The 144179-nt window shown below is 38.8% G+C and overlaps 1 protein-coding gene across 1 annotated transcript; it reads right to left on the reverse strand.

Annotated features, from left to right (window-relative positions):
* Positions 1-315: 315 nt before the first annotated feature.
* On the reverse strand, positions 316-105254 carry LOC138083518 (glycerophosphodiester phosphodiesterase domain-containing protein 4-like). The gene is made up of 16 exons (XM_068977378.1): positions 105069-105254; positions 100282-100385; positions 93130-93223; positions 87387-87446; positions 82655-82753; positions 82490-82583; positions 81148-81225; positions 77329-77474; positions 76866-76948; positions 62640-62796; positions 43779-44000; positions 42608-42762; positions 21151-21298; positions 10511-10593; positions 9689-9741; positions 316-626 (listed from the first exon to the last, which is right to left on the reverse strand). The coding sequence occupies exons 1-16, from the start codon at positions 105252-105254 to the stop codon at positions 316-318; spliced, it is 2073 nt and encodes a 690-aa protein (XP_068833479.1).
* Between the last annotated feature and the right edge of the window lie 38925 nt (positions 105255-144179).

Genomic DNA, 144179 nt, shown 5'->3' on the forward strand with positions numbered 1-144179 from the left:
ATCCTCTGACTCCCGGAGAACAACCAGCTCCAACTCCAGGACCACACTCTTTCCCCTCTGCTCATCCCCTGGAGAGGAAAGGTGAGACCAGAGTGGTTTTCCTGAGAGCCTCCCTGGCTCCTCCGCACCCCTTTCCTGATCTCTCTCTACCATCAGGTCACCCTGGGCACAGAGAGGGAGAAAAAAGAGAAGGAGGCAAATTGTGGCTAATTATTCTTTGAAGACAGCCCAAAAGGGGGAGAAGGACATGCTGGGTGTGGTGGAAAACATGAAAGAGGATTACTGGGAGGAGTCAATGTTGGGAGGCTTTTCAGGTTATGTTTCAGGAGGAGGCTTCTCTACAGAGGGAACCGCTGGTTCATTTGCCTCCAAGATAGGCAATACAGTTTGGAGGGTGGCCTCTCTGTTGGCTTCCGAAATGGGTGCTTGGATGGGTTCAAAGGCTGGCTCAGTGGGCACTGGTTGTCCAACGTCATTTGTGGGATGCACGGTTGGTGCAGTGGTTTCATTGACAACCTCTGGTATAACAGCTTTAGAACTTGCAGGTTCCCTTTCCCTCTCTGGAAAAGGTGCAGGGGTACCCATAATTTCTAATACTTCATTTTGGAGGCTTGCACTTGAAGCTTCTGTGGGATAGAAAAGAAAACAACATAGATTCCTCCAAAGTCGATTCTCCAGTCTTTGCCAGTAACTTGGTAAAATCCTAGTCATCTTTAAAATGTCAGCTCCTCACTTACCATTTTAGAATCTTTCCCCTTAGTTTTCTCCCTACCCAGCCTTTGGGCAGACTTCGCTACATCTGTACAACAAGGTGCTTAAGTTTAAGAGTATATTGGGTGAGGTTCTAACTCACCACAGGAGCACTCAGAAGGGTGAAATCAACATTTGTTTAAGGTTCATGTATTTCCCAACCACTGACTCTGAAGCAGTGTAAATAAAAAACTGAATACATCCTCTATTGGAATGGGAGCTTTTTAAGAATAGAGACTTTGCCTTGCTTGCCACCCCATGTATAGTGCTCAGGAGTGTCTATCACACAGTAATTGCTTAGAAAATAGTTTCAGTTAATTTTCTAACTGAATAATAGAAAAAATAGATGATGGAGACTTTTTCTTATAATGCAGCTAGGAAATAGACTCTCATCAAAGACAAATTAAAAATTGCATCATGTATAAATGAAGAAAATATCTTAAAATTATTTAAGAATTTACAATATAAGGAGGAACCGTGGACACAGAAGAGAGTAAGAATCCAAAGAAGAGAATCCAGTTATTTTTCCCCTGTGTATAATTTCACTCTTGAAGAAACAGTTGCACATACGAGCTTAATTTTAGCTTCACAGGCTGAAGGGGATTTTTAATACACCTGAATTGAATTTGTACTTTAATTCCATGACATCCAATATCTATGATATTAGGTTTTCAAATTTGGAATGTGTTATGTTGCTCCATTTATCTAGGTCTTCTTTTTCTCACTAAACTTTTGTAGTTTTCAGTGGCCAATCATCTATCTTCTTTGCAAGGGCTTACAGTATTTTCCTAAAATTCCTATTAATGTTTTTATACTGTTGTAGATGATGCTATTTCAATTTTTAAAGTATTCACTGATAATATATCAACATACAGTTGATTTTTCTATATTGACCTTGTATCAACATTCAAAAAACTAATGGCATCTGGTCCCATCACTTCAAGGCAAACACATGGGGAAAAAGTGGATACAGTGACAGATTTTATTTTCTTATTTTTCTTATTTTCTCAAAAATCACTGTGGACAGTGACTGCAGCCATGAAATTAAAAGATGCTTGCTACCTTGGGAAAAAAATCTAGACAGCATATTAAAAAGCAGGACATCGCTTTGTCGACAAAGATCCATATAGTCAAAGCTTGGTTTTTCCAGTAGTCATATATGGATATGAGAGTGGGACCATAAAGGGCTGAGTGCCAAAGATTTGATGCTTTCAAGTTGTGGTGCTGGAGAAGGTTCTATAGAGAGTCCTTTGGGCAGCAAGATCAAACCAAATTCAATCCTGATGAAAATTAATTCTGAATATTCATGGTTTTTCCAGTACTTATGTATGGATGTGAGAGTTGGACTATAAAGAAAGCTGTGTGCTGAAGAATTGATGCTTTTGAACTGTGATATTGGAGAAGACTATTGAGAGTCCCTTGGACTCCAAGGAGATCAAACTAGTCAATGCTAAAAGAAATCAGTCCTGAATACTCATTGGAAGGACTGATGCTGAAACTGAAGCTCCAATAATTTGGCTACCTGATGCAGAGAACTGATGCACTGGAAAAGACCCTGATGCTGGGAAAGATTCAAGGCAGGAGGAGAAGGAGACGACAGAGGATGAGATGGTTGGCTGGCATCACTGACTCGATGGACATGAGTTTGAACAAGCTCCAGGTGTTGGTGAAGCCTGGTGTGCTGCAGTCTATGGGGTTGCAAAGAGTCAGGTATGACTGAATGACTGAACTGAACTGAACTGAGCTGATTCATTGGAAGGACTGATGCTGAAGCTGAAGCTCCAAAATTGTGGCTACCTGATGCGAAGAGCCAACACATTGGAAAAGACTCTGATGCTGGGAAAGACTGAGGGCAAGAGGAAAAGGGGATGACAGAGGATGAGATGGCTGAATGGCATCACTGACTCAATGGACATGAGTTTGAGCAAACTTTGGGAGATAGTGAAGGACAGGGAAGCCTGGCATGCTGCAATCCACAGGGCTGCAAAGAGTCAGACATGACTTAGAGCCTGAACAACAACATTCCTGAGCTATTGCTTAAGTCACCAGTTGTAGTAGGTTTGTTTTTTGATTCCTTCAAATTTTTTACTGTATATAATCATATCTGCAAATTAGGAGTTTTATTTCTCAATTTATGCCTGTTATTTATCTTTATATATATATTTAGTATATAATTTATATATACTAAACTGGTTATCTTACTAAATGGACATGAGTTTGAGCAAGCTCCAGGAGTTGGTGATGGACAGGGAAGCCTGGCATGCTGTAGTCAATGGGGTCACAAATAGTCAGACACGACTGAGTGACTGAACTAACTGAAACTAGCTAGGATCTTCAGTACAATGCCAAGTAAAAGTAGTGAGAGCAGACAGCCTCGCCTTATTACTGATCGCAGACAGAAAATCCTGTTTCACCATTAACAATCATACTGGCTGAGGTTTTATTCTTAAGTATCTTTCATCAGATTGAGGAAGTTTCATTCAATAACTAGGCTACTCAGATCTTGATCATAAATAGATGTGGATTTTTGTCAAATATACTTTATTTCTAGTCTATTTTGAATAGATGATAGATTGATTAACCTGCAAATAATATATTCAACTTGTACCACTGCAATAAATCTCACTTGCTCCAGATGTTTTATCCTTTTTTTATACTGATGGATTCAATCTGCTAATATATTGTTTTATGGCTAAGTTGGTGAATGATATTGATACATTCAGATGTTGCACTGTCTTTGTCAGATATTGTTTATTTGAGATTATTGCTGACCACAAAAAATCAGCTAAGAAATTCACTTGTTTTTTTTAGTGAGTATAAAATTGGTATTATTTCTTAAATATTCACTTAACCAGTGAAGCTTATCGGGCCTGAACTTTCCTTTGTTGTGAGGTTTTTGACACATGAATTTGATTCTGAAAGATTTTGATAGGTTAAAATTTCTATTTCTTTTTTCAGTTCTAGAAAATTGAATCATTTGAAGGAATTTTTTTACCTCATTTAAATTTATTGGCTTAAAAATGTTCCATGATTTTCCTTTTTGTGTCTAGGATATGGAGAGATAATCTCTCATTAATCATTCATTATACTGGCAATGAGTCTGTCTCTTCCTTTTTCCCCTTACCAAGCATTTATCAATTTTATTAATCTTTTCTAAGAACTTTTTACTTTTTAATTTTTCTCTATAGTTTGTATCATTTCTATTTTATTGTTTATGCTATCTTTATCATTTCATTTCTTTTACTTGGCAAAAAAGTAACTCCATTTTCTAGACTGCGACAGTAGACTCTTAATTACTATTAAGCCAAGCTTCCTTCCAAAAGTTAAAGTTACTAATTTCCCTCTAAATTATGGCTTAAGTTGTACCATACAAGTTTTGCTGTTGTATATGCATTACACTTTAAAATAGCTTCCAATTTCCCTTGTGATTAATCTCTTGATCAATAAAAAGCTTAGAAATATATCAGTTTCTAATAATTATGAAATTATCTAGATATTTTTATGATTGTTTCTAATTTAACTACTTTAGTACTCAAATACTGTATGATTTCAGTCTCTTGAAATATACTGATTGATGACACATTTTATATCTTATTTTAGGCATCCTTTACTAATTATTGCAATTTTAGTAATTTTTACTTCTTTTCTTTTTTAATCTTTATATTTGCTATATGTCATTCCTCCACTACCTTTATTATACATGAACACATTCCAGTGATATTTTTACTTTTGTATGCTTCCAACTTAAAGAACTCCCTTTAATATTTCTTGTAGAATTGGTCTAGTAGTGATGAACTCTTCTAGCTTTTGTTTATCTGGGAAACTCTTGATATCTCCTTCAATTCTGAATGGTAACCTTGCTGGGTATAGTGTTCTTGTTTGGAAGTTTTTTCCTTTCAACACTTTTAATATATCACACCTTTCCTATCTGGCTTGTAAAGTTTCTACTAAAAAATCTGCTGATGACCTTATGCTGTTTGCCTTGATTACAAGTTGGTTTTTGTGTTCTCCTTTTAGGATTCTGTCTTTATCCTTAAATTTACCATTTTAACTTTAATTTTAACTTTAAGTGTCTTGGTATGTGTCTTTTTGAGATCATCTTATTTGGGACTCTGTGGGCTTTCTAGATCTGGATGTCTTTTTTTTTCCCCTAGATTAGGGACATTTTCAGCCAGTTTCTTCAGTCAATTTTGGGGGCATTTTCTCTTTCTCTTTTCCTTCTGAGAGCACTATAATGTGAATGTTATTACACTGGATGCTGTCACAACAGTCCCATAATGTATCTTTCCTTTTTAAAGTTTTTTTCATTCTGCTGCTCTGTCTGGGTGAGTTCCATTGTTTCGTCTTCCAGCTCACTGATTCATTCTACTACCTCATCTGTTCTGCTGCTAAGCCCTTCTAATGTATTTTTTGGTTCAGTTATTACTTCTGTTTGGTACTTTCTTGTACTTTATGTTGAAGTTTGCACTATGTCCATCCATTTTTCTCCAAAGCTCAATAAGCATATGTTTATGACCATTATTTTTAACTCTATCAGGTAGATTGCTCATCTCTGTTTCATTTAGTTCTTTTTCTGGGGTTTTGCCTTGTTCTTTTGATTGGAACATATTCCTCTGTCTCCTTATTTTACATAATTCAGTGTGCTTGCATCTGTGTGTTGGGCAAATCAGCTCTATCTTCCAGATCTGCTTTATGGCTTGCCACATGGTCTATTTTGCAACTATGCCATTTACATTTCAAAATATTGTACATTCTGCAGTTGCTGAATATAATATTTTCTGTCAACTAGGTCAGGTTGGCTGGAAGTGTTCAGACTTCTATATCCTTTCTGATTTTACTTTTTGATGAATTTAGTTGTTCTTTCAGGTACTAAGAGAGGGATGTCAAAATCTTTAACTATGATTTTTCTATTTTTTTCCATTTTTGTTTAATGTGTTTTGAAGCTCTGTTACTAACTATATAGTTTTGGGCCTTCTTGATATACTGACCTTTCTTTCTTAAGAAATATTTGTTTCAAGTAAGGCTTCATGTTTTAAAGTTTATCTTTCAGATATTATTTTCATGCTTGCTGTTTGTATGGCATATTATTTTCCATCCTATCTTTTTTCATTTTTCTCCCTTCTGACTTTATTTTAATTTTCTGTCCTTTCACTATTAATATGTGTTTTTATATTTCAAGCATTTCTTTTGTGAACTACATATGGTTGGGTCTATCCAATATTACAATCTCTACTACTACTTTGAGTATTTGGTACATTTATGTTAACTGAACTTAATGGTTGAATTCATAACTACCATATTTCAATTTGTTTTCTATTTATTTTGTGTATTATTGTTTCCCTTTGTTCTCTTTCTCCTGAATCCATCTGCTACAAGAGATATTCTTATACTGTGTGTGAAGAAGTAAGATGCTACAATGTGAGAAAGCCTTATGACTAAGACCTGAGTGGAATATCTAGATCTCAGAGAAAAGCTCAGTCAAGAGTGATTAAGAAAACACAACTGACTTCAGTTCTTGCAACTGTAAGGAACTAAATTCTGCCAACAATCAATGAGCTTGGAAGAGGCCTCTTAAGTCTCAGATGAGACTGGAGCCCCTGCCAAGATCTTCATGAAAGCCTGGTGAAATATGCAGCAGACCTCAAAAACCCAGGCCTGGACCCCTGGCCCACAAGCTGGGAGATGATACATGTGTGTTGCTTTACACTGATAGATCTGTGGCCCACAAGCTGGGAGATGATACATGTGTGTTGCTTTACACTGATAGATCTGTGGTAGTTTGTTACACAGCAATCAAAAACAACCCAAACTTTAACAGAATATATCCAAAATGAAGCATAGAAATTAATAGGCTAAAAATAAAAATAAACAGTCTTGTTAACTTATGAGATAATATGAAACCATCTAATATCTATGTAATTGGAAACCCAAAAAGAAGGTAATAGCAGAAAGATATTTGGAAAATACAGGCTGAAAATGTATACTCTTACTGATCTAAGAAGTTCAGCAAACCCTAAGCAGGTAGACACACTAATATACATTAAGGTAAATCATAATCAAATGACTGAAAAAAGTAATAAAAGAAACAACCTTAAAAAGGACATATTACAAGTAGAGGAACAATGATTAAAATAAAGGAAGATTTCTTTTTTGGATGACTTTTCATAAGAAACTGTATGAGACAAGATAAAATATTATAAGTAGAGGAACAATGATTAAAATAATGGAAAATTTCTTTTTTGAATGACTTTTCATAAGAAACTATACAAGACAAAAGATAGAGGATCAACTTCTTTGAAGGGCTGAAAAATATATCCTAAAGATGTGTGTGTGTGTGTGTGTGTGTGTGTGTGTGTGTGTGTCCTAAAGGTAGCAGCAGCAGGTGCAGCAGTACATGTCAATCTAAAAGGTAGTCATGATGCAAGATGCGACATTAGGTTTAGTATGCAAGGCTGCTCTTCCCACCCTCCATGGCTCCAGGCTGTCATTGGAAGGACTGATGCTGAAGCTGAAACTTCAATATGTTGGCCACCTGATGTGAAGAACTGACTCACTGGAAAAGATCTGGATGCTGGGAAAGATTGAGGGCAGGAGGAGAAGGGGATGACAGAGGATGAGATGGTTGGATGGCATCACCAACTCAATGGACCTGAGTTTGAGCAAGCTTTGGGAGTTGGTGATGGACAGGGAAGCCTGGCGTGCTGCAGTCCATGGGGTCACAAAGTGTCAGACACAATTGAGCAATTGAACTGAACTGATGGCTCTAGGTTGTTGTTTTGGCTTATTTCCAGTCATCCTTGTTCATTCCCTGATACTAAACTTCATCCCTTGCCTTCTAGTTATCTCTTTTAGGTACTCACATGGTCTTTCTATATATTTATTTAGATCAGGCAAAATTGGTTTCTGTAAATAAGCAACTAAAATTAAAAACTTGAAAGATTCTTAGTTTATTATCTACTCACCTTATTTTCTTATTCTCATTTAAATATGGTGGGAAGTTGTTGTCAAGTTAATTTATTTTCTAAGGCATGATACCCACCATTCTTCATTCAAATTTAAATGGTTCTTTTGAACTTTCCTTCAGAACTTATCCCATTCATGCTTTCCACACCAATTCCATATTGTTTTTATTTCTTGATTAGATTACTATTATGGGCTAAACTGTGTGCCACACAAACTCATATGCTGAAGCCCTAACCACAGAACTTCAATATAGGACTAATTTAGGAGATAAAGCCTTTACAGGCATGATTAAAATGAGGCCATTATGGTGAGTCCTGATCCAGTCTGATCAGAGAGAAAACCTGGAGACACAGAGGACATTGGGGGTTTGTGTGTGCACAGAGGAAGGGCTGTGTGATGACACAGCAACAAAGAGTCTATCAGCAAGTCAATTAGAGAGGCTTCAGAAGAAATCAAACCTGCTGACACATTGATCCTGCACCTCTAGCCTCCAGAAGTGTGGGAAAAATCAACTTCTGTTGTTTAAGGTATCCAGTCTATGGTATTTTGTTTTGGAAACCCTAGTTTACTGATATAACTTCTGAATATCATAAGGCACCTGGAACACAGCCTTCAGTCTCCTTAACAGCCCGCAGAGTAACCTTCTTAAAATTTATAAAACTCAGAGTCACTGGAGATTACTCTATATCTTAATAAATTAGGGTAACTTGATTTAAACCTTCAGTTTTACAATACAAAAGACCATCACTCTTCAAATTTCTTATTTTTTCATAGTCCCTGATGCTGGGAAAGATTGAGGGCAGGAGGAGAAGGGGACGACAGAGGATGAGATAGCTGGATGGCATCACCAACTAGATGGACATGGATTTGGGTAGACTCTGGGAGTTGGTGATGGATAGGGAGGCCTGGCGTGCTGCGGTTCATGAGGTCACAGAGTCAGACATGACTGAGCAACTGAACTGAACTGAACTGTGGATACATTTCTGAAAGTCTAAGTAATGTATGTGTTGAAGACTGATGGCTGATACAAAGTATCTCATCATCTTCACAACTGTTCACAAGAAATTAATTAATCAGTTTTGACTGTATCAACTTTACTTAAAGACTCCAAGAGCAATGGGAGGAAGCTGCATCATGTACTGCACCGTCTTCTGCCTCCTAACTGCCTTTCCCTTTAACATTGCACTGGCTTCCCAAGCCAGTAACTCACTGTGTGATTATCCCCATAACCTCCTGAATAATAGACTCTAGCTTCCCTTCCCTTACTGGACCTATCCCACTTTGTCCTGCGTTATTCTGCTGATTAATAAGTTATTTTGCTATTCTATCCCTTTACACAAGTGTCTAAGCATAGGCTCCCTTGTCTGAAACTCACTTGCCATTTCCTGATGTTTATATGCAGAGTCTAGACTCTAGTCCAGCATCCCAGGATCTTGGCAATTTCCTCCTTCCACCTTCCAACATACATCACAACTGAAGCCACATAAAGCACATTCAGCCCTGAGGAGCATGTCAGCTTCTCTGTCCTAGATCTAGATGGCTGAACCAAAGACGTCAACTGCTGCTATACCTTTTCCTACTTCCTCACTGTTCTCTGTGGACAAGAGCTTCTGTTCTTGAGACACCCTCCATATACAAAGCTTTCAGGTACTTCAGTCTCACACTGCCTGGCACAAAGTTGGTATTCTATAACTGTGTGATGAATGAATATATGACAAAGCAAGCAAATATACAACCATGTTCAAAATCTTCCAAGGAGTCTCACTGCTTAGAGGATAAAGTCCACAATGTATTCTGATGTCAAGGGCCTCACCCCGTCTGTGCACAGCCTGTTTTTGCCCAGCTTCTCATTGGTTCCCACCCTGTAACTTTAGACTCCTTCAACTCTTGTCAGAAATATTAAAGGCAAGCCCTGCCTCATGGAGGCAATGGGGAGGGATGAAGAGATGAGAGGGGGCTAGGCTTCTGACTTTACCTGTGTAACTGGTGATACCCTGGAGAATTTTTTCACTCTGGCTCTCTCTCCACCTAGAAGGAAGCAGAGAGTCCATGAGCCTCACAGACCTCTTCCAAAGCAACAATAATGCAGGCCGTGGCCAGAAAAGAATATTACCAGTCAAATGGTACCTTGGGCAGAGGGTATGAAGTTTCCTCCTTTAAAGGACAACCAAAATGAGGAAACAATGGGCATGATGAGATCTAAAGACCATGGTTTCTTCTAGCTAAAATTCTTTGACCAGATGTTCCCTCTCCCATCTGAACCTTATGATCTTGATGCATTTTTCCCCTCAAGAATTCTCAAAAGTCATTTGATTGGGCAGATAAAAAGACTATGATCTGAAAAGGGGCAATGATTTTCCCAGGGTCACCCAGCAACTACAGGAAAAAATAGGACTAAAACCCTGGCTTCCTGGAGTGTGAGCTTGCTCTTTACACAGCACCCTGCTGTGTCCGATTCTGTGGAAGATGGGACACTTGTTCTGAACAACCTTCAGCTCTTGTCCTCTCCCTACTGATCCACAAGGGATATGTAGTTAAAAAAAAAAAAAAAAGCTTTGATTAAGCTTTAGTGAGAGTCCTTATCCTTAGAATATGGTCTCACATCTAGGAGGTAGAAGGGGTGTGTGGAGCTGCACGAAGTTTGGAAGATAAAACCTTTAAAATCCTGTCTCCCTGAGGATTTGTCATGTGGGATTGTAGGAAGAGTGGGAAGTTTTTTCACAAATTTCACAAAGTACAAAATCATTTATATCTTATTTTGGGAAAAAACTATACAAAATTACAAATGCATACTTACCAATGAAAATGAAATATGGAAACAATGAAAACTGCAGAAAGAATATCCATGAAAATCCACAAGAACAGGTAGAAATTTGGTGTCTGCAAAACAAAACACAGTTTTAGGCATTTACAGTTGGAGAAGATTGTCGATCGTGTGGATCAAGTCCCTTGCTTGAGCAGGAATGGAGAGGGGGCAGAGCAGGAGGAGGAACCTTGATTGCTGGGATTGAAGTCAAACAGAGAATACCTGCTGCTAACCTAACATGTAATCCCCCCTTTACATGTGCCAGGGGCTCTGCAAGGGCTAAAACACGTCACACAACTCATTTCCCTGGGCCCTCGACAGAGGTCTGAGAGAGTCGCAGAGATGTCACAGAGCAAGTCTTCTCTGGACCCAGGACTACAGCCCAAGTTCCTGGCTTCCAGTGTGCTATCGGCACAGCTTCCCAAACCTGGCCGTGCATCCAAATCTACCTGAGCTGCAGCCTTTCGTAAAACAGCTTCCTGGGCCTCATTACCGACTTAGGAATCAGAATTTCTGCATCTTTAACAAGCTTCCTAGAAACAAGCAACCAGTCTGTGAACCAGCATTTAGGAATCATTCTTCTTACTCATGCTTCAAATAAAAATGTTGAAATTATCGTTCTTAACTAACATGTCCACTTCTCTAGGCTTCTTGCCTACATCACCCATTTCACAGCTCCATTATCTAGGTTCTACTGAATAAATTTTTTAATTCCCTGGCTTGACCCTCCCTTTCTATCTTCATTTTTCCACCTCCAATACTACTTGATGGTACTAGGCCTGGCATTTTTATCTTTCGTATGTCATTTCCATCCTAATTCAAGGTCTTTGCTTGGTCTGATTACTAATTATAACAAGAACAACAACAACAATATGAATGATCAAGTTAATGATGAGAACAACAATTAATATTAATGAGCATTTACAGGAGCTAAGGTAGTATTCTATGCATGTGAGGTATATTTTCACAGCTAATTCTCACAACAGATCTACTAGGCAGGCATAATAAAATCTCTTAACCAACTTCTACTAAGCCAAGGCTCCTAATCCCCAGTGGGCAACTGACTGACTGATGCCTTGGCCTGCTGCAGGCTGCCCACCAGATCAACTGTACAGTCACTAAGAATCAGTTGTTCTTACAATCCATATGACTTAGAACACCTGTACTTGTTATAAATGTACAGTGTAATTGTTGTTTCAGTCGCTACATCATGTCTGACTCTTTTGCAACCCCATGCGCTGCAGCCCCCCAGGCTCCTCCGTCCTTGGGATTTCCCAGGCAACAATACTGGAGTTGCCTTTTCCAATACTGGAACTGGAGTTGCCATTTCCTTCTCCAAGAAATCTTCCCAATCCAGGGATCCAACTTGTGTCTTCTGCATTGGCAGGCAGATTCTTTACCACTGAACCACCTGGGAAGGAGTTTAATTAATGTTATATGAAATCTGCATGATCAGAGTTTTAAAAGTACATTTTCCAAAAAAAAAAATCAATGCTTTGAAAAACTCAATGATGACAGAAGAAGTTTTTAAAAAATAAACTGCAACTGAGGGGTGGGAGGATTATAAAAACCTGCAGATTCCTCATTCTCCAAATGAACTGAAGTTCTTGTACATCAAGGAAACTAAACTTAGAAGTCACAGTTGGTGCACTGGGAAACACATACCAGTGACAGAATACAAAATTCAGTCAGCTGAATCCTCTCAAAAGAAAGACTTTGAGGCTATGTCAAAAGGTGAATGATCTAGAGTCATTTTTTTTAACATGATGGTGTACAGTTTTCCAAGCCTCATATATTGAAGAAATTGTCTTTTCTCCATTGTATAGTCTTACCTCCTTTGTCATCAGTTAATTGGCCACAGGTGCATGGATTTATTTCTGGGCTTTCTATCCTGTCCCAGTTATCTATAACTCTATTCTTGTGCCACTATCATACTGTTTTGATGACTGTAGCTTTTAAATATAGACCAAAGTCAGGGATCCTGATCCTTCCAGCTCCATTCTTCTTTCTCAATATTGCTTGGCTATTCAAGATACTTTGTGTATCCATAAAAATTTTAAGATTTTCTGTTCTAGTTCTGTGAAAAATGTCATTGATAATTTGATAGGAATTGCACTGAATCTGTAGATTGCCTTAGGTAGTATAGCTGTTCCAGCGATACCGATTCTTTCAATCCATGAATGTGGCATATCTTTCTATCCATTTGTGTCTTCTTTGATTTTCTCATCTACATCATACAGTTTTTGGAGTTCAGGTTTTTTGTCTCCTTAGGTAGATTTATTCCTAGGTATTCTATTATTTTGATGTAATGATGAATTTCTCTTTTGGACCTTTTGCTGTTAGTGTATAGGAATGCAAGTGACTTCTGTATATTAATTTTGTAACCTGCAACTTTACCAGATTCATTGATGAGCTCTAGCGGTTTTCTGGCAGCATCTTTAGGATTTTCTATGTATAATATCATGTCATTTACAAACAGTGCCAGTTTAAGTTCTTCAAGTCTGGATTTCCTTTTTCTTTTTCTTTTATGATTGCCATAGATGCAGTTCAGTTCAGTTCAGTCGCTCAGTTGTGTCCGACTCTTTGCGACCCCATGAATCGCAGCACGCCAAGCCTCCCTGTCCATCACCAACTCCCGGAGTTCACTCAGACTCGCGTTCATCGAGTCAGTGATGCCATCCAGCCATCTCATCCTCTGTCGGCCCCTTTTCCTCCTGCCCCCAACCCCTCCCAGCATCAGAGTCTTTTCCAATAAGTCAACTCTTCGCATGAGATGGCCAAAGTACTGCAGTTTCAGCTCTAGTATCATTCCTTCCAAAGAACACCCAGGGCTGATCTCCTTGCAGAGAGTCCAAGGGACTCTCAAGAGTCTTCTCCAACACCACAGTTCAAAAGCATCAATGCTTTGGCACTCAGCTTTCTTCACAGTCCATTTTCACATCCATACATGACCACTGGAAAAACCACCCTCAGAAGAAATGGAGTAGCCATCATAGTCAACAAAAGAGTCTGAAACGCAGTACTTGGATGCAATCTCAAAAATGACAGAGTGATCTCTGTTCATTTCCAAGGCAAACCATTCAATATCATGGTAATCCAAGTCTATGCCCCGACCAGAAACGCTGAAGAAGCTGAAGTTGAACGGTTCTATGAAGAACTACAAGACCTTTTAGAACTAACACCCAAAAAAGATGTCCTTTTCATTATAGGGGACTGGAATGCAAAAGTAGGAAGTCAAGAAACACCTGGAGTAACAGGCAAATTTGGCCATGGAATGTGGAATGAAGCAGGGCAAAGACTAATGGAGTTTTGCCAAGAAAATGTACTGGTCATAGCAAACACCCTCTTCCAACAACACAAGACAAGACTCTACACATGGACATAACCAGATAGTCAACACCAAAATCAGATTGATTATATTCTTTGCAGCCAAAGATGGAGAAGCTCTATACAGTCAACAAAAACAAGACCAGGAGCTGACTGTGGCTCAGATCATGAACCCCTTATTACCAAATTCATATTTAAATTGAAGAAAGGAGGGAAAACTGCTAGACCATTCAGGTATGACCTAAATCAAATCCCTTATGATTATACAGTGGAAGTGAGAAATAGATTTAAGCGCCTAGATCTGATAGATAGAGTGCCTGATGAACTATGGATGGAGGTTCATGACATTGTACAGAAGACAGGGATCAAGACCATCCCCATGGAAAAGAAATACAAAAAAGCAAAATGGCTGTCTCGGGAGGCCTTAAAAATACCTGTGAAAAGAAGAGAAGTGAAAAGCAAAGGAGAAAAGGAAAGATATAAGCATCTGAATGCAGAGTTCCAAAGAATAGCAAGAAGAGATAAGAAAGCCTTCTTTAGCAATCAATGCAAAGAAATAGAGGAAAAGAACAGAATGGGAAAGACTAGAGATCTCTTCAAGAAAATTAGAGATACCAAGGGAACATTTCATGCAAAGATGGGCTCGATAAAGGACAGAAATGGTATGGACCTAACAGAAGCAGAAGATATTAAGAAGAGGTAGCAAGAATACACAGAGGAACTGTACAAAAAAGGTCTTCATGACCTGGATAATCACGATGGTCTGATCACTCATCTACAGCCAGACATCCTGGAATGTGAAATCAAGTGGGCCTTAGAAAGCATCACTACAAACAAAGCTAGTGGAGGTGATGGCATTCCAGTTGAGCTATTTCAAATCCTGAAAGATGATGCTGTGAAAGTGCTGCACTCAGTATGCCAGCAAATTTGGAAAACTCAGCAGTGGCCACAGGACTGGAAAAGGTCAGTTTTTATTCCAATCCCAAAAAATGGCAATGCCAAAGAATGCTCAAACTACCACACAATTGTACTCATCTCATGTGCTAGTAAAGTAATGCTCAAAATTCTCCAAGCCAGGCTTCAGCAATACATGAATCGTGAACTCCCAGATGTTCAAGCTGGTTTTAGAAAAGGCAGAGAAACCAGAGATCAAATTGCCAACATCCGCTGGATCATGGAAAGAGCAAGAGAGCGCCAGAAAAACATTTCTGCTTTATTGACTATGCCAAAGCCTTTGACTATGTGGATCACAAGAAACTGTGGAAAATTCTGACCTGACCTGCCTCTTGAGAAATCTGTAATCAGGTCAGGAAGCAACACTTAGAACTGGACATGGAACAACAGACTGGTTCCAAAAGGAAAAGGAGTACGTCAAGGCTATATATTGTCACCCTGCTTATTGAACTTATATGCAGAGTACATCATGAGAAATGTTGGACTGGAAGAAACACAAGCTGGAGTCAAGATTGCTGGGAGAAATATCAATAACATCAGATATGCAGATGACACCACACTTATGGCAGAAAGTGAAGAGGAACTAAAAAGCCTCATGATGAAATTAAAAGAGGAGAGTGAAAAAGTTGGCTTAAAGCTCAACATTCAGAAAACGAAGATCATGGCATCCGGTCCCATCACTTCATGGGAAATAGACGGGGAAACAGTGGAAACAGTGTCTGACTTTATTTTGGGGGGCTCCAAAATCACTGCAGATGCTGATTGCCGCCATGAAATTAAAAGACACTTACTCCTTGGAAGAAAAGTTATGACCAACCTAGATAGCATATGGAAAGCAGAGACATTACTTTGCGAACAAAGGTCCATCTAGTCAAGGCTATGCTTTTTCCAGTAGTCATGTATGGATGTGAGAGTTGGACTGTGAAGAAGGCTGAGCACCGAAGAATTGATGCTTTTGAACTGTGGTGTTGGAGAAGACTCTTGAGAGTCCCTTGGACTGCAAGGAGATCCAACCAGTCCATTCTGAAGGAGATCAGCCCTGAGATTTCTTTGGAAGGAATGATGCTAAACTGAAACTCCAGTACTTTAGCCACCTCATGCAAAGAGCTGACTCATTGGAAAAGACTTTGATGCTGGGAGGGATTGGGGGCAGGAGGAGAAGGGGACGATAGAGGATGAGATGGCTGGATGGCATCATGGACTCGATGGATTTGAGTCTGAGTGAACTCCAAGTGTTGGTGATGGACAGGGAGACCTGGCGTGCTGCGATTCATGGGGTCACAAAGAGTCGGACACAACTGAGCAACTGAATTGAACTGAACTGACTAGACAGATCTTTGTTGGCAAAGTAATGTCTCTGCTTTTGAATATGCTATCTAGGTTGGTCATAACTTTCCTTCCAAGGAGTAAGCGTCTTTTAATTTCATGGCTGCAGTCACCATCTGCAGTGATTTTGGAGCCCCCCAAAAATAAAGTCAGACACTGTTTCCACTGTTTCCCCATCTATTTCCCATGAAGTGATGGGACCGGAGGCCATGATCTTCATTTTCTGAATGTTGAGCTTTAAGCCAACTTTTTCACTCTCCGCTTTCACTTTCATCATGAGGCTTTTGAGTTTCTCTTCACTTTCTGCCATAAGGGTGGTGTCATCTGCATATCTGAGATTATTGATATTTCTCCCAGCAATCTTGATTCCAGCTTGTGCTTTTTCCAGCCCACTGTTTCTCATGATGTACTCTGCATATAAGTTCAATAAGCAGGGTGACAATATATAGCCTTAACATACTCCTTTTCCTATTTGGAACCAGTCTGTTGTTCCATGTCCAGTTCTAAGTGTTGCTTCCTGACCTACATACAGATTTCTCAAGAGGCAGGTCAGGTGGTCTGCTCTTCCCATCTCTCTCAGAATTTTCCACAGTTTATTGTGATCCACACAGTCAAAGGCTTTGGCATAGTCAATAAAGCAGAAATAGATCTTTTTCTGGAACTCTCTTGCTTTTCCCATGTTCCAGTGGATGTTGGCAATTTGATCTCTGGTTCCTCTGCCTTTTCTAAAACCAGCTTGAACATCTGGATGTTCATGGTTCACATATTGCTGAAGCCTGACTTGGAGAATTTTGAGCATTACTTTACTAGCACGTGAGATGAGTGCAATTGTGTGGTAGTTTGAGCATTCTTTGGCATTGCCTTTCTTTGTGATTGGTATGTTGATATTTTCTATTTCTTCTTGGTTCAGTCTTGAGAGATCATATCTTGCTAAGAATCTGTCCATTTCTTTCAGGTTGTCCTATTTATTGGCACACAGTTGCCTGTGTTAGTCTCTTATGATCCTTTGTATTTCTTTGGTGTTAGTTGTAACTTCTACTTTTTGATTTCTAATTTTATTGATTGTGCCCCGTCCCCTTTTGCTTGATGAATCTGGGTAAAGGTTTATCAATTTTTATCTTTTAAAAAGAAAAACAGCTTTTATTTTTCATTGATTGCTCCTATTGTTTTCTTCGTGTCTTTATCATTTATTTCTGCTCTGGTCTTACGATTTCTTTCCTTCTGCCAACTCTGGGTTTTCTTTGTTCCTCTTTCTCTACTTGCTTTAGATGTAATGTTAATTTATTTGTCAGTTTTCTTGTTTCCTGAGGTAAGTTTGTATTGCTATGAACTTGCCTCTTAGAACTGCCTTTGCCATGTCACATAGGTTTTGGATCATTGTATTTTCATTTTCATTTGTCTCTAGGTATATTTTTACTTCTTTCACTTCTTCAGTGATCTATTGGTTGTTTAGTAACATATTGTTTAGCCTCCACGGGTTTTTGGTTTTTTACATTTTTTTCCCTTGTAGTTGATTTCTAGTATCATAGTATTGTGATCAGAAAAGATACTTGATATAACTTCAATATTCTTAAATTTACCAAGACTCACTTTGTGGCCCAGCATATGGTCAATCCTGGAGAATGTTCCATGTGCACTTAAGGACAATGTGTATTGTGTTACATTGGGATGGAATGATCTATAGATATTAGTTAATATCTGGTCTAATGTATAATTTAAGGCTTGTGTTTCCTTATCAATTTTTCTGTCAGGAAGCTCAGCCCATTGGTGTAAGTGAAATGTTAAAGTCCCCCACTATTATTGTGTTCCTCTCAATTTCTCACTTTATGGTTGTTATTGTTTGCCTTATGTATTAAGGTGCTTATATTTGGGTGCATATATATTTAAAATTGTTATATCTTCTTGGGCTGTTCCTTTGATTGTTATGTAGTGTCCTTCTTTGTCCCTTATAACAGTCTCTATTTTATAAAGTCTATTTTGTTTGATATGAGTATTGCTACTCCAATTTTCTTTTGATTTTCATTTACATGGAATATCTTTTTCATCCCTTCACTTTCAGTTTATATATATCCCTGGGTCTGAAGTGGGTTTCATATAAACATCATACATATCCATTCAGCCAGTGTGTGTCTTTGGATAGGAGTATTTAATCCATTTACATTTAAGGTGATTATGGATATGTATTTTCCTATTACAATTTTCTTAATAGTTTCGGGTTTGTTTTTACAGGTCTTTTTACTTCTTTTTTTCTCCTGTGATTTAATGACTAATTTTAGTGTTGTGTTTGGATTCTTTTTCTCTTTTGTGTGTGTGTATGTACTGTAGATTTTTGGCTTGTGGTAACCATGGGGTTTTGACATAGCAGTCTATATATAAACAAGATTGTTTTAAGGTCTTTTAATTTCACACACATTTCCAATATCCTCCATTTGTGCTCTCCTCACAATTGATGGGTTTTATGTCATATTTTGGTGCACAGATGATTTCCTATCTAATACTGTATGTTTGCCTTTACTGGTGAGTCTCTCCATTCGTAATTTCTTCTGTCTCTATTTGTGGCTTTTTCATTTCTGCTTTAAGAAGTTCCTTTAGTACTTGTTGCAATGCTGGTCTGCTGGTGCTGAATTCTCTTAGCTTTTGCTTTTCTGTAAAGCTTTTGATTTCTCCAATGAATCTGGATGACAGCCCCACAGGGTAGAGTGTTGTATGCTTTCCTTTAAGAGTTTTAAAGTATATGGTCTTACATCTTTAATCCATTCTGATTTTGTTTTTGTGGTAGATTGTTTATAAAAATGGCCACATTATTTAATTCAAAATGCAGGCCTATATGAAATGTGACTGCACTGTCACTTTCCATTAAGAGGTAAAGTCTGTTTTTCCCCCTGACCCACCTTGAATCTGAACTTAACCATGTGATTTTCTTTGGCCAATGGTACATTTACAAACACCACACTGGGAAATCCTTAAGAAAGCATGTGCACTGGTGCTTGACCTCTCTTGCTGCTGGAAATCCAGTGCCACCAGGTGAACATGCACAAGCTGGCCTCTTTGAGGATGAGTGACCAAATGAAGAAACCACAGTCATCCCAGGTAAGAACCTAAACATGTGGATGAGGACATCCTAGACCACCTAGTCCAGTCAAACTGTCTCAGGCTGGAGAAACAACTCAGCCATCATATGGAATGTGACAGACAAATATTTGTTACTTTTAAGCCACTAAATATTAGGTATGCTTTTTAAACATAATAAAATGGTAATAGACTATATATAATTTATTTCATGATGTCCTGTTCTAACTTTTTCAACAAACAGACCATTAAGCAGACCCATGTGTATTGGATAAAACTGCTTCTACTGTACTAGTTTTATCTCCAATTTACAAATAAACAATCTGAGGCCCAGCAGGTTAGATAACATTTCCGAGAGTTAACACAATAAGTGGTAGAGCCAAGATCTGAATCTGCATATTCTGACCCAGAGTATGGGCTCCTTAGGAAAGCCTTTGAGATGCTGGTTCCACCTCCTTGACCAAAGTTACCTTCAGTCCTTTAAATGTCCTTCTTTTAGAAATAAGTTATTTACTTACATCCTTTTACACTCTTTGATTTTGAAACACATGAATTTATTATAAATTTAAATATTATCAATCCAAGTATTGAAGTAAAAAGTTTTATTTAATATATCTGAAGGGACAGTTTTGAGCCATTACTGATTTAGGGGATAGGATTATGAAGGGTGCACTGCTTTCTAATTTACATTTTTGTAATAACTGAATTTTATATAATGAACAAGTTTTCACTGCAATTTTAAAATCAAAAACATTAGAAAAGTATATAGTACATACAAGAAGAGGGATAATATGGGGAAAGACAAGTGAAGAGGCTTCACTTGTGCCAAGGGACCTGCCATCCTAGGTTTCCTTGAGGATCATCTGTAGAAACCTCCCCAAGCCACCAAATAAGAAGGGGTAGGCAATTTTACACTGCCACCAGAGGGCCTCAATGAAATACCAGCCCTACAAGACTGCCCTTTTCCCTAACTACCTTGCACCTGGCTCCTGACCCTGAACAAGTCAGAAAAATAAGGGGGCCAGTAAGGCTGGAAGTATGGAGAAGGCAACCAAAAATATTCAGTCTTTTCATCTAGGTTTCTCTGCCTAAAGCTTTAATTTTCAAGGCAATTTAGAGTTTGAGTTATTATTCTGAACTACACATTTTGATCCTGAGTTGAGGCTTTTTGGTGACTAAACAGTATGTTGAAAGATTATATAAGAATGACTAGAAAAACTATGGGATCTGAGAGAAATCTCATTCAGGGTAAGGAAAAGCCTAGCTCACAGAGCAGTTTAGAAAGTCAGAAAAGAGAAATTAAGCTGTTTTCGGTTGTTGCCTATTGTGTCTGATGCAATCATCCTATTTACACACTGATAAGAAAAATCGGCTCTGTAGCAGTTAATTCGTTAGCTGGGGTTCCCTTCATAGATAATAAGTGATGGGATTCAGCTGGAAGTGTAACTCAGGTGTTTGTGTCCCCATGCCTCTGATCATAAGCAGAGGCAGGACAGAACGGGAAATCAAGCTAGGTGAGGGGCACTCACACTCCTTCTCAAAAGCATTTTGGTCAGGACCTGCAGTTCTCACTTTGGAATTCAAGTTCACTTGAATTCCCACACCTCATGCCACTGTCACTGTTGCTCTGCCTACAGGTGGGGATGCAGTATCAACACACTGGAGTCAGACATTGTGAATCCTGCATCATGCGAAGCTTCAAACTTCAGATTCCCATGAATTACTCCTAGTGGCTAGCTCAGAGGGTTGAATTACACTATCCAAGAAAGGCACATTGTGGGGATTCAATAAACAGCCAACTATTTATACCAACAGCAATTTCTCCCTGAGAATAACTGTTTCTGCTCTTAAGTAGCTACTCTGGGGACTGCACAGTGGGCAATGTAGGGGTAGGGTGGGGGACAGAGACTCCTACTGTATCAGTCTAGCAAGAATAATCTGAACAACCAGCTCACCATGAAGTAGTAAGGGTGATTCATCCCATTCAGGACTTCAATGTTGTCTGTGGTCACGGACTGAATACTGTGGCACCAGACCAATGAGAAGAGCCAAGGTTCATTGACAATGTATAAGTTGATGCTGATGTTAGCTGCTTTATATTCTCTGGGAAGAAAAGGAACCCACAGGAGATTTAGATTTAATCTTATTTTTATCATCTAAAAGGTAAACAGCCACAATATTTGTGAAAGACTGTAGCTTAAATCACCAGAATTAGTTGGGCATGGGATGACTTATGACATGACACGTAGAATGAGCTCATGTTACAGTGAGACACAGAACTCCATTTACTACCTTTCCTCCTCAACCAACAGTAGTATGCATGTCCTAAGGGGAAAAGAAAGAAAGGAAGAAAAGAGGAAGGAAGGAAGGAAGTGGGGTACAGAGTGAAGCAAAGATGGAGGAAAAAATGGGAGGAAGGAAAGCCCTACTAGAATTAGCCAATTTCCATGGTATAAATATTCCTATGTATGAGCGCATGCGCTGTCACTTCAGTTGTGTCCAACTCTTTGTGACCCTATGGACTGGAGCCCACCAGGCTCCTCTGTCCATGGGATTCTCCAGGCAAGAATAATGGAGTTTCCATGCCCTCCTCCAAGGGATCTTCCCAACCTAGGGACTGAACCCGCACCTCTTATGTCTCCTGCACTGGTAGGCTGGATTTTTACCACTGGTACTAGCTGGGAAGCCTTAGCCCAATTTCAAACACCACTGTTAAAAGAGGTTTGCAAACCTCTTTGGCTCCATGGGCTGGTATGAGTGAGCTCCACATACTACTGTGAAGCAAATATATTTACTTCCTTCAGAGAACTTACCACTCTCTACTCTACCTGCTTTCCTATCAGTCTTCTTTACTTGAGTGTAAGCATATTAAAGCAGAGATTTTGCATTTCCATATGTTCAGTACCTGCTTCATAAAGAGTTAACTGAAGGAATAAATAAATGAATACCTATCTGGTAAATATTTACATTTCAAATTTTTAAAAGAATTTTCAAAACAACTGAGTAGGAGAAATGGAACCCAAATTTCCCTGTGCACTAAATGTCAGTAGATATGCACACACTATCTATAGATATGGAAAGAAAATAAGTAGAAGAACATCTAGTAACTCTAATCAAGTTGTCATCTTCAGAGAAAACTTCTCACAAAATGTACCATATAAATCCCTTCAAAATTTTTTTTTAATCCTGAGATGGCACAGTATATTGGAAACAGCTCTGTAGAAGCCTGGGTGTGAGTGCAGTCCACTAGCTTGGCAGGTTCTTAGGCTCAGTGTATAAATTGTAAGATAAAAAATCATACTACTACATTTGCAGGAGTGCTTGCAATTAGTTACCTAGTATATTGGAATTATCTCTAAGACAATTCTACATATAACCTAAAAGATTCTTTTTAATAGAAATAAGGAAATAGTAACTTTGCCATCTAAGGTCCATCTAGTCAAGGCTATGGTTTTTCCAGTAGTCATGTATGGATGTGAGAGTTGGACTATGAAGAAGGATGAGCGCTGAAGAATTGATGCTTTTGAACTGCTGTGTTGGAGAAGACTCTTGAGAGTCCCTTGGACTGCAAGGAGATCCAACCAGTCTATTCTGAAGGAGATCAGCCCTGGGATTTCTTTGGAAGGAATGATGCTAAAGCTGAAACTCCAGTACTTTGGCCACCTCATGCGAAGAGTTGACTCATTGGAAAAGACTTTGATGCTGGGATGGATTGGGGGCAGGAGAAGAAGGGGACGATAGAGGATGAGACGTCTGGATGGCAGCACTGACGTGATGGACGCGAGTCTGAGTGAACTCCAGGTGTTGGTGATGGACAGGGAGGCCTGGTGTGCTGCGATTCATGGGGTCGCAAAGAGTTGGACACGACTGAGCAACTGAACTGAACTGAACTGAATAAAAACCTACTTTTCAAAACTTTTTGAAACCAATACACAAAACCATCCCATTTCTATATAGAAATTGAAATAATACCATAAACAATTACTCCAAAGAAAAGTAAATACTTAGGTACTAACTTAACAAAACCTGTAAGCCATAAACTACAAAGAACTGATGAAAGTCATCAAAGATGATTTAAAAAGTGAAGAGACGTATGTGTTTATGAATCAGAAGACTCAACATTGTAAAGATGTCAGTTCTCACAGTGATCCGCAAGCTTAATGCAATTCCTATGAAAATACCAGAAAAGATTTTTGGACAATTAGCCCAGCTGATTCTGAAATGTATATAGTAAGGCACAGCCCAAAATTAACTAAAATGATACTAAAAGAGAATAAAGTGAGAAAGAATCACTCTACCCAATAAAGTTGGCTTAAACCTCAACCTTCAGAAAACAAAGATCATGGCTTCATGGAAAATAGATGGGGAAACAGTGAAAACAGTGTCCGACTTTATTTTGGGGGGCTCCCAAATCACTGCAGATGGTGACTGCATCCATGAAATTAAAAAACGCTTACTACTTGGAAGGAAAGTTATGACCAACCTGGATAGCATATTCAAAAGCAGAGACATTACTTTGCCAACAAAGTTCCGTCTAGTTAAGGCTATAGTTTTTCCAGTGGTCACGTATGGATCTGAGAGTTGGACTGTGAAGAAAGCTGAGTGCCAAAGAATTGATGCTTTTGAACTGTGGTGTTGGAGAAGACTCTTGAGAGTCCCTTGGACTCCAAGGAGATGCAACAAGTCCATCCTAAAGGAGATCAGCCCTGGGATTTCTTTGGAGGGAATGATGCTAAAGCTGAAACTCCAGTACTTTGGCCACCTCATGTGAACAGTTGACTCATTGGGAAAGACTCTGATGCTGGGATGGATTGGGGGCAGGAGGAGAAGGGGACGATAGAGGATGAGATGGCTGGATGGCATCACGGACTCGATGGACGTGAGTCTGAGTGAACTCCGGGAGTTGGTGATGGACAAGGAAGCCTGGCATGCTGCGATTCATGGGGTCACAAAGAGTCAGACACAACTGAGTGACTGAAATGAACTGAACTGAACTGATATAGCTACAGTAATCAAAATACTGTGGTCTTAGAAAAGAAACAGAGATTAGTGGAACATAATTTAAAATCGCAATGAGTTGGACACAACTGAGCAACTGAACAACAATTTAAAAGCCATAAACAGACCCACACAAACATGTCAAAATGATAATTGTTAAAGGTGCAAAATTAAATCAATGAAATAAGAAGGTTTTTTTCAACAAATGGTACTAGAGCAATTGTATAGGCAATGGCAAAAAAGAAACAGAAAACTTTGACCCACATCACAAAATTCATATAAAAATTGACTATAGATGGACCACAGAGTTAAGTATATGATGTAAAACCATAAAACTTTTGGGGGAAAAAAAACAGAAATCTTTGAGATCTAAAGGTTATACAAAGAGCTCTTAGACTTGACATTAAAAGCATGACTCATAAAAGAGAAAATAATCAAAATGTTAAAACTTTTGCTTTGTGGAAGACTCTGTTAAGGAGATGGTACACTTCTGAAACAGACTGGGACAAAATATTTGCAAATCAAATATCCAACAAAAAACTATACTCACACAAAGAACTCTCAATATTTAACAATAAAAAATCATGCAGTTCAGTTAAAAATGGTATGATAAGACATTTGACTGAAGAGGATAGACCATGGAAACTTAGCACATGAGAAGATGTTTAATATCATTACTTACCAGGGAATGAAAATTAAAACCACAATGAGATATCACTACACACATAACAGAATGACTACATTTAAAAATAAATCACAATGCCCTAAACTAGCAAGGATGGAGAACCTCTGGATCATCATACATTGCTGGTGGGAACATAAAATGGTATAGGCCCTCTGAAAATGTTTGGCAGTTCCTCATAAACTATATAAAACTTATAAAGTTCCTTATAAAACTTGCCAAACTATCATACCCCAGGAATTGCATTCTTGGGCATTTATCCCACAGAGGTAACAACTTATATTCACAGCAGGCAATTCTGGGAAGATGGCAGAAAAAGAAGCACCAGGAACCTGCCCCCATCTAAACAATAATTACACTGGCAAAATCTACCAAATGTAACTGCTTTGGCTCTATGGGGTTTATTGAAGTCTTGCAACTTCCAGGGAAATTTTATAAGTTATAGTTAACTTTGGTCAATTTCAGTAATTAGCACAGTATCAATTATCCACTCTGCATTCTCAGCCCTATCACAGGCAGCTGTGCCCATGTTCCTGGAGCAGCTTGCACACAGCCTATGGAAGCCAAGATGGGCCAAAAGGTCACTATCCTCCAATTATTGGAGATCTGTGCTCTGATGAAACATTTGAATCTAGCTGTATCTAGGGTACACCAAGACGAACTCAAAGAGATCCACCCTATGACATATTGTAATCAAACTTTCAAAAGCCAAAGGCAAAGAAAAGACTCTTGAAAGCATCTTGTTACATACAAGGATCCTCAATAACATCCTGAGCAGATTTTTCATCAGAAATTTTGGAAGACAGAAGGTAGTGGATCCACATAGTCTAAGTGTTAAAAGAAAAACCAGTCAACCAAGACATTTATATCCAGCAAAGCCTGTCTTTTAAAAATAAGGGGTGTTATAGGAAAAAACAAATCTGACTCCATATTAGATCTGTTTATTCTAATATGCAAGTTAAATTGCATACTCTATTGCTCTGGTGACAAGACAAGAATGCTGCCTATGGCTTGATATATATAGCACAGTTCATTCTCAAGGCTATGACTTATTAAAGGATATCACTTTTCCATTTACATGGAGATTGTGTAACACAGAATAGCACTTATCTTTGGAGGTCTTCAGGAACATTGTGATGTGACCTACATGGACAGGTACAACAACAAAGGATACCAAGAAGTTCCAACAACCAACCACATCTTCTCTCCTTTTAGAACATAAAAAGCCCAAATTCTAGCTTGGATAAGATGGTGCTTTGGGACACTCATTCACCGTATTCTCAGTCTACTAGCTTTCCAAATAAAATTGCTACTCCTTGACAGAGCATCTGTCATGTAGCAAGCAGTATGAGCTTGGATTTAGGTAACAAATTTTGGTGAATTTAGAGAGGATCCCTGTTGCTCATGGCCAGCTATCCCCAACTTAGAAATTATTGGATAAGACCCTAGCAACTGGTGGGACCACTTATGCTGAAGATCTTCCCTACAAAATTCCCCCAAATTGGCCCCACCTATCCCAGCACTTGGCAGTTGGAATAAGCACTTGGTATCTGGAAGTCAACAGGTAAGTTATCGCTGTGTATAAACCAAAAATTTTCTCCTCTCTGTTTGGGGCTTTTCTTCTCAGGAATAAGTCAATTTTTTTAATTTGAGTAGGGTACCCTATTGGAGAGAGGAAACAGTTGCTGATTTTTATCCAATTTTTGAACTGGTTTATCTGTTTCTTTGAATGAAAGCATCTGTGTGTGCCATATGTTTGTTTGTCTTATATTTCTGTCTTTAAAACCACTATTACTAAAGAAAGTCCTCTGGGGAGTGGTTTGATTACAGCTACAAACCCATGACTAAGAAAAAGAGAATATTCTATTGTAACAATGTGTGGTCACAGTACCTGTCTGGAACTCTAATGGGATTTATCTGGTTATCTTGAGACCCTGTGTACCATGTACTGCCACCTTTGCTGTGTTAATTGCATCATCTGTGGTCTCCTGTGTCATTGAAAGTGAAAGTCACTCAGTTATATCTGACTCTTTGCAACACCATGAACTGCAGCCCACCAGCCTCCTGTGTCCATGGAATTCTCCAGGCAAGAATGCTGGAGTGGGTTGCCTTTTATTTCTCCAGCCTGTGTCACTGGTATATGTAAAACCCCAAGACCAAACTTAAGGGTTTATTTAGAATTCTCTGTTTGTCTTTGAGCTTTTGTTTCACTTTGTTTTGGAACCATTTCTTCATTTACAGTCAAATCAGTCTGTGATATTTAAAACTTTTACTGATGTCAAATGGAAGAAAGGAACACACACACACACAAAATAAAACTTGTCTGTGTCTGAGAGTGGGGCATTCCCAGGGAGAAGAGAAAATTCCCACTTTGTTCTTAAAACTGAAAGCCTCAGCCCAGAATTCAGCTGATAGATTTATTCCAAGGCAAAATGGTTAAGAGAAGATCAATGGGTATTTTTTATTTTATAGTAAAACACTCAAAAAGACTATACAGCTCTGCAATTAGAGCTATTCCGTAAGGACTATGGGGAAGAATGATGAAATGCCCTATGTGCAAATATTTGTGCTATTACATCAGGGAAAATTAAAGAAGAAAGGGAACTAGAGTGAGGATATGTTGTTTAATACCTTCACCCCTCTGCCTGAGCCATTTGTGCCAGCCACTCTAGCTGCTATGTGAATATATCTATGTCTTATTATTTCATTACTTTCCTATAAAGCTAGAGCCAGTTCCCAATGCTGGGGCTCAGGAAATGTTCGAACTGGCTCCCACACCTTATAGGGATCAATTAGAAAATCCTGTATTAGGTCCTGGAGCACAGAGACCTAGTCTGATATTGCCATCTTAGACCTGTTAGGACACCAAGTTTGGACCACTCCCTGCTCAAGCCAATTTCCCCTATGCCATTATCCTGTGAGGGCCTAAATGCAAACAGCCAGCAGGCTGGTTTTAATAAATTATTTTTAATTCAGTAAAAACCAAATAAAGACTCCTCTGAATTTTTTCAATGAATTTATCAAGCCCACGGCAGATCCTGGGGTCTCTAAAAGTGCTAGAAGTGTAAATATGAGAAAAATGCAGACATGAGATGATGCATTTGGAATGAACCCTTCTCAGTTGGTAGATGCTTCTTTTAAAGTATTCAACAACAGGAAACAATAACAGAAATTAGAAGATGCAAACAGAATGCCACTTTTTTGGCAGCAGCATTTGACTCCCAGAAGACAAGTAACCTGAATAGAGGTAAGCCACCCCTGAGGAAGGAACAATACACTTACTGTAAGGAGGAAGGACAGTGGAAAAAATTATTGCCCTGGGGTAAAACGCTAAAAACAGAACAAAGAAATATAGGAACCTTTCATATGACAGAAATAGATGATGATGAATGAAGAAGCTCAGATTCTCTCTTGGACTTGAGGCACCCAATTACAATTTCCCCACAGGAGCCCAAGGTAAAACTGACAGTGGGGAATGATCTGATTGACTTTCTGATAGACAAGGGTGCAACATACTTTATGGTAAACACTGGGGTGGCACAGAAAACATCTCGATCCATCTCAGTCACAAAAGTCTCTAAAGAAGTACAAAATCATTCCTTCTTACAAACTCCAGAATGCCACCTAAGGGACCTCGTCCTGAAACAGCTTCTTATATATGCCAGAGTAACCAATCCTTTTGAGTTGAGATTTCCTTTGTGTATGAAATCCTCAAATAACTTTTTTGCCAGAACAGCTTGAGATCAGAATCCTACCAGAACATGCTTTAAGACTGTATTCTTAAAGACTATATTCTTTAAGCCTATATATTCATGAAATGCCCCCTCCAAAAAAGAGACAGAGCTCTTTAGCCCCACCCCCAAGGAAATAATGATCTGAACTACATGGACACCTCTGCAAGAACAGAGGATTCATACACCAAGAAGTTTGCACCAACCAACCACAACCCCTCCAGTTGCAGTATAAATGAAGACTAAGTTCTAAGTTGGTGAGATGTTTCTGTGACATACTAGACATCTTCTCAGTCTGCCAGTTTTCTGAACAAAGTTGTTAATACTTGCCCCAACAAACCGTCTCAATTTACTGGCTTGTTGTGGAGCGAGAAGTATGAGCTTGGACCCAATAAGAGGTGGAAATTAAGACATTCTCAAACGAAAGCTGAGGGAATTCATGGCCACTAGACTGACCCTGTAAGAAAAATTCAAGGGAGTCCTCCAAGGTAAAATAAAGTCATGAGATAGTAAAGGATTTCAGTAAAAGTAAATACGTGGGAAAATTTAAAATCTAGCATTGGTTTTGCCATGCCAATACAATATTGTAAAGTAATTAACCTCCAATTAAAATAAATAAATTTATATTTTTAAAAAAATTTTTAAGTATAAAAAATATCTAGCATTACTGTAAAAATGGTCTGTAAACACAACAACTTAAATATGTCTTTATTTTTCACATAATTTAAGACTGAAACACTTAAAGGGAAAAAAAACACAATCATTAATCTAAAAGCTAGTATTTTTGTAACTCTGGTTATCACTCCACATGTTGTTTTCAATATCATGTGAGAAACGACTACATTTAGAAGTATTGTTATTTTATATTTAGGGCACACAATGAAAAAAGATGAAGTTTTCTGACATCAACAAGCAAAAGGGGTAGGACCGGTCCTGTGAAGGAGAAGAGCTATTGCATATCATCGAATTTAAGCTGGTATAAATTCAATCACAGTGTCATGTTACATGGTAAGTGCAATTCCCATGGTAACCATAGGGAAATTAGGTATATAATATATTTTAAAAAACTGAGGGCTTCCCTGGTGGCTCAGAGGGTAAAGTGTCTGCCTACAATGCTGGAGACCCAGGTTTGATCCCTGGGTTGGGAAGTTCCCCTGGAGAAGAAAATGGCAACCCACTCCAGTACTCTTGCCTGGAAAATCCCATGGATGGAGGAACCTGGTAGGCTACAGTCCATGGGGTCACAAAAAGTCAGACACGACTGAACAACTTCATTTTCTTATATAAAAAAGGAAATGAGAAAAGGATTTAAATGTTCCAAGACAAAAATAACTAAACAGAAAAGAAAACAGTAAGGCAGGAAATAAAGGGTAAAATATTATAAAGTATATAGAAATAACAAATTAAAACAGATGACAGAAACAAAATAACAAATATTTACAGACATGATAGAAGTAACATGACAACAGCCCCCCTTATCAGTAATTACTTTAAATGGAAATGGATTAAACTCTCCATTCAAACAGAGATTGGCAGAATGCATAAAACCACATTTCATGGTATTTACAAGAGACTCAATTTTAGATCTGCTGTACAACAAAGTGAATCAACTATTGGCATACATGTATTTCCTCTTTCTTAGACCTTCTTCTTACCCCACACACCCACCCATCTAGGTCATCACTGAGCATACACCTGAGCTCCCTGTTCTATGCAGCAGGTTCCCACTAGCTATTTTTTCCATGGTAGTACATATATGTCAATTCTAACCTTTCAGTTTATCCCACCCTCGCATTTCCACCTTTCCCCCCTTTAGTGTCCACATGTCTGTTCTCTATTCCTGCCTTGAAAACAGGTTCATCTCTGCCCTTTTTCTGGATTCCATATATACGCATTAATATGTGATATTTGTTTTTCTCCTTCTGACTCATTTCACTCTGTATGACAGACTCTAGGACCATCCACATTTCTACAAACAACCCAATTTTGTACCTTTTTATGGCTGAGTAATATTACATTGTATAGATTTACCATTTTTCTTTTTTTGTATTTTTTGAACATTAATAAAAGTTTCAATACAGCAAGAAAACATAATAATTATAAACATTTATGTACATAATACAGACAAGCAAAATTTATATAGCAAACACTGACAGAATTGAAACTATATTATAATAGTTGGAGATTTTAATACCCCACTTTTATTAACAGACAGAACAACCAGACAGAAGATAAATAGGGAAACAGAGGACTCAATCAATACAAGAAACTAACTGTACATACGCAGACATATGCAAAATGCTCCACCCAACAATAGGATGCACAAACTTCTCAAGTACACATGGGACATTTTCAGGACAGACTAGATGTTTGGCCACAAAATCTCAATAGACTTAAAAAGATACGTAACAGGACAAAGTTAGAAGTCAATAACAAAACAAAAATGAAAATGTACATATTTGTGGAACTTAATACACTTTCAAGCAACCAGTGGATCAAAAAAAAGTAACCACTAGGCAAACTATAAAATATTTGGATATGTGATGAAAAGAAAAACAAAATCCATGGGATGTAGCAAAAGTAATGCATGGGGGGAAATGTATATCTAAATGCGAACATTAAAAAAAAAAAAAAAGAAAGATCTCAAATCAACAACCTACCTTTAAAACTTAAGAAAATGGAAAAAGCAAAAGGAAGAAAATAATAAAGGTCAAAACAGAAATAAACAAAATGAAGAACAGAAAACCAACAGAGAAAAATCAATGAAACCTAAGGTAATTCTCTGAATATATCAACAAAATTGATAAGCCTTTAACATGATATACAAACATGAAAAAGAGAAAAGACTCAAATTACTGAAGTCAGAAATTAAAGTGGGAAAATTGCCACCAATTTAACAGAAATATGAGGATTATAAGAGGGTACTATAAGGAATCATATCTCAACAAACTAGATAGACTCAATGAAATGGACAAAATTCCTAGAAACATAAAACCTACCAAGACTGAATCAGAAAAGAAATCAGTAATGAATAAGAAAACGCAAATAGACCTACAATGGGTAAAGAAATTGAATCATTAACCAAAACTCTCCAAAGAAAATTCCTGGACCCAATGACTACACTGGTGAATATCACCAAACATTCCAAGAATAACAAATACCAAACCATTAGGATGGCTACATCAAAAAAACAGAAATCAATTCTGGTTTCCTCCATGTGTATACCTAGCAGTGGGATTGCTGGGTCATAAGGCAGTTCTATTTGTAGTTTTTTAAGGAATCTCCACACTGTTCTCCATAGTGGCTGTACTACTTTGCATTCCCACCAACAGTGTAAGAGGGTTCCCTTTTCTCCACACCCTCTCCAGCATTTATTGCTTGTGGACTTTTGGATTGCAGGCATTCTGACTGGTGTGAAATGGTACCTCATTGTGGTCTTGATTTGCATTTCTCTGATAATGAGTGATGTTGAGCATCTTTTCATGTGTTTGTTAGCCATCTGTATGTCTTCTTTGGAGAAATGTCTATTTAGTCCTTTGGCCCATTTTTTGATTGGGTCATTTATTTTTCTGGAATTGAGCTGCATAAGTTGCTTGTATATTTTTGAGATTAGTTGTTTGTCAGTTGCTTCATTTGCATACCCCAATGTTCATCGCAGCACTGTTTATAATAGCCAGGACATGGAAGCAACCTAGATGTCCATCAGCAGATGAATGGATAAGAAAGCTGTGGTACATATACACTATGGAGTATTATTCAACCATTAAAAAGAATACATTTGAATCAGTTCTAATGAGGTGGATGAAATTGGAGCTGATTATTCAGAGTGCAGTAAGCCAGAAAGAAAAACACCAATACAGTATACTAACACATATATATGGAATTTAGAAAGACGGTAATGATAACCCTGTATGTGAGACAGCAAAAGAGACACAGATGTAAAACAGACTTTTGGACTCTGTGGGAGAGGGAGAGGGTGGGGTGATTTGGGAGAATGGCATTGAAACATGTATACTATCATGTAAGAAACAAATCGCTAGTCTAGGTTCGATACAGTATACAGGATGCTTGGGGCTGGTGCACTGGGATGACCCAGAGAGATGATATGGGGAGGGTAGTGGGAGGAGGGTTCAGGGTTGGGAACTCATGTACACCTGTGGTGGATTCATGTCAATGTATGGCAAAACCAATACAGTATTGTAAAGTAAAAAAAAATAATAAAATTTAAATTAAAAAAAAAAAACAGAAATCAATAAGGATGTGTTAACATGGAAAACTTGGAACATTTGTGTCCTGTTTTTACAGCCACTGTGGAAAACAGTATGATGTTTATTCAAAAAATTAAAAAAAGAATGCATACAATCCAGCAATTCTACTTTCTGGTAAATACCCAAAAGAATTGAAAGCAGGGTCTTGAAGAGCTATTCATACCCATGTTCCAAGCTGCCTCATTCACAAGAGCTAAGATGTTCAAGCAACCCAAATTCCATCAGCTAATGAATGGATAAGAAAACTGTGGTACATACATACAATAGACTATTATTCAGCCTTAAAAAGAAATGAAATTCTGTAATGAATGAATTCAACATGGATGGACCTTGAGAACTTCATCCTAAGTGAAATAAGTTAGTCTTAGACAAATATGTGATTCTACTTACATGAATCAAAATCACAAACAGAAACACTCTGATGAGGGATTGATGAAGGTTCATTGTTTAATGAGAATTTAAGTTTACAAGATGAAAAGTGTTAGGTAGGTAGATGATGGTGATTGTTGTATAACACAGTGAATGTACATTAAAACCACAGTATTTTATATTAAAATCATTGCAAAAGTAAGTTTTATATATATTTTAACACAATGAAGACACTTTTTAAAGAATGGGGAATCTGAGTGCATTATAGACTCTTAGTTAAAAAATCAAGTTGTCATGAAAACCTATACTCAAATGTTCATAACATTTATCTATAATAAATACAAACAATCAGATATCTTTCAGTTGATGAATAATTTTACAAATATTAGTACATTCATACAATGGAACACTATCCATCAATGAAACTGAAAAAACTGTAGATGCATGCAACAATATGGATAAATGTCAAAGGGAATTATACTGAGTGGAAAAAAGGCCAATCACAACAGGTTGCATACTCTGTGATTCTTCTATATAACTTTCTTAAAATGACAGGATTATAGAAGTGCAGAAGAGATTAGTCATTGAGAGAGGTTATGGTTTGAGGTGAGTAGATGCAGATGGAAGGAAGGGGAGTGTAGTTATCAAAGGGCAACAAAAGTAATACTTCTGGTGATTCCAGTCGAGGTTCGAAGCATGAGACAGAGTGCTCAGCGCTGGTGCACTGGGATGATCCTGAGGGATGGGATGGGGAGGGAGATGGGAGGGGGGGTTCAGGATAGGGAACACATGTTCACCCATGGCTGATTCATGTCAATGTATGGCAAAAACCACTACAATATTGTAAAGTAATTAGCCTCCAATTAAAATAAATAAATTAAAACACACACACACATTTGTAAAAAAAAAAAAAAAAAAGAAAGAAAAGAAAAACTGGAGCTGGAAATTAAGAGCTTTGAATCCAAGGCTAAGGAGATTGTACTCTTTCCTATAAGCAGTGGGGGAATCCTCAGGGTGTTTGAGTGAAACACAGACATTTACATGTTTAGAAGCAACTTCCTGTAGCACTGTGGCTAATAAGGAGGCCAGGCTAGTGGTATCTTAAGAATCTTTCTTCACCTCTCCAAAATATTGGAAATGATCATTCATGGGGTATGTTTACTGAGCCTATGCAAAACTGAAGGTATTCCTAGCAACTTTTCCCTACATTACCTCCACTTCTTTAAAATTCAGTAAGTCTATATTATCTTAGGTCTTGAGATGTTAATGACTTCGAATAATTGTCAACACTTGCAATTATAATAACAGATACTTTATCATTTCTCATAATGAGCAATGCTAATTAAAACTGATTGTGCTAAGAAAAAAAAAGTAATAGTTCTGGTGATTAAACCAGTCTATCTTGGTTGTGCTGTTAAGATCCACAAACATATATATGATAAAACTGCACAGAACTATATATACAAAACATACATAAAATGAATGTAAGTAAAACTTGGGAAATTTGAGTAAGATAGGTGGGTTTTATCAATAAAAATAGCTTGGTTTCGATATCATACCATTACAAGTTTTACCAACAGAGTAACACATCATCACATCATCATTTTGTATTATTTCCTACATGTTAACATGCAATCATTTCAAAATAAAAAGTTTAAAAAATACTATAGACTATTTTTTAAAATACAATACAAATATACTCTGGGTTTGGTTTTTCTAGCAGTCACGTATGGATGTGAGAATTGGACCATACAGAAGGCTGGAGCACCGAAGAATTGACGCTTTCGAACTGGTAGTGTTGGAGAAGACCCTTGAGGGTCCCTTGGACTGCAAGGAGATCAAACCAGTCAGTCCTAAAGGAAATCAACCCTGACTATTCATTGGAAGGATTGATGCTGAAGCTGATACTCCAGCACTTTGGCCACCTGATAAGAAAAGCTGATTCATTATAAAAGACCCTGATGCTGGGAAAGATTGAAGGCAGGAGGAGAAGGGGACAACATAGAACAAGATGGTTGGATGGCATCACCAACTCAATGAACATGAGTTTGAGCAAGCACCAGGAAATGGTGAAGGACAGGGAAGCCTGGCATGTTGCAGTCCATGGGGTCACAAATAATCGGACATGACTGTGTGACTAAGCAACAACAACTTTGGGTTTTATATCAAAAGTATTATAACTTCACACCAGTCAGAATGTCTGCGATCCAAAAGTCTGCAAGCAATAAATGCTGGAGAGGGTGTGGAGAAAAGGGAACCCTCTTGCACTGTTGGTGGGAATGCAGACTAGTACAGCCACTATGGAAAACAGTGTGGAGATTCCTTAAAAAATTGCAAATAGAACTGCCTTATGACCCAGCAATCCCACTGCTGGGCATACACACCAAGGAAACCAGAATTGAAAGAGACACATGTACCCCAATGTTCATCGCAGCACTGTTTATAATAGCCAGGACATGGAAACAACCTAGATGTCCATCAGCAGATGAATGGATAAGAAAGCTGTGGTACATATACACAATGGAGTATTACTCAGCCGTTAAAAAGAAAACATTTGAATCAGTTCTGATGAGATGGATGAAACTGGAGCCGATTATACAGAGTGAAGCAAGCCAGAAAGAAAAACACCAATACAGTATACTAACACATATATATGGAATTTAGAAAGATGGCAATGATGACCCTGTATGCAAGACAGCAAAGGAGACACAGATGTGTAGAGCGGACTTTTGGACTCTGTGGGAGAGGGAGAGGGTGGGATGATTTGGGAGAATGGCATTGAAACATGTATACTATCATGTAGGAAACGAATCGCCAGTCTATGTCTGATGCAGGATACAGCACGCTTGGGGCTGGTGCACGGGGATGACCCAGGGAGATGTTATGGGGAGGGAGGTGGGAGGGGGGGTTCATGTTTGGGAATGCATATACACCTGTGGTGGATTTATGTCAATGTATGGCAAAACCAATACAGTATTGTAAAGTAAAATAAAGTAAAAATAAAAATTAAAAAAAATAAAAATAAAAAAATTAAAAATAGGAAAAAAAATGCTGAATTAGGAGAAATGAAGAGACCACATGACAGTACAAGTGAGTGAAGCACAGAAGTGAAAGATAGTTGGTAAAAAATGTAAGCAAAAGACAATAAAGGTTTATTTATGAGAGTGAAAAAAAAAGTAGTATAACAAGAAGAGCACAAAGGGCAGAAGGTAGTAAATACAACTGTGTTGTCTTAAGGCTTTAATATTTTTTTATTTTATATTATAGAATAATATTAATTTACAGATTATAATAGTAATTATAATCCCTAGAGCAACCACTAAAAAATAATTCAAAAATGTAAAAGCCTGTAGAAGAGACAGAAAAGAACACTAAAGAATTAGAAATTAACTAAAAAATTAAAACATAGGAAAGAACAACCAAAACAACTCACCAAGATTAGAGAGGATACATAGGAAAAAATGGTCCTAATTATAATGTAAACCCAAGTATATCAGGTAAACTAAATATTAATGGACCAACAATTCTCATTAAAAAATAGACATTATCCTCATAAACATAAAAGCAAGAACCAATATTCTGTTTATTAAAGATGCACTTTAAACATAAATATGCAAAGCAGTTGAAAGACAAAGGACAAAAAAAAAAACCACACAAACACTAACTATAAGAAAATGTAGCAATATTAATAAAAGCAATCTTTAGACACAAATTATAACCAGAGACCATGGATATTTCATAATGAAAAGGTGAATTCACCAAGAAGATCTAACAATTCTAAATTTAAATGTATTTTTTTAAGTGTTTAAAATATAAGAAGCCAAACAACCACCGTAATAACAATAACAATAAATAGAGCTAAAGTGAGAAATAACACAAATCAGCAACCAGAGTGGGAGATATCAATACCTGTCTCCATAATTGACAGATGAGGCATTTGGAGACCTTAATTTCTCTGGTGTGGCAGACTGCTCACAGAAGTAAGAAGGCAGGTGACAATGGTCTAATCTTGTCAATATGAAAGCTACTTCTATTCTAAATAGAATAATATTTACTGTGAAGAGAGGCCTCATGCATAGAATATTTTTTAAAAAGAATTTCCTAGTTGAATGTTTATTATATATTTTGTAAGTAATTATAGAATGTGGATTTATGAGGCATGGTTCCCTGGAGAAGGTCACATAAACTACATATCTCTTTGGGAATATTAAATGCAGATGTTCTGTAATGTAAATGCTCCCCTCTACGTGAAACAGCTCTGCAAAAACTCACTTGGAGCTCTTATCTATTACTGTAGGCCATAGAGTATGGATCCAGTAAAAGAAAAAGCCTGCAAAGCTGCAATCAATGACTGACCTTTCCTTGCTTTCTCTAAACCTCTTGATTGACTGCTGTACCTTTTAAATTAATAATAAAGCTTCAGAGTAGGTAAGTTCTATGCTGTGTGGGAGTTTGATATGCAACAAACAAAGCATTAGAAAAAGAAGGGGAAAATACTGTATAAATGTTTTAAAAGACTGTCAACCGAACTAAACTGACCAATATTTACAGAATACCACATCCAAGAAATGAAGAGAGCTCATCATTTTTAGGTGGACATGGGAAATTTATCAAGACAAATGACTTAGTAGGCAAGGAGACCAGTTTAAATACATTTAAAGTATTGAAGTCATAGAGACTTGTTCTTTGGTCACAATGAATTTGGAGAAGGAAATGGCAACCTACTCCAGTATTCCTGCCTGGAAAATCCCATGGACAGAGGAACCTGGCGGGCTATAGTCCATGGAACACAAAGAGTCGGACACAACTGCATGACTAACACACACACACACACACACACACACACACACACAATGAATTTAAGTCAAAAGCAAATAACACTAAGGATAGATGCAGTAATACATCTTTAAAAGGTTAGCAATTCATTTCTAAGTAATCTTTGAGTCAAGTGGGAAATAAAACACTTTTTAAATATTTTAAATTGGATGTTGTGGAATGTAAGTAATGCTGGTATGGTAATTTATAGCTTTAAACGTTTATGCTAGAAGAGAAAATTTAGAATCAAACGTGCCTAATTTTCTACCTAAAGAAACTAATAAAAGAAGAGCAAAGTAAACCTAAAGGAAATATAAAAAAGAAAATAAAGATAACAGCAGTCAATGAAATAGGAAAGAAAATTTGCAACAGAATATAGCTAATGAAGCTAAAATTTGGTTTTTTGAAATGCTTAGTACAATTCACAAACCTCTATAAATAAAAATGTCTAACACTAATACTAAAATGTACTGGACCTAGAGGTGACAGCTGAACAACATTCTGAATATACTAAATTCTCCTGAATTGTTACTTTAAATTGGTTAATTTTGTGGGAATTTTCATCTCAAAATTAAAATTTTTTCTAACATTTAAAATCCCCACATCAGAAATAAATCAGAGGACATCTTTGTATGCATATAATTTTGGTTCAGTTCAGTTCAGTCGCTCAGTTGTGTCCGACTCTTTGTGACCCCATGAATAACAGCACGCCAGGCCTCCCTGTCCATCACCATCGCCTGGAGTTCACTCAGACTCACGTCCATTGAGTCAGTGATGCCATCCAGCCATCTCATCCTCTGTCGTTCCCTTCTCCTCCTGCCCCCAATCTCTCCCAGCATCAGAGCCTTTTCCAATGAGTCAACTCTTCGCATGAGGTGGCCAAAGTACTGGAGTTTCAGCTTTAGCATCATTTCTTCCAAAGAAATCCCACGGTTGATCTCCTTCAGAATGGACTGGTTGGATCTCCTTGCACTCCAAGGGACTCTCAAGAGTCTTCTCCAACACCACAGTTCAAAAGCCTCAATTCTTCAGCGCTCATCCTTCTTCACAATCCAACTCTCACATCCATACATGACCACAGGAAAAACCACAGCCTTGACTAGACAGACCTTAGTCAGTAAAGTAATGTCCCTGCTTTTGAATATGCTGTCTAGGTTGGTCATAACTTTTCTTCCAAGGAGTAAGCGTCTTTTAATTTCATGGCTGCAGTCACCATCTGCAGTGATTTTCGAGCCCAAAAAATAAAGTCTGACACTGTTTCCACTGTTTCCCCATCTATCTGCCATGAAGTGATGGGACCAGATGCCATGATCTTCATTTTCTGAATGTTGAGCTTTAAGCCAACTTTTTCACTCTCCACTTTCACTTTCATCAAGAGGCTTTTTAGTTCCTGTTAAAACACTCTTGGGAACTCATGTACACCTGTGGCTGACTCATGTCAATGTATGGCAAAACCAATACAGTATTGTAAAGCAAAATAAAGTAAAAATAAAAATTTTTTAAATAAAAATAAAGCATTCTCAGTCAAAATGGCAAGGTCACAATGTCTTGCATTAGTGGTCTGATCAAAATGAATACTAGTGGTCTAGTACACTAGTGGTCTGATCAAAATGAACACAGAGACTGCATTGGAAATGTGATTGGAATAAATATTCTGATTTAAACTGTATACAACTAACAAGGTACAACTGCTAAATTTCTTAAAATTCAGTGTTTCTTGAGAAGTGCTTGGAATAAAGTCTGGCTCATGAATAATCACGATCTAGCCTGTAGTATAGTTATATTTTAAAAACCCTTATACTCCTCTACTAGACTATATGGATTTCCTTACAAAAAGAATCATATCTTGCTTGTGTTGACTTTTCACTAAAACTAGTTGGTCTATATACATATTACTATTTGGGAAATATTTGCTGAGCTAAATTAAACTGCTTTTCTTTTTTGATGTTCAAAAACAAGATTCATTACAGACAATTTTTCAAAACAAGTAACTTCCAAAGTGTCATATTAAACCATGTAAAGTTTAGATAGTGAAACAAGTCACTGAATCATCAGAAATAGCACTATTCAGTTTCAGTATTTCTACTGCTTATGGCTGCTGATTTGAAGTACCTAGCCTTGAGGTTGGCAAGCTTGCCCTACAGCAGCAACAAACAAGTTGCAGGTCTCAAAATCTTTCAATAGTGAGATACAGGTTAGTTCAAATGAGATATGGCTTTTATTTTCAAACTAAGTGGGTTCTCAAATTGGACTAATACTCTATCATTTTGCTGGCTATGTAAGAAGTCACATATGGAAACCTGAGTTTTTTGGTGCCATTTTTGTGATATGTCTTTGTGCTGAGGGTAGACCATTTTTGACTGCCTGACTGGCATGCCACGTGGACAGCCCCTGCTTACCAGTTCCTAAGAGTGAAGATATGCCTGAGTGTTGGGACAGCATTTGCATCTCCTTAAATAATCACAAAATCCTGGGCTGAAGTTGAACATGCATCTGGACACATTCATCTAGCCTATGGTTCTCATTGGGAGCAATAATCATTTTCTCAGATGACATGTGGAAATACCTAGGGCATTTGAGATTGTCACAATGATGCAGTAACATCACTGGATGCTAAATATCCTACAATGTGGAGGAAGCGTCCTGATCAACACAGAACTGAACACTCTCCGAAGTTAGTAGTGTCTCCTATTGGTCCAACCCACCTTCAACCACAACTAAACAAAAAGAGAAACTTCTCCAAGGACACGCTGCTTCTTCAGAACCATTCATAGGAATAAACTAATTAGTCAAGACAAGAATAAGGGGTGAGATCCTTCAGAGAGAAACTCTAGAAAATACCCTATTTGATTATAAAAATTTTGTTATGGGGATAACGCTTTGCAGAAACTTGTCTAAGTCATCAGTGTGGTCATCACTTGTCTGATGGGTAGGCCAGGATTTGAAAATGAGTCTGTGGTCTACCAACCACTTTACACATAATAAAAGCTCAATAAATGGAAGCTATTATAATTAATTTCAACTACTAGTAATCTAAGTAATAATTATGAGAAAAAATTTAACTAGAAACATTTCCTATATGAAAATAAGTAAAAGGAGACAGAAATACATATACATATATAATTTTCTAATGTTGAAAGAAAAAAAAATGACATATTTTTGATCAATTCTGCTATGGTCAAAGAGCCAGGAAAAGTAAAACAAGTGCATCCAGCAGCCAAGTTCGTGGCTTTAAATACAAAAAGGTATCTATGGGAACTCCTACTAACCCCAAGAGATTTTGGATATACATCTACAACTACAGCTATGGTGATATCTACATCTCTTAACTGATGCCTATGTACATCTACATCTGTATCTCCAAGGAAGCTATGTCTTGGAAGCATTTAGAATTATCTGAAAAATTATTCTAAAATTGAATAGAAAGGGTATAGGGATTAACATGAGCAGTGACTAATAACAGTTGAATTTGAAAAAGTTACCATTTAATTCCCGGGTGCTTTTAATTCAGAAAATCTGTCCCTAATTATATATTTATAAATGTGGTATATAAATGATTTTACTTTATTCTCATACTAGGCTGTTTTAAGTTGTTTTTTTCCCTTTTATTTTTTTTTAATTTATTTCTTTTAATTGGAGGCTAATTATAATATTGTAGTGGTTTTTGCCATACATTGACACGAATCTACCAAGGGTGAACATATGTTCCTTATTCTGAACCCCCCTTCCACCTCCCTCCCCATCCCATCCCTCAGGGTCATCTCAGTGCACCAACCCTGTCTCATGCATTGAACCTGGACTGGCAATCTGTTTCACATATGATAATATACATGTTTCAATGCTATTCTCTCAAATCATCCCACCCTTGCCTTCTACAGAGTCCAAAAGTCTGTTGTTTACATCTGTGTCTCTCTTGCTGTCTCACATATAGGGTCATCATTACCATCTTTCTAAATTACATATGCATGCAAAAATATACTGTATTGGTGTCTTTCTTTCTGACTTACTTCACTCTGTATAATAAGCTCCAGTTTCATCCACCTATTAGAACTGATTCAAATGCACTTTTTAATAGTTGAGTAATATTTCACTGTGTATATGTACCACAGCTTTCTTATCCATTTGTCTGCCAATTTTATGTTTTTTGAAATAATGATTTAATTATGCCCTGGGTTATTCCTATGAGATCTAGATATCTGCATCAAAAAGCCATTTATAAGGTACTGTAATCTATCTGGTAATGGCAGAGGAAATCATCAACTTTTTGAGCTCTGACTTCCACTGATATAACATTATATAAAAAGAAAAAGAGCAACAGTGATAAGAGATTGGAGCACAAGGATAAGGGGCTGAAGACTGTCCCAGGAAGAGAGCCTATAATTGATAAATGTTTGTTGGCAGAGGATGGGAGGGGCAGGAGGAGGAAAATAGGGGATTCCAAACAGATAACCACACACAGATATCCTGAGGAGGAACCTAAGTACCTTGGCTGGGATGAAGATTTTGTGCAAGTAAGGCAATACATACCAAAAGAGGTATGATCAGTTACCTCAATCCATTGTAGTACAATCTCTTATAGTCAACATTTATTCTAGTGATATTTTCATCTGCAAGTTCCTGAAGGGTATAAAATGTGCCCACGTGCTGAAAACCAGGAGCTTTGCTCTTGATATACTTTCTCTCAGAACCTGGTAACCAAGCAATCTATAAGGAGAAATAGGACGTCTTTCAGTGGATAATCAACAGTCTAGACACAAACAGACCCATGTAGAATGGGAGGAGACCCATTCCAGCATGGGTACATTTTACAGGGAGCAGAGAGATTCCAGCCTTTGCTGAAAGAGTCAACCTGACTTAACATTGTCTAATGAACTTTTTTACAATTTACTTTAAATTGGAAGATAATTGCTTTAGATTGTTGTGTTGGTTTCTGCCATACAGCATTTAATGAACTCCTATAATGAGGCTTTCACCAAGGTTGTTCTGGAGCTGAGTTTTCCCAGTTAACATCATGGGACCAAGGGTCCATGGTGATATCATACTAGCCAAAGTGGATGAGGAGTTGGTAGGTGTGGATGAAAAGTCAGACTTATAAACATCTCCTCTGGCTGATGATGCTAAAAATCATCTTTGAGCAGAGTCATATCCTTCTAACAGGGGATGCTACTATGACTCATCTCTAGAAATAGTTCTATTTGCAGAGATACAAACTTGTTTCACTCATAGCATTTTTCCGTATTTTGAAATTTTAAGACATTTGGAATGATTAGCTGCTAAAATGCAGCAAATTCTCAGAAACATGATGAACAAATCTCTGCTCAAATAAGAACCAGATGTCCTTTCTATATTACTAATGAAAACCAAATCCTCAAAGCCTTAGTGTTCCATGCCCAGGCCCTTTCTAATAGATGTATGTTGGTGATGGTGAAGGTCACATTGTGTAGCAATCATACACATTCCCTTTTAACACCCTGGTGACATTTCATTTGGTTGGGAACAGCAAACGGCCTCAATGTTTTCCCCAATGATGTAAATTTAACTGGGTCATTCTTAGATTGCCACATGTAGCTGTATAAGCAACCAACTCCCATTTCTATAGAGAGCAGAATTATTTAAGGATCCCAGGAAAGATCTACAAGGTAGGTCACGCTCAAGTGCTATGCTCTTGGGGCAAGCCACCTCCCAACCTCTATCATAAATACTGAGATAGATAGACATACCAGATGTTGCTCAATCTTAGAGTCAAGGATCACTCTTACTACAAGGTGGATATACGATGATCTGGAAGGATGTCTTAAAGGAGGAGATTCAAGATCAAATATCACCAATTTTTTTTCCTTCTGTGCAATTGCCAATAAATCAGTTAGTTTAGCAATCTTCTGATTTCTTGCTCTTTCCTTATCAGCCTCTGATAAGGGTTTCATATGAAAAAATGGTTTGATCTAAAAATAAGTACATCAGAGAAAACATTGGCTCCTATCAAAAGCATTTTCCAATTCTCCTGCATTTAGCCCCACACCCAGCCCTACCTCCGTGTTGATCCATTACCATTCAACCCACCAGGACTTCTGAAATACTGGTCCTGAGATAAGAGTTGCCAAGAAGAGAAATTAGATGTAATTTCCATTGGAAGTGATGGTATTTGCAATGATTTAATCTATATCATAGAACCTGTTGTATTTGCACTAAAGGTTCTTCCTATTCTTTTCTACAGCTCCCTTTTCAAACTTTTTTAAAACTCAAGGTAATACAATTCATTTTTAGTTTCAATGGTTTCCCACATTTCCTCTCACTGTTCCAGTTATGGGCAAAGAAAAAAAAAAAGAAATACGCTTTAGCTTCAGATTGAATTGGATTCAAACCCACCTCTGTCATACATCTGCCTCCCTTGCCACATTCACCTGTTAAAAACCTTTCCTCTACTTGCACAGCTTAGTTCAAATGCTACCTCCTCATGAAGACGTCCTGCAATATTTCTGAACTAAAGAGACTTTGATGGCATTACTTCAATGACTAATTTTATGCCTCTTTAATTCTGTTCTCTATACTTACTTATTTATATATGTCTTAAACCAAATTCAAATCTTGGTTTCATATGCTTCTTGCTTTGTAACCTTGGTAAAATCATTTATATTCTCAAAGTCTTTATTGTTCAAACTACCAAATGGGAAAGTGGAGGAATAATGTATGTATTTCTCATGATTATTTTGATGATTAAATACAGTAAAATATTTTCTGGGTCTAGGAGAATGTCTGGTACACAGAATACTGCACAATTCACAACAGTCCCCTCACTTTTCTACTTCTACTCAGTGTAACTTTCTCACAGCAGGAACTGTCAGCTTTTTTAAGACACAGCATTTTATCTTACACCTCAGTCCATATATATATATATATATACATAGTCTATATTAAATTTAGTAGATGGCTACTTTTACCATTATTTGCCAATGTTAGATCACTTGTTGGTAAAGTTGGTGATAGATGGATATCTTTCAGAAGGAAGCAGTAGCTACCTCACATTTTCTCAAGACTAAAGTATTCTTCCTTTGTCTCAACACAACTTAATCTTCATTTTATTCTACCCTCTGTATTTCTTCTCATTCCCATAACACCCTAAGAAAGCTGCCCTTTCTCACTTTTTTCTCAAGAAAGAAACAATCTTATTTCATAATGCCAACAAGGAAGATCATCAGTATTGAATTAAACCATGATCAAGATCTGAGCTGAGTAAATAATTAAGTCTTTTCTTAATCCTCATAAACATAGGAATTTGCATCATAACTCGAGATTTCCTTAGACTCTACCAGTTCTAGACTAAATGATTCACTTAACTGCAAGACCTTCCTGTGGGGAAAACAGTGGAAAAAACTAGACGGGAAAGATCAAAAACAGATTTAAATAACTCATTTGTGCTTAATTTCTAAAATGCCCCCAAATGGCAAAGGGAATAGGAAATCCATTATACAAGGATATTCATGAAGCCTTTCCCTTAAGGACAACTTGAACAAAAAAAAAAAATTGAAATAGCAAAAACTATCAAGATTAACAGGAGGGTTTAAAACTAGATTCCAGTAGTTTTGAGTAGTAATACGGGTAATCTAATAGCTTACGTAAATCAGGTCTCACCTTAAAATACTCAGAAAAGTATACTGGAATGGGACAAAGCCAATTTAGACTATCTCTAGCCTATGACTGAACATTTGAAAAAGGCTCTAGTAAGTAACAAGCTAGAAATAAAGACAAATTCTCCACAAAACACCTTGTTCCTCAAGTAAAAAAAACAGTATTAAATGGTTCTCAGTTCTCTATGTCTGTGCTTAGAGAAATTACAAGTAGATGGGCTGCTAGATGATCCAGCTTATTAATTTGTTAAGAAACAGGACAATTAGAGTCGTGGCCAGTATGGCAGAGTAGAAAAACCCTCCACTGTCCTTTTCCCATGGACACACCAGAACTACAACCACTGGCAGAACAAGTATCTACGAGAAGAACCTAAAGACTTGTGGTGGTACAGTGGATAGAAATCCACCTGCCAATGCAGGAGACATGGGTTCAATCCCTAGTCCAGAAGGTTCCACATGCTGTGGGGCAACTAAGACTGTGTGTCACAACTACTGGAGCCCATGCTCTAGGGCCCACAAGCCACAACTAAGGAGACCCTGTGCCACAACTACTGAAGCCTGAGTGCTGCAACTACAGAAGCTTGTGCACCTAGAGCCTGTGCTGAGCAACAAAAGAAGCCACGGCAAGGGGAAGCGTGTATACCCCCATGTAAAGTGGCTCCCACTCACTGCAACTAGAGAAAGCCAGAACACAACAATGAAGATCCAGCACAGCCAAAACAAATTAATTTTTTTAAAAAACTAGTAGAGAACATCTCCACAATTACAGATATAAAAAAGGAATCTAGAGACGTTATACAGTTACGACCCATATGTCAGGGAGGCAATCCACAAAAGGAAGGATCATCACAACTGCAGAATATTCTCCCCAGCATTATGGGGCCTAGGCCCCACATAAGACTCTCCAGTCCAAGGGTCCTCTACTGTCACTCAACAGAAGAATGGATAAAGACGATAGGATACATATATACAATGGAATATTACTCAGCTGTGAAAAGGAACAAAATTGGGTCATTTGTAGAGATGTGGATGTATCTAGATGGTCACAGAGAGTAAAGTCAGTCAGAAAGAAAAAAACAAATATCATATATGAACATTAGCATATAAAAATGGTATAATTATTTTATTTGAAAAACAGAAATAGAGATACAGATGTGGAGAACAAATGTTTCAACACCAAGGGGGAAAGGGCGATGTGTGGAATGAATTGGGAAGTTGGGATTGACATATACACACTATTGGTACTATGTATAAATATATAACTAAGGAGAACCTACTGTATAGCTAAGGGAACCCCATTCAGTGCTCTATGGTGACAAATGGGAAGGAAATCCAAACAAGAGGGGATATATGTATATGTATAGCTGATTCACTTTGCTATACAGTAGAAACACAATAGGGTAAAGCAACTATACTCTGATAAAAATTAATTTTAAAACACAAACACATGGATGCTAAACAATATGCTATTGAACAGTCAATGAGTGACCAACAGATCAGAAAGACAAAATTTTAAAAATAGCTGGAGACAAATGGAAACCCTGAGATCCAAAAATCTATTGGATGCAGAAAAGACAATTCTAAGAGGGATGTCTATAGTGATACAAGTCTACCTCAGGTAAAAAAAGAAAATCTGAAAATATGCACCTAAAGGAAAGTACAAAGTGAAAAAATAAAATCCAGTGTTCATCAACAAAAGATATAATGAAGATCAAAGCAGAAATATACAAAATGGAGACTAAAACAACTAAAGAATAGATCAATGAGCCTAAAGCCTGGTTCTTTGAAAAGATAAACAAAATTCATAAAACTTTAGCCAGAATAGTCAAGAAAAGTGATGAAGGGCCCAAATAAAATAAGAAATGAAAGAGGAGCTACAACTGACACCACAGAAATACAAAGGATTGTAAGAAATAACTGCAAATGAAAATATGCCAATAAAATGGACAACCTATAAGAAATAGATAAATTCTTAGCAAGGTACAATCTCTCTCAAGACTGAATGTGGAAGAAATAGAAAGCATGAACAAAACAATTACTAGTAACGAAACTGATAACCTAAAATTCCCAACAACAATACTCCAGCTCCAGCCAGCCAGTTTAACAGGTGGATTATACCTAATTTTTAGAAAAGAGTTAACACCTGTCCTTCTCAAGCTATTCTACATGCTTGAAGTTTCATTTTTATATGGAATCTAAAAATCAAAACATGCAAACATAACAAAATCAAACAGCATCACAGACACAGAGGATAAACTAGTAGTTGCCAGAGGGAAGGGAGGATGAATAAAACAGGTGAGATTCAGAGGGACAAATTTCCAGTTATAAGATAAACAATAATAAGGAGGTTATAAAGCATTGGGAATATAGTCAATAATACTGTAATAATTTTTATGGTGAGAGGGTAAATAGACGTACTGTGATCATTTTGTAAAGCATAAAAATATCAAATCACTATGTTGTCCATCTGAAGCTAATATAATATTCTAAGTCAATTATACTTCATTTTTTTTAAAAAGAAGGACAATTATGCAAAAGCTTCTCAATGACTCCATTTAGAAGGAAACACTACCACTCAACAGGTAATCCTGAGGAGAACTAGCCAAAAATATAAATAGCAATATCACTTTTTATTGAAACAAGTGCCACTACCTTTACTATTCATTCCACTATGGTAAAAAATCAGATTGCTTAGTGCTTAAAACCACTCAAATGGTGGGAATTTTTAACAATATTAAGTCCTTTTCCATGAACCAACCTATAACTTTTACTTTGAGACCACTGTCTTAACACCTCTTTGTTCTCCTCAGCCCTTTCCTAAAATTTTTATGCTAGGAATCTTCTTTGCAAAAGAATAGCCAGAATAAAAGGACCACAGAAAAATTAGTATCAGGAGTTGCAGAAAATTCTACTGAATATTATTTGACTATCAGTATGAACACTAGTATATTGATTCAAAAAGTAAATAAATGGTCATGGGAGCAGAATTCCTGAGGGGAAAAGAGCAGGAATAATTAGAATCAAACCTGTAAGAGTTCACATTATCTGTGTTGATAACTTTTGCCTAAAATCTTCCTAGTGCTGAATTTAAGGAAGATCTAACCCAACTGTAACGGCAGACTTAATATAACAAGGATTGATTATACCTCATATTAGTCCAACCAATATATCTATTTCATTTATTTTTCTTTTTAATTTTTTTAATTTTTTTTTATTTTACTTTACAATACTGTATTGGTTTTGCCATACATTGACATGAATCCGCCACGGGTGTACATGAGTTCCCAATCCTGAAACCCCCTCCCACCTCCCTCCCCATATCATTTATTTTACAAAAAAATTCCCAACCTCAGACAGTTGGGAGGATATAAATTCATTCAGTATCTGTGAGCTATTAACCAGTTATATTCAAATGTACTCTCTCTGGTTCTATATTTACTTTCTTGTGTCCTTATCCTAGCTTATGAAGATTATCAACACTGACTGCCCTGATCAGACCAAAATCAACAATTGGCCAGAAAGTTATGTTTCAGGTTTTACTGAAGGGTCATCCTACCATTTCTTAAGTCTTAAACCAAGATCTTAAGTCTACGCAGTAATCCACATAGAAATTCTAAGACTGAATTTATAATTCTATTCACAAATCTTCTAAGGATAAATTTAGCTCTATAAAACATAAACAGTTCCTTATCCAGGGTTCAGCAAACTTATGTGTCAAGAGACAAGTGTCAAATATTTTTTTTCCTTTGTATGAGACACATCTCTGTCTCAATTACTGAAATATTACAGTGCAGAAACAGCCATAGACAATTCATAAGTGAATAAGCATGGCTGTGTTTCAATAAAAATTTATTGACTGACACTAAAAACTTGAGTTTTATGTGAGCTGTACACATCATGAAACATTATTCTTCTGATTTTCTCCAGTGATTTAAAAATTCAAAGACCATACACAGCTCTCAGGCCACACAGAACAGCCGCTGGGCTGAATTTAGACAGTAGACTGCAGTTTGTCAGCGCCTGATCTAGGCCATGATATAAGGTTGGGCAAAAACTTCATTCAGGTTTTGCGCAACATCTTATGGAAGAACCTAACCAACTTTTGGGCCGATATTGGCTAAGGAAGAGCCATAACGTAATGAGAGATTATGAATCATGAAAAGTTATCAAAAACCAACCAACTAGAAAATTAAGATGATTTCTGGGAGCCTCCACCACAGCCTCAGCGGCAGGCACTATGGCTTCTAGAGTAACAGTGAATGATGAAGTCACCAAAGTTTTTAATGATGTGAAAGGCTCCCAAAAGTGCACCTTTAAAAAGCAAGATGATTTATGCCAGCTCCAAATATATCATTAACAAGAAATTTACATGTATTATTAAACATGAAGTGAAGAAGTGAAGTGAGAGTCACTCAGACCTGTTCAACTCTTTGCGACCCCTACACAGTTCATGGGATTCCCCAGGCCAGAATACTGGAGGGTAGCCTTTCCCTTCTCCAGGGGATCTTCCCAACCCAGGGATCAAACCCAGGTCTCCCACATTGCAGGCAGATTCTTTACCAGATGAGCCACAAGGGCAAGAAAATGGCTTGTACAGTCTTAACCACTGGACTGCCAGAGAAGTCCCAGCAAGATCTTTTCTGATCCACCTCCTAGAATAATGAAAGTAAACACAAAAATAAACAAAAGGGACCTAATTAAACTTAAATGTTTTGCACAGAAAACAAAAGCACAAACAAAATGAAAAGAAAACCCTCAAAAAAAATATTTACAAATGAAGCAACCAACACGGTATTTATCTCCAAAATATACAAACAGCTCATGCAGTTCCATAGCCAAAGAACAAAGAGCCCAATCAGAAAATGGGTGGTAGATCTAAACAGACATCTCTCCAAAGACATATGGATTGTTAAAAAGCACATGAAAAGATTCTCAACGTCACTAATTAATGGAGAAATGCAAACCAAACCTTAAATGAGGTATCACTTCACACTGGTCAGAATGGCCATCATCAGAAAATGCACAAAACAAAAAATGCTGGAGAGCATGTGGAGAAAAGGGCACCCTCCTAGACTGTTGGATGGAATGTAAACTGGTACAGCCACTATGGACAACAGAATGGAGATTCCTTAAAAAATGAAAATAGAGCTACCATATGATCCAGCAATTCAACTCCTGGGCATACATAGGGGGAAATATGGCCTGAAAGGACACATTCACCCCAGTGTTCACTGCAGCACTGTGTACAATATTCAGCACACAGAAGCAACCTAAATGTCCACCAACAGGAACGGATAAAGAAGATGTGGTACATACATACAATGGACTACTACTCAGCTACAAAACAGAACAAAATAATGCCAGGCTCAGCAACATAGACATACCAGAGACTGCCATACTGAGGGAAGTAAGTCAGAGAGAGAAAGATAAATATATGGTATTGCTTCAGTTCAGTTCAGGTCATATTCTGAACCATAAAATAAATGAACTTCAATAAATATGAAAACATACAATGAATGTAATCAGACCAGAACAGCATTAAATTAGAAATCAATAGTGAGATAACTAGAAAATCTGAAAGCATCTGGAAATTTGAAAAGAAAATTTCTAAATAAACCATGGGTCAGGCTTCCCTGGTGTTTCAGCAGTAAAGGATTCACCTGCCAATGCAGGAGATGTAAATTCAATCCCTGGGTTGGGAAGACAACTGGAGAAGGAAATGGCAATTCACTTCAGTATTCTTGCCTGGAAAATGCCATGGACAGAGGAGGCTGGCGGGTTACTGTCCATGGATCCCAAAGAGTCAGACAGGACTTAGCAACTAAACAATAACAAGAAAGAAAATTTAAGGGAACTTTTAAAATATTTCAAAATATGGGGAGGGAGGTGGGAGGGGGTTTCATGTTTGGGAACACATGTAAGAATTAAAGATTTTAAAATTTAATAAAAAAAAGGAAAAAAAAATAAATAAAATATTTCAAAATAAATAAAAATTAAAATACAACACATCAAAATCTATGATACAGTTAAGGTGGTATTAGAGGTAAATGTATAGTATTAAATGCTTGCTTTATTGACTATGCCAAAGCCTTTGACTGTGTGGATCACAATAAACTGTGGAAAATTCTTCAAGAGATGGGAATACCAGACCACCTGACCTGCCTCTTGAGAAACCTATATGCAGGTCAGGAAGCAACAGTTAGAACTGGACATTGAACAACAGACAGATTCCAAATAGGAAAAGGAGTAAATCAAGGCTGTATATTGTTGCCCTGCTTATTTAACTTCTATGCAGAGTACATTATGAGAAATGCTGGGCAGGAAGAAGCACAAGCTGGAATCAAGATTGCTGGGAGAAATATCAATAACCTCAGATATGCAGATGACACCATCCTTATGGCAGAAAGTGAAGAGGAACTAAAAAGCCTCTTGATGAAAGTGAAAGCGGAGAGTGAAAAAGTTGGCTTAAAGCTCAACATTCAGAAAATGAAGATCATGGCATCCGGTCCCATCACTTCATGGGAAATAGATGGGGAAACAGTGGAAACAGTGTCAGACTTTATCTTTTGGGGCTCCAAAATCACTGCAGATGGTGACTGCAGCCATGAAATTAAAAGACGCTTACTCCTTGGAAGAAAAATTATGACCAACCTGGATAGCATATTGAAAAGCAGAGACATTACTTTGCCAACAAAGGTCCATCCAGTCAAGGCTATGGTTTTTCCAGTAGTCATGTATGGATGTGAGAGTTGGACTGTGAAGAAAGCTGAGTGCCAAAGAACTGATGCTTTTGAACTGTGGTGTTGGAGAAGACTCTTGAGAGTCCCTTGGACTCCAAGGAGATCCAACAAGTCCATTCTGAAGGAGATCAGTCCTGGGATTTCTTTGGAGGGAATGATGTTAAAGCTGAAACTCCAGTACTTTGGCCACCTCATGTGAAGAGCTGACTCATTGGAAAGGACTCTGATGCTAGGAGGGATTGGGGGCAGGAGGAAGAGGGGACGACAGAGGATGAGATGGCCGGATGGCATCACCAACTCGATGGACATGAATTTGAGTGAACTCCGAGAGTTGGTGATGGACAGGGAGGCCTGGCGTGCTGTGATTCATGGGGTCGCAAAGAGTGGGACACGACTGAGTGACTTAACTGAACTGAATGGAAAGAAAAAATAACTAAAGTAACCTAAAATTGACCCTTTTGCAAGCTACATAAAACCTAAAATCAAACCCAAAACAAACGAAAGAAAGAAAACATAAAGATCTGAGCAGAAATCAACAAAATCACATACTGTATCTCTAATTAGATCATTACAATGCATAAATCTCTAGGGCAGGGGAGGAGAGACAATTACAAACTATGAAAATCAGGAATGAAAAAATGGAATATAACCATTGATCCCAAAGTCATTACAAGGATAATAAAAAATCTTATAAACAACTCTATATCCATTCATTCAACCACCTTGGTGACATAGAGCCATTACTCAAAATACACAAACTATCAACAAATACTGAAGAATTTCAGATGGCATAGAAATTTCAGTTCTAGAAATCCTATTCAGTTATTTTTATATCTTACATCTCTCTCATTATGTTATTTTTCTTTAAATCCTTGATACACTTTGAATAGCTTTTGAAAACTCCCTTTCTCTTAATTCTATCAACTCTTTCCCGTCCCCCCTCCACCCCGGATCTTTATGGATAGTTTTTCCCTGGCTTTAAGCCACATTTTCAACCTTCTTTGTAGGCACAGTAACTTTATTACTGGATCTTGTACACTGTAATTGTTACACTGTTAGATGTCTGAGTATTGTTGTCTCTCCTAGTTTGTTTGTTTGTTTGCTTGGTGGTGGTGATTTAGTCGCTAAGTTGTATCTGACTCCTGGGACCCCATGAACTGTATCCTGCCAGGTTCCTTTGTCCATGGGATCCTCCAGGCAAGAATGCTGGAGTGGATTGCTATTTCCTTCTACTGGGGATCTTCTCAACCCAGAGATTGAACACGGGTCTCCTGCAGTGTAGGCAGATTCTTTACCAACTGAGCTACAAGGGAAGTGCTTTTTTTTTGGGGGGGGGGGGAGGGATGGGGTTATATTATGAACAAATCAATTGGATTTTTTCTAAGTGGGTCTAAAATGGCCTTTAATTTAGAGCTGGTTTAGGCTTGTTATTATGGTGTGACCTTGCTGGGGTTTTTACTGAAGTTCCCATATGTCCAAAAAAGTCTATCTTCTAATACGGATAGTTAGAACTTGAGTATCTTCCAGACACAAGTGAGCTCTTGTTCAGTCACTCAGTTGTGTCCAACTCTTTGTGACCCCATAGACTGCAGCATGCCTGGCTTTATTTTCTTGGGCTCCAAAATCACTGTGGACGGTGACTGCAGCCATGAAATTAAAAGATGCTTGCACTCTTTCCATTGTTTTCCCATCTGTTTGCCATGAAGTGATGGGACCGGATGCCATGATCTTCATTTTCTGAACGTTGAGCTTTAAGCCAACTTTTTCACTCTCCTCTTTTACTTTCATCAAGAGGATTTTTAGCTCCTCTTCACTTTCTGCCATAAGGGTGGTATCATCTGCTATCTGAGGTTATTGATGCTTCTCCCTGCAACCTTGATTCCAGCTCATGCTCACCCAGCCTGGCATTTCACATGATTCTGCACGTAAGTTAAATAAGCAGGGTGACAATATACAGCCTTGATGTGCTCTCTTCCCAATTTGGGCCGATTCTAACGATTGCTTCTTGACCTGCATACAGGTTTCTCAGGAGGCAGGTAAAGTGGTCTGATATTCCCATCTCTTTAAGAATTTTCCACAGTTTGTTTTATTCCACACAAAAGCTTTAGCATAGTTAATGAAGCAGAATTAGATGCTTTTCTGGAATTCTCTAGCTTCTTCTATGATCCAATGAATGTTGGCAATGGATGTGAGCTCTTGATGATGTTGTTGTCGTTCAGTTGCCTAGTTGTGTCTGACTCTTTGCAACCTCATGGACTGCGGCACGTCAGAACTCCCTATCCCTCACTGTCTCCCAGAGTTTGCCCAAGTTCATGTTCATTGCATCAGTGACGCCATCCAGCCATCTCGTCCTCTGACGCCCTCTTTTCCTTCTGCCCTCGATCTTTCCCAACATCAGGGACTTTTCCAGTAAGTCATCTATTTGCATCAGATGACCAATATACTGGAGCTTCAGCTTCAGCATCAGTCATTCCAGTGAATATTCAGGGTAGATTTCCCTTAAGACTGACTGGTTTGATCTCCTTGCTGGAGTCTTCTCCAGTACCACAGTTCAAAGGCATCAATTCTTTGGTGTTCTGACTTCTTTACAGTCCAGCTCTCATAACTGTATGTTCTTAGAATGGATCAGATAAAAGCTCCCTATTAGTACTTTGATCAGCCTTGTAGAACTTCACCCTATTTCTGTGTCTCATAGATACTAACAACATACTCAAGCCAGTCCCATGCAAATTTCTAGAGGCCTTTCTCTGGAAAGCTTTCTCACTTTTGAACTTCATCCCTCAAAATTCCAGACACTCTGATCTCCCAAAAATCCAATCTCTTTCTCCTCAAATCCACAAGACAGCTATCCTTTGCTTAGGGTCCTCTTGCTATAAGACCTGGAAAGTACATCCAGGCAAAACATGAGGGCAATTATAAGGCTCTCCTAGTATTCCCTTCTCTCATGGATCACAGTTCTGCACTGATTGTTGCCCAGTATCTGAGAATGACTATTTAAGCTCTTTGGTTTAATTTTCTAGTTGTTTAAGGCAGGAGAATACAACCAGCACGTGCAAATAGTCATGGATAGAAGTAGAAATGTCCATGCTTCATATATAGCTCAACATTGTGCATTAAGCCCTCAATATGGGAGGAGTTGTTAAAAAGGAAAATTTTAAATTCCTAGTTAATACTGTGCAGGTAAAATGACAATAGAAATACATTTCAGAGATGGACAATTTTTTTAATGTAATAAAGAATGGATTGGAAGTACCAGGAGAGCTGTTCAATGCCCATAATATTATCTTCCTTTTTGGGTGGGTGGGGGTGCTGAGTGGAATGCAGGATCTTAGTTCCTTGACCAGGGACTAAACCTGTGTCCCCTGTATTGGAAGCATGAAGTCTCAACCACTGAACCAAGACAAAAGTCACAACATGTTCTTACTCTTAAGGGAAAGAGAAACAGACCAAATCTTTTGAAAATAGTTATGCATTATAGCCTATTAGTAGACTATTTTATTCTCCTTTCTGACACTGCTATTTACTATCATATAATAATCAAATTAATTTTAATTATCATGTGATTTCTGCTTTATTCCCATGTTCATCTGAAGGTTTTTCCTACATGATACAGAACAGAAATAGAAGTTAACCTCAAAATCATGTTTGAGGGGACCTTGCAGATAGTCTCTTATCTACTGACATGCAAGGAAGAAACTCGTGGAAGCAGCTTTCCTAGTGTAAGCTGACAGTGCCACCTCAATTAGATACCAATCCAACTGATCAGGGGACTGAGTCAGAATTTCCAAGATTAAATTTTAGAGAAGAGCAGATAACTCCCCGGAAGTACATTGATAACCCTAGATATAGTAGGACATTACCTACACCAGACTGAACAAACTGATGAGGGCAATCTAATCATGCATATTCATTTTTTCTTTTTGGAAATTGTTGGTACTCCTTTCTTCTTATTTGGCCACATCATGTGACTTGTGGGATCTTCGTTCCCTGACTAGGGACTGAACCCAGGCCTTCAGCACTGAAAGTGCTGAGTCCTAACTACTGTACCACCAGGTGGAGATTCCCTGTTAGTACTCTTTTAAACAGTCTACTTCCTCATGGGTGTATGAGAAAACCCATTCTCCTTTGACATTTTTTTCTGTTACACTTGTGCAAAACATTCTTTTATTCAGCAACTTGTTCTCACCACACCTCTGAATTCAGGTAAAATTTGTTTTTACTGAGCCACTATGTTTCATGGCAATGAAGTCTTTTGCAAAAGCTGAAAATATGTACTCCTTTACACCGGGAGTTGGCAATTCCCAGTTGGACACAATTGGAAAAATTGATTGTGTCATCAAGGTCATAACTGAAGGATCATATTTGAGAATACATGTCATTCAATCTGAAAGAACAAGCCACCAGTCCCCACTAAGGACACATGCATAATTGGTATTTGGAATCAAAGCCTACAGCTTTCCTAGGCAAACAGTTTGGTGTCCCTTGTTGTACTCTATCCCAGTATTACAGTAGGAAGAAAGATCACTGATTACCAGGAACAGGAGAGAGAAAGTTGCCCATATTTGTAGGTATATATGTGAAACCTGATTCAAGTGAACTTCTCAAGTTGTAGTAAGAATAAGAGTCTGGAACAGTAGGGACTATTTAAAATGAAATTCTAGACTCCCTATACATGCTTTAGACAGAACCTCATTTATTAAGCTTAATAGTTATTTAACACAATCTGAATCAAGATTTGCTGATTATACAACAATAAACCTTATGTGTATTAACTGATCCTTTAAACTGCACTGGATACAAATTAATAAGGTTAAATAACACAAAATCACAATAAGACCCTCCTCTAAATAATCTACAGAGGTTATTTATGAGCACAAGAGGGAACTTAAATTTTCAAAACTCAGAAATGAAGCATAAGTTCATCGTTGAACCCTCCAGTATCATTGTAGTACAATGTTTAACATGCACACCTAAAGATCATCTGATTCTTATGGGAATGTGCCTTTCTTTGAATTTCTGTGTCCAATACTTTGGCTACCTGATGCAAAGAACTGACTCATTGGAAAACACCCTGACGCTGAAAGATTGAAGGCAGGAGAAGGGGATGACAGAGGATAAGAACTCAATGGACATGAGTTTGAGTAAACTCTGGGAGTTGGTGATGGACAAGCAGGCCTGGCATGCTGCAGTTCATGGGGTTATGAAGAGTCAGACATGACTGAGCGACTGAACTGAACTGAACTGATTTACAATATAAAGTTAGATGTTGACTTCTAGAAAACTGATAAAAGAGGACAGGATTTTTGTCTAGTAGAGATGCAAATGAGTTTTCATAAAGAAGACAACTCTAAAATTAAGTTTTATTGAAACAGAGTGTATTAACTGAAATAATACACTAGGTTTGTATTCAACTTAGCAATGCAATTCTTAGCATTTCTTTGTTGCACTGAGAATTTTGCATGTTGGTTTATCACTTTTCTGTTGACTGGGTTTCATCATCGTGTTTGTTTCCATATTAATGTGCTAAATAAAACTTGTACCTAGTTCATTATCTTTATGCATGAGATAAATTTCTCAAGTAATTCCTCTGTAATCTTGAGATTTATCCTTTCACAAAAGGATATGAAAATGTTCCACACAAAGGTTGGTTTTACTAAAAAATAGGAACTCAGCTGAGCTTCCAGGGACAACTCCCAGAACTTCAGTATCTATTTTTATTTCATTATAGATCAGATTAGGTATTTAATTTTCACAAGTAATCTCAAGAATAGTAATTATTCTGACAAATAATAATCAACTCACCACCACCATCAATCCATTAACCATACGCAACCAGTAAAGAACAACCAGAAAAACCTTCACAAACAAAACCAATTTCTTTACTACGAAAAATTATCCAAATATCCAAATCTTTTAAATCATGTGCCAACACCACCTTGACTTCCTGCCTGCACAACATGGAATCAAAGAAAGCTCTACTATGAAACCTAAAAATAAAGCCTCCTAGATAATCATATTTGAAGTCAAGCTTTCAGATACCTTCAGTAACCAGAATAATTGAGAAACTAAACACTGCAAACTTACCACCTAAACAAGCTAAAATAAAACTATTAATCCTATAAAATAAACAAAACTTTATAACAACATATCCAATTCCATCACTTACAATAAGACTTTCACAAACCATACATTACACATCAGATTAATAATGGCCTTTTCATTTGGAATACCTGTTTGTTAAAACATTACCTATGGCAAACTAGTGAAAGTCGCTCAGTCATGTCTGACTCTTTGTGAACCATGGTCTATATAGACCATGGAATTCTCCAGGGGTAGCCTTTCCCTTCTCCAGGAAATCTTTCTAACCCAGGGATTGAACCCAGGTCTCCCACATTGTGGGTGGATTCTTTATGAGCTGAGATACAAGAGAAGAGTTTCCTATGTGGCAAACTAAGCCTATATACATTATACATACTAAAGAAGCCTCTCAAGTCTGTATGTTCTATTCATTCATGTATGATGAGATTTATATACAGAGCCTACACACACACACAGAAACCTGGTATATCAGATGGATACCACTATTTCACACATGCAAACAGCATTTGTAGGCTATATACTCATATGAGAATAAGTATTCTGAGGTGATACACTCATTATAAACCAACATTTAGCTGTCCCTTATAGTAATACTTGTTAACAGAATGAATTTGAGGTGGATAATCTCTCTTTACCTAAGTCTTAACTTGTCACTTTTTTAACATGAAAAAGGATCAAGTCAGTCTTCAGGATTAACATGTAATATAAATAAAAATCCATTCCACCTAGATAATAAACAAAATTATCTGAAGGTTTATTTTCCTAATTACACAATTATGTAATAAGAGAGCTATTACCACAGCTGACCCTCAAGTATTGTAGCTCTGTTGCCATAGGTGCTAGCAATATGAATGTCTGCTGTCTGTCCTCCTCAGATATTTGTTGTCAAAATCAAAGACTCAAAATGAGTATATCTGATTGGTAAAACCTAGGTTGCATGGATTCCCTGTAAACATATGATAACCTGGAAAATGTCACTTGTTTTTTCTTAAACTATCTTGAAAAGACAGGCGTGACTTTTTTACCCACTTTAAAATATTCAGGATAACTCTAAACTGTCTTATTTACACACTGCTATATTTTCCTCACATCCAGTGCAGTACTTGTATGCAATCTCAAAAACGACAGAATGATCTCTGTTCATTTCCAAAGTAAACCATTCAGTATCACAGTAATCCAAGTCTATACCCCAACCAGTAATGTTGAAGAAGCTGAAGTTAAAGGGTTCTATGAAGACTTACAAGACGTTTTAGAACAAATACCCAAGAAAGATATCTTTTTCATTATAGCGGACTGGAATACAAAAGTAGGAAGTCAAGAAACACCTGGAGTAACAGGCAAATTTGGCCTTGGAATACAGAATGAAGCAGGGCAAAGGCTAAGAGAATTTTGCCAAGAGAACGTACTGGTCATAGCAAACACCCTCTGCCAAAAACACAAGAGAAGACTACACATGGACATCACCAGATGGTCAACACCAAAATCAGATTGATTATATTCTTTGCAGCCAAAGATGGAGAAGCTCTATACAGTCAGCAAAAACAAGACTGGGAGATGACTGTGGCTCAGATTATGAAATCCATATTGCCAAATTCAGACTTAAATTGAAGAAAGTGGGGGAAACCACTAGACCATTCAGGAATGACCTAAATCAAATCACTTATGATTATACAGTAGAACTGATAAATACATTTAAGCCTAGATCTGATAGATAGAGTGCCTGATGAACTATGGAATGAGGTTCGTGACATTGTACAGGAGACAGGGATCAAGACCATCCCCGTGGAAAAGAAATGCAAAAAAAAGCAAAATGGCTGTTTGGGGAGGCCTTACAAATAGCTGTGAAAAGAAGAGAAGCAAAAAGCAAAGAAGAAAAGGAAAGATATAAGCATCTGAATGCAGAGTTCCAAAGAATAGCAAGAAGAGATAAGAAAGCCTTCCTCAGTGATCAATGCAAAGAAATAGAGGAAAAGAACAAAATGGGAAAGACTAGAGATCTCTTCAAGGAAATTGGAGATACCAAGGGAACATTTCATGCAAAGATGGGCTCGATAAAGGACAGAAATGGTATGGACCTAACAGAAACAGAAGATATTAAGAAGAGGTGGCAAGAATAAACGGAAGAACTGTACAAAAAAAAACCTTCATGACCAAGATAATCACAATGGTATAATCACTCACCAAGAGCCAGACATCCTGGAATGTGAAGTTAAGTGGGCCGTAGAAAGCATCACTATGAACAAAGCTAGTGGAGGTGATGGCATTCCAGTTGAGCTATTTCAAATCCTGAAAGATGATGCTGTGACAGTGCTGTACTCAATATGCCAACAAATTTGGAAAACACAGCAGTGGCCACAGGACTGGAAACGGTCAGTTTTCATTCCAATCCCAAAGAAAGGCAATGCCAAAGAATGCTCAAACTACCACACAATTGCACTCATCTCACGTGCTAGTAAAGTAATGCTCAAAATTCTCCAAGCCAGGCTTCAGCAATACATGAACCGTGAACTTCCAGATGTTCAATCTGGTTTTAGAAAAGGCAGAGGAACCAGATATCAAATTGCCAACATCCACTGAATCATCAAAAAGCAACAGCGTTTCAGAAAAAATCTATTTCAGTCTTATTGACTATGCCAAAGCCTTTGACTGTGTGGATCACAATAAACTGTGGAAAATTCTGAAAGAGATGGGAATACCAGACCACCTGACCTGCCTCTTGAGGAACCTATATGCAGGCCAGGAAGCAACAGTTAGAACTAAACATGGAATGACAGACTGGTTCCAAATAGGAAAAGGAGTACATCAAGGCTGTATATTGTCACCCTGCTTATTTAACTTATATGCAGAGTACATCATGAGAAATGCTGGGCTGGAAGAAGCACAAGCTGGAATCAAGATTGCCGGGAGAAATATCAATAACCTCAGATATTCAGATGACACCACCCTTATGGCAGAAAGTGAAGAGGAACTAAAAAGCCTCTTGATGAAAGTGAAAGACGAGAGTGAAAAAGCTGGCTTAAAGCTCAACATTCAGAAAATGAAGACCATAGCATCTGGTCCCAGCACTTCATGGGAAATAGATGGGGAAACAGTGGAAACAGTGTCAGACTTTATCTTTCTGGGCTCCAAAATCGCTGCAGATGGTGATTGCAGCCATGAAATTAAAAGACGCTTACTCCTTGGAAGAAAAGTTATGACCAACCTAGATAGCATATGGAAAGCAGAGACATTACTTTGCCAACAAAGGTCCGTCTAGTCAAGGCTATGGTTTTTCCAGTAGTCATGTATGGATGTGAGAGTTGGACTGTGAAGAAAGCTGAGTGCTGAAGAATTGATGCTTTTGAACTGTGGTGTTGGAGAAGACTCTTGAGAGTCCCTTGGACTCCAAGGAGATCCAACCAGTGCATTCTAAAGATCAGTCCTGGGTGTTCTTTGGAAACAATGATACTAAAGCTGAAACTCCAGTACTTTGGCCACCTCATGCAAAGAGTTGACTCATTGGAAAAGACTCTGATGCTGGGAGGGATTGGGGGCAGGAGGAAAAGGGGATGACAGAGGATGAGATGGCTGGATTGCATCACTGACTCAATGGACGTGGGTTTGAGTGAATTCCGGGAGATGGTGATGGACAGCTAGGCCTGGCGTGCTGCGATTCATGGGGTCACAAAGAGTCGGACATGACTGAGTGACTGAATTGAACTGAACTGATATTCTCCTCATAACTTTTTTCTGATTCTTTTCCCAGTGTATATCCAGTCTCCTCTGTACCTCTCCTTTTGTCTCTCTCTCCCTCCCTTCACCTTTCCTTTCCTCTTTCATAAAGACACACACACACACACACACACACACACACACACACACACACACTACATACCTTCTTGCTCCAGTCTACTGTAATATATGAGACAAACCACCATTATTGCCCATGGTTCCCCTCAGCAATAATCTTCTTTCAGATCAAATGATAACTTTGCATGAACTTCTCCAATTCTCTCAGGTAGTACCACCTCACAAGGGCATCAAAATTATACTGTACACAGTGTACTTATATCTAGGAGAGTGTGTGACCATGTGTAATAAAAGGATTCAGTTTTTTGACCTGGGAAATGCATCTTACCCATGCATCTGAAAACCATTTGCCTGCATTCAGAGTCGTCAGGAAACTCCATTGAAACAAGGAAGGGTGTCTACTGGAGGCATTTGGCAGGACCTCCTTTATATTGGTTGTTCTTGTCAAGTCATAGTCATGCATGAGAAAAGGCACCCCATCAAAACTGTAGGCATGGGGAGAAAGGGAAAATGGGAGAATTGGCAGAATGCAGTCAACTTGGCAGACAGAGTTCTCAGAAAGCCCATCAAGGTCAAAAGTCTAACTAAGGTTCCTTACTCCCTCCCATATCACAACAAAGGACTAAGTGCCAATAATTCACATGATATCAGTATTTTTCTGCCCTAGGGATCTCTTTTTGGGCTTTGTAAATATCATATTTTTTAAGGTGAAAGTGTAGTTTCCCTATCCAGGGATCGTTAGAATGAAGAAAAAGGTATGGCTTGAGAGTAAGTAAGTAGGGTAGGGATGAGGTAAGGCCCTGTGCTCCCTGGGGCCATACGAACCAGTTCAGTTCAGCCGCTCAGTCCTATCCGACTCTTTGCAAACCCATGGACTGCAGCATGACAGGACTCCCTGCATATCACAAACTCCTGGAATGAACTTAAAAGTCATGTCCATCCAGTCGGTGATGCCATCCAACCATCTCATCCTCTGTTGCCCCTTCTCCTACTGCCTTCAATCTTTCCCAGGATCAGGGTCTTTTTCAGTGAGTCAGTTCTTCACCTCAGGTGACCAAAGTATTAGAGTTTAAGCTTCAGCATCAGTCCTTCCAATGAATATTCAGGACCGATTTCCTTTAGGATGCACTGGTTGGATCTCCTTGCAGTCCAAGGGACTCTCAAGAGTCTTCTCCAACACCACAGTTCAAAAACATCAATACTTTGGCACTCAGCTTTCTTTATAGTACAACTCTCACATCCATACATGACTACTGGAAAAACCATAGCTTTGACTAGACAGACCTTTGTAGGCAAAGTAATGTCTCTGCTTTTTAATATGCTCTCTAGGATGGTCATAGCTTTTCTTCCAAGAAGCAAGCATCTTTTTAATTTCAAGGCTGCTGTCACCATCTGCAGTGATTTTGGAACCTCCAAAACTAAAGTTAGTCACAGTTTCCATTATTTCCCTATCTATTTGCCATGAAGTGATGGAACTGGTGCCATAACCTTAGTCTTCTGAATGCTGAGGGTTTTTTTTTCTTTTTTAATACAAATTTATTTATTATAATTGATGGCTAATTACTTTACAATATTATATTGGTTTTGCCGTACATGACATGAATCTGCCACAGGTGTACGTGTGTTACCAATCCTAAATACCCTCCCACCTCCCTCCCCATCCCATCCCTCTGGGTCATCCCATGCACCAGCCCAGAGCACCCTGTATCATGCATCGAACCTGGACTGGTGATCTGTTTCACATATGATAATATACATGTTTCAATGCCATTCTCCCAAACCATCCCACCCTTGCTGTCTCCCACAGAGTCCCAAAGACTGTTCTATACATCTCTGTCTCTTTTGCTGTCTCACATACAGGGTTATGGTTAACATCTTTCTAAATTCCATATATATGTGTTAGAATACTGTATTGGCGTTTTTCTTTCTGGCTTAGTTCACTCTGTATAATCGGCTCCAGTTTCATGCACTTCATTAGAACTGATTCAAATGTATTCTCTTTAATGGCTGAGTAACACTCCATTGTGTATATATACCACAGCTTTTTATCCATTCGTCTGCTGATGGACATCTAGGTTGCATCCACGTCCTGGCTATTATAAACAGTGCTAGATGAACACTGGGGTACACATGTCTCTTTCAATTCTGGTTTCCTCGGTGTGTATGCCCAGCAGTGGGATTGCTGGATCATATGGTAGGTCTATTTCAGTTGTTTAAGGAATTTCCACACTGTTCTCCATAGTGGCTGTACTAATTTGCATTCCCACCAACACTGTAAGAGGGTTCCCTTTTCTCCACACCCTCTCCAGCATTTATTGTTTGTAGACTTTTGGATCACAGCCATTCTGACTGGCGTGAAATGGTACCTCATTGTGGTTTAGATTTGCGTTTCTCTGAGAATGAGTGATATTGAGCATCTTTTCATACATTTGTTAGCCATCTGTATGTCTTCTTTGGAGAAATGTCTGTTTAGTTCTTCGCCCCACTTTTTGAGTGGGTCGTTTATTTTTCTGGAATTGAGCTGCAGGAGTTGCTTGTATATTTTTGAGATTAATTCTTTGTCTATTGCTTCATTTGCTATTATTTTATCCCATTCTGAAGGCTGTCTTTTCACCTTGCTTATAGTTTCCTTTGTTGTGCAGAAGCTTTTAAGTTTAATTAGGTCCCATTTGTTTATTTTTCCTTTTATTTCCAATATTCTGGGAGGTGGGTCATAGAGGATCCTGCTGTGGTTTATGACGGAGAGTGTTTTGCCTATGTCTTTCTCTAGGAGTTTAATAGTTTCTGGTCTTACATTTAGATCTTTAATCCATTTTGAGTTTATTTTGTGTATGGTGTTAGAAAGTGTTCTAGTTTCATTCTTTTACGGGTGGTTGACTAGTTTTCCCAGCACCACTTGTTAAAGAGATTGTCTTTTCTCCATTGTATATTCTTGCCTCCTTTGTCAAAGATAAGGTATCCACAGATGTGTGGATTTATCTCTGGGCTTTCTATTTTGTTCCATTGATCTATATTTCTGTCCTTGTGCCAGTACCATACTGTCTTGATGACTGTGGCTTTGTAGTAGAGCCTGAAGTCAGGCAGGTTGATTCCTCCAGTTCCATTCTTCTTTCTCGAGATTGCTTTGGCTATTCGAGTTTTTTTCTATTTCCATACAAATTGTGAAATTATTTGTTCTAGCTCTGTGAAAAATACCACTGGTAGCTTGATAGGGATTACTTTGATTCTATAGATTGCTTTGGGTAGTATACTCATTTTCACTATATTGATCCTTCCGATCCATGAACATGGTATATTTCTCCATCTATTTGTGTCTTCTTTGATTTCTTTCACCGGTGTTTTATAATTTTCTATATATAGGTCTTTTGTTTCTTTAGGTAGATATATTCCTAAGTATTTTATTCTTTCATTGCAATGATGAATGGAATTGTTTCCTTAATTTCTCTTTCTGTTTTCTCATTATTAGTGCACAGGAGTGCAAGAGATTTCTGTGTGTTGATTTTATATCCTGCAACTTTACTATATTCATTAATTAGTTCTAGTAATGTTCTGATGGAGTCTTCAGGGTTTTCTATGTAGAGGATCATGTCATCTTCAAACAGAGTTTTATTTCTTCTTTTCCAATCTGGATTCCTTTTATTTCTTTTTCTGCTCTGATTGCTGTCACAAAAACTTCCAAAACTATGTTGAATAGTAGTTGTGAGAATGGGCAGTCTTGTCTTGTTCCTGACTTTAGGGGAAATGCTTTCAATTTTTCAACATTGAGGATAGATAATGTTTGCTGTGGGTTTGTCATACAGTTCAGTTCAGTTCAGTCACTCAGTCGTGTCCGACTCTTTGTGACCCCATGAATCGCAGCACGCCAGGCCTCCCTGTCCATCACCAACTCCCAGAGTTCACTTAGACTCGCGTCCATCGAGTCAGTGATGCCATCCAGCCATCTCATCCTCGGTTGTCCCCTTCTCCTCCTGCCCCCAATTCCTCCCAGCATCAAAGTCTTTTCCAATGAGTCAACTCTCCACATGAGGTGGCCAAAGTACTGGAGTTTCAGTTTTAGCATCAGTCCTTCCAAAGAAATCCCAGGGTTGATCTCCTTCAGAATGCACTGGTTGGATCTCCTTGCAGTCCAAGGGACTCTCAAGAGTCTTCTCCAACATCACAGTTCAAAAGCTTCAATTTTTCAGTGCTCAGCCTTCTTCATAGTCCAACTCTCACATCCATACATGACCACTGGAAAAACCATAGCCTTGACTAGACAGACCTTAGTCAGCAAAGTAATGTCTCTGCTTTTGAATATGCTATCTAGATTGGTCATAACTTTTATTTCAAGGAGTAGGAGGCTTTTAATTTCATGGCTGCAATCACATCTGCAGTGATTTTGGATCCCCCCAAAATAAAGTCTGGCACTGTTTCCACTGTTTCCCCATCTACTTCCCATGGAGTGATGGGACCGGATCCCATGATCTTCATTTTCTGAGTGTTGAGCTTTAAGCCAGCTTTTTCACTCTCCTCTTTTACTTTCATCAAGAGGCTTTTTAGTTCCTCTTCACTTTCTGCCATAAGGGTGGTGTCATCTGCATATCTGAGGTTATTGATATTTCTTCCGGCAGTCTTGATTTCAACTTGTGTTTTTTCCAGTCCAGCGTTTCTCATGATGTACTCTGCATAGAAGTTAAATAAGCAGGGTGACAATATACAGCCTTGACGTACTCCTTTTCCTATTTGGAACCAGTCTGTTGTTCCATGTCCAGTTCTAACTGTTGCTTTCTGGCCTGCATACAGATTTCTCAAGAGGCAGGTCAGGTGGTCTGGTATTCCCATCTCTTTCAGAATTTTCCACAGTTTATTGTGATCCACACAGTCAAAGGCTTTAGCATAGTCAATAAAGCAGAAATAGATGTTTTTCTGGAACTCTCTTGCTTTTTCCATGATCCAGCGGATGTTGGCAATTTGATCTGTGGTTCCTGTGCCTTTTCTAAAACCAGCTTGAACATCAGGAAGTTCACAGTTCACATATTGCTGAAGCCTGTCTGGAGAATTTTATATAGCTTTTGTTATGTTGAGGTATGTTTCTTCTATTCCTGCTTTCTGGAGAGTTTTTATCATAAATGGATGTTGAATTTTGTCAAAGGCTTTCTCTGCATCTATTGTGATAATCATATGGCTTTTATTTTTCAATTTGTTAATGTGGTGTATTGTACTGATTGGTTTGCAGATATTGAAGAATCCTCGCATCCCTGGGATAAAGCCCACTTGGTCATGATGTATGATCTTTTTAATGTGTTGTTGGATTCTGATTGCTAGAATTTTGTTAAGGAATTTTGCATCTATGTTCATCAGTGATATTGGCCTGTAGTTTTCTTTTTTTGTGGCATCTTTGTCAGGTTTTGGTATTAGGGTGATGGTGGCTTCATAGAATGAGTTTGGAAGTTTACCTTCCTCTGCAATTTTCTGGAAGAGTCTGAGTAGGATACGTGTTAGCTCTTCTCTAAATTTTGGTAGAATTCAGCGGTGAAGCCATCTAGACCTGGGCTTTGTTTGCTGGAAGATTTCTGATTATGGTTTCAATTTCCATGCTTGTGATGGATTTGTTAAGATTTTCTATTTCTTCCTGGTTCAGTTTTGGAAAGCTGTACTTTTCTAAAACTTTGTCCATTTCTTCCAAGTTGTCCATTTTATTGGCATATAATTGCTGATAGTAGTCTCTTACGATCCTTTGTATTTCTGTGTTGTCTGTTATGATCTCCCGCTTCATTTATAATTTTATTGATTTGATTTTTCTCCCTTTGTTTCTAAATGAGTCTGGCTAATGGTTTGTCAATTTTATTTATCCTCTCAAAGAACCAGTTTTTGGCTTTGTTGATTTTTGCTATAGTCTCTTTTGTTTCTTTTGCATTTATTTCTGCCCTAATTTTTAAGATTTCTTTCCTTCTACTAACCCTGGGGTACTTGATTTCTTCCTTTTCTGGTTGCTTTAGGTGTAGAGGTAGCTTATTTATTTGAATTTTTTCATGATTCTTGAGGTATGCCTGTATTGCTAGGAACCTTCCCCTCAGCACTGTTTTTATAGTGTCCCGCTGTTCCAAATAGGAAAAGGAGTACGTCAAGGCTGTATATTGTCACTCTGCTTATTTAACTTCTATGCAGAGTACATCATAAGAAACGCTGGACTGGAAGAAACACAAGCTGGAATCCAGATTGCCGGGAGAAATATAAATAACCTCAGATATGCAGATGACACCACCCTTATGGCAGAAAGTGAAGAAGAACTAAAAAGCCTCTTGATGAAAGTGAAAGAGGAGAGTGAAAAAGTTGGCTTAAAGCTCAACATTCAGAAAATGAAGATCATGGCATCCAGTCCCATCACTTCATGGGAAATAGATGGGGAAACAGTGTCCGACTTTATTTTGGGGGGCTCCAAAATCACTGCAGATGGTGACTGCAGCCATGAAATTAAAAGATGCTTACTCCTTGGAAGAAAACCTAGATGACCAACCTAGATAGCATATTCAAAAGCAGAGACATTACTTTGCTGACTAAGGTCTGTCTAGTCAAGGCTATGATTTTTCCAGTGGTCATGTATGGATGTGAAAGTTGGACTGTGAAGAAGGCTAAATGCCGAAGAACTGATGCTTTTGAACTGTGATGTTGGAGAAGACTCTTGAGAGTCCCTTGGACTGCAAGGAGATCCAACCAGTGCATTCTGAAGGAGATCAACTGGGATTTCTTTGGAAGGACTGATGCTAAAGCTGAAACTCCAGTACTTTGGCCACCTCATGTGGAGAGTTGACTCACTGGAAAAGACTTTGATGCTGGGAGGGATTGGGGGCAGGAGGAGAAGGGGACGACCAAGGATGAGATGGCTGGATGGCATCACGGACTCGATGGACGCGAGTCTAAGTGAACTCTGGGAGTTGGTGATGGACAGGGAGGCCTGGCGTGCTGCGATTCATGGGGTCGCAAAGTGTTGGACACGACTGAGCGACTGAACTGGACTAAACTGAACTGACAGGTTTTGGATTATTGTGTTTTCATTTTCATTCGTTTCTGATATCTATAGGACATTTCACCCCAAAACAATGAATTTCACCTTTTTCTCAAGCACACACGGAACCTTCTCCAGGATAGATCACATCCTGGGCCATAAATCTAGCCTTGCTAAATTCAAAAAATTGAAATCATTCCAAGCATCTTTTCGGACCACAATGCAGTAATATTAGATCTAAACTACAGGAGAAAAACTATTAAAAATTCCAACATATGGAGGCTGCACAACACGCTGCTGAATAACAAACAAATCACAGAAGAAACCAAAAAAAGAAATCAAAATACAAATGTTGAGTTTAAAGCCAACATTTTCACTGTCTTCTTTCACTTTCATCAAGAGGCTCTTTAGTTCTTCTTTGCTTTCTGCCATAAGGGTGGTGTCATCTGTGTATCTGAGGTTATTGTTATCTTTCCTGGCAATCTTGATTCCAGCTTGTGCCTCATCCAGTTTGGCATTTTGCATGATGTACTCTGCATATAAGTTAAATGAGCGGGGTGACAATATACAGCCTTGATTTACTTCTTTACCTATTTGGAACCAGTCTGTTGTTCCATGTCCAGTTCTAACTGCTGCTTCTTGACTTGCATACAGATTTCTCAGGAGGCAGGTAAGGTGGTCTGGTATTCCATCTCTTTAAGTATTTTTTACAGCTTGTTATGATCCACATAGTCGAAGGATTCAGCATAGGCAATAAAGCAGAAGTAGTTTTTCTGGAACTCCCTTACTTTTTCAATGAACCAATGGATGTTGGCAATTTATCTCTGGTTCCACTGACTTTTCTAAATCCAGCTTGTTAATCTGGTAGTTCTCGGTTCAGGTACTGTTGAAGCCTTGCTTGGAGAATTTTGAGCATTACTTTGCTAGCATGTGAGATGAGTGCAACTGTGCAGTAGTTTGAACATTCTTTGTCATTGCCTTTCTTTGGGATTGTAATGAAAACTGACCCTTACCATTCCCATGGCCACTGCTGAGTTTTCCCAATTTGCCGGCATGTTGAGTGCAGCACTTCAACAGCATCATCTTTTAGGTTGAAATAGCTCAACTGGAATTCCATCACCTTCACTAGCTTTGTTCATAGTGATGTTTCCTAAGGCCCACTTGACTTCGCATGCCAGGATGTCTGGCTCTAGGCGAGTGACCATACCATCATGGTTATCCGGGTCATGAAGATGTTTTCTGTATAGTTCTTCTGTATATTCTTGCCACCGTTTCTTAATAACTTTTGCTTCTGGTAAGTCCATACCATTTCTGTCCTTTATTGTTCCCATCTTTGTATGAAATTTTCCCTTGGTATCTCTAATTTTCTTGAAGAGGTCTCTCATCTTTCCCATTCTGTTGTTTCCTCTATTTCTTTGCATCGATCACTGAGGAAGGCTTTCTTATCTTTCCTTGCCATTCTTTGGAACTCTGCATTTAAATGGGTATATCTTTCCTTTTCTTCTTTGACTTTAGCTTCTCTTCTTTTCACAGCTATTTGTAAGGCTTCCTCAGACTACCATTTTCCCTTTCTCCATTTCTTTTTCTTGGGGATGATCTTGATCAGTTCCTCCTGTGCAATGTCATGAACCTCCATCCATAGTTCTTCAGGCACTCTGTCAGATCTAGTCCCTTGAATCTATTTGTCAATTCCACTGTACAATCATGAGTGGTTTGATTCAGGTCATCCCTCAATGGTCTACTGGTTTTCCCTACTTTCTTCAATTTAAGTCTGAATTTTGCAATAAGGAAATCATGATCTGAGCTACAGTCAGCTCCAAGTCTTGCTTTTGCTGACTGTATAGAGCTTCTCCATCTTTGGCTGCAAAGAATATAATCAATCTGACTTCAATATTGACAATCTGGTTATGTCCATGTGGGGAGTCATCTCTTGTGTTGTTGGAAGAGGGTGTTTGCTATGACCAGTGCATTCTCTTGGCAAAGCTCTGTTAGCTTTTGCCCTGCTTCATTTTGTACCTGCCTGCTGAGAAATCTGTAAGCAAGTCAAGAAGCAAGTTAGAACCAGACATGGAAGAGCAAACTGGTTACAAGTTGAGGAAGGACTATGTGAAGGCTATATATTATCACTCTGATTATTTAACTTATATGCAGAGTATATCATGTGAAATGCCAAGCTGGATGAAACACAAGCTGGAATCAAGATTTCCAGGAGAAATATCAATAATCTCAGATATGCATATGACACCACCCCTATGGCAGAAAGTAAAGAACTAAAGAGCCTCTTGATGAAAGTGGAAGAGGAGAGTGAAAGAGTTGGCTTAAAACTCAACATTCAAAAAACAAAGATCTTGGCATCTGGTCCCATCACTCCATGGCAGATAGATGGGGAAACAATGGAAACAGTGAGAGACTATTTTATTGGGCTCAAAATCACTGTGGAATGTGACTGAAGCCAGGAAATTAAAAGATGCTTTCTCCTTGGAATAAAAGCTGTGACAAAACTAGACAGCATATTAAAAAGCAGAGACATCACTTTGCTGAAAAAGGTCCATCTAGTCAAAGCTATGGTTTTTCCAGTAGCCATCTATGAATGTGAGAGTTGGACCATAAAGAAAGTTGACCACCAAGGAACCTATGTGTTTGAACTGTGGTGTTGTAGAAGACTCTTGAGAGTTCCTTGGACTGCAAGGAGATCAAACCTGTCAATCCTAAAGGAACTCAGTCCTGAATATTCATTGGAAAGACTGATGCTGAAACTGAAACTCCAATACTTTGGTCACCTGATGGGAAGAACTGACTCACTGGAAAAGACCCTGATGCTGAGAAAGACTGGAGGCAGGAGGAGAAGGGGACAACAGAGGATAAAATGGATTTGATGGACATGAGTTTGAGCAAGCTCCTGGAGTTGGTAATGGACAGGGAAGCCTGGCATGCTGCAGTCCATGGGTTCCAAAGAGTTGGACATGACTGAGTGAATGAAATGAACTGAAGGGCACTTCAATCTCCTGTTGTTCAAGGGTCAACTGTGTATCTCTGTATAATTTTGTGGTTACCCCAAAGATTCCAAATACGTCCCATAGATCACATTCTACTAGTGTCAACCATCTACCACTTCAAGTATTGTGTAGAAAACTGAATACTTTTTAGGTCCCTTTACCCAACCTCCTTCCATTATGATATACATGTCTTAAATATCTAAAAATAGATTGAGACCCATATATCAAACAATATTATCACTTTTGTCTTTAACCACTGAACACAATTTTTAAACTCTGGAATAGAAGAATCACCTATTAATATTTATCTTTTTAAAATCCATTTATTATTTCTGGCTGGGCTGGGCCTCAGTTGCTGCACATGGGCTTTCTCTAGTTTCAGGAGTGGGCTTACTTTTCTTTGTGGTGGGCATTCTTCTCATTGTGGTGGATTCTGTTGTTCCAGAGCACAAGCTCTGGGCATGTACAATTCATTAGTTGTAGCGTGCAGGCTCAACAGTTGTGATGCACAGACTTAGTTATCCACAGTTTCTGTGATCTTCCCAGACCAGGGATCGAACTGTGTCCCCTGCAGTGGCAAGTGTCTCCTTAACCACTGGACCACCAGAGCATGTATTTTTTACCCTTTCCTTTGCTTTTTCTTATTCCTCATGTTCCAAGTTGTTTTCCTTACCCTTGTTTTATTGAGCTATAAGTGACATATAGCATTGTATTATTTTTAGGTGTACAGCATGATTTGATATATGCTGCTAAGTTGCTTCAGTCATGTCTGACTCTGTGCAACCCCATAGATGGCAGCCCACCAGGCTCCCCCGTCCCTGGGATTCTCCAGCCATGAACACTGGAGTGGGTTGTCATTGCAACATCAGTATCTTTTGTCTAAAGAATTTTTCATTTCCACTTGATTCTTCTTTACTTCTCTTTCTCTGCCAACACCTTCTACCTTTTCAATTAACAAGTGTTCATAATTGTTTGTTGGAGACAATTTATGATAGCTGCTTTAACATTCTTAGAAATAATTCTAACATCTGTTTCTCCTGCTGTTCACATATATTTATTACCTTTTCTCACTGAAGCTGAGTTTTTTCTAGATCTTGGTATGGAAAACTCTGGGTTGTATCCTGAGCATTTTGAGTATTCGGAGATTAGAAATCTCATTAAAATCCATTTTAACAGAGATTCAATATGTCTAGGTTTGGAAAACATGTCCTGGACCACATTTGTAAGATACGGTTTTAATGCCAACTTAGTTTTCAAAGGCTCTGCAGAAATCAGTCTACAACACAGATAGTGTTCCAATCGATTCTCAAACCTTCTGCTGTGTTGTGCCTGTGTGGTTTCATGCATAGGTTATACAAAGGTCTGCCCAGGATTTTATTAACAGGTTTTTAAATTCCCTTTCTCTAGCATGGCAATTCCTCAGAAAACTAAACATAGATTTACCACGTGATACAGTAATTCCATTTTGGGCTACACACTTAAAAGCACTGAAAACAAGTTCTTGAAAATATACTTGTACTCTTAATGTTCATAGCAGCATTTTTCAAAACAGCCAAGAGACAGAAGCAAGCCAAATGTCTATCAGAGGATAAATGAAGAAGCAAAATGTGATATCTATACATAGTAGAATATCATTCAATCTAAAAAGGGAAGGAAATCCTGTCACATGCCACAACATAGATGAAATCTGAGGACATTATGCTAAATCAAACAAGATAGTCACGAAAAGACAAATACTGTATGATTCCACTTATGGATGTTATTTACGTAGTCAGATTCATAGGAGCAAAAAGTAGAATTGTGTTAAGCAGGGGCTGAGGGCAGAAGGAAAGGTGGAATTGTTATTTAACAGGTATGAAGTTTCAGATTTGCAAGATGAACAAGTTCTATAGATTTGTTTCCAAACAATGTGAATATATTTGATACTACTAAATTGTACACTTAAAAGAGTTATGATGGCAAATTGTGTTATGTGCTTTTTAAGAGAACTTTTAAAACGAAGGAAATTCTGACAGATGCTACAATATAGATGAGTCTTGACATGCTAAAGTGAAATGAGCTATACTGACATCATGCTGATGTGAAATAAGCTAACACAAAATAACAAATACTGCATGATTTCACAGAACAATCAAATACATAGACAGAGAAAAAAGAATGATGGTTGCAAAGGCTTGGGTGGAGTTAGTATTAACATCTAACAAATAGTTTTAGTCTGAGAAGATGAAAAGTGCTAGAGATCTATGTGGTGATGCTTAAAAGAAGGTGGAGGTACTTAATGCCATTAAACTGTACCCTAAAAATGGTTTAAATGGTAAATTTTATGTTAAGACTATTTTACAATAAAAAAAATAATTTTTTCTGGAAAACTTTTCTCAATAATTCTCTGCTCACTCTCTAGCTGAAGAAGAAAGGAAATGGGCACCACCACTTACATCAGTACAGAAATAGTTACAGGGATCTGCTCACTGAGTCTCCAGAGCCTCAGTCGCAAGCTGTGACAGGGTGGGGAGTGGTTTCTGTGTGGTGTTCCCCTGAGTAGGACTGGTATGATCAAAACATTTATATCATATTGGATTACCCTTCTACCAGTTATTGGGCTAGATATAACAGATTTCTGTGGATCTTTTTCTGTCTGCAGCTATAGGTGTTTCCAGGTCAGCTCTCTTCAGAGCTTATGTCAGGATACATGAGGAGAAACAGAAATTAGCATGTGGAAACTCGCTCCCTATTATGAAGCTGCTTTGGTCTTAGGAACCAAGCCAGTCCACATTCTATTCTTCACCATTCAGAGTCTTCTGTTAGTTGCTTTGTGAATTTTGTCCAGTGTCTTATATTTTTAATGTTTTTTGGTAATTAATGGAGAGAATATGGTGGAATACACAGTAGTAGTTGTAATTTGCGCACTCTCCAGAGTCCTATGTCCCACTTTCAGTACTTTGCCATTTTTACTATTTAGTAAATATAATATGATTTTACCTGTTCTAGATACTTTTGTGGTATTCATGTCCTGACTAGACTATGACTGGTAGGCAATATTTATTAATGATGAGTATAGACTGTAGCCATCAATGTGAGTGGTGGAGATATGTGGATGGTGGTCATGGGAAATGAAGATGTCAACAGAGAAACAGAGCAGTTGGGAAGATCATCTACAATGAAGTTAAAGTCACAGAAGAGAAAAGGACAATGTGCCAGGAGCTCACTTGTCTCAGCACCATTACCACATTAGGCCATGACCATGAGGAACTTGCACAATGAAATGGAAGCTCTGAAAGAGCATTCAGTTTCAATCCTGATTCAAATATTCTGCATGGAATAGTTGTCACCATTGATACGAACCCTAGTCTGGGGTCAGGAAATCCAGTTCGAATTCTGGCTTTATCATGTACATTCTAGCCTTATGTCCTCAGCAATACATTTCTCTTCTTTGAATTCAGGCTCAAACCACAGTTCTTCACTGTGAAATAAGATGTTCATTTCTTTCCTGTTTGCCTCACAGAAGGCTGGGAAGGGAGTAGTACATGCCACATTCTCTAATATAACCATCCGATGGTTCGTCTCTACTTTCGGCTGCCCAAGGACATACATTCTACAGAAAAGCATGTGTTTTTTGTCCTCATTCCTGCTATGATCCAACTCTTCCTTTGTTGTCCCTTGGACATTGCTAGAACCTACTGCCCAAATCCAGAATGATTCTCCCTCACAAATTCTCAGACAAGTCCTTCTAAAACAATAAGCTAATCCATTCTCTAAAACCTACCATGGCTGCCCAGTACACATTTAGGGATCTCTGTGATCCAGTCTCAGTAAGCCTTGCAGCCATACCTTCCCCCTCACATAGGCCCCTCACGTCCCCAAAGTGGACTACTCTTGGCATCCATACAGACCAGCTCACCAATCTACAAACTTGCTATTCCTCCTTTGGATGCCTTTAACCAAGCTGCTACCTCTGCCTAGAATATTCTCGCTCTCCATATCTGCTTGGAAAAATACTATTTTTCCTTCAAGGCTCAACCCAAACACTGTTCTGAGCACATAGATCATTTTTCACAAAAGAGGTGGCCTCTTCCTCCTCCACTGAGGTTCCATTGCATTTGCCTTAGTCTTCTCTGCAAGGCACTCACTCACCACAAATGGTCCTATACTGTGTAAACATGCCATGTCTCCTTCACTGGCTGCAAACAGCTCTTAGGCACGACTCTGTCTCACTCATCTGCCTCTCACTCAGAGGAAGGATATAGTAGGAATATAGATGATGCCTAGGAAATGTTAGTTAAATAGATTGCTAAGGTAGGGCATAGAGGTAAGCTCCAAGCATGTTTGCAGGGAGGACAAATTTGAGCTATGTGTGGAGACTATATAGAGTGTGTGATTTATAAGCCTGTGATTGACAATGTAGAGATGCAGACATGTGGTTTGTAAAGGAGAAGTGATCCATGTATTGTGTTATGTGCAGATGTGCCAGGTGAATAAGGGAGAAACTCCCAGGGCTTGCCCTCTCTACAGCTTGGGCCAGGCTGGAGTCATCCACTGGTCTTTTCTCCTCCCACCCTGGTCCCTTTTTTCCTACCTTATTCGTACATCACTCTCCAGTCCATGGGCCCCATATTCAACAGCCTTCTCAAAGGACATTATGGTATTCTCAGGCCCCAGCTATGGAAGAAAAGGACATCAGGCCTTTAATCTCATAGTCTTTTCTGCCAATATCCATTTTATCATAGGAAAGGGGAACAGTAATGAAAGGACTTTAGGAAGCAGAGTTTGGTTCTCTTGGCTGTTTGTTCTAAGAACCTGCCTACATTCTCCTCTCACAAATCTGGTTTGGGAATTCTGCTCATCTGAGACAATGCCACTGGACATAATAAAGAGAAATGGACTGAGAATTAGAAGAATTAAGTCCAACCTCTATAATTAATTACTCATCTTGTCATCTCAAGCCAACTTCTTTATTTCTCCAGGGGTTTCTGAGAATCTGATGTGCCCTTGTCTCATCCACACCCATGCACACCCACATCCATCAAGCTCAGACTTACCATGGGTGCACCTCTATGTCCAAAGAAGGTTGGCTTGGGTGCCAATTTCTCCTTCTCCTGAAGGCAGGGAGAATAAGTCCCAAATGGCACCACATAGAGACATAAAAGGATAAGAAAAAAGGGCACTCCAATGGCCACTTGTAGAGCTGAAAAAGTGATGAAAAATAAAAAAGGAATGGAGAACCATCCCAAGCAAATAAGTATCCCCCCAAAATAGTTATAGTAAATATCTAATCCATGGGTTCACTGACTCTGTGAACTCACAGATTTACTATTTTTCTCAGGTCCCGCACATTTCAATTATTTGAAAGCAAAAGGCTACCCAAATACAAGCATGATTATTAAGTTAAAATTATTGCAAATGCATCTTGGAGTGTGAAGTCAAGTGGGCCTCAGGAACCATTACTACCAATAAAGCTAGTGGAAGTGATGGAATTCCATCTGTGCTAATTAAAATACTAAAAGATAGATGGTGTTTAAGTGTTGCACTCAATATGCCAGCAAATTTAGAAAATCCAGCAGTGGCCACAGGACTAGAAAATGTAAGTTTTCATCCAAATTCCAAAGAAGGATCGTGCTAAAGGATATTCAAACTACTGGACAATTATGCTCACTTTCCATGCTAGTAAGGTTATGCTCAAAATCCTTCAAGCTAGGTTTCAGTAGTACTTGAATCAAGAACTTCCAGATGAACAAGCAGAGTTTTGAAAAAGCAGTGGAACCAGAGATTAAATTGCCAACATCCGTTGGATCATAGAGAAACCAAGGGAATTCCAGAAAAACATCCACTGCTGCCTCATTGACTACAAGAAAGCCTTTGACTGTGTGGATCAGAACAAACTCTTGAAAATTCTTAAGGAGATGGGAATACCAGACTATCTTACCTATCTCCTAAGAAACCTGTATGCGAGCCAAGAAGTAACAGTTAGAACCCTACATTGAACAATGGACTGGTTCCAAATTGGGAAAGGAGTACAACAAAGCTATATACTGTCACCTTGTTTATTTAACTTATATGCAGAGTATATCATGCAAAATGCCAGGCTGGATGAGTTACAAACTGGAATCAAGACTGTTGGGAATAATATTAACAATCTCAAATATTTAGATGATACCACTCTAATAGGAAAAAGTGAAGATAAACTAAACAGTTTCTTGATGAGGGTGAAAGAGAAGAGTGAAAAAGCTAGCTTAAAACTCAACATTAAAAAAAATAAGATCATGGCATCCAGTCACATCACTTCACGGGAAAAAGTGAAACTTGTGACAGATTTTCTCTTCTTGGGCTCCAAAATCACTGGGCATGCTGACTGCAGCCATGAAATTAGAAGACACTTGCTTCTTGGAAGGAAGGCTATAACAAACCTAGACAGCATATTAAAAAGCAAAGACATCACTTTGCTGACAAAAGTCTGTATAGTCAAAAATATGGTCTTTCCAGTAGTCAAGTAAAGATGTGAGACTTGGACAATAAAGAAGGCTGAACACTGAAAAATTTGTTTTCAAATTGTGGTGCTCAAGAAGACTCCTGAGAGTCCCTTGGACAGTAAGGAGATCAAAACAATCAATCCTAAAGGAAATCAACCCTGAATATTGATTGGAAGGACTTATGCTGAAGCGCCAATATTTGGCCACCTGATGCAAAGAGCCGACTCACTGGAAAAGATCTTATTACTGGGAAAGAATGAGAACAGGAGGAGATGGGGGTGACCAAGGATGAGACGGTTGGATGGCATTACCAATTCAATGGACATGAACTTGGGTGAACTCCAGGAGATGGTGACGGACAGTGAGGCCTGGCGTGCTACAGTCCATGAGGTCACAAAAAGTCGGACGTGACTTAGCAACTGAACAACTACAAAAAATTACAAATACAAATTAACAATGGAATAAATTGTACAGGAGGCAGGAAGGAGAGGGAATGTTAAGGAGTAGCTTCTCAGAAGGAGGAGGAGTTTGATTGGTTCTGAAAAAGCTCTCAAGCCCTTAAAGATCAGCCTTAAATGCCCAGGTATTGATGGCAGACAGAAATAGTGGAAGGAATATTAGTTGAAAGAAATTCAAATACAAAGCAGACTTTACTACTTTCTAATTGTGTGACTCAGACTTATTGTTTAACCTCTCTGGGTATTCATTTTCTTCATTTCAAACAATGGAGCTATTCTGCTACTAATATTACCTCATGCAAATGATATGACACTATTGACTCATCATAGACCAAAGATGATGCTGTGAAAGTGCTGCACTCAATATGCCAGCAAATTTGGAAAACTCAGCAGTGGCCACAGGACTGGAAAAGGTCAGTTTTCATTCCAATCCCAAAGAAAGGCAATGCCAAAGAGTGCTCAAACTACCTCACAATTGCACTCATCTCACATGCTAGTAAAATAATGCTCAAAATTCTCCAAGCCAGGCTTCAGCAATACGTGAACTGTGAACTTCCAGATGTTCAAGCTGGTTTTAGAAAAGGCAGAGGAACCAAAGATCAAACTGCCAACATCCCTAGATCATGGGAAAAGCAAGAGAGTTCCAGAAAAACATCTATTTCTTCTTTACTGACTATGCCAAAGCCTTTGACTGTGTGGATCACAGTAAACTGTGGAAAATTCTCCAAGAGATGGGAATACCAGACCACCTGAACTGCCTCTTGAGAAACTTGTATGCAGGCCAGGAAGCAACAGTTAGAACTGGACATGGAACAACAGACTGGTTCCAAATAAGATAAGGAGTATATCAAGGCTGTATATTGTCACCCTGCTTATTTAACTTCTATGCAGAGTACATCATGAGAAATGCTGGGCTGGAAGAAGCACAAGCTGGAATCAAGATTGCCGGGAGAAATATCAATAAACTCAGATATGCAGATGACACCACCCTTATGGCAGAACATGATGAAAGTGAAAGAGGAGAGTGAAAAAGTTGGCTTAAAACTCAACATTCAGAAAACAAAGATCATGGTATCTGGTCCCATCACTTCATGGGAAATAGATGGGGAAACAGTGGAAACAGTGTCAGACTTTATTTTGGGGGGATCCAAAATCACTGCAGACGGTGACTGCAGCCATGAAATTAAAAGACACTTATTCCTTGGAAGAAAAGTTATGACCAACCTGGATAGCATATTCAAAAGCAGAGACATTACTTTGCCAACAAAGGTCTGTCTAGTCAAGGCTATGGTTTTTCCAGTGGTCATGTGTGGATATAAGAGTTGGACTGTGAAGAAAGCTGAGTGCCAAAAAACTGATGCTTTTGGACTGTGGTGTTGGAGAAGACTCTTGAGAATCCCTTGGACTGCAAGGAGATCCAACCAGTCCATTCTGAAGGGGATCAGCCCTGGATGTTCTTAGGAAGAAATGAAGCTAAAGCTGAAACTCCAATACTTTGGCCACCTCATGTGAAGATTTGACTCACTGGAAAAGACTGTGATGCTGGGAGGGATTAGGGGCAGGAGGAAAAGGGAATGACAGAGGATGAGATGGCTGGATGGCATCACCAACTCTATGGACGTGAGTTTGAGTGAACTCCAGGAGTTAGTGATGGACAGGGAGGCCTGGTATGCTGTGATTCTTGGGGTCGCAAAGAGTCGGACACAACTAAGCGACGGAACTGAACTGACCTGAAATCGCTGTATTTCTCTCTCTCCCCGACTCCTCTCTTAAACGCACACACACATACACAAACACACAGACTAATCACAATACCTGTTATCACTGGCAATACCTCAACATTTACTATTTTATACGTTTGAGGATTTAACCTATTTGTACATTTTAAAATTACCATCCATGTCACTTTCAAATCTAGCTCTCCAGCTCTAACCTCTCAATTTCGTGAGCATACTACAGCATGTATTTCTTCTTCTTTCATTACTTGTAATCTGGTAACGTCTCATTCTAGCTAAAATTCAGGAAATAAAAAAGAAAAGAGTTCATTATTGTCCCCTTTAAGTTCCTGCCCCCAGAAACATTTCCTAAAATTCACCAGCTTACATACACATACACACATAATGGCAATCCTGTTTTTCTCTTTCTGAGTCCTTGGACACCTCAGGAAGCAAGCACTCCTTGTTTAACCAGTAATAATAAAAAGAGACATAGACAGAAGCAGGTTCTCCTGGTTTCTCAGTAAGGATGCTGAGAGTTAACTCCATTCTCAAAACAGCTTCACATACAGCTCTGATTCTTATTTGCTTCCATGATATTAGGACAAAGAATGAAGAGGAAAGTAGTAGCAGAGGCAGATTTCTGCTTCTGTGGAAGTCCTCAGACGTGACAGACTCACCATGGACTGCTTTGAAGGATTAAGATGTATCCAGGGAATATCTGCACCTGTTTCTTGAGTTGAAAATAGTAAATCTGGAGACTAATTACTTTACAATATTGTATTGGTTTTGCCATACATCAACATGAATCCGCCACAGGTATACACGTGTTCCCAATCCTGAACCCGCCTCCCACCTCCCTCCCCATACCATCCCTCTGGGTCATCCCAGTGCACCAGCCCCAAGCATCCTGTATCCTGCATTGAACCTAGACTGGTGTTTCATTTCTTATATGATATTATACATGTTTCAATGCCATTCTCCCAAATCATCCACCCTCTTCATCTCCCACAGAGTCCAAAAGACTGTTCTATACATCTGTGTCTCTTTTGCTGTCTTGCACAATTAGCCTCCAATTAAAAATAAATAAAATTAAATTTTTTTTAAAAGTCTCAGTGCTGATACCATCAATAGAATGTTATACAGAAGAGAAAAAATAAACAAAATATAGCAACACACACACAAAGAAAATAGTAATATCTGAATACAAACTTAAAGAACTATGACGTGTAACATCACTGGCCAAATAAAAATAAAATGCCCTCTACCCTCCCTAAAACTACTCCAATCTATTCCCTGAAAGTTAATGAGAGAAAATACTTATTTTTCTAAAAGGAGAATGTCCCTTTAGAAGATGGACTGCTTAGCCTGGGAAATGCTATGACAGGATGTTATGACAGACCATGTACGGTTGTGAGTTTGATCACAAGGAGCATGCTTGAGTAACAAGATAAATGAGTTTCAAAAAGATACAGTGGTGCTTTGCTTGTTCTGCTGAGTAAAGTACAGAAGTTAAAGCCAGAGCTGAGAATCAGGGAAGGCTCCACCCACAGGACATACCTTCTCCTTCCAAATGGATCAAGTAGAAGGCCACAGGCCATGAAAGCAAAACCATCACAGATATGCTGCTCAGGTGTATGTAGGGAGAAAAGACCTGTGAGGAAATTGAAAAGTCAGCCTGAACACATCTGGACAGACAGGGCTACAACTAAGTATGGTGCTTACCTGAAGTGACAGCCCGATGGTGAGCCACCTGTCTTTCCAGTAAGTTAACAAAATCCATAACAAAAATAAGAAAAATGGAATCATTATCAGAACCAGGATCTGGGGAAACAAAAAGAGTGTTCTGACTTCCATGCAGTAGGCTTTGATCATAACTGTGCTTGAGAAATGTGTATTTGTTCTCACAATTTCAGTGACCTTATTCCTCATCTCCTAATCTAACCACCCCTCAGACCCCCAGTACTACTTGGATTTAATCTTATTGCTGCCAAGTCTAAGTTATGTAGCATGGCTGGAAAAAAATTATACAGCTATATGGTCTGATGTTTTTACTAATTAATTATTTCCACCTCAGCTGGGTCTTCAATACTGTTTGGCATATCTCACCAAGTTTCAACAATGGCCATTTTAAATATTCAATATCACTTTAAGTGACTCAGTATAATCACAAGTCAACAGTATTTGTAATTGCCTTTTCAACATATGTTTTTTCCCAAATAGACTATAAGCTTATGAGGTCAAGGACAATATTTGGGTAAGATCATATTCTCACTGCCTTTAAGAGGCAGTGTCTCACTGCCTGACACACAGTAATCATTCAGCAAATATCTGTTGGACAGATTTTAAAAATCTACTATTACACTGAAACCAAGAAGACACAATTTTAACTTGTTCCCCTTCAAATGTAGTTTTCCTACATCTGTGGTGCCCTCTAGAGACTTCTGTACCTATGAAAGCAATTGAATCCATGATCAAACCTCACAAAATAATTTCAGGCCTTGCTGCCTTAAATGGTTAATTTTCAAAATTCCAGCTGAGTTATTTCCAGTCCTGAAAGATGATGCTGTTAAAGTGCTACACTTAACATGCCAGCAAATTTGGAAAACACAGCAGTGGCACAGGACTGGAAAAAGTCAGTTTTCATTCCAATCTCAAAAAAGGGCAATGCAAACGAATATTCAAACTACCGCTCAACTGCACTCATTTCACATGCTAGCAAGGTAAAGCTCAAAATCCTTTTAGCTAGGCTTCAACAATATGTGACCCAAGAACTTCCAGATGTACAAGCTGGATTTAGAAAAGGCAGAGGAAACAGAGATCAAATTGCCAACATCTCTTGGATCATAGAAAAAGCAAGGGAATTCCAGAAAAACATCTGCTTCATTGACTATGCTAAAGCTTTTGACTGTGTGGATCACAGCAAACTGTGGGAAATTTTTAAAGAGATGGGAATACCAGACCACCTTACCTGTGTCCTGAGAAACCTGTATGCAGGTCAAGAAGCTGCAGTTAGAACTGGACATGGAACAGACTGGTTCCAAACTGGGAAAGGAGTACGTCAACACTGTATATTGTCACCCTGTTTATTTAACTTATATGCAGAGTACATCATGCAAAATGCCAGGCTTGATGAAGCTCAAGCTGGAGTCAAGGTTGCAGGGAGAAATATCAACCTCAGATACGCAGATGACACAACTCTAATAGAAAAAAAATAAAACAAGACAAATTATAGAGCCTCTTGACAAGAGTGAAAGAGAAGATTGAAAAAGTAGGCTTAAAACTCAGCATTCAAAAAACTAACCTCTTGGCATCTGGTCCCATCACTTCATGTCAAATAGATGGGGTTGGGGGTGGGGGGAGGAAATAGTGACAGACTTTATTTTCTTGGGCTCCAAAATTACTGCAGATGGAGACTGCAGCTGCGAAATTAAAAGACACTTGCTCCTTGTAAGGAAAGCTATGACAAACCTATAAAAAGCAGAGGCATCACTTTGTTGACAAAGGTCCGTCTAGCTAAAGCTATGGTTTTTCCAGTAGTCATATATGGATATGAGAGTTGGACCATAAAGAAGGCTGAGCACCAAGTACTGATGCCTTTCAACTGTAGTGCTGGAAAGAACTCCTGGGAGTCCCTTGAACAGCAAGACAATCCTCAAGGAAATCAACCCTGAATATTCTTTGGAAGGACTGATGCTGAAGCTGAAGCTCCGATACTTTGGTCACCTGATGCAAAGAGTCAACTCATTGGAAAATACTCTGATACTGGGAAAGACTGAAGACAGAAGGAGAATTTGGCCACAGAGGATGAGACTGTCGGATGGCATAATAGACTCAATCAAAATGAGTTTGAGCAAACTCTGGGAGATAGTAAAAGACAGGGAAGCCTGGTGTGTGGCAGTCCATGGGGTTGCAACTGAACAACAACAAAGGAAGAAATATTTCAATTTTAACCAACTCTTAAAAGAGGGAATTCTAACTTGTTTTTTGAAGCTAACAAAAACACTGATACTCAAACTGAACAAGACAATTACAGGAAACAAAACCTATAGTCCAATCTCTTCTATACAAAGACACAAATAGATGTGAAAATCTGAAAAAAAAAAAAAAACTGTTAGCAGACCAAATGCCTCATAACACAAATATTTAAATCAGGGTTGATTTCTTGGGATTGACTGGTTTGATCTCCGTGCTATCCAAGAGACTCCCAAGAGTCTTCTCCAACACCACAATTCAAAGGCATCAATTCTTCAGAGATCAGCCTTGTTTATGGTCCAACTCTCACATCCATATATGACTACTGGAAAAACCATAGCTTTGACTATATGGACCTTAGTCGGCAAAGTGATGCCTCTGCTTTTTAACATGCTGTCTAGGTTTGTCACAGCTTTCCTTCCAAGGAGCCAGCTTTTTTTTTAATATAAATTTATTTATTTTAATTGGAGGTTAATTACTTTATAATATTGTATTGGTTTTGCCATACTTCAATTTGTGGCTGCAGTTACCATCTACAGTGATTTTGGAGCCCAGGAAAATAAAATCTGCCTGTTTCCACTGTTTCCCTATCTATTTGCCATGAAGTGATGGGACCAGAAGCCATGTTCTTCATTTTTTGAATGTTGAGTTTTAAGCCAAGTTTTTCACTCTCCTCTTTCGCCTTCATCAAGAAGCTCTTTAGTTCTTCACTTTTTATCATTGAAGTGGTATCATCTGCATATCTGAGGTTGTTGATATTTCTCCCAGCAATCTTGATTTCAGCTTGATTCATCCAGCCCAGCATTTTGCATGATATACTCTGCATATAAGTTAAATAAGCAAGGTGACAATATACAGTCTTGATGTACTCCTTTCCCAATTTTGAACCAGTCTGTTGTTTCACTTCCAGTTATAACTGTTGCTTCTTGATCTGCATTCAGGTTTCTCAGGGGGCAGATAAGGTGATCTAGTATTCCCATCTCTTCCACTTCACTGACTATGCCACAGCCTTTGACTGTGTGGATTAAAACAAACTGAGAATGATTTTAAAGAGAAAATGTTGTTGGAATGCTATCACCTATGGTCAGCTAACCCACTCCATATTGTGCCCTACAGGCAGTCTCAGAGGACACTGAGAAACACATTGGTGAGGAGAGTGTCAGCATCCTTGAAATGCACCATAGTGGCCATGCTTTATGCCTGGATAAAGGTGAGAGATGCTGACACAGAAACTGGCTTCCTGAGATCAAAGGCAATGATGAGATTCTGCTGTGGCAGAGGCCAAGTAGCAGCGCTCACTGCCAGAGGCAAGGTAAGCATGGTTTCTGGAATAGTAATCAGAATGGTTTAACCCGCAGGGACCCTTTGTAGTGACAAATTGCTCATGGTATCCAAACTCCAAAACCTATGGGAATCTCAGTAACACCTATATGTTCATGCTTCAATTTCCTCTTTCCCTGTATGATCTTATTACTTCAATTTCCATTCTTTTAACTCTTAAATGTATACTTTCAATTCATACTTCCCTTTTGAGGGAAATTTTCCTCTTAAGGAAATTTAAGGGGACCACTCAAGGAGTTTGACATGTTTCTGGATTTGAGGAAATACAAGGAAAACCATGCCTGAAAAAGTATAAATACCAAGAGTCTATGCTGGAGATGTTCAAGCCCATAGCAAAACAAGACAAGGGAGGCAATGATGGAAAAGAGTTGCATGTCTTCAGATGCTGGGTCAGTAATGTCTGTCTCCTCAGAACAAAAACAGATCCATTGTACTTTCTTGTGTATTTTTAAAGGGCTCCAAACTCAGGGAGAATAAAAAGGACATCAGCAGAGAAATTTTAGAGGGTACAGGAAGACAGGCATTGAATCCACCAAGAGTTGCAGTCAAGATCTCAACAGAAGGGTCTCTGAAAACACATATGGAAAAATCCATGCAGTAAAGAGCCAAAAATTGCAATTTATTGGTCCTAATGGAACCAAACCCTCCCTGTAGGACTGTGTTCTTTACCCTATCTCTCCTTCCCCTGACCCTTACTCTGCAAGAAAGGTAAAAGGTCATGTTCTCTTCACCACTGTTGGTTTCCAGGCCTGGGTCATGTGAAATAGGGTAAAGGAAATGTCTCATAAAGTTGGAATTCATTAAACTGAAATATTTAGTAATTGAAATGGAATGCCCTTGTAACTATGAAGGACTGGGAAATTAATGGAGCTTGCTCAAGATTTTATGGGGATGGGAATAACAAACACACATAGTAAGTTTAACACAGAGTAGTGAGAAAAAATAAAGTTTGGGTTCATCATGGTCAGTAAGCCAGTTCCACCTGTTAGGAACTGAATCATTTCAGTTGAAATAGTATAAGCAGATTTCTTTTTTGCTAAGGGAGACAAAGAAAGGGAAGCTCTGTATTAAATACTTAGTGCCAAAGAGGCACATTCAGTCCTGGTCTCGGGTCTCCTATTTGAAGTTTCGGATGTCCTACCTTATGGTACCAGTGCAGGTACAGTCGCTGTTTTTCCCAACACAACAAAAATCCAAGTACCTGAAACCAAAAAAAAAAAAAGGAGGAGAATAATTTGAAATGAAATCACCACGATGCTACCCAAAACACTGTTGTCAACTCAACATTCCTTTCAGCCTTTCAGTCCAGCATTACATTCACTTCTCGCTACACCTGCCCTTTTCAGCATCAAGGGTTTGTCACACTATTCCTCTGCCTAAAAAGCTCTCCCTTTCCATGCCACCAACCCTTCAAACAGTGCTCCATGTGACCTCCTACTTGTAACTTTCACCAGCAACCCAGAGAGAGTTTATTATCTTCTCTGCAAATTTGCAACAATCACCACACTGATATTCTTCCAGAGTTCCTACCAACTTCTTTTCCAAGTGATGGAGCTTATTCCTAGTATTATGCAGAACTAGTAATAAGAGTGAGGGGCCAGCTCTTTGATAGTCTCATTGAATTTCCTTAAATTTTGCTTCCTCTTCTCATCTAATCAAGTTTCTCCTATAAATGTGCCAACAATAAAATAATAATACTGAAATGTTAAAAAAAAAAGTGCTCTTCTTTGAGGAACCAGTACCATTGTTACAATTGTTAACACTATTGTTAACATTGGTATTAGTCAATAAATCTTAATTAGATTTGAATCCAAGTCTACGCAATCATGAAGTCAGTGTGCAGATGGAGACTGAAAACTGGAGTCTTTAGATGCTAAGGATATTAAAGAGAGTTTGAGTGCATAAGGCACTCACCTTTTTATCAAAACAATTTTATGGATATTATTTTATTTGTACTTTACCAATGTACAATACAGGCGAGCTGGTTGGTCTATCGAATATGGTTCTTGCCTCCAGCATGAGAGGTCCTGAGTTCAGGTCCCAGACAAGACCTTGGGCTTCCCTAGTGGCTCAGACAGTAAAGAACCTGCCTGCAATGTGGGAGACCTGGGTTCAATCCCTAGATTGGGAAGAGGCCCTGGAGGAGGGCAAGGCAATACACTCCAGTATTCTTGCCTGGAGAATCCCAATGGACAGAGGTGCCTGGAAGGCTATAATCCATGGGGTTGCAAAGAGTTGGACATGACTAAACAACTAACACTTTCACTTTTAGGCCCTATAAAATACCACTTTATTAAATATCATTATCACTCTCAGTTGAAAGAAAAGAAACTGAGAATTAGAAGAGTTATGAGACTTGGTTAAGGTTACAAATAACTGAAAGATAAAGAAATAGAAACCTGGTCTCCTCTGTTGCTGCCACTATATCCAAAAAGAGGTAGGACAGAGTAGAAGCTTGTTAAAATACATAGCTTACTAGACACTGCAAGTCCATTTTAGAATATACCATATACTAAGATATCCATGCTGTGAAAGTGCTGCACTCAATATGCGGGCAAATTTGGAAAACTCAGCAGTGGCCACAGGACTGGAAAAGGTCTGTTTTCGTTCCAATTCCAAAGAAAGGCAATGCCAAAGAATGCGCAAACTACCGCACAATTGCACTCATCTCACATGCTAGTACGGAGAAGGCAATGGCAACCCACTCCAGTACTCTAGCCTGGAAAATCCCATGGGCAGAGGAGCCTGGTGGGCTGCAGTCCATGGGGTCGCTAGGAGTTGGACACAACATAGCGACTTCATTTTCACTTTTCACTTTCATGCGTTGGAGAAGGAAATGGCAACCCACTCCAGTGTTCTTGCCTGGAGAATCCCAGGGACGGGGGAGCCTGATGAGCTGCCATCTATGGGGTCGCACAGAGTCGGACATGACTGAAATGACAGCAGCAGCAGCAGCACATGCTAGTAAAGTAATGCTCAAAATTCTCCAAGCCGGGCTTCAGCAATATGTGAACTGTGAAATTCCTGATGTGCAAGCTGGTTTTAGAAAAGGCAGAGGAACCAGAGATCAAATTGCCAACATCTGCTGGATCATGGAAAAAGCAAGAGAGTTCCAGAAAAACATCTATTTCTGCTTTTTTGACTATGCCAAAGCCTTTGACTGTGTGGATCACAATAAACTGTGGAAAATTCTGAAAGAGATGGGAATACCAGACCACCTGACCTGACCTGCCTCTTGAGAAATCTGTATGCAGGCCAGGAAGCAACAGTTAGAACTGGACATGGAACAACAGACTGGTTCCAAATAGGAAAAGGAGTACATCAAGGCTGTATATTGTCACCCTGCTTATTTAACTTATATGCAGAGTACACCATGAGAAATGCTGGACTGGAAGAAACACAAGCTGGAATCAAGATTGCTGGGAGAAATATCAATAACCTCAGATATGCAGATGACACCACCCTCATGGCAGAAAGTGAAGAAGAACTAAAAAGCCTCTTGATGAAAGTGAAAGAGGAGAGTGAAAAAGTTGGCTTAAAGCTCAACATCCAGAAAACGAAGATTATGGCATCCGGTCCCATCACTCCATGGGAAATAGATGGGGAAACAGTGGAAACAGTGTCAGACTTTATTTTGGGGGGCTCCAAAATCGCTGCAGATGGTGACTGCAGAAATGAAATTAAAAGACGCTTACTCCTTGGAAGGAAAGTTATGACCAACCTAGATAGCATATGGAAAGCAGAGACATTACTTTGCCGACGAAGGTCCGTCTAGTCAAGGCTATGGTTTTTCCAGTAGTCATGTATGGATGTGAAAGTTGGACTGTGAAGAAGGCTGAAAGCTGAAGAATTGATGCTTTTGAACTGTGGTGTTGGAGAAGACTCCTGCGAGTCCCTTGGACTGCAAGGAGATCCAACCAGTCCATTCTGAAAATCAGCCCTGGGATTTCTTTGGAAGGAATGATGCTAAAGCTGAAACTCCAGTACTTTGGCCACCTCATACAAAGAGTTGACTCATTGGAAAAGACTCTGATGCTGGGAGGAATTGGGGGCAGGAGGAGAAGGGGATGACAGAGGATGAGATGACTGGATGGTATCACTGACTCAATGGACGTGAGTCTGAATGAACTCTGGGAGTTGGTGATGGACAGGGAGGCCTGGCGTGCTGCGATACATGGGGTCACAAAGAGTCGGACATGACTGAGCGACTGAACTGAACTGAACTGAACTGAAGATAGCCATATCCTATACCATTTTGTTTACTGTGTATGAGTGAAGTACAGTTTGGTGGACCCAAGCACATCATTCATCCACATCTTCCTCATTAAAAAGTTTCTTACTAATCTCTGTCTACATACAGTTTCCATACAATGACTTCGAGAATGATTATCCTAACTAGAAATCTGATTTATGCTAAATGTCTTGGCCTATTTTTTAGGCCTTCCAAAATCTTTGAAAATCCTATCATTTTATCCATATTTCACATTATTCTTCATTATACCTTATATGTTAACAGTACTGATTCTTCTGACAAAGGAAATGGCAACCTACTCCAGTATTCTTGCCTGGAGAATCCCTTGGACAAAGGAGCCTGGCAGGCTACAGTCCATGGGGTTACAAGAGTCAAACACAACCTAGCGACTAAACCACCACCATCACTGATTCTTCCATCTTATCAAGTCAAACTGTATGTATGTCTGTCTTCCTGACTTTGTCATGATACCCCCATGTTCTGGAACTTTTTTTCCTCCATCCTCATAAACATGTCTAAATCTAACATCCCTTCAAGATCCTCCTCCTGTGCCACCTCTTCCAAGAAGCCTCACTTAATCTTCCTGGCTGGAAGTTAACACTTCCTTCTCAGTACCCAGGTAGAACTTTATTTAGGACCCTCTAATTCCAAAGCCTTTGACTGTGTGGATCACAATAAACTGTGGAAAATTCTTCAAGAGATGGGAATACCAGACCACCTGACCTGCCTCTTGAGAAACCTGTATGCAGGTCAGGAAGCAACAGTTAGAACTGGACACGGAACAACAGACTGATTCCAAATAGGAAAAGGAGTACATCAAGGGTCTATATTATCATCCTGCTTATTTAACTTACATGCAGGTACATCATGAGAAACGCTGGGCTGGAAGAAGCACAAGCTGGAATCAAGATTGCCGGGAGAAATATCAATAACCTCAGATATGCAGAAGACACCACCCTTATGGCAGAAAGCCTCTTGATGAAAGTGAAAGAGAGTGAAAAACTTGGCTTAAAGCTCAACATTCAGAAAACGAAGATCATGGCATCTGGTCCCATCACTTCATGGCAGATAGATGGGGAAACAGTGGAAACAGTGTCAGACTTTATTTTGGGGGGCTCCAAAATCACTGTAGATGATGACTGCAGCCATGAAATTAAAAGACGCTTACTCCTTGGAAGGAAGGCTATGACCAACATAGATAGCATATTGAAAAGCTAGATACTACTTTGCCAACAAAGTTCCATCTAATCAAGGCTATGGTTTTTCCTGTGGTCATGTATGGATTTGAGTGTTGGACTGTGAAGAAAGCTGAGCACCAAAGAATTGGTGCTTTTGAACTGTGGTGTTGGAGAAGACTCTTGAGAGTCCCTTGGACTGTAAGGAGATCCAACCAGTGCATCCTAAAGGAGATCAGTCCTGGGTGTTCATTGGAAGGACTGATGCTGAAGCTCAAACTCCAGTACTTTGGCCACCTCATGAGAAGAGTTGACTCATTGGAAAAGACCCTAATGCTGAGAGGGATTGGAGGCAGGAGGCAAAGGGGACGACAGAGAATGAGATGGCTGGATGACATCACTGACTCGATGGGCATGAGTTTGAGTGAACCCCGGGAGTTGGTGACAGACAGGGAGGCCTGGCATGTTGTGATTTACGGGCTTGCAATGAGTCGGACACAACTGAGTGACTGAACTGAACTGAAGTGAATGACAATTATAATGCTCTTTGTTCCTTACTTTTGTCTATGGTCTAGTTCCCTATTAGATTCTACACTCATTTTATTAAGGACAACTGTAACTTTATTTTTCATACTTACCTCTGAAGTGCCCTGTATGAAAACAGAAATCAAATGTTTTTGATCTCTGTAACCTAAGTACTTATCACTCATATAATATATTTTGCTGAAAGAAAAATTAATCCAAATGTAAACTCTTGTGGGAGTTGGGTTCTTTAGTATCAGAGAGGAAATCTGTGGAGACAAGAAATTATGAAACCAGAGAAAGATATACATGCCCTATGTGTAAGTGGGCACAGAAAAATGCTAGTTACCTAAAAGTTAGTCTCCCATAAGCTTTCCAGTTCTGAAGACTCCTCTGCTGCCTGGCCTACGTTTCTCACACTACATGACACTACTCTGATTGGTGTGAATTTTCCACACTACACAACACTACTATGTCAGGAAACAGGCAGGGTCTCTGTTACCTAAATACATTTGCTAAAATGTAATTTGCACCTGGATTAGGGGATTAGCATTTGCAGAGCAGAACAGGTTTAACTCACTAGATAATTTGTAAGATCCAGAAAGACTGATCCTCAAGAGATGGGCTATGAAATGAGCAGTTCAATGAATAAGTGTATTGCCATGTGAAGATGTAGGTATCTAAAATGACAACACTAAATGAATCAGAAAATAAGCCATGAAACACAGAAAGAAAAAAAGGATGTTCTGCCACCCTTTCACGAGGCTTTTTACCCTTCTGTCCCTCCTGCCTAATATTTAAGTGGCTGATGAAGACCCAGACTCTGTGAAGAGTGATCTGAGGGCTCCCAGCACCAATTGGGAACCATATGACAGACAGAGCACCTCATGAGACTACTCAGGAAAGGAGTGGGAGAAATGGGAAACATTACTCACCAGTAGGAGTGTTGTGTAGGCAGCCAGGATCCCAAGGAAACTCAGCAAGACAATGGACCAAAAGAACCAGACTCCTGTACCTAGGAAAACAACCCTGCAAAAATGTGTTTCAATTTCTAAAATAAAGAAGTTAGTAGTATCTCTGTCAAGGATAGGGGATATGACTGGACTAGATGAGGCATAAGAAAACAGGGGAATAAGAAGAGGAGCAATTTGGGAACAGTTACCCTTTACAGGTATTTAGTTGAGAAGTTTTAATTTCGCTCTACAATCAGGTACATTAATAGGATTCTGTACAACTGGTATGCTTTTTAAAGTTATTTAGAATAAAGACTCAAAAACTATACACTCTTTAAAAAAGCAATAAAATACAGGAATTGTGGAATATCAAAAGAGAAAAAGTCATCCATAAGTTCACTGCCTTCATATAGCTAATACATGCCTATTTGGCAGATTCCTTGTCCTTATAAATATGTTCTCTTACACAATAGCAAGCCACTATATTAACATATATATCTTGTGTAAGAGAGTTGTAGTCCTCCTTGTTACTAAAGTAGGTTATAACTTAAAACTGCTAACAAACTGATTTAAGTTAAACAATGTTACAATTACTCTAAATACTATATGTCATAGAATTTAGACTCTTCATTTCAAGATAACAGAAATTATTTCCTCTCCTTATGATACCTAGAGAAATTATGTTTTAATAATATAAAATACAGATTATTGAACATATTACCACATTAAATATAAGAAAAAATTCTCTTAGGTCAGGGGTGAGAAGACATGCCAAAAGAAAAAGTTAGACAAGCAGTCAACCTAGCAAGGCTAATCCCAGATCAAGACACTGAGAAGAGTATCCTGTAAAACATGATCTCACAGCCAGGAATCAGAAAATGTGTAAGTGATGTTAACAAATTAACCTAATAATGCCAACTAATACAATAACTTGCACAAAAATATAAGATAACAATCAGAAAAGAACAATAAAAAATATATTCAAGATCTTCAGAGAGATAAAGGACTCATATCCTTTTGCAAGCAGAGTAATGATCAAAAAATGAAATGCAGGGGATAAGAACATATAGGATAGACATAAAGAGGTCTAAAGACAGCCAAAGAATTAATTGCATGACTTTTCCAGCAGCAATATTGACTTTATATTCCAAATGAGAAAGAAAAGTTTGGTTTTGCCTTCAATGGTACCTCTCTCTTTTCTAATAATTTCTCTAGCCACATTATTTTCTGCCCTCATCAACGTAATGGCCTTCTTATCTATTTTCAGTTCAGTTCAGTTCAGTCGCTCAGTCGTGTCCAACTCTTTGCGACCCCATGAATCGCAGCACGCCAGGCCTCCCTGTTCATCACCATCGCCTGGAGTTCAGTCAGACTCATGTCCATCGAGTCCGTGATGCCATCCAGCCATCTCATCCTCGATCGTCCCCTTCTCCTCCTGCCCCCAATTCCTCTCAGCATCAGAGTCTTTTCCAATGAGTCAACTCTTCGCATGAGGTGGCCAAAGTACTGGAGCTTCAGCTTTAGCATCATTCCTTCCAAAGAAATCCCAGGGTTGATCTCCTTCAGAATGGACTGATTGGATCTCCTTGCAGTCCAAGGGACTCTCAAGAGTCTTTTCCAACACCACAGTTCAAAAGCATCAATTCTTCGTTGCTCAGCCTTCTTCATAGTCCAACTCTCACATCCATACATGACCACAGGAAAAACCATAGCCTTGACTAGACGGACCCTAGTCATCAAAGTAATGTCTCTGCTTTTGAATATGCTATCTAGGTTGGTCATAACTTTCCTTCCAAGGAGTAAGCGTCTTTTAATTTCATGGCTGCAATCACCATCTACAGTGATTTTGGAGCCCCCCAAAATAAAGTCTGACACTGTTTCCACTAAATATTTAATATTAGGTCATTACCAAATTCTCACACCAAATAGGTGAAGGTCCCATCTACCTGCTGGGTACTGCTGGCAAAGGAAAAATTGTGGGAGAGCTGCAATGTGGGAGACCTGGGTTTGATCCCTGGGTTGAGAAGATCCCCTGGAGGAGGGCATGGCAACCCACTCCAATATTCCTGCCTGGAGGATCCCATGGACAGAGGGAGCCTGGTGGGCTAGAGTTCATAGGGTCACAAAGAGTTGGACTGAGTGACAAAGCACAGAGACCTATTAAAAAGAGAACCAATTAAGAATTCTACAAAGGAAAATACAGCAACAAAAATTAAGAATGCAGTGGACAAATTTAATAGCAGGCAAAACACAGCCAAAATAATTAGTTTAGCAAAAAACCAAGTCAGGAGACAAATATCAAGAAGGAAACAGAGACACAAAAAAACATGAAAAGTACAGAAGAAAGAATATGACACTTATGGGAAGAAGATAAAAGGCCTAACACACATGAAACTAAAGTTTCAAAAGGAGAGGCAGTAGAAAATGGGATGAAGGCTTTGCTGGTGGCTCAGTGGTAAAGATCCACCTGTCAATGCAGAAGACACAGGTTCAACCCTTTATCAGGGAAGATCCCACAGGCTATGGGGCAGCTAAGCCCGTGAGCCACACTACTGAGCCCACATGCTGCAACTACTAAAGCCCATACATCCTAGAGTCTATGTTCCACAATAAGAGAAGCCACCACAATGAGAAGTCCATGCACTGAAACTAAAGAGTAGCCCTTGCTCATCACAACTAGAAAAAAGCCCACATGCAGCAACAAAGACTCAACGAAGCCAAAAATAAATGAGCAGATACTTTAAAACTAATTAAAAAGAAAAATGAAAGATGAAGCCTAAGAATTTTCAAAATGATTAAAAATATTGGCTTGGTCTGGGATGATTCAGAGAAGTATTCATTGTTGGGATTAGACCATATGCTATTACAGAAAATGCTAGAGAAGGTTGTTGCATCTGTTCTGACAATTGATCACTGGATGATGTTTATGCCTCTAATTTAAGTACTAGCACGCTAGTAAAGTAATTCTCAAAATTCTCCAAGCCATGCTTCAGCAATACGTGAACCGTGAACTTCCTGATGTTCAAGCTGGTTTTAGATAAGGCACAGGAACCACAGATCAAATTGCCAACATCCGCTGGATCATGGAAAAAGCAAGAGAGTTCCAGAAAAACATCTGTTTCTCCTTTATTAACTATGCCAAAGCCTTTGACTGTGTGGATCACAATAAACTGTGGAAAATTCTGAAAGAGATGGGAATACCAGACCACCTGACCTGCCTCTTGAGTAATCTGTATGCAGGCCAGGAAGCAACAGTTAGAACTGGACATGGAACAACAGACTGGTTCCAAATAGGAAAAGGAGTACATCAAGGCTGTATATTGTCACCCTGCTTATTTAACTTATATGCAGCGTACATCATGAGAAATGCTGGACTGGAAGAAATACAAGCTGGAATCAAGATTGCCGGGAGAAATATCAATAACCTCAGATATGCAGAAGACACCACCCTTATGGCAGAAAGTGAAGAGGAACTAAAAAGCCTCTTGATGAAAGTGAAAGAGGAGAGTGAAAAAGTTGGCCTAAAGCTCAACATTCAGAAAATGAAGATCATGGCATCCGGTCCCATCACTCCATGGGAAATAGATGGGGAAACAGTGGAAACAGTGTCAGACTTTATTTTGGGGGGCTCCAAAATCGCTGCAGATGGTGAATGCAGCCATGAAATTAAAAGACGCTTACTCCTTGGAAGGAAAGTTATGACCAACCTGGATAGCATATTCAAAAGCAGAGACATTACTTTGATGACTAAGGTCCGTCTAGTCAAAGCTATGGTTTTTCCAGTAGTCACGTATGGATGTGAGAGTTGGACTGTGAAGAAGGCTGAGTGCCGAAGAATTGATGCTTTTGAACTATGGTGTTGGAGAAGACTCTTGAGAGTCCCTTGGACTGCAAGGAGATCCAACCAGTCCATTCTGAAGGAGATCCGCCCTGGGATTTCTTTGGAGGGAATGATGCTAAAGCTGAAACTCCAGTACTGTGGCCACCTCATGCGAAGAGTTGACTCATTGGAAAAGACTTTGATGCTGGGAGGGATTGAGGGCAGGTGGAGAAGGGGATGACAGAGGATGAGATGGCTGGATGGCATCACGGACTCGATGGACTTGAGTCTGACTGAACTCTGGGAGTTGGTGATAGACAGGGAGGCCTGGCATGCTGCGATTCATGGGGTTGCAAAGAGTCAGACATGACTGGGCGACTGAACTGATATACGATTAACTACTAGTCACACATCTTATTTTCAATGACAGAGAAATGGGATAAGCAAAAATTCATATATATATATATTTCCTTACATATCATATATATTATAAACATACATTTTATTTATATATATCATTTAAATACATATATATGTGTGTATATGTCTGTTGTTGTTCAGTCTCTAAGTCATATCCAACTCTTGTGACCCCAGGGACTGCAACACGCCAGGCCTCTCTATCCTTCACTATCCTCTGGAGTTTGCCCAGGTTCATGTCCATTGAGTTGGTGATGCCATCCAACCATCTCATCCTCTTGTCACCCTCTTCTTCTGCCTTCAATCTTTCCCTGCATCAGGGTCTGAGAAATATATATCTTTGTCCTCTGGTGTCACTAGTGATGATGTTATGTTAGACTATAAGAGGAACATTTTCAATTAAGGTTACTATTCAGCTGCCTTTAAAGTAGGAAGATTATTCTGGATTATCAGATTGAATCCAGTGTAGTCACATGAGCTCTTAAAATAAGTAAAGAAGGCAGAAAAGGAACTCAGAGACATGAGAAATGAGAAATCAGAGAAATTTGAAGCATGAGAAGGAGTTGAAACACCACTGTTAGATTTGAAGATAGAGAAGGTCACAAGCTAGAAGCTGGGAACAGCTCCCATCTGACAATCACTAATGAATGAACACTTCATTTCAACAACCAGAAGAAACTGGATTCTGCCAACAACTTAAATAAACCTGGAAGTGATTCTCACTCAGAGCCCCAGTTGAAAGCACAGGCCAGCTAAGCACCTTGAGTACCCAGGTCATACCTCACTTCTGACCAACAAAACTGAGATAAGAAATGGTATTCTTTGGTGTCACTCAATTTATGGTAATTTGCCATGGCAGCCATGGAACTGCCTATGAAACCTACTGTGGCTTTAGGATCAGGGGGAGCTTCTCTTATATTTACATCTCCTATTTGATGATGGGGTATTGCTGTTGGGGATTATGAATGATTTTGAGTATGTTTATTGGAGTATGCATTCCAGAACTAGAGAAATAACCACAGGGTGGTCTAGGGACCCACTATGCCCAATGAAGATATGAGTCTGAACCAGAATTTTATTGACTACCTAATACTCAAAAGTTCCTACTCTTACTAAGGAATCATGGCAGCATTTTATATCTCCAGTTTTACATTTCAGAAAGTTCACAGTCAGTGTCCAGGAATCCCATAAGTATTTCTTCTTCCCCAATGACAAAAAATCTGGTAAATTATTAAAAGTTCTTGTAGGAGAAAACTAGGAGTAAGATTGGTAGCATACTTTCATCTTTTGTCAATGCCTTTGCTCCATTCAAGGGCCAATTTACTTGGTAAATAAGTGAAATAAAGAACGGGAAAACAATGACAGAATCAACAAAACTAAAATTTAGTTTTTCAAAAAGATAAGCAAAATGACATACCTTTAACAAGACTAACCAAAAGAAATGCCCAAAACAACAACAGCAACAAAACAGCCCTAATCAGACCCAAGAATCAAGATTGCTGGGAAAAATATCAACAACCTCAGATATGCAGATGACACCACTTTAATGGCAAAAAGTGAAGAGGAACTAAAGAGTCTCTTGATGAGGGCAAAAGAGGAGAGTGTAAAAGCTGGCTTAAAACTCAACGTTCAAAAAATGAAGATCATGGCATCTGGTCTTATCATTTCTTGGCAAATAGATGGGGAAAATGTGGAAATTAGTGTCAGATTTCATTTCCTTGGGTTCCAAAATCAATGTGGATGGTGACTGCAGCCATGAAATTAAAAGATGCTAGCTTCTTGGAAGAATTACATGACAGTATATTAAAAAGCAAAGACATCACTTCACTGACAAAGGTCCATATAGTCAAAGTTAGGGGTTTACCAGTAGTCATGTATGGATATGAAAGTTGGACAATAAAGAAGGCTGAGCACCAAAGAATTGATGCTTTTGAACTGTGGTATTGGAGAAGAATCTTGACAGTCCCCCGGAAAACAAGGAGTTCAAACCAGATATCCTAAAGGAAATCAACCTTAAATATTCATTGTAAGGATTTATGCTGAAGCTCCAATACTTTGGCGACCTGATGCGAAGAGCCAATTCATTGGAAAAGACTCTGATGCTGGGAAAGGTTGAGGGTAGGAGAATTGGGTGACAGGGGATGAGATGGTTGGATGGTATCACTGATTCAGTGGACATGAGTTTGAGCAAATTCTGAGATATAGTGAAGGACAGGGAATCCTGGCATGCTGCAGTCCATGGGGTCACAAAGAATCAGACATGACTTAGCAACTGAACAAAAACAATAAATTACATTTTTAAAAAGCCTCATACTTAAACAGACTCATTTCTCCATCAAACACTAAATAATGGGTAAGATACATAACAATCAAGGCTAGAGAAGCTGGAGGAACTGAGAGTTGTCTTGGAGTTTGGCCAGAAGGGTGCTCAGATCACACATCACACCCGTCTTTAGGGTTTCAGGAAGCCCCGTAAGGACAGAGAAAGAGTAAGAGGCTGGAGGTGAGACAGATATCAGGGTTCATGCACAGAGATCATGAAGACCAACTAATGTAGGCATCAGTAACCCAGATCAAGAAGTTGAGGAACAAGGTATCAGGGAGTCATCTGAATAGAAGGACTGGGGGCACTGGAAGCACAGAGAAAGCTTCCCCCTGAGCCAGATTTGGTCTAAGAGTGAGAGTGAGCTCAGGTGGAAGGGAAGTATAGTAGCTGAGGGTGCTGAGCATGCTTACGCTTCCCCAGAGTCAGGCCTCCCATCCACCAGATGCAGAAAATCCAACTTTGTCCACCCTCCCTCTTATGTAACCAGATCTTTTCAGCCTGAAGTAAGATCCATGTGGTAATTATACCAAAGAGCCCTTACACAAATGAAAATACAAAAAGTAAAACTCACCAGTCAAAGCCATTGAATTCATTTGAAGTTTCTATCCATGTGAAAAATAAAAGCACAGACAAGCAAAATGACATAATCAGCCATGGGTAAAATAATCGCTCTCTCTGGGAAGAGACAGAAGGAAATCTCATTTACCTCCATTTATTTATGGTACTTCTGCAACATTTGTTTATACTCCTCAGAGGCCTACATAGTTACAATGTAGCATTACCCTCCCCTGACTGGAGAGACCACTGTATTCTTTTAACCCTATGGAATTTTACAAAACTTTATTTATAACATTATCCTGAACTAGAGTTGGTTGCATATGTTTATATCTGATGTCACAGTTTCTTCTTTGAGGAAAAGGAACTTTCACTACACTTCTATGTATTGCCAATCATGGTCTCTCAACAATCATCTGTTGAATTCATCTACCTCTCCATGTACCAAATGTATGTTCATTCACTGAGTAATTCATTCATTCATTATTCATCAGTTCACTAATGAATAGTCACTTATCTATCCACATTTTGGGGAGAAGAGCACTAGATTAGGGAATAAATCTTTTTTTTTTCCCAGTAGCTATAATGCTAGGGACTTCACAAATTACTTACATCTATTTTAATTCTCATATACGAGTTATACGAGTTAGGTATTGATAATCTCATTTTGTAGAATAAAGAGTTAAAACTCAGAGAGGTTAGGTTAAATGACTCAAGGTCACACAACCAAGCAGGGAAACAGCCTGGATCTGTCAGCTCAAAACCAATATGGAAATGATCTTTCTGCAAACATGTACACACTGAACCTTGAAGACAACCCCTGCACTGAAAATTGTATCACAAACTAGAACAATACACTGTGAAACCTGTCCCAGGGCTATGACTGTATCACAAGAATGAGAAATTTTGCCTTGTTGGGACACTGCATCCAAACTATTAAAAATGTATGGAATAATCCCCGCCCTGTACAAATTATACAGTTATTGTGAGCACTAAGAATAAGGAAACAAAATGGAAAACAGAGTTCTTCAAAATGGTGAGAGATATTATAGGTAAGGCACTAAACCACCACTTCTGGAGTAGGAATATGAAGAGAACAGGTTTTGACTCGGATTATACTCACCCTCTACACAAATCATGTGTGGACTTTTAAAAATATGTATCACACGGTCACTCCCCTGCTTACAACCCTCACAGAGAAGCCTGCTGTACAAGAATATCATCCCAACTGCCTGCCATGGCCCAGAGGTCTTACATGATCAAGTCTTGCCCATCCCTGACCTCATCCCATTCTACATACTAACTGCATTATTGAGCTCCAGACATACTGGTCTTCTTTATGTTTCTAGAACATGATCAGATCTGTTCCTTTGTTGTTCAGTTGCTCAGTCATGTCCTACTCTTTGTGACTTCTTGGACTGCAGTACACCAGGCTTCCCTGTGCTTCACTATCTTCTGGAGTTTGTGCAAACTCAGGTCCATCAAGTCGATGATGCCATCCAACCATCTCATCCTCTGTTGTTCCCTCTCCTCCTGCCCTCAATCTTTCCCTCCACCAGGGTCTTTTGCATTGACTTGGGTCTTTGCATTAGGTAACCAAGTATTGGAGCATCAGCATAAGTCCTTCTAATGAATATTCAGGGTTGATTTCCTTTAGGATTGACTGGTTTGATTTCCCTGCTGTCCAAGGGACTCTCAAGAGTCTTCTCCAGTACCACAGTTCAAAAGTATCAATTCTTTGGTGCCCAGCCATCTTTATGGTCCAACTCTCACATCCATACATGACTACTGGAAAAACAGTTTTGACTATACAGACCTTTGTCGGCAAAGAGATATCTCCACTTTTTTAATACACTGTGTAGGTTTGTAATAACTTTTTTTCCAAGGAGCAGGTGCCTTTCAATTTCAAGGTTGCAGTCACTGTCTGCAGTAATTTTGGAGCCCAAGAAAATAAAATCTGTCACTGTTTCCATTTTTCCCCCATCTATTTGTCATGAAGTGATAGGACCACATGTCATAATCTTCATTTTCTGAATGTTGAGTTGTAAGCCAGCTTTTTCACTCTCTTTCACCTTCATCAGGAGGCTCTTTAATTCCTAAGAGTTTTGCACTTCCTGGTTCCCCTGACTGGAATATTTCTGCCCCCACGTGTATACAAGGCTGATTTGATTTTTACATTTAAGAGATTGTTCACATGACATTGCTTCAAAGCAGTCTTCTCTAACCATGCTCCCATTTCCCTATGGATTATCTTCAAAGCTCTTATCACTATATGAAACCATCTTTCTTCATTACTGTTTATTACCTAACTCATTCCACTACAATACAAGCCACAGGAAGGCCAGAAGCTTTAGTTGTCTTACTCACTGTGGAGCACATTCAATGAGCTTGTTCTTGTTGCATAAAAAAATTTCCTTATTTTGATTCTCACTGTTGCCACACTTGCTCAATAAGTTCAAAGGCTCCCCACTGTTTACAGAACAAAGTTCAAACATTTTAACTTGACATAAAGATGCCTCAAAATTTTATTAAAACATTCCTTTCTGACCTGCTCACTTACCATTTATCGCCTTATCTGGAGAAATATCAATAACTTCAGATATGCAGATGACACCACCCTTATGGCAGAAAGTGAAGAGGAACTAAAAAGCCTCTTGATGAAAGTGAAAGAGGAGAGTGAAAAAGTTGGCTTAAAGCTCAACATTCAGAAAACGAAGATCATGGCATCTGGTCCCATCACTCCATGGGAAATAGATGGGGAAACAGTGGAAACAGTGTCAGACTTTATTCTTGGGGGCTCCAAAATCACTGCAGACAGTGAATGCAGCCATGAAATTAAAAGATGCTTACTCCTTGGAAGAAAATTTTTGACCAATCTAGATAGCATATTCAAAAGCAGAGACATTACTTTGCTGACTGAGGTCCGTCTAGTCAAGGCTATGGTTTTTCCAGTGGTCATGTATGGATGTGAGAGTTGGACTGTGAAGAAGGCTGAGCGTCGAACAATTGATGCTTTTGAACTGTGGTGTTGGAGAAGACTCTTGAGAGTCCCTTGGACTGCAAGGAGATCCAACCAGTCCATTCTGAAGGGGATCAGCCCTTGGATTTCTTTGGAAGGAATGATGCTAAAGCTGAAACTCCAGTATTTTGGCCACCTCATGCGAAGAGTTGACTCGTTGGAAAAGACTTTGATGCTGGGAGGGATTTGGGGCAGGAGGAGAAGGGGACGACCGAGGATGAGATGGCTGGATGGCATCACTGACTCGATGGACGTGAGTCTGAGTGAACTCCAGGAGTTGGTGATGGACAGGGAGGCCTGGCGTGCTGCGATTCATGGGGTCGCAAAGAGTCAGACATGACTGAGCGACTGAACTGAACTGCTCATAAATTCAACACCAGAAATTCCTGTTTCCCTAAACACCACTATATTTCTCTATCTCTGGACTTCTGACCACCTGAATTCCTCCACCCAGAATCCCCTACACCATCATTCCTATAAGTGGAAGATGACTTCACAAGTCAGTGACTCCATGAACAGCAAAATGATAGCTAACATTTATTGAGTGCTAATTGTATGCTGAGCCCAGTTTTAAGTTTCCACATAACGCTTCTCTCCTCACAACAAACCCAACTGGTGGTTACTGTTGCTACCATCTCTATTATTTAAGTGAGGAACCAATCCCTGGAATGTTAGGTAACTGGACCAAGGTCCCACAGTTGTTAAGCTCTAGTTTGGAGATAGTCAGTGATGAAGCCATAAATTTAATCCAGGCAGTCTTTCCCTAGAACACAAGGAATTTGCTCTTTTGCTATATGCTAGACTCCTTCTCCTGAGCAGAAATAGGGATTTGAGAATTATCCAAGGACTTTGACAATTATGTAGTTTAATTCCCTATCTGTAGAAGGGCTCAGAGATAGCACAGAACCAGTTCAAGGGCAGAGATGGAACAAGGACTAAAACATTGTCTCAGGTGCTGGTTCAGGGATTTTTTCCATTATACCACACTGCCTCTTCCAATGGCATCTTTCCCAGGAAGCCTCCCTTCTTTCACTGTATGTCCTTCTGTATAGCTCTCTTATGACTTAGTACATCATCCTTAAGTAATAAATATCTGTTCAATCAATTTGCTCTTCTCCACTTTTGTCATTATGATGCTAATCCAGAACACCATCAGCTTTACCTTGAATATTGCTGTTGCTTTCTATTTGAAGGCAAAGACATCTCCCTGCATTACTCTTGTACCTTTTGTTGCATCTTCCATGTGAAACCATTCCAAAACACAGCGGGGGCAACATTAGAAGCTTAAAATATTTAGGGATTCTTTTTTACCCCGATCTTAATTTAGGGACTATTTCCTACATGGCAGACGTCAAATTCTTAAAACCACACAACATCTGTCCCATTCTCTCTCTACATTCACTTCCGATTGGCTTAAAACTGGGCTCAGCATACAATTAACACTCAATAAATGTTAGCTATCATTTTGCTGTTCATGGAGTCACTTCTCCATTTGCTGTTCATGGAGTCACTTCTCCATTCATATCCTCCACTCCACCTAAAATATACTAAGCCCTTTGACTCCTCCAGTATCATTTCTTCTGCCATTCTCCATTCTTTCCCTATCTAATTCTGATCACTTTCTAAATAAATTTATTTTTGATCCATTAAACATGATGCATGACTGTGTTTGTAGACATACACACACAGAGACATGCACACTATATAGCACTTCTCTCAAGGAGAGAATACACACTTTGCCGTATCTAAGAAAGTGTGGTCCATCTCCCTCCCGACTCATATACCAAAGAGCAGCAGCAGAGTGGACGTCTAGCTTTTTTCTTCTGTTGGGCTTGCCATTCGCAACTGTAGCAGCCATTAAGGAAAGTCATATAGCATTCATAGTTGAAGTAGTATTTAATCCAAGAATTAAAGTTTTTCCATCTTCCTGTCTCTTCATTTCCAGTCTCAGTCCTGTTAACATCATCCATGGTTCACCCTTTTGCTGAAATGGTAAATAAAATAGTCAGAATCCAGTAGCTTCTTCATGTTTCCTACCTCCACTGTTCTACAGAAAATTCCATCATTAATGGACAGATCTTTCAAAAGATCATAATCTAGGAAGATGAACTGGAGTTGATGTAGAAGAGCAGAGCTTCATCCTATCTTTCCTACTAACTAGTTGAGTGTTTATTGCAGATACTGCACCATTCAAAGTTTAGCTTTTCACGGTTATAATGGTACCATGTTCTCTACCCTAGCTAACTAATAGTGCTGAAAAGTTCAAACTAGATAATATATATGAATGTGTTATTAAGACAGTAGTATGCTCTTGAAAGGAGTACATTAAGGCTGCATATTTTCACCCTGTTTATTTAGTTTATGTGCAGAGTACATCATGAGAAATGCCAGGCTGGACGAAATACAATCTGGAATCAAGATTGCCAGAAGAAATATCAACAACCTCAGATATGCAGACGATACCATTCTAATGGCAGAAAGTTAAGAGGAATTAAAGAGCCTCTAAATGAGGGTGAAAGAGGAGAGTAAAAACGCTGGCTTAAAACTCAACAGTCAGAAAACTAAAATCATGGCACCTAGTCCCATCACTTCATGGCAAACAGAAGGGTGAAAAGTGGAAATGGTGACAGATTTTATTTTCTTGGGCTCCAAAATCACCATGGACAATGACTGCAGCCATGAAATTAACACACTTACACCTTGGAAAGAAAGCTATGACCAACCTAGACAGTCTATTAAAAAGCAGAGACATCACTTTGCTGACAAAGGTCCATACAGTCAAAGCTACTGTTTTTCCAGTAGTCATATACAGATGTGATAGCTGGACCATAAAGAAGGATGAGCAAGGAAGAATTGATGCTTTCAAACTGTGGTGCTGGAGAAGACTCTTGAGAGTCCCTTGATTGAAAGGAGATCAAACCAGCCAATCCTAAACTATTCATTGGAAGGACTGATCCTGAAGCTGGAGCTCCAATACTTTGGCCACCTGATGCGAAAAGCCGATTCATTTGAATAGACCCTGATGTTGGGAAAGATGGAGGGCAGGAGGAGAACTGGGCAACAGAGGACAAGATGGTTGGATGGCATCACCAACTCAAAGGACATGAGTTGAGCCAACTCCAGGAGATAGTGAAGGACAGAGAAGCCTGGCGTGCTGCAGTCTGTGGGGTCACAAAGAGTCGGACACAACCTAGCAACTGAAAAACAACAATTATCTTCATATAACCCGAGATCTTAGAGACATGGTTGAAGTATATGAAAAAATACCGTCCTTGACTAATGAGTTGCTCAGACACACAAGTGTCTGCCCCTTCTTTTTCCTCCCATATGTGGCTTTTCTAGAGTGAGCTTCAATTAAGAATTATGGAATATTCAGAATAGCAATGGCTGAAATAAGTTTATTTTTGCTTTTACCAACAAAAAAATTTCAAAGGTTTAAAGAAGAAATTATGTGGTATGTTGCTTTACAATGTCATTAGAAGCCAGACATCTTTCAGTTTGCTCTTCCACTACAACACATGGCTCCTCAGGGTACAAAACGGCTGCTCAAGGTGTATCTATCATTCCAATACAACTAACGAGAAGAAGAAAAGAACAAAGAAGGGTGCTTCCCCTTATTTTAAGGACGTTTCAAGAAGTTGGAGATGACATTTCACTAACAAGGGCTTTCTTACCAGCAAAACAACAATAACCAGATATTAAGGACATCTAGACATCAGTACTGCATTTTCTCATCCTTCTGTGCTCAGATAAGGCTCTCAGACATATGAACTTTCAGAGAATGTATGGATCTGGAGAAATTTTTTAATGAAATGTGGCTTCCCTGGTGGCTCATATGGTGAAGTGTCTGCCTGCAATGTGGGAGATCTGGGTTTGATCCCTGGGTTGGGAAGACCACCTGGAGAAGAAAATGGCAACCCACTCCAATACTCTTGCCTGGATAATTCCATGAACAGAGGAGCCTGGTTAGGCTACAGTCCATGTGTTTGCAAAGAGTTGGACAAGACTGAGCAATTTCACTTTCACTTTCTTTTAATGAAACAAAAATATTCTTAGAGATCTTATCCCAGGCAATTATCTCTGCCCCTGGAATCTTTCTTTGTGCTCTTTCTTTGTGCACTCCAGTGTTGTAGCAAAAAGCAAATAGTCTGAATGTCCACTTCAGGTTAAAATGACATAAGAGGGCCTAGGGTAATACTCTCACATTAAGTGATTTTAAAACTAGGCAAAATATGTAACAAAAGGTTTCACATAGTATATAGTAGACAGTGAAGGACAGCAATCCTTGAGAGGGGAAACAGGAAGTACATGTTTTAATGCTCCATTTACAATCTCTATTGAGCTTCCAGGATGAAGCACGGGTGTGAGAATATAGTGAAGTCTGGCAACATTCCAGAAATGAGCAGAAAGAAATGGGAATTGGTGGAAATAAGGGTACCTCTTGGGTCTCTCCAGAGTCTCTCCAGTATAGATTGTATACTAATCAATACACACTTGCAATGAAATTACCTGAGGACAGGGAGAGAACTGCATAAAGAGAGGTGATGAGAAAATCTCCAAACGGTCACAGTACCAACTCTGAAAAGAGTTGGTATTTCCACCAGAGGAGCAAAACCTTGTAATACCTAGAGCACCACGTAGCATACTCAGATGGGTATTGCCTGGGTGGTGGGAAAAAAAATTAAGCCTACATTAAAGGCTGTCTGGTCTAACCAGACAAACTTAAAGGTAAGTTTCAAAATAATGAAAATATTTCCAGGTTACATAAGTTATGGAACAAGATCAAGAATACTTTTTTAATATAAAACACAGACAAAGCAAAAGTCACAATGCCTAGCACCCAATGAAAATTATCAGGATTTTTCCTGATAGAGGCCTCCACGCTGGCTCAGTATAAAGACTCCACCTGCTATTGCAGGAGATATGAGTTTGATCCCTGAACCAGGAAGATCCCACATGCCATCGAGCAACTAAGCCTGTGTGCCACAACTATTGAACCAGTGCCCTAGAGCCCAGGAGCCACAAGCAGTGAAACCCACGCAACCTACAATCCATTTTTTGCAAGAAGAGAGGCCACCGCAAAAAAAAACAAAAGAGAGAGAGAGAGAAACCTGCACACTGCAACCAGAGAGTAGCCCCTGCTTGTCACAACTATAGAAAAGCCCAGGCAGCAACAAAGACCCAGTAGGGCCAAAAATAAATAAATAATTTTAAAAATAAAAAGCAAAAATTCACAATCCATAAATAAGAAAAAATCAATCAACAACAACTCAGAAACATCTCAAATGGCACACTTAGTAGGCAAGGACATTAAAGTGTGATTACAATTGTATCCCATGTTCAAGACAGCAGAAGAAGGTGTATATTTGAAGGAAATACATGATTTTTTTTGCAAACATCAACAAGTGTTATTGATTTCACTGATATTTATAATACTTATTCTTTGCAAAATAATTCTTTAAAAAGATGTAGACTGAACTTCTAGAAATGAAAGATATAACATGTGAGATGAAAAATGCATTGCTAAGAATAAGAAGGGATTGTAGAAAAAAGATTAGAAGCTTGAGAATTTGAAAAAAAAGAAGAGAAACTGTGACTTGCAGAACAACTTTAAGCATTCTAAGATAAATGTGACTGGAGTTGCTGAAAGCGAGGAGGAACAAAGTAAGGGACAAAAAATATTTGAGGAACAAATTACTATCTTCCAAAATTGAAGAATATTATAAACCCACAGACCAAGAAGCACCACAAACCCCATAGAAAAGGCGCATACAAAAAATAAAACACATCCGAATCAAGATGCTTAAAAACATTGATAATCCAATTAAAATAAATTAATTTATATTAAAAAATAAATTAAAAAAATTTTTAAAAACCCTGATAAAAAGAAAATCTCAAAGAATGACTCTTGTACATTCTTTCAAAAAAAATGAGTTCTCTTAAAAAAAATGTGAATACAGAAAACAGTAGAGTAACATCTTTAAAGAACTGAAGAAATTCTTTTATAAAATGTTTAAACAGAATTTAGCACTCTGCAAAAAGAGCTCTAAAAAAGATAGTGAAATAAAGATCTTTTCAGCTATTCAAAAGTAGAAAGACAGGTAACTTCTATCAAAAGAAATAGAAAGTCTTAAAGACTTTCAACTAAAGTCTTTAAGAAAGACTTCCAGTAGTTAAAGTCTTTCAGTAAGAATGAAAAAGATATCAGATGGAAATGCACATTTAAAGAAAGGAATGGCTGAGTAATACTCCATTGTATATATGTACCACAGCTTTCTTATCCAGTAAAGTAAAATAAAGTAAAAAGAAAAAGAAAAAAGAAAATAAAATATTTTTCAAAAATTAAAAAAAATAAAATAAAGAAAGGAATAGGTTCCAGTTTCATCCACCTCATGGAAACATGTATAATATCATATAAGAAATGAATTGGCAGTCCAGGTTCGATACAGGATCCTTGGGGCTGGTGCACTGGGATGACCCAGAGGGATGGTATGGGGAGGGAGGTGGGAGGGGGGTTCAGGATGGGGAACATGTGTACGCCCATGGCAGATTCATCTTGATGTGTGGCAGAACCAGTACAATATTGTAAAGTAATTAGCTTCCAATTAAAATAAATAAACTTAAATTTAAAAAAAAGAAAGGAATGGGATGCACTGGAAGTATTAAATATATAGGTAGTATACAAAAATGATTTTCTTATTTATAAAATATATTTAGAAGATAACAATGTTTGAAGGAAAAAGTATAAACAATGAATCCTGCAGCTTAAAACAACTGTAGAAATAAAATGTATGACAGTAATACTTCAAAGGCCAGAAGTAAGGAGGTGAAAGTGTACTCTTTGTTGTACGGTTCTCTACTACATGTGAAGTAGTATAATGTTACTTGAAGGTAGACTTGGATAAGTTAAAGCTAAACACTATAAACATCAAAAGGGTCTGGACACCTGATGCAAAGAACTGACTCATTGGAAAAGACCCTTATGCTGGGAAAGACTGAAGGCAGGAGAAGGGGATGACAGAAGATGAGACGGTTGGATGGCATACCAACTCAATGGACATGAGTTTGAGCAAGCTTTGGGAGATGTTGGTGGACAGGGAAGCCTGGCATGCTGCAGTCCATGGGGTCGCAAAGAGTCAGACATGACTGAATGGCTGAACTGAACTGAAATAATATAATAATCCAACAAAGGAGATAAAATTAAGTCAAAAATGAAGCAAATGCCAAAGTTAAACTGAAAAATAATAAATGCCAGATGTAATAACAACAACAGTCTAAGTGGATTAAAAGAACAATAATCATATACACTTTAGAAGAGCTTGGTTTGTTAAGAGAGGAGGTTAAAAAAAAAAAAAAAACATAAAACTTGTATATGTATCAGTGCTTCACCAGGATAATATCATGTACCACTCAAGGACAAAAACCCCAGTCATATACAACTGTAAGAATTTACTGCTCACACATTTGAATTGACTGACTATTCAACCTGCTTGTCTAGACTGGCCTCAGCTAATATGACCAGACACTGCTCCAGGCCGCCTGAGTATATTCTAATGGTGATGAAACTTGTCCAAGAGAACAAGTTCCAAGGTACAAGCCAAATTCAATCTTTTGTTCTAAGGGATAACTTCAAAGTCAAAAGCAAAGCATATCAACTTATGGTAGGAAGCAAATGTAAACTTGAATGGTAAAGGGTATGAAGAAAAGGCTGTAACTAAAGGAAGGGTGAGAATTGGGGACAAATGACATCATGTATCTCACTCGTTTACCAGCATATCAAAAAACCTTGAGGGAAAGAGACATTAGTAGAGACAAAAAAGGACAAAATGATGAAAAATGATTTTTTTAAATAATTTTTCATATATATGCATCCAATCACCTAGCCTCTAGAGGAAATATATACAAGTTCACAATAATACTGGGAGATTTAGCACACTTCTCTCAATAAAGCATATAATGAGCAGACAAAAATTCTGTAAGAATTCTCAAGATTTAACAACTCTACTAATAAACTAGTTTTACCATTTATAGAATACTGTACTCAATATTTGCAATATGTATATTCTTTTGCAATGAAAATGGAGCATTTATCAACAGTGATCACATATTGAGCCACACAACTGATAGTGTTAAACATCTAAGAATTGAAATTGAAACCATGTCCCATAGAGTTTAAAGGAAAAAAAAAAAGCCACCCTGAAATTATGCACCATAAGATTACCAGAAACTGGTGAGTAACAGAAATTCTTAAGCTTGTCTTACAGATCAGCCGACAAGAGAACATCTTGTTTTTAAAAACTCTCTGCTTATAGCCTGCCTTCAGTGACCAAGTTTCCTTAATTATTTCTTGCAGAATGGATACTCTTCAAGCTTCACATAGCTTAGGAACTTAAGAGTCAGCTCTTGTCCAATTTGAGCCAGCTTGACTATTTAGGACCACCAACTCTAAAACTGCGCATGTACAAGTGTCCAGTGGGTGACCTTTTGACTTCAAAAGGCCAGACTTAACCAGATGATCACGCTAAACTGCCTCCATTTTTATGAACATGTATCCCATGAAGAAGAATGTAACTCAGATACATCTACACAGAATACCAGTTACCTCACCTTTTCCACACCTCTGATCACCTTTTCCCAGGCAAGACCACCGTACTTCTTTATCCCATAAACATCTGAAGCCCCATACTTTCAGGAAGCTGGATTTGAGATTTATTTTCCCAGCTCTGAGATTTAGTCTCTGTTGCAAACCTCAGCATCTTAGTGTTTGGTTTCCTATATATCAGGCAAATAAACCTAATTCTGTAACAAATTTGGTAGTCAGTTAGGAGGTAAGTGCAGATGGACTTTTTGCTCATGGTTTATTAGTGGCTTTCTGGTATTGAGCAAGCAAGCTCAATGAGCACAACAGCCGGATAAGCCCAAGCAGCTGCCTGGTCCACTGGGTCCAGGGACCACTCCCTGGACTTCCCCAGGCATGGGGCCATTGACCTTTGGCACATAATTTTGCTTTGCAACTAAGAAATAGTTTCTGGGTCTGGAAGACATTTTTGGGTGAGTAAGCTCACTAAAAATTACCAGGGAAGTCCCATTAAAAATTACCTATGCCTGCTAAGTTGCTTCAGTCATGTCCAACTCTGTGCGACCCCATAGACGGCAGCCCACCAGGCTCCCCCGTCCCTGGGATTCTCCAGGCAAGAACACTGGAGTGGGTTGCCATTTCCTTCTCCACTGCATGAAAGTGAAAAGTGAAAGTGAAGTCACTCAGTCGTGTTCAACTCCTAGTGACCCCATGGACTGCAGCCTACCAGGCTGCTCCATCCATGGGATTTTCCAGGCAAGAGTACTGGAGTGGGGTGCCATTGCCTTCTCCATACCTATGCCTAAATTGTCTAAATCATGGGTTAGAGGTCCTGCTGGTGGGAATTTGGCAGAATCATGGGATAGAGGCCCACACTAATAGATACAATACAAAATGTTTTGGTTACTGAGATAACCTGGGTTAATATCCTGGGGTTCTGGCTTCTAGTTTTATTTTTGGCCCTATTTGTCTTGTCTATGTCTGATCACCTTATTTGTTAATAGTTGGCTATATAGAGGCTAAGACATCGGAAAGATTTGCATTATATGCTAAAATAAAGCCAAAAGAAAATGGGAAATTTGGCTTCTAAGGCCTACCGTCTCTCAGACAGGCAGTGACCTACTGGAATTCCAGTTGATTCATGAACATGGAGCCAATTGGTATGGAGCCAATATTTGCAAGTACTTATTTAACTGAGAACTGAAAGAAATCTTACCTTAAAAGGGCCAAGATGGGAGGGTATCTTTTGACATTTAAATACTAGGATTTTTTGCAAATATCATTAAAGAGCTGCCTTGATAAAATATCTTGTCAAAATTCTGATCCTGAAGGAACAAAAACATTCCTAGGAAAAGGCTTAAAGTTATCACCCTATCATGTTTTGAAATGCAAACACAGTCCACAAAGCCAGAGATTCAGTTCAGTTCAGTTGCTCAGTCTTGTCTGACTCTTTGCAACTCCATATACTGCAGCACACCAGGCCTCCATGTCCATCACTTCCCAGAGTTTATTCAAATTCATGTCCATTGAGTCGGTGATGCCATTCAAACATCTCATCCTCTGTTGTCCCCTTCTCTGCCTGCCTTCAATCTTTTCCATCATCAGGGTCTTTTCTAATGAGACAGTTCTTCCCATTAGGTGGCCAAAGCTTCAGCATCAGTCCTTCCAATGAATATTCAGGACTGATTTCCTTTAGGATGGACTGGTTGGATCTCTTTGCTTTCCAAGGGACTCTCAAGAGTCTTCTCCAACACCACAGTTTAAAAGCATCAATTCTTCAGCGCTCAGCTTTCTTTATAGTTCAACTCTTACATCTGTACACGAACACTGGAAAAACCATAGCCTTGACAAGATGGACCTTTGTTGGCAAAGTAATGTCTATGCTTTTTAATATGCTATCTAGGTTGGTCATAACTTATCTTTCAAACAGCAAGTGTCTTTTCATTTCAAGGCTGCAGTCACCATCTGCAGTGATTTTGGAGCCCTCCAAAATATAGTCTGTCACTGTTTCCACTGTTTCACCATCTATTTGCCACGAAGTGATGGGACCAGATGCCATAATTTTAGTTTTCTGAATGTTGAGTTTTAAGCCAACTTTTTCACTCTCCTCTTTCACTTTCAACAAGAGGCTCTTTAGTTCTTCACTTTCTGCCATAAGTGTGGTGTCATCTGCATATCTGAAGTTACTGATATTCTTCCCAGCGATCTTGATCCCAGTTGTGCTTCATCCAGTCCGGCATTTCTCATAATGTACTCTGCATATAAGTTAAATAAGCAGAGTGACAAATAAGCAGAGTATATACAGCCTTGATATACTCCTTTCCCGATATGGAACCAGTCTGTTATTCCATGTCCAGTTCTAACTGTTGCTTCTTGACCTGCACACAGATTATTTCTCAGAAGGCTGGTCAGGTGGTCTGGTATTCCCATCGCTTGAAGAATTCTCCACAGTTTGTTGTGACCCACACATTCAAAGGCTTTGGCATAGTCAATAAAGCAGAAGTAGATGTTTTTCTTCTAAAGAGCCTCTTGATGAAAGAGAAAGAGGACAGTGAAAGTTTTGACTTAAAGCTCAACATTCAGAAAACTAAGATCATGGCATCTGGATCCATCACTTCATGGCAAATATAGGGGGAAACAATGGAAACAGTGACAGACTTTATTTTGAGGGGCTCCAAAATCACTGCAGATGGTGACTGCAGCCTTGAAATTAAAAGACACTTGCTCCTTGGAAGAAAAGTCATGACCAAGTTAGACAGCATATTAAAAAGCAGAAACATTACTTTGTCAACAAAGGTCTGTCTAGTCAAGGCTATGGTTTTTCCAGTAGTCATGTATGGATGTGAGAGTTGACTATAAAGAAAGCTGACTGCTGAAGAATTGATGCTTTTGAACTGTGGTGCTGGAGAAGACCCTTGAGAGAGTCCCTTGGACTGCAAGGAGATCCAACCAGTCCATCCTAAAGGAAATCAGTCCTGAATATTCACTGGAAGGACTGATGTTGAAGCTGAAACTCCAATATTTGGCCACTGATGTTGAGGCTGAAACTCCAATACTTTGGCCACTTTTCATTCATCTGAAAAGAGGCTGATGCTGGAAAAGATTGAAGGTAGGAAGAGAAGGGGATGACAGAGGATGAGATGGTTGAATGGCATCACCAACTCATTGGACATGAGTTTGAGTAAACTCTGGGAGTTGATGATGGACAGGGAAGCCTGGTGTGCTGCAGTCCATGGGGTTGCAAAGAGTCGGACATGACTGAGCTGAACTGAACTGAGATGTTTTTCTGGAACTCTCTTGCTTTTTCCATGATCCAACAGATGTTAGCAATTTGATCTCTGGTTCCTCTGCCTTTTCTAAATCCAGCTTGAACATCTGCAAGCTCATGGTTCACATACTGTTGAAGCCTGGCTTGGAGAATTTTGAGCATTACTTTGCTAGTGTGTGAGATGAGTGCAATTGTGCAGTAGTTTGAGCATTCTTTGGCATTGCCTTTCTTTGGGATTGGAATGCAATCTGACTTTTTCCAGTCCTGCAGCCACTGCTGAGTTTTCCAAATTTGCTGACAAATTGAGTGCAGCACAGTCACAGCATCATCTTTTAGGATGTGAAACAGCTGAACTGGAATTCCATCACCTCCCTAGCTTTGTAGTGATGCTTCCTAAGGCCAACTTGACTTCTCATTCCAAGATGTCTGGCTCTAGATGAGTGATCACACCATCGTGGTTATCTGGGTCCTGAAGATCTTTTTTGTATTCTTGCCACCTCTTCTTAACATCTTCTGCTTCTGTTAGGTCCATACCATTTCTCTTTATTGTGCCCATCTTTGCATGACATGTTCCCTTGGAATCTCTAATTTTCTTGAACTGGAATAGGAGGATTTAATTCAGATGACCATTATATCTACTACTGTGGGCAAGAATCCCTTAGAAGAAATGGAGTAGCCATCATAGTCAGCAAAAGAATCTGAAAAGCAGTACTTGGATGCTTTGGTACTTGGTGGAGGAAACAGGTAAAGGGGAATAAGAGGTCCATTGATAAAGTGTACAAGCCAGGGGAATAAGGAATATGGTCAATAATACTGTATGAGGAAAGATGGTTACTAGACTTATCATGGTGATAATTTCATAATTATGAAAATGTCAAATAAGTATGCAGCATACCTAAAACTAATACAATATTCAATGTCAACTGTATTTTAGCTTGAAAAAAAAACGAAAGCAGTTTTAAACTCATCTATCTTTATCCATCAGAGGGTAGAGAGAATGAAAACCACAGTCACAGAAAACTAACCAATCTGATCACATAGACCACAGCCTTGCCTAGCTCAATGAAACTATGAGCCATGCCTTGTAAGGGCCACCCAAGACAGATGGGTCATGGCAGAGAATTCTGACAAAACATGGTCCACTGGAGAAGGGAATGACAAACCACTTCATTATTCTTGCCTTGAGAACCCCATTAACAGTATGAAAAGGCAAAAAGGTATGACATTGAAAAATGAACTTCCCAGGTCAGTAGGTGCCCCATATGCTACTGGAGAAGAGTGGAGAAATAATGCCAGAAAGAATGAAAAGACGGAGCCAAAGCAAAAACAACACCCAGTTGTGGATGTGACGGGTGATGGAAGTAAAGTCTGAGGCTATGAAGAGCAATATTGCGTAAGAACCTGGAATGTTAGGTTCATGAATCAAGGCAAATTGGAAGTGGGCAAGCAGGAGATGGCAAGAGTGAACATCAACATTTTAGGAACTGACAAATTAAAATGGACTGGAATGGGTGAATTTAACTCAGATGACCATTATATCTACACTGTGGGCAAGAATTCCTTAGAAGTAGTGTAGTAGCCATCATAGTCAACAAAAGAGTCCAAAATGCAGTACTTGGATGCAGTCTCAAAAATGACAGAATGATTTCTGTTCATTTCCAAGCCAAACCATTCAATATCACAGTAATCCAAGTCCATGCCCTGAATAAGCTGAAGTTGAATGGTTCTATGAATAGAAGCAAAACCCTCTAGAACTAATACCCAAAAAAGATGTCATTTTCATTATAAGGGACTGGAATGCAAAAGTAGGAAATAAATAAATACTGGAGTAACAGGCAAATTTGGCCTTGGAGTACAGAATGAAACAGGGCAAAGGCTAATAAAGTTTTGCCAAGAGAATGCATTGGTCATAGCAAACACCCTCTTCCAACAACACAAAAGATGACTCTCCACATGGACATCACCAGATGGTCAATACCAAAATTATATTGATTATATTCTTTGCAGCCAGAGATACAGAAACTCTATACAGTCAGCAAAAATAAGACTGGGAGCTGACTGTGGCTCAGTTCAGTTCAGTTCAGTTCAGTCACTCAGTCATGTCCGACTCTTTGCGACCCCATGAATCGCAGAGATTCAGGGCCTCCCTGTCCATCACCAACTCCCAGAGTTCACTCAGAGTCGCGTCCATCGAGTCAGTGATGCCATCCAGCCATCTCATCCTCGGTCGTCCCCTTCTCCTCCTGCCTGGCTCAGATCATGAACTCCTTATTGCCAAATTCAGACTTAAATTGAAGAAAAGTAGGGAAAACCAGTAGACCATTCAGGTATGACGTAAATCAAATCACTTATGATTATACAGTGAAAGTGACAAATAGATTCAAGGGATTAGACCTGATAAACAGAGTGCCTAAAGAACTATGGACAGAAGTGCATGACATTATACAGGAGGGAGTGATCAACACCATTCCCAAGAAAAAGAAATACACAAAGGCAAAATGGTGGCCTGAGGAGGCCTTACAAATAGCTTTGAGAAGAATAGAAGTGAAAGGCAAAGGAGAAAAGGAAAAATATACCCATTTCAATGCTGAGTTCCAAAGAATAGCAAGGAGAGATAAGAAAGCCAGAGATTACAACTTTAAATAAATTTATTTATTTTAATATGAGGTTAATTACTTTACAATATTGTATTGGTTTTGCCATACATCAACATGTATCCACCACAGGTATACACATGTTCCCCATCCTGAACCCCCCTCCCTCCTCCCTCCCCGTACCATCCCTCTGGGTAGTCCCAGTGCACCAGCCCCAAGCGTCTAGCATCATGCATTGAACCTAGGCTGGAGACTCGTTCCATATATGATATTATACATGTTTCAATGCCATTCTCCCAAATCATCCCACCCTCTCCCTCTTTAGATTAATTAGTAGAACCTAAATCTGGACAAAGAAAGAGGGGTGGGGGAATGAAGAGGTCTTTTAAACTCAACGGAGGAAACAGAACTTATTCCAACATTTTTGTTTCTGTCGTTGTTTTACAAACTGCTTTATACTGTAATACCTAATCCATGACTAAGTTTTTAAATGAAGATGTGAGATCTCTAGGTAGGTATGTGTGTACTTTATAAGTGTGACATATCTTTATCTCTGAATGCTTTTACCAAAATGAATTTATTAAGTGAGTTCTACTTAACTGGCTTAAAGGAAATCAATTGCTTATATAAATTCTCAGAAATATGGGGGAAAAAACTAACCTGAATGAACTTCAGGTTCACAACAGCTGGTAAATATTCAATATTCAGTTCATATCTGGTATTAATAATAGTTTAAGATTGATTTAATTAATATAGGCATATCTTTAATGTCATCAACATTAAGTCTAATATTTTTATTGTATCTACTTTAACTGAAAGTTAAATTCTTTCTGTTGCAAAATGTTTCCGCAAGAAAAAGTTGATGTGATGAAACTTTCAAGAAAATTAAATGTAAATGACTCACAGAGCTCAAAATCAAACTGATGGTTACCAAAGGGGAACATAGGAGACAGTGATAAATTAGGAAATTAGAGTTAACATATACACACTACTGTATATAAAATAGATAACTAATAAGGACCTACTGTATAGCACAAAGAATTCTATTCAATATTCTTCAATAACTTATATGGGAAAAGAATCTGAAAAAGAATGTTATATGTGTGTGTGTGTATATGTATATATATATATGAATGATTAACACTGCTATACATCTGAAATTAACACATCATAGTAAATCAACTATTCTCTGATAAGTTGTTTTAATTAAATGTAAATGACATAAGAAACTTCTTGGTGAAATCTTTGGGAATAATGACAGTTTGGTGCTCTGCTGCTCAAGTGCTCAGTCATATCTGACTCCTGGTGACCCCATGGACTGTAGCCAGTCAGGTGCCTCTGCCCATGGAATTTTCCAGGCAAGAATACAGGAGTGGGTGGCCATTTTCCACTTCATGGATCTTTCCAGCCCAAGGATCAAACCTGCATCTCTTATGTCTCCTGCACTGGCAAGATGGTTCTTTACTACTGCACCATTTGGGCAGCCCAATTATATTTTAGGCCTATCTATTTTAAAATAGTCTCTCAAGATATTCAGTAATTTGAAAGTTTAGAGTTTTGCAAAATTATGTTCAGTAATAGGAAGTATTAAATATCCAGATCACTTCTAAGTAAGATAAAATACAGCAACTTTAATTGCTAAACAAGTCTAAGTTTACCTACTTTTATTATCTTATGAGAGAAAAATTAAAGATACTTGGGTTCATCGGATATATGTCTTGTACCACATTGAGGAAAGAAACTATGCTATGAGGAAACGTATGTTGCTAGAGGTGTAGAATATATTCATAAGTTAGCCAACCAGGAAATGCTGCTATGTTCACAACTGCTTGATTCTTCGTTTTCACTAAAGACTAATATTTTTATAAAAATTGTAAAATATATTTAATTAAATGGGCATGATAAAAGACAGAAATGGTAAGGACCTAACAGAAGACGAAGGTATTAGGAAGGGGTGGCAAGAACACAGAAGAACTATACAAAAAAAAAAAAGGTCTTAATGACCTGGATAACCACAATGTTGTGGTCACTCACCTAGAGCCAGACATTCTGGTGTGTGAAGTCAAGTGGGCTTTAGGAAGCATTACAGGAAAAAAGCTAGTGAAGGTTGATAAAATTCCAGCTGAGCTATTTAAAATCCTAAAATATGATGCTATTAAAATGCTGAACTCATTATAACAGCATATTTGGAAAACTCAGCAGTGGCCACAGGACTGGGAAAGGTCACTTTTCATTCCAATCCCAAAAAAGGGCAGTGCCAAAGAAAGTTCAAACTACTGTACAATTGTGGTCATTTCGCATACTAGCAAAGCAATGCTCAAAATCCTTTAAGCTAGGCTTCAGCAGTACGTGAACTAAGAACTTTCAGATGTACAAGCTGGGTTTAGAAAAGGCAGAGAAATCAAACTGCCAACATTTCGATGGAACATAGAGAAAGCAAGAAAATTCCAGAAAAACATCTATTTCTTATTCATTGACTATGCTAAAATAAAGGCTTTGTGTGGATCACAGCAAACTGTGGAAAATTCTTTTTAAAAAATGGGAATACCGGACCACCTTACCTGTCTCCTGAGAAACCTGTATTCAGGTCAAGAAGCTACAGTTAGAACTAGACATGGAACAATTGATGGGTTCAAAATTGGGAAAGGAATACAACAAGGCTGTATATTGTCACCCTGCTTATTTAACTTATTTGCAGAGTACATCTTATGCTTTTTCAAAAATGCTTCATCTTCAAGAAGACTCAAAGAAAGGTCTAATACAGGTTTCAGATAACTTTCAGATCACACCACTGAAGAGAAGATATTTAAAAATTCTAATGGAAACCCTGATGGTTTCATAAAAATGTTAACAAAATATTAAGATTAATGATTAGCTATATAGGGTGGAGTAATCTGATGAATATGGTTATAACTTTTATCATTTTTATCTGAAATATTACTGGCTTTTAATCTATGTTTTCCAGATATAGGGGAAGCTTTCCCCTTAAGCTAATTATCAATTGAGGTAATCTGGTAAATTATACCTTTTTAAGTAAAGTTGAAGTCTTTCTCTTTTCTATCCTACCCCTCCAGAATTGGGAAACTCTTTTACTATTTTTATTTTCATGGAAATACAGTTATTTGAATGAGCTAACTAAGAATTTGTTCTCTTTACAACAGGACACAGTTGAAAATATTGCTGATATTACCATGGTTTTTACTGAAATGTCCTATTTGAAGAATACATAATCAAATATGATCCAACAGCTTTATGGAACTAAAGTAGACTCTATGGAACTATAAAGCCCCTTCAAAAAACAAAACATAGTTGAGTAATAGAAATTTAACAGTATATTTTCTGATTGCAGTGCAGACAAGTTAGAAATCAACCATAATATGATAATCAGAAAACTCCACATTTCAGGGAAAAAAACACTGTATTTATTTTTTAAAAAAATATGGGTCAAGGAAAATACAATTAAAATCAGAAAAAAGTTTTAACTGGCTGGTGATGAAATTTCACTAACTGGTGTCCTGTCAAAGAAAAGGTGTTGTGAACAAAAGTTTTGTGACTAGGAGGAACGTAAACTGCATGACTACTAAATAAAAGTCAGAATTTTAACCAGAATCATTACTATAACCATCTCCCACGTATCTACAGATCCTTTACATTTACTTCCAACAGTCAGAGTAGCCAAATTCACATGAAAATTAAGTAGTATTTAGGAAAAGACTACGGAGAAGGCAATGGCACTCCACTCCAGTACTCTTGCCTGGAAAATCCCATGGACGGGGAGCCTGGAAGGCTGCAGTCCATGGGGTCGCTAAGAGTCGGCACAACTGGGCGACTTCACTTTCACTTTTCACTTTCATGCATTGGAGAAGGAAATGGCAACCCACTCCAGTGTTCTTGCCCGGAGAATCCCAGGGACAGAGGAGCCTAGTGGGCTGCCGTCTATGGGGTCGCACAGAGTCAGACACGACTGAAGCGACTTAGCAGCAGCAGCAGCAGGAAAAGACAAAGACTCTGTTTCCCTGGAGAAGGAAATGGTAACCCACTCCAGTATTCTTGCCTGGAAAATCCCACGGACAGAAGAGCCTGGCAGGTTACAGTTATGGGGTCGCAAGGAGTCCGATATGACTGACCAACTGAGCACAGGGAAAGGCTAATCAACATGATTTCCCTCCAACAACTTGTCTCTGGTTTCCAAACCCATACAATCAAAACTCTACTGAAACGTCCACCTGGACTTCTTACAGGCATCTCAACCTTATTATGTCCTAAACTGAACTCCTGACCTTTCCCCCAAAACCTACTGCTCTTGTGTTCAGTTCCAACATAGTACAGGGCACCACTGTTCACAGAGTTGCTTGAAGTAAAATCCAGGGCACGCGGCTCAGGATTGAGAAACGGAAATACATCCTGCCATAAAAATAAAACTAGAAAACGAGACAGAAATATATAGATCACCCTTCACATCTGCAGGGACTTCCAGAGAAGCCGAGGCACGAAACCCCCCCAGGGGCTGTGGGGCTTCTGGGACCCACTTAGGTGGAAGCTCTCGGTTCTCAAGCGACCTCCCGGCAGCAGGGGTATAACGGCAGCTCTGACTTCACCTGTGGTGAGCTGAGAGAATACAGTGCCTCACTCAAGTATACCTGACAACTTAAGAGTGTTAACGTACCTTCCTCTTTCTGGAAACACTTAGGGAAAGCACGGAGCTGGACTCAACACTTAACGTGACTTCAAGGTCCCAAACCTAAATCTAGAATTCAGGGTAGAGAAGACCAACGTCTTTCAAGATGGAGGCCAGGCAGAATGAGGCCTAAGGTGGCAGGTGTGGGTGGGCGTGGCCAGGGGCGTGGCCTTAATTCCCAGTCAAGCACTAAGACTGAATCTAAAGTCAACCCCCAATATTACAGTGCACCACACTTTAATAAACGTCTTTTAAGGTATACCGTGTTTGCTTCTCTTCTTTTAAAAATAAACAATTTTCACCAGTCATTTAGTTCAGGCATTAACTATTTTTATAGCCCCAGGTAGTCACTGATTGTCTTTTTTTTTAATAATATTTCTTGCTTTTTTTTTTTTTCTTCTTCTTCACTGCATGCTCTGTCACCTTGGACTTTTGTGACCTCATGGACTATACCCCGCTAGGCTCCTCTGTGTCCATGGAATTTTCCAGGCAAGAATACAGGAGTAGGTTACCATTTCCTCCTCCAAGTGATCCTGCTGACCGAGGAACGAACCTGTGTTATTTGCATCTCCTGCACTGGCAGGCGAATTCTTTACTCCTGTGTCACCTGGAAAGCTTTTCTTCACTAACCTGCTTCAAAAATGGACTTGTTTTAGCTTTCTTTAATATCTGATTCTTCCAGCTATTTCTCCAGCTCTGACCTCATTTTGAGCTCTAAACTATTACATCCATCAGTCTACTGGTCATCTTTGTCTGAATGTCCTTCTGTAGACAACTCAAACTCAGTAAACCTTAACCTGAATGATCTTTACCTTCAAATCTACTCCATCTTCTGTGCCTCCAAATCTATGAATGACAAGATATGAAATGAATGCCTCATTCTTAATAGCTTACTTTCCCTTTGCAACACCCCTCCCACTTGTACCAACCAAATTCTGATTATTATATTTCCTATTCACTTCTATTTATTTCTCCTATAACCTCAGATATGCAGATGACACCACCCTTATGGCAGAAAGTGAAGAGGAACTAAAAAGCCTCTTGATGAAAGTGAAAGAGGAGAGTGAAAAAGTTGGCTTGAAGCTCAACATTCAGAAAATGAAGATCATGGCATCTGGTCCCATCACTTCATGGGAAATAGATGGGGAAACAGTGGAAACAGTGTCAGACTTTATTTGGGGGGGGGGGGGTTTCAAAATCACTGCAGATGGGAATTGCAGCCATGAAATTAAAAGATGCTTTCTCCTTGGAAGGAAAGTTATGACTAACCTAGATAAAATATTGAAAAGCAGAGACATTACTTTGCCAACAAAGGTCCGTCTAGTCAAGGCTATGGTTTTTCCAGTGGTCATGTATGGATGTGAGAGTTGGACTGTGAAGAAAACTGAGCACTGGAGAATTGATGCTTTTAACTGTGGTGTTGGAGAAGACTCTTGGGAGTCCCTTGGACTGCAACGAGATCCAACCAGTCCATTCTGAAGATCAGCCCTGGGATTTCTTTGGAGGGAATGATGCTAAAGCTGAAACTCCAGTACTTTGGCCACCTATGCGAAGAGTTGACTCACTGTAAAAGACTCTGATGCTGGGAAGGATTGGGGACAGGAGGAAAAGGGCACAACAGAGGATGAGATGGCTGGATGGCATCACTGACTCGATGGACGTGAGTTTGAGTGAAATTCAGGAGTTTGTGATGGACAGGGAGGCCTGGTGTGCTGCAATTCATGGGGTCACAAAGAGTCAGACATGACTGAGTGACTGAACTGAACTGAAGCAGAATATAAAAAGGATACCAAAGAGTTTATCAAATAAGTCTAACCATCACATCTTTATTTCAAAGAACATAAGTACTCAATCTCTATGGGAGTCTTCAAACTTGACTATAAAATAGTCAATAAAGAAAGGTGACTTGATGACACAATGTTACGAAAGTGCCCACAGGTTCCCACTGATATCTGGGAAATATTTTCTCCCAGCTTTATGTCCCAAAAGAACTGACTCAATTTTATAGAATCATTATTCACCCAATTAAACTGTTATTTTGTAATGAATATTGTTCCAAGTCTAGTGGACCATGTTCCTACACAAAATATATGATGAACTCATAAAAGATTATGCTGGAAGAACTCAACTGTCTTTTCAAGACACTCTCAAACCTGCAAACAAAGATTGTCCGTCATTCTTTTTAAACTCCACCCTCCTCTGAGTCAAACAGTTTCCATAACAAGCAAGCCAACCTGATAAAGTTTTTTCTAGTGATCACTGTCACACTATCATCTTGGAGGGAATTCTACTAAAAACAACATGAGAGAGTTTGCATTTGCTGTTGTCCAGTACTCTTGCGTGAAAAATCCCATGGATGGAGGAGCCTGGTAGGCTGCAGCCCATGGGGTCGCGAAGAGTCAGACATGACTGAGCGACTTCACTTTCACTTTTCACTTTCATGCATTGGAGAAGGAAATGGCAACCCACTCCAGTGTTCTTGCCTGGAGAATCCCGAGGACAGGGGAGCCTGGTGGGGTGTCATCTATGGGGTCCCACAGAGTCAGACATGACTGAAGTGACTTAGCAGCAGCAGCAGCAGCATTGTCCATAAAGCCTGTTTCATATACTTTACAAATATATGTACACACACACATTGTCATGTGCTATTTAGACATCTAGAATAGCACACTGTCACACAGGCCTTTCTGTACAGGAGTGGCTTATCAGAAAAATATAAGAACCTAGAAATATTATGAAAACACAATCAATTCCTAACTTGCCCTGCAGCCTACAGGCTAGGCATATAAATCCCGACCATTTTTTATAAATTTCTAATTATTGTAAGAGCAATTCTATCATTCACTGCTTGGACTAATAGATGGTTTAAGAGTTGTTTTAAATACCAGTTACTTAAATTTGCAAAATAATGAAATTGACACAAAAAAAGGATAAACTTGAGACCTATCGATACCTCACCTCACCAGCTGAGTTGAGTGCCAGCCTCTGATTTCTCTTTCTAGGCAGTATGCTGGGGCCTGATGCCAGACTCTAGTCAACTGTACAGCAACATATCAAGCCCAAAGTCTGGACATTATCTTATGAAATACATATGGTATTCCTAGTTTAAAAACTATTGTTTTTACTAAAAGTAATGAATCTTCTCATGTTTCAATAAAAGCTCACTGAAATTAGCACTTTTTGCTCTTAATATACCCACGAAAAGAACTGAACAGCAAGCCTGAAAGAGCTACTGAATGGTAATATTAGGATTTAATCCCTTAACAACTTGACAAGTAAAGCAAGAGAATCTCATGCTTTTATACAGAGTATCCTCAAGTAGCCTGAAGTGGATATAGGCTGTTAACAATGTTGATTGATCTTTGATTCTGTGAACAGAAAATCAGTTATTGGCCAAGACGCTTAAGCATAACTGAGACTCCTAGTTGTTATTCTTGTATAAAACCTCCATTTGAGTACCTGTTAAAATCAAGACATAAAGTCTGACAAACCAGGTAATTCCAAACATTATAAAATAGGACTATTTGCTATTTGTTAGGGATTGTGTTAAATGCTTTGCACTTCCTATTTTATTTCCTCAGAGTCTTAGATACTATCATTTTTCTCATTTCACAGATCTAGAAACAGGCTCAGAAAGGTTAAGTAGCTTCTCCACAGTCACACATACTTCTGACAGAGCCAAAATTTAACCCAGCCCATCTGATTCCAATTATACTATGCTACATTGTTTTCTGAAATTAAAAGACACTTACTCCTTGGAAGGAAAGTTATGACCAACCTAGACAGCATATTCAAAAGCAGAGACATTACTTTGCCAACAAAGTTCTGTCTAGTCGAGGCTATGGTTTTTCCATTGGTCATGTATGGATGTGAGAGTTGGACTGTGAAGAAAGCTGAGTGCTGAAGAATTGATACTTTTGAACTGTGGTGTTGGAGAAGACTCTTGAGAGTCCCTTGGACTGCAAGGAGGTCCAACCAGTCCATTCTAAAGGAGACCAGTCCTGGGTGTTCATTGAAAGGAATGATGCTAAAGCTGAAACTCCAATACTTTGGGCCACCTCATGCGAAGAGTTGACTTATTGGAAAAGATTCTGATGCTGGGAGGGATTAGGGGCAGGAGGAGAACGGGAAGACAGAGGATGACATGGCTGGATGGCATCACCGACTCGATGGACATGAGTTTGAGTAAACTCCAGGAGTTGGTGACGGACAGGGAGGCCTGGTGTGCTGTGATTCATGGGGTCGCAAAGAGTCGGATACGACTGAGAGACTGAACTGAACTGAACATTGTTTCCTTAGACCTGGGCTCTCCAGTTAGTGGCTATTTAAGTTTTAATTAATAAAATTAAATAAAGTGTAAAAGACAGATCCTCATTCATTAACCATATTTCAAGTATTTAATGTACTGAACAACATAGGTAGGGAATCCATTACTGCAGAAAGTTTATCAGATAGTTATGATCTAGAGTCACAGGTAACTGGGATGTGCTTCCTCTTTTCTTATCATGAAGATTACATAGCATACCTTGTTACTTTAACTTCTAGGAAGTTTGATTCTAATAGCAATGTTTTAGCCCCTGTAATCAACCTATCTCTGCTTATCTTTTCCTTGTTTCAAAGTTTCCAAAGGAACTTTTTGTTCCTTTCCAAAAATCCTTGCTGCAGGTTTTCTTAAATGATTTGAGTGAAAGGGGCAGTATATAAATATAATAAATAAAAATAAGGACATAAATAAATAAATAATAATGATCTGAGCTCTACATGACCTTCCTGGTATAATATGCAGAACAGGACTCATGATGAGCCACCTATATGTTATCTACAACAAACTCAGTCCTAAATGTAACAGTACGGGTTGGATTAAAGTAAATGAATGGAAAAGTTATATTATGGTAACATGAATCATATGAAAGCAGAAGAGGCTACATTCATGCCAAATAAATTATATATCAGAGCAAAGATAATTACTAAAAACACAGAAGGACATTATATAATGATGAAAGGATCAATTCACAAAGAAGACACAGCAATCCTAAATTTGTGTGCAGCAGACAACAGAATTGCAAAGTATATGAATGGAAAACGGATAGAACTGAAATGCAAAATAGATCCACAACAATTCAAGCCTTCATTATCAAAGTGTCAAAAGTGTATAGGAAAATTACATTGAAAATCAAAAAACACTTAAGAGGAATTCAATAAGAACATCAACCAATAGGATCCAACTGATATTTATAGAATAATCCACCCAACATCATCAGTATGTACATGCATTTCAAGCGCTTATGGAACATACACCAAAACACACCATATTCTAGGCCTTAAAACAGACCCTGTTTTAAAAGAATTTAAAGCATACACAATGTGTTCTGTGATACACAGGAATCAAACTAGAAATAATAAAAAGATAACATGAAAATCTACAAATATTTGGAAATTTAACCATATACTGTTAAATAACCTGTGGGTCAAAGACCAAGTCTCAAGGTAAATTTTAAAGACACACTGAACTGGAAGATGGTGGAATAGGAGGATGTGGGGGTCATCGCTCCTCACAAGTATATCAAGAATATAAGTACAAATGGAACAATTCTCTCAGAGCACCTACTGAACATTAGCGAAAGACTTTGAACACATAAAAGGACCAAAAAAATCCTCTAGAAACTGAGTAGGATGAAAGGGGGAAAAAAAAAGAAGGAATCAAAAAAGGGACCAGCAACTCTGGCAGGAAGTTGAAGGTGAGGGGAAGTTCCTGCACTTAGAAAACTATCATGATGGGAAAATCAGCTGGGATAGAAAGGGAGATCAAAGGTCCTGAGACAGCCTGAGAAAGACAGGACAAATTAAGAATTGCTCACATGGTCTGTGTGGCCACGTGAGCTCTGTGCACCCCAGCCTGTTATGGAGAGGGGCTGGGTGCTGGAAAGTGGGTTCTGGAGCATGGACCAAGGAGGGAACTGCTGTGAAAAGACAGCCTAAGGAGGGACAGGAGTAAGGAGCAACACAATCAATAAAATTTGCAGAAAAAGTCCAGGATCCCACAGAAGCAAGGTATCATTATTGAGTGGTATGCAAAAGGCAGGGCCACCAGTACAACCCCTTTCCCCACCCACCAGTTTCTTTGGTCCACGTGGGCACAGAGAGGGACTCGCACGAGAGCAAGCGTGCCCCAGACTATTGCAACTGCCTGTCAGTTCCTAATGGCTGAGGCAATTCGCACACACCCTAATTGTGGCTGCTGTACCCTCCCAGGACTGAAGAAGTAAATGTTCCCCAGTGAGGCCTTGCTTTGCTCCCTATTGCCTGTGTGGGGAACACATGCCTGAGGGTGAAGCACATGAAGAGGCAGCGGCCAAAATAAAAGCTGAGCCCCAGGGGCAGTGTCACTAAGGAAGAAAAATGAAAATATTTTGCCCAGCTCCTCAAGCCACACATTAAATCCTCACAACAGGCTTGGTAAATCCCACATCTGTGGAATACCTGAATAGACAATGAGTGGTCCCAAAACGGTTATCAGTCTAACCTTAACAACAGTGGACATTGGAGGCAATTACACACAGTACTTGGGCCAGATGAGAGTCTGAACTGGCACCACAGTTCCAACAGCAGGTCCAGAGACCTATCTACAGGTATTGGAGGGCCTCCTGTTGGAGGCTGAGATTGTCTGTGATTCACTGTGGGAGCAATGACACTGACAGAGGAGGCCCTAAGGAAATATTCTTATTATTATTCTTTCCTTGTTTATTTTGTTTTGTTCAGTGGAGGGAGTTGTTGTTTATATACTTTTTTTTAATGTACATTTTTACTTTGCTCTTTTTACTTTTTGTGGTTTTCTGGGGTTTTTATCTTGTATTTATGTTTTTTTCCCCCTTTTTATTATTTCTATGTACTTATTTTTCTTTGTTTTTTCCTGTATGTGAGCTTTCTGTTTTTGTTTTATTTTTCATTTTTTGGTTTTTATTATTTTAACCTTATTAACTGTTCTCACATTTGAATTCTTTCATTTGTTCTTTCTCTCTTTTCCTCTTTTCTTCTCTTTTGTTTCTGTTAGTTTCATTGTTTTTATCATAATTCTTGGATGTTGTGTGTCTGTTTGTTTCCTTAATTCTTTGAGTGTGTGTGTGTATTGTCTCCAGGTTGCTGCTGTGTGTTTGTTTTTGATTTTGCTGTTTTTCTTTGGGTTTGTTTTCTGTTAATTTTCTTTTCCTTTTTCTTTTCTTTTTTGTCTGGCCATGGAGCACAGCTTGTGGGCTCTTGGTTCACTGGTCAAGCATTAGGCTTGGGCCTCCAGGGTCAGAACGTGAAGTTCAGGATGCTAAACCACCAAAGAATTCCAGAGCCCAGGTAATATTAAATAGTGCTCTGCCAGAAGTATCAACCTTAACACCAAGACTCAGCTTCACCCAAATGCCTACAGGCTCCAGTAGCAAACAATTCACACCAAACAAACAGCAAGACAGGAAAGCAGCCCCACCCATTAGTAGGCAGGTTGCCTAAAGATGTACTATGCTCACAGACACTCCAAAACACACACTTGACACAGGCAGAGGCAAGGAGCAAAATAATTGCTAAGGAGCAGAATTTTTTTATATGGATGAGAAGAAATGAGGACAGTCTCAGAGACCTCTGGGATAACATTAAACACACCAACATTCAAATTATAGTGATCCCAGAAGAAGAAGAGAAGGAGAAAGAGCCTGGGAAAATATCTGAAGAGATTATAGTCCAAAACTTCCCTAACCTGAGAAAGGAAATAGTGAATCAAGTCCAGGGAGCACAGGGGCTCATATAGGAAAAATTCAAGGAAACATACACTAAGAGACATATTAATTAAACTAATAAAAATTAAATACAAAGAACAAATATTAAAAGCAGCAAGGGAAAAGCAACCAATAACACTCAATGGAATCCCCATAAGGTTATCAGCTGATTTTTCAGCAGAAAAACTGAAGGCCAGAAGGAAGTGGCAGGGCATATTTAAAGTGATGAAAGGGAAAATCTACAAAAATATTACTCTACCCAGCAGGGACCTCATTCAGATTAGACAAATAAATAAAAACTTTACAGATAAGCAAATCTAACACAATTCAGCAACACCAAACTAGCTTTACAACAAATGCTAAAGGAGTATCTCTAGGTGGGAAATACAAGAGAAGGAAAAGACCTACAAAAAAAACCCCAAAACAATTAAGAAAATGGTAAGAGAAATATACATATCAATAATCACCTTAAATGTAAGTGAATTAAGTGCTCCAACCAAAAAGACACAGACTAGCTGAATAAATACAAAAATAAGACCCATATATACAGTATCTACAAGAGGCCCACCTCAGAACTACGTGAAAGTGAGGGGATGAAAATATATTCCAATATTCCACGTAAATGAAAATCAGAAGAAAACTGGAGTAGCAATACTTACATAGACTTATCATAAGAGACATGAAAGCACACTACATAATGATCAAAGGGTCAATCCAAGAAGGAGATAAAACAATTGCAAATATTTATGCACTTAACATAGGATTACCTCAATATGTAGAAGGCAAAGGCTAATAGCTATAAAAGAGAAAGTCGACAGTAACACAGTAATAGTAGGGGACTTTTAATACTCCACTTATACCAATGGAAAGAACCTCTAGAGAGAAAAATTAATAAGGAAACAAAAGCCTTATATGACACATTAGACCCAGAGACTTAAGTGGCATTTATAGGACATTTCCTCTGAAAGCAGAAGAATACTTTCCTTTCAAAAGCACACAGAATATTCTCCAAGACAGATCACACCTTAGGTCACAAATGCAGCCTCAGTAAATTTATGAAAATTGAAATCATATCAATCATCTTTTCTGACCACAACACTGTGAGATTAGAAACCAACAACAGAAAAAAAAAAAAACTTTAAAAAACACAAATACATGGAAGCTAAACAACATGCTACTAAATAACCAACAGATCACTGAAGAAATCAAAATGGAAATCAAAAAATACCTAGAAAAAAATGACAACAAAAGCACAATGACCCAAAATCTATGAGGTGCAACAAAAGAAGTTCTAAGAGGAAAGTTTGCAGCTATATAAGTCAACCTCAAGAAATAAGAAAAACATCGAATAAAGAACCTAACCTCACACCTAAAAAAGAGAAAGAAGAATTTAAAAAAGAAAAAAAAAACACCAAAGTTAGTAGAAAGAAAGAAATCATATAAATCAGGGCAGAAATAAGTAAAACAGAAACAAAGAAAGCAATAGCAAAGATCAAGGAAACTAAAAGTTGGTTCTTTGAAAATATAAACAAAATTGATAAACCTTTAGCCAGACTCATCAACAAAAACAGGGAGAGGACTCAAACCAATAAAATTAGAAATGAAAAAGCAGAACTTAAACAACAGACACCATAGAAATACAAAGGACTGTAAGAGACCACTACAAGCAACTATATGGCAATAAAATGGATAACCTGGAAGAAATGGACAAATTCTTAGAAAAGCACAGCTTTCTAAGACTGAACCAGGAAGAAATAGACAATATGAACTGACCAAGTAATTAAATTAAAACTGTGATTAAAAATCTTCCAACTAAAGTCCAGGACCATATGACTTCACAGGTGAATTCTGTCAAACATTTAGAAAAGAGGTAACACCTAAGCTGAAGCTCCAGTACTTTGGCCACCTCATGCAAAGAGTTGACTCATTGGAAAAGACTCTGATGCTGGGAGGGATTGGGGGTAGGAGGAGAAGGGGACAACAGAGGATGGGATGGATGGATGGCATCACTGACTCGATGGATGCGAGTCTGAGTGAACTCCGGGAGATGGTGAGGGACAGGGAGGCCTGGCGTGCTGTGATTCATGGGGTCGCAAAGAGTCGGACACGACTGAGCGACTGAACTGAACGGAACTGAACTGAACACCTATCCTTCTCAAATTCTTCCAAAAAAATTGCAGACGGGAGAACATTCACAAACTCATACTATAAGGTCACCATCATCTTGACACCAAAACCAAAGATAGCACAAAACAAGAAAATTATAGGCCAATATCACTGATAAACAGAGAACCAAGAATCCTCACAAAATACTGGAAAATCAATCCAACAATACCACGATCACATACCATGACCCAGAGGAATTTATCCTGAGGATGCAAGGATTTTTCAATATATGCATATAAATCAATGTGATGCACCACATTAAGAACTTAGAGAATAAAAATTGTATGATCATCTCAGTAGAGACAGAAGAGGTTTTGACAAAATTCAGCACCCATTTATGATTAACAACTAACCAGAAAATGCACACAGAGGGAATCTACTTCAACACAATATAGACTACGTATGACAAACCCACAGCAAACATCTATTTCAATGGTGAAAAACTGAAAGCATTTCTTCTGACATCAGGAACAAGACAAGGATGTCCAATCTCACCACTTGTATTCAATATAATTTTGGAAACCCTAGCCATGGCAATCAGAGAAGAAAAGAAATAAAAGGAATCTAAATTGGAAAAGAAGTAAAACGGTCAATGTTTGCAGATTACATGACACTACACATAAAAAAAATCCTAAAGATGCTACTATAAAACTACTAGAGTTAAGCAATGAATTTGTTAAAGTTGGTACAAAATGAACGCACAGAAATCTCTTGCATTCCTATACCTTAACAATGAAAAGTCAGAAAGAAAAATTAAGGAAACAATCCCATTTACCAACACAACCAAAAGAATAAAATAACTAGGAATAAACATATCTTAGGAGGCAAAAGTACCTGTACTCAAAAAACTATAAAACACTGCTAAAAGAAATAAAAGATGACACAGAAAGCTGGAGAGATATATTCTTGGACTGGAAAAATTAATAATGTGAAAATGATTATACTACCAAAGGAATCTACAGATTCAATGCGATCTCTATTAAACTACTAATAGTGCTCTTCACAGAATTATAAAAAAAGGTTTTGGCATCTATATGGAAACACAAAGGACTATGAATAGCCAAAGCAATCCTGGGAAGGAAAAACAGAAGTGGAGGAAACAGGCTCTCTGACTTCAGAATATACTACAAAGCTACAATAATCAAAACATTATGGTAGTGGCACATAAACAGAAATGTAGATCAATAAAACAGGACAACAGGATCAATGGAGAAGAGAGTCTCTTCAAAAAGTGATACAGGGAAAAACTAAACATATACATGTAAAAGAATGAAATTGGAATGCTACCTAACATCATACACAAAAATACGGTCAAAATGGAATAAAGACCTAACTCTAAGACTGGATATTACAAAACTCTTAGAGGAAAACATAGGAAAAAATGACCTTTGACATAAACCACAGCAACGTCTTTTTTGATGCACTCCCTACAGTAATGAAAATATAAACAAATGAGACTTAATTAAGCTTAAAGCTTCTGCACAACAAAGAAAATCATAAACAAGATGAAAAGACAATCCTTAGAATGGCAGAAAATATTTGCAAAGTAATGCACAAAAGATTAATCTCTAAAATATAAAAACAGCTCATGTAGCTCTATATATTAAAAAAAAAATCAATCAAAAAATGATGGTCAACAAACACTGGAAGAGATGCTCAAAGATTACTCATTATTAGAGAAACACAAATCAAAACTCCAGTGAGGGATCACTCCATAGCAGTCAGCATGGCCATCATCAAAACGTCTACAAACAATAAATGCTAGAGAGAATGTAGAGGAAAGGGAACTCTCTTGCACTGTTGGTGGGAATGTAAATTGATACAGCCCATCATACAAAATGCTGGGCTGGATGAATCACTTGCTGGAATCAACATTGCTAGGAGAAATATCAACAACCTCAGGTATCCGATAATACCATTCTAAAGGAAGAAATTGAAGAGGAGCTAAAAAGCCTCTTGATGAAGGTGAAAGAGGAGAATGAAAAAGCTGCCTTAAAACTCAACATCCAGAAAACTAAGATCATTGCATCTGGTCCCATCACTTCATGGCAAATAGATGGGGAAACAATGGAAACAGTGACAGATTTTCTTTTCTTGGGCTCCAAAATTACTGTGGATGGTGACTGCAGCCATGAAACTAAGACACTTGCTCCTTGGAAGGAAAGCTATGACAAATCTAGACAGCATATTATAAAACAGAAACATCACTTTTCCAACCAAAGTCTGTCTAGTCAAAGGTATGGTTTTTCCAGTTGTCATGTATGGATGTGAGAGTCAGACCATAAGGAAGGCTGAGCACTGAAAAACTGATCCCATTGAATTGTGGTGCTGGAGAAGACTCTTGAGAGTCCCTTGGACAGCAAGGACATCAAACATGTCAATCCTAAATGAAATCAACCCTGAATACACATTGGAAGAACTGATGCTGAAGCTCCAGGTGGCTTTGGTGACCTGATGTGAAGAAATGACTCACTGGAAAAGATCCTGATGGTGGGAAAGATTGAAGACAAAAGGAAAATGGGGTGGCAGATGATGAGATGGTTAGATAGCATCACTGGCTCAATGAACATGAATCTAAGCAAACTCTGGGAGATAGTGGAGGACAGAGGAGCCTGGCATGCTACAGTCCATGGGGTTGCAAAGACTAGGACACAACTTAGTGACTGAACAACAATAAGAATGGATTCCTTAAAAATCTAAAAACAGAACTACTATATGACTCTGCAATCCCACTACTGGGCATATGTGCTGAGAAAACCATAATTCAAAAAAACACATACACCAGTGTTCACTGCAACACTTTTACAATAGCCAGGACATGGAAACAACCTAAGTGTCCATAGACAGATGAATGGATAAAGATGATGGAATATTACTCAGCCAAAAAAAGAAATAAAACTGGGTCACTTGGAGAGATGTGGACAGACACACAGTCTGTCATATTGAGTGAATTAAGTCAAAACAAGCAAAACAAATATCATATACTAATGAATATATATAGAATCTAGAGAAATAGTACAGATGAACCTAGTTTCAGGGCACGAATAGAGATGCAGATTTAGAGAATGGATGTGTGGACATGGAGGAAGGGAATTGGAGGGTGGGATGAATTGAGAATTAGATTTGACATAAATACAATACCATGTATAAAATAGATAGCTAGTGGGAACCTGGGGGATCTCAGCTCAGTGCTCTGTGAGGACATAGATATGTGTGGGCAGTGGGGGTGAGTGAGGAAATATATGTATACATATAGCTGATTCACTAGGTTGTACAGCAGAAACTAACACAACATTGTAAACAAATTATACTACATTTGTTTAAGAAAAACTAGTTGGAAAATAAGAAATCCAATAAAACTACTCCATTCTCTAAAATAAATGGATACTTCTGATGCTAAAACCCACTTTGCCAGGGTTGATGAGTGAGAATATAGTAAACCTAGGGAGAGAAAAGGAATAGCTGTCCTCACCTGGTAGGAGCTACAGGTTACAAATTTAGTGACAATTCTAAGGTGTCAATCTCCTCTGCAACCATGCTATCTGGAGACGTTGGGCAGGCAGTTTAGCCCATAAGACTTACTCGAGGTCAGGTTTGAACTGCTGGGATGAATTGGCTATGAAAGCGTCCAGGTCAGGCACACAAGAAGCAAGCCACCCAGCAATCTGGTGTATAGACTAACCATTTGTTGTTGTTCAGTTTCTTAGTCATGTCCGACTTTGCAAATCCATGAACTGCAGCACACCAAGCTTCCCTGCCCTTGGCCTCTCCCAAGCTTGCTCAAACTCATGTCCATTGAATTGATGATACCAGCCAACCATCTTGTCCTCTATTGTCCCCTTCTCCTGCCTTTAATCTTCCCCAGCATCAGGGTCTTTTCTAATGAGTTGGCTCTTCACATCAGGTGGCCAAAGTATTGGAGCTACAGCATCAGTCCTTCCAATGAATATTGAGGACTGATTTCCTTTAGGATTGATTCGTTTGATGTCCTTGAAGTCCAAGGGACTCTCAAGAGTCTTCTCCAACATCAGAGTTCAAAAGTATCAGTTCTTCAGTGTTTAACCTTTTTTTTTAAATATTGTATTGGTTTGCCATACATTGACTTGAGTCTGCCATGGGTGTACACGTGTTCCCCATTCTGAACCCCACTTCCACTTCCCTCCCCATCCCCTCCCGCTGGGTCATCCTAGTGCACCAGCCCCGAGCACCCTGTATCCTGCATCAAACCTGGACTGGCGATTCGTTTCACATATGATATTTTACATGTTTCAATGCCATTCTCCCGTATCATCCCATTCTTACCCTCTCCAATAGAGTCCAAAAGACTGTTCTATACATCTGTGTTTCTTTTGCTGTCTCACATACAGGGTTATCGTTACCTTCTTCCTAAATTCCATATATATGCATTAGTACACTCTATTGGTGTTTTTCTTTCTGGCTTACTTCACTCTGTATAATAGGCTCCAGTTTCATCCACCTCATTTGAACTGATTCCAATGTATTCTTTTTAATGGCTGAGTAATATTCCATTGTGTATATGTACCACAGCTTTCTTATCCATTTGTCTGCTGATGGACATCTAGGTTGCTTATATGTCCTGGCTATGAACAGTGCTGCAATGAACATTGGGGTACATGTGTCTCTTTCAATTCTGGTTTCCTCAGTGTGTATGCCCAGCAGTGGAATTGCTGGATCATATGGCAGTTCTATTTCCAGATTTTTAAGGAATCTCCACACTGTTCTCCATAGTGGCTGTACTAGTTTGCACTCCCACCAACAGTGCAAGAGGGTTCCCTTTTCTCCACACCCTCTCCAGCATTTATTGCTTGTAGGCTTTTGGATAGCAGCCATTCTGACTGGCATAAAATGGTAACCTCATTGTAGTTTTGATTTGCATTTCCCTGATAATGAGTGATGTTGAGAATCTTTTCATATGTTTGTTAGCCATCTGTATGTCTTATTTGGAGAAATGTCTGTTTCGCTCTTTGGCCCACTTTTTGATTGGGTCGTTTATTTTTCTGGAATTGAGCTGCAGGTGTTGCTTGTATATTTTTGAGATTAATTCTGTGTCCGTTGCTTCGTTTGCTGTTACTTTCTCCCATTCTGAAGGCTGTCTTTTCACCTTGCTTATAGTCTCTTTTGTTGTGCAGACGCTTTTAAGTTTAATTAGGTCCCATTTGTTTATTTTTCCTTTTATTTTCAATATTCTGGGAGGTGGGTCATAGAGGATCCTGCTGCGATTTATGTCAGAGAGTGTTTTGCCTATGTTCTCCTCTAGGAGTTTAATAGTTTCTGGTCTTACGTTTAGATCTTTAATCCATTTTGAGTTTATTTTTGTGTTTGGTGTTAGAAAGTGTTCTAGTTTCATTCTTTTACAAGTGGTTGACCAGTTTTCCCAGCACCACTTGTTAAAGATTGTCTTTTTCTCCATTGTATTTTCTTGCCTCCTTTGTCAAAGATAAGGTGCCCATAGGTGCATGGATTTATCTCTGGGCTTTCTATTTTGTTCCATTGATCTATATTTCTTTGTGCCCATATGTGCATGGATTTATCTCTGGGCTTTCTATTTTGATCCATTGATCTATATTTCTTTGTGCAGTACCATACTGTGGTACTGGCATACTACTGTTGATGACTGTGGCTTTGTAGTAGAGCCTGAAGTCAGGCAGGTTGATTCCTCCAGTTCCATTCTTCTTTCTCAAGATTGCTTTGGCTATTCAAGGTTTTTTGTATTTCCATACAAATTGTGAAATTATTTGTTCTAGTTCTCTGAAAAATACTGTTGGTAGCTTGATAGGGATTGCATTGAATCTATAGATTGCTTTGGGTAGTATACTCATTTTCACTATATTGATTCTTCCAATCCATGAAGAATATTTCTCCATCTATTAGTGTTCTCTTTGATTTCTTTCACCAGTGTTTTATAGTTTTCTATATATAGGTCTTTTTTTTTTCTTAGTTAGATACATTCCTAAGTATTTTATTCTTCTCATTGCAATGGTGAATGGAATTGTTTCCTTAATTTCTCTGTTTTCTCATTGTTAGTGTATAGGAATGCAACGGATTTCTGTGTGTTAATTTTATATCCTGCAACTTTACTATATTCATTGATTAGCTCTAGTAATTTTCTTGTGGAGTCTTTAGGGTTTTCTATGTAGAGGATCATGTCATCTGCAAACAGTGAGAGTTTTATTTCTTCTTTTCCAATCTGGATTCCTTTTATTTCTTTTTCTGCTCTGATTGCTGTGGCCAAAACTTCCAAAACTATGTTCAATAGAAGTGGTGAGAGTGGGCACCCTTGTCTTGTTCCTGACTTTAGGGGAAATGCTTTCAATTTTTCACCATTGAGGATAATGTTTGCTGTGGGTTTGTCATATATAGCTTTCATTATGTTGAGGTATGTTCCTTCTATTCCTGCTTTCTGGAGGGTTTTTATCATAAATAGATGTCGAATTTTGTCAAAGGCTTTCTCTGCATCTATTGAGATAATCATATGGCTTTTATTTTTCAATTTGTTAATGTGGTGTATTACACCGATTGATTTGCAGATATTGAAGAATCCTTGCATCCCTGGGATAAAGCCCATTTGGTCATGATGTATGATCTTTTTAATGTGTTGTTGGATTCTGTTTACTAGAATTTTGTTAAGGATTTTTGCATCTGTGTTCATCAGTGATATTGGCCTGTAGTTTTCTTTTTTTGTGACATCTTTGCGGGTTTTGGTATTAGGGTGATGGTGGCCTCATAGAATGAGTTTGGAAGTTTGCCTTCCTCTGCAATTTTCTGGAAGAGTTTGAGTAGGATACGTGTTAGCTCTTTAAATTTTTGGTAGAATTCAGCTGTGAAGCCATCTGGACCTGGGCTTTTGTTTGCTGGAAGATTTCTGATTACGGTTTCAATTTCCATGCTTGTGATGGGTCTGTTAAGTTTTTCTATTTCTTCCTGGTTCAGTTTTGGAAAGTTGTACTCTTCTAAGAATTTGTCCATTTCTTCCAAGTTGTCCATTTTGTTGACATATAATTGCTGATAGTAGTCTCTTATGATCCTTTGTATTTCTGTGTTGTCTGTGTGCTCTCTCCATTTTCACTTCTAATTTTATTGATTTGATTTTTCTCCCATTGTCTCTTGATGAGTCTGGCTAATGGTTTGTTAATTTTATTTATCCTCTCAAAGAACTAGCTTTTGGCTTTATTTTTGCTATGGTCTCTTTTGTTTTTTTGCATTTATTTCTGCTGTAATTTTTAAGATTTATTTCCTTCTACTAACCCTGGGGTTCTTCATTTCTTCCTTTTCTAGTTGCTTTAGGTATAGAGTTAGGTTATTTATTTGATGTTTTTTCTTGTTTCTTGAGCTAAGCCTGTATTGCTATGACCCTTCCCCTTAGTACTGCTTTTACAGTGTCCCATAGGTTTTGGGTTGTTGTTTTCATTTTCATTCGTTTCTATGCATATTTTGATTTATTTTTTTATTTCTTCTGTGATTTGTTGGTTATTCAGCAGCGTGCTATTCAGCCTCCATATGTTGGAATTTTTAATAGTTTTTCTCCTGTAATTTAGATCTAATCTTACACAGAGAAGAGAAGAGGGAGGAAGGAGACAGAGGTGGCCAGGAGGATAAAAGGTAGAATTAAAAGGAGAGAGACAGATCCAGCCAGTAATCAGTCCCCTAAGTGTTCTCCACAGCCTGGAACACACAAAGAGATTCACTGAGTTGGGTAGAGAAGAAAAGGGGAAGAGGGGAGATAGAGGCTACCTGATGGAAAAAGGAGAGTCAAAAGAGGGAGAGAGCAATCAGGCCAGTGATCTCACTCACAAGTAAAAATAGGTACTGAAGATTGGGTTCTTAAAGGTACAAAGTTGATAACAGATACCAAAAAGCAAATATTAAAAATCTTGAGTATAGGTTAGATTCTCAAAAAATGCAATATTAAAAAACAAACAAACAAAAAACACAAAGTCACAGAAATCATAAAATATATATATGTTTGCTTTAAAATAGTGTCTTTTTTTTTTGCAAGGTAATAGTAGGTTATAAAAATGAAAATTAAAGGAGTAATGGGGACTTAAAAACCAAAAAATATAAAATAAAATAAATTTTTTAAATTTAAAAATGATAATAGTAAAAATATATCTAAGACTTTCTCTGGAGCTGTTGTGGACAGTGTGGGGTCAGTTCATTTTCAGATAGTTCTTTGGTCCGGCTTGTACTTTTCACCGTCTATAGGCACCTTCCTATGCAGTTGGTGCTAACTACAGGGTTTTAATCGATGCACCTGTCACTTCCAAAGCAGTTCCATCTGTTTATTTTAGCTTCTTCTGTTTGCTGGTCACTTCGGTGTCTAGTTTCTGCCCTGACACAAGGGGGGTGGGGGTGGGGGGGTGGTCACATTTTTTAGGCTCACTTGTTCAGTCATGCTTTGGGGAAGAAGGAACACTGCAAACAAATACCACTGGCGTGTGTTCACAGTGATTCAGCTACACTGGGTTCGCCCCCGCTCATGGCGTGTGTGCTTTCCCAGTCTGCACTGCTCAGGCTCTAGGTTGCTCTGCCAGGAACTGTCTGATGCGGGCCCTGGTTTGCATGCACTTCCCACATCTAAGCTGCTCAGGTTCAGGTTCTCAGGTACTCCACAAAGGCACAGACTTGGTCGGGCCTGCATTTTGCACTCGCCCCAGGTCTGAGCAGCTCAGATGACCAGGTCCTTGGTGGGGGTAGTCGCCCCCCGTTGAAAGCTGCGATTTATCCCCTCCCTTGTCCCAGCTGCTCAGTTTTCTGGTGTACAACGGGTGCACCTTCTCAGGTGTGTCTCTTCTGGGAAGCTGGTCTCTGGCTGCAACCCTCCCGGCGGATGTTGACCATCCAGAATCCCAAGAAGTCTTGGTTAGAAACAAAGTCTGCTTGCAGTTTGGTATAGGATGCCTCTGGGGCCGTGATTACCCCCTTCCGGCTCTGGCTGCCCTCGTCTGCCTGTCTCCAGCAGGGGATGGGCCCGTTCACATCCAGCTAGTTCTGCTCAGTCCTTTGTTCTGTGACTGCCTGGTGGTTGTTAGGGTTTTTCCTGGGATCAGTTCAGTTCAGTTCAATCGCTCAGTCATGTCCAGTCTTTGCGACCCCATGAATCGCAGCACACCAGGCCTCCCTGTCAATCACCAACTCCCGGAGTTCACTCAGACTCACGTCCATTGAGTCAGTGATGCAATCCAGCCATCTCATCCTCTGTCGTCCCCTTCTCCTCCTGACCCCAATCCCTCCCAGCATCAGTCTTTTCCAATGAGTCAACTCTTCGCATGAGGTGGCCAAAGTACTGGAGTTTCAGCTTTAGCATCATTCCTTCCAAAGAAATTCCAGGGCTGATCTCCTTCAGAATGGACTGGTTGGATCTCCTTGCAGTCCAAGGGACTCTCAAGAGTCTTCTCCAACACCACAGTTCAAAAGCATCAATTCTTCGATGCTCAGCTTTCTTCACAGTCCAACTCTCACATCCATACATGACCACTGGAAAAACCATAGCCTTGAGTAGATGGACCTTTTTTGGCAAAGTAATGTCTCTACTTTTGAATATGCTATGTAGGTTGGTCATAACTTTTCTTCCAAGGAGTAAGCATCTTTTAATTTCATGGCTGCAGTCACCATCTGCAGTGATTTTGGAGCCCCCCAAAATAAAGTCTGACACTGTTTCTACTGTTTCCCCATCTATTTCCCATGAACTGATGGGACTGGATGCCATGATCTTCGTTTTCTGAATGTTGAGCTTTATGCCAACTTTTTCACTCTCCTCTTTCACTTTCATCAAGAGGCTTTTTAGTTCCTCTTCACTTTCTGCCATAAGGGTGGTGTCATATGCATATCTGAGGTTATTGCTATTTCTCCCAGCAATCTTGATTGCAGCTTGTGCTTCTTCCAGCCCAGCATTTCTCATGATGTACTCTGCATATAAATTAAATAAGCAGGGTGACAATATACAGCCTTGACGTACTCCTTTTCCTATCTGGAACCCATCTGTTGTTCCATGTCCAGTTCTAACTGTTGCTTCCTGACCTGCATATAGGTTTCTCAAGAGGCAGGTCAGGAGGTCTGGTATTCCCATCTCTTTCAGAATTTTCCACAGTTTATTGTGATCCACACAGTCAAAGGCTTTGGCATACTCAATAAAGCAGAAATAGATGTTCCTGGGATCAAGGGATAGCTTTCCCACAGTCTGGGTTGCTATCACAAGCTAGTTCCCTCAGATTGCCCTCAGGGCATTCAGTCCTTATCCTAAGCAATGCTGCCCACTCCTCCCTGTCCCTCCCCCACTTGCTAGTGCGGGATGCAAGCATCTGGGCTGTTGCACCGCTGGGAGTTGCTGTTAGGCACGTAATCTGTGGGGTTTCATTATCTATTTATTTTTCCTCCTGGTTATTTTGCCCTCTGAGGTTCCAAGGCTCGCCACAGACCCACCGGCAAGAGTGTTTTCTGGTGTTTGGAAACCTCCCTTTTTTAAGACTCCCTTCCTGGGACAGATCTCCATCCCTACCTCTTTTGTCTCTCTTTTTATCTTTTATATTTTGGCCTACCTCTTTTTGAAAACAATGGGCTGCTTTTCTAGGTGCCTGATGTCCTCTGTCAGCATTCAGAAGTTGTTCTGTGGAATATGCTCAGCCCTCAAATGTTCTTTCAATGAATTTGGGGGGGAGAGAGTGGTCTCCCCATCCTATTCCTCCACCATCTTAGCACCGCCTCCTGTGCTTAGCCTTCTTTGTGGCCCACCTCTCACATCCATACATGATTACTGGAGAAACCATAGCTTTGACTATACAGACGTTTGTCAGCAAAGTGATGTCTCTGCTTTTTAATACGCTGCCTAGGTTTGTCACAGCTTTTTTCCAAGGAGAAAGCATCTTTTAATTTCATGGCTGCAGTGATTTTGGAGACCAAGAAAAGAAAGTCTGTCGCTGTTTCCATTGTTTTCCCATCTATTTACCATGAAGTAATGGAACCGGATGCCATGATCTTAGTTTTTTGAATGTTGAGTTTTAAGCCAGCTTTTCACTCTTCTCTTCCACCTTCATCAAGAGCCTCTTTAGTTCCTCTCTGTGTAGTTGTTCCTTAGGATTGGGATCAGCTATTATTTCTTTCAGTAATCTCTTTGGTCCCTTCTCTCTCTCTTCTGCGGTTGTCATTAGCTTAATGCTGCCCTTCCTAGAAGATTGAGATAGATTTAGTGAAATTTCTTCATTCTTATAAATATTTCTCTTTCCTTTTGTAACTGTATCATTTTAAAATTTCTATCTTTGAGCTCACCAATTCTTCCATATATTCTGCTCTTGTTTCAATGTGTTCTAATGCATTCTTCATCTTATTTACTGAATCTTCAGCTCTAGATTTTGTTTTGTTCTTTTCAGATATTCAATCTCTTTGGTAAATTATTCCTCTGTTCATTAATTTTATTCCTGAGCTCATTAAAATGCCTTTCTGAGTTTTCTTTTAGCCTGTTGAGTTTCTTCATGACAGCTGTTTTGAATTATCCACCAGTTAGGCTGCAATATTTTATGATTTTAAGTTTGGTTTCTGAAGAATTGTCATTTTTTTTGTTTGGTACAGCATTACTGCGATTCTTATGGTGATTGATGAGTTGTTTCTCTGCTAATGCATTTGAAGTAGTGAATGCCTTTTGACTTGGTTGTAACAGATTAGAAATGACAGGTCTTTCATTTTCCAGTAGGTGGCACTATAGCACGTCTGATTTCACTTAGCCACTCTACCTCTGATTATATTTGAAAGTCCACACTTTATATCCCCCACTTTATGTCTGTCAGAAGCTTTGCCCCTTGCCATTACTATCACTTTTTTGCTTCCATGGTCACTGATG

This window comes from Capricornis sumatraensis, chromosome 8, assembly GCF_032405125.1.
Source record: "Capricornis sumatraensis isolate serow.1 chromosome 8, serow.2, whole genome shotgun sequence".
Taxonomy (NCBI): Eukaryota; Metazoa; Chordata; class Mammalia; order Artiodactyla; family Bovidae; genus Capricornis; species Capricornis sumatraensis.

Excerpts from the sequence above, each read along its gene's own strand:
- LOC138083518 (XM_068977378.1), bottom strand. The coding sequence starts at position 105,254 with ATGGATGATGTTAACAGGACTGAGACTGGAAATGAAGAGACAGGAAGA. Across the intron at positions 62,797-76,865 it reads GAGAGTGATGTACGAATAAG|TTTTGATGGGGTGCCTTTTC; the intron begins GTAGGAAAAAAG and ends CCATGCCTACAG. Across the intron at positions 21,299-42,607 it reads TTGTACTACAATGGATTGAG|AGAATATAAAGCAGCTAACA; the intron begins GTAACTGATCAT and ends TTTTCTTCCCAG.